This window comes from Panthera leo, chromosome B3 (genome assembly GCF_018350215.1).
Source record: "Panthera leo isolate Ple1 chromosome B3, P.leo_Ple1_pat1.1, whole genome shotgun sequence".
Taxonomy (NCBI): domain Eukaryota; kingdom Metazoa; phylum Chordata; class Mammalia; order Carnivora; family Felidae; genus Panthera; species Panthera leo.
Genome location: NC_056684.1, coordinates 83,660,512 through 83,763,938, shown reverse-complemented (window position 1 = coordinate 83,763,938; position 103,427 = coordinate 83,660,512). Strand labels below are relative to the sequence as shown.

The 103,427-nt window shown below is 43.3% G+C and overlaps 3 protein-coding genes, 2 long non-coding RNA genes and 8 other non-coding genes across 16 annotated transcripts; 7 read left to right on the top strand and 6 right to left on the bottom strand.

Annotated features, from left to right (window-relative positions):
- Window positions 1-1,886: 1,886 nt before the first annotated feature.
- SNX6 (sorting nexin 6) lies at window positions 1,887-61,949 on the top strand. Its single transcript, XM_042942956.1, has 14 exons — window positions 1,887-1,938; window positions 2,095-2,142; window positions 17,599-17,703; window positions 18,576-18,686; window positions 21,536-21,657; window positions 23,643-23,766; window positions 31,574-31,669; window positions 33,376-33,481; window positions 42,705-42,780; window positions 45,215-45,254; window positions 50,454-50,540; window positions 53,423-53,582; window positions 53,670-53,755; window positions 61,203-61,949. Exons 1-14 carry the CDS (start codon window positions 1,933-1,935, stop codon window positions 61,254-61,256), a joined length of 1,221 nt encoding a protein of 406 aa, XP_042798890.1. The 5' UTR covers window positions 1,887-1,932; the 3' UTR covers window positions 61,257-61,949.
- LOC122222453 lies at window positions 46,614-74,029 on the bottom strand. 3 transcript variants are annotated; one of them, XR_006203762.1, is made up of 5 exons: window positions 73,339-74,025; window positions 72,880-72,949; window positions 72,076-72,188; window positions 69,174-69,359; window positions 46,614-47,096 (listed from the first exon to the last, which is right to left on the bottom strand). It is a non-coding gene; the product is annotated as an uncharacterized LOC122222453 (long non-coding RNA). The 3 variants fall into 3 exon arrangements; XR_006203763.1 differs by having other exon boundaries at window positions 69,178-69,359; XR_006203764.1 differs by lacking the exons at window positions 46,614-47,096; window positions 69,174-69,359 and adding an exon at window positions 71,063-71,470 and having other exon boundaries at window positions 73,339-74,029.
- Window positions 64,288-64,451, bottom strand: LOC122223339. Its single transcript, XR_006204216.1, has one exon. It is a non-coding gene; the product is annotated as a U1 spliceosomal RNA (small nuclear RNA).
- LOC122223328 lies at window positions 70,925-71,088 on the top strand. The gene has a single exon (XR_006204207.1). It is a non-coding gene; the product is annotated as a U1 spliceosomal RNA (small nuclear RNA).
- On the top strand, window positions 71,590-77,704 carry LOC122222450 (SNRPN upstream reading frame protein-like). The gene is given in 6 exon segments (XM_042942963.1): window positions 71,590-71,703; window positions 71,932-72,056; window positions 75,539-75,661; window positions 76,279-76,407; window positions 76,410-76,436; window positions 76,439-77,704. Coding segments are annotated over 3 exon segments (186 nt in total). The 5' UTR covers window positions 71,590-71,703; window positions 71,932-72,056; window positions 75,539-75,661; window positions 76,279-76,355; the 3' UTR covers window positions 76,546-77,704.
- Window positions 75,168-75,257, bottom strand: TRNAY-GUA. Its single transcript is given in 2 exon segments — window positions 75,168-75,203; window positions 75,221-75,257. It is a non-coding gene; the product is annotated as a tRNA-Tyr (tRNA).
- Window positions 77,705-78,591: 887 nt separating the features above from the next.
- Window positions 78,592-78,755, top strand: LOC122223361. The gene has a single exon (XR_006204238.1). It is a non-coding gene; the product is annotated as a U1 spliceosomal RNA (small nuclear RNA).
- Window positions 78,756-88,226: 9,471 nt separating this feature from the next.
- LOC122223350 lies at window positions 88,227-88,390 on the bottom strand. The gene has a single exon (XR_006204227.1). It is a non-coding gene; the product is annotated as a U1 spliceosomal RNA (small nuclear RNA).
- An 887-nt stretch (window positions 88,391-89,277) lies between these two features.
- LOC122222451 (SNRPN upstream reading frame protein-like) lies at window positions 89,278-95,394 on the bottom strand. The gene is given in 6 exon segments (XM_042942964.1): window positions 89,278-90,543; window positions 90,546-90,572; window positions 90,575-90,703; window positions 91,323-91,445; window positions 94,928-95,052; window positions 95,281-95,394. Coding segments are annotated over 3 exon segments (186 nt in total). The 5' UTR covers window positions 90,627-90,703; window positions 91,323-91,445; window positions 94,928-95,052; window positions 95,281-95,394; the 3' UTR covers window positions 89,278-90,436.
- TRNAY-GUA lies at window positions 91,727-91,816 on the top strand. Its single transcript is given in 2 exon segments — window positions 91,727-91,763; window positions 91,781-91,816. It is a non-coding gene; the product is annotated as a tRNA-Tyr (tRNA).
- LOC122222454 lies at window positions 92,949-95,921 on the top strand. Of its 2 annotated transcripts, none has more exons than XR_006203766.1 (4): window positions 92,949-93,645; window positions 94,035-94,104; window positions 94,796-94,908; window positions 95,522-95,921. It is a non-coding gene; the product is annotated as an uncharacterized LOC122222454 (long non-coding RNA). The 2 variants fall into 2 exon arrangements; XR_006203765.1 differs by having other exon boundaries at window positions 95,514-95,921.
- On the bottom strand, window positions 95,896-96,059 carry LOC122223316. Its single transcript, XR_006204200.1, has one exon. It is a non-coding gene; the product is annotated as a U1 spliceosomal RNA (small nuclear RNA).
- Window positions 96,060-102,522: 6,463 nt separating this feature from the next.
- LOC122223372 lies at window positions 102,523-102,685 on the top strand. Its single transcript, XR_006204250.1, has one exon. It is a non-coding gene; the product is annotated as a U1 spliceosomal RNA (small nuclear RNA).
- Window positions 102,686-103,427: the final 742 nt, after the last annotated feature.

Here is a 103,427-nt window from a genome sequence, read left to right as displayed (position 1 = left end):
GCACACACACACGAGTTGGGGAGGGGCAGAGAGAGAGAATTCCAAGTAGGCTCCACACTCAGCATAGAGCCCGATTGAGTGGGGCTCGATCCCATGACCCTGGGATCATTACCTGAGCTGAAATCAAGAGTTGGACACTCAACTGAGCCACCCAGGCACCCCTATTTGGCTATTCATATTTTAAATCTTGTTTTTAACTAATGATTTCTAAGTTTTGACACTTGATAATCTGAGTGTTTCTGTACAATGTGTCTGGACTTGGCTTAAGTACTGAAACCTTTGGTTAATGATCAGAGACATTTAGGTGGTCCTAGGTGGTACTTCTCAACCTTTGTCCACAGGACACACTTGACCCTCCTATCAGTTGTATGCAAAAACCATTCATTAATTGTAGCTCCATTCGTCTTTTCATCTGGGAAGCAGAGCTTTACAGGCATTACCTTCAAACCAAAAACAAATCACTAGAAAATATTGGCACTTTCCATCAGCAACAAATTACCAGAACATCCCTCCTGACACTTCATCACACTACACTGACGCCGCATGATGCCTCATGACTCCCAGTGAAAAACACTACTCCAGTAGTTATTACAATGCACTGGGAAACAAGGAACAAAAGACAAAAAATAAAGCCCCCCCTGCCCCCCACCATTGGAGAATAACCCTTGTTAGGGCAGTAACTTAACTTCTCTGTGCCTCAGTTCTCCTTGCATACAAAATGAAAGCTACAAGAAATTCTCATGAAAATATTAATTGTTTAACATTATTGTTTTGAGAGTTTCAATTCAACAAAATAGGGAGGGAATCGAGTGTAGAAGGCCTTAAATGCTTGGCTGAGGAGTTGGACTTTAATGTAACAAAGATGTGTAAAGATTATTGAACAGGGTAGCAGCATTATCATCAATGTTTGTGTGTTAGGAGGAAAACTAGCAGCAGTATGTAGAATGGAGGAAAGAGGTGGAAATAAGAAAAGTTAGGAGAGTATTGCAAAGGTCAAACAGATACTGAGGGTAATTGCTGTGGAAGGGAGGAGAGGGACGAGTGGGAGATTTAAGAGATAACACAGAAAATCAATTATAAATGTAACGATTTGTTACTAAATGGTGTGATGAGTGAGGGAGAAGAAGGAAGGATTTGTATAGGACTTTGAGGCTTCTGGTCTGAAAATTTAAAGATGCTGATGCCATTAAGTGACTGGAAGCACAAGGATAGCTTGGGTGTGTGCTTGTGTGTAAAGGTGACATGAGGCAAAGGTTTAGGAATAATTTGTCTCATCTTTTGGATTGGACACCCACGTGGTGCCATCCGGCTGGACAGTTAGAGTGGATCTGGAGGCACTTGTTCATACAAATGAAAGGAATACTCTTGTAACGCAAACAACTCATTTTTATAGTGCTCAACCATTCGTGCCCCAAACCCTGAGGTTATTACCTCATCAACAGTAAACGCTTGATTACAGCTGACTGTGTGAAGGCCCTTAGTTCTCACAGTTTCTATGGGCAAAATATTAATTGTGATTAATTATCGTGTGGCATAATACAAAGACAAGATGATTTATTGTGGCTTCTGGAGAGCGCTTGCTTGGTTTTTTCACTGCAGCCCTCGGGGAAAGGGAACTGGACAGCTCCCCGGGTGGCACTGGGCTCCTTCCGGGTCAGAGCCGGCCAGCTGAGACCTGCCAGCAGCCATGTGGGTCTGGGCCTTTGGGGCCTTTCCGACTAGGGTGCTTCGACCTTAGGCGGAGGGCCCTGCCTTCCTTTTTCCTACCGCTCATGGCCCCCGGCCCTCGGCTCCAGGGCGGGGCGGAGCGGGCTGCTCCGAGGCCCCGCCCCCGCCTGCCGCCGCCAGCCCCGCCCCTCCCGCTGCTGCCGGCTCTCTCTCCGGCCCCGCGGTGCGGTGCGCGCCTGCGCTGGCCCTCGACTCGGAGCAGCCATGATGGTGGGTGTTCTCAGCGGCGCCGAGCCCCGGGCGCGCGGTGGGGGCGGCGGGCGCGGGGCGGGCGCGGGGGCCGCGCCGGCCTGGCACTAATGTCTCCCTTTGTGTCTCCCCAACTCCATCTTCTCCCCCGGTGTGCCGGGCCCGGCAACCCCGCAGGAAGGCCTGGACGACGGCCCCGACTTCCTCTCGGAGGAGGACCGCGGAGTAAGTTCTGCCTCCTTCTCGCTGACGGGACCCTCCCGCCCCCGTCTTGGCCCCCGGGTGTGGTACCCGGAAGGGTCCCGGGTCCCACGGCCCCTTTCCCCCGCCGTCCTCCTTTCGGTTTCCTCGCTGCACCGCGCCCCGCCCTCCTGCAGCCCTTCCTCCCTCGGGGCCGCTCCGTTCTGATTTCCCGAGGACCCAGGACCGCTTGCTTGCCCCTGACTCAGACCCTCCGTTGGACCTCCTCCACCGCTTGGGTCGGGACAGGTGGGGAAGTGGAGGTGGAGGCCGGAGCTGGATCCCTCCGTCCTCTCACCCTCGACACTTTCGGGGCTGTGAAAACCCATTCTCAGATCTTCTGGCGGCACCTTCTTGTGGACCTCCAACCCGCTGCCGCCCACCCTTCTCTCCTAAAACAGACATAGTACAAGCTTTTTCTAAATTACCCATTTGCAAGGAATTTCACTGTCGCGGAACCTTAACTCTTCTCCAGTATCCTGCCAGATTTTGCAAAGTGCTGGAAGCTCACGGTATCTTTACGTTTCTTACTGTCCAAAAAATACATCTTTTGCAGAGTTCCCTTGGTGGTAGTTTGAGGCCAATTGCATGCCACTTAAGAAAGGGCCTCCAGGCCTCCGATTCCTCCCTCCCACTCTCCCCCCCCCTCCCCCATTTGCCTTGGCTGAAGGGTGTAATCTGTATAGTGCCTTGTACAAGTGAGCACTTGAAAAATATTGATGCATGATGATTGCAGCTCAGCAAGGTTCCTTGGTTCCATTACATTTAACAGACTGCACTTCAGTTTTCCATTTGCCTTTACTTATTCATGTTAGATGATGTGGGGGACCCATCAGTTAGTTGATTTTTGGCAGGTGATAAAATATTCTTGAAGGATATTATTGTTTTTTAAATACAAGCTGAGGTAGTATTAACTGATGAGCTTTATAAAGCTTTCAAATGATAAAAAGGATGCAGAGGGGGCTGCATACTTTTATAAATGATGTTTTAATAAATTTCTCAGTTTACACAAAAGCATCATTTAGAATTTCTAGTTAGTGTGAAAGCATCATACGTATGGATTTCTGGTTGTTTTAAATGTTTATTTATTGATTGATTTTGAGAGTGAGGGGCAGAGAGAGAGAGAGAGAGAGAGAGAGAGAGAGAGCATTGTAAGCAGGCTCCACACTCAGCATGGAGCCCAAAGCCTGGCTTGATCCCACCACCCTGGGATTATGACTTAAGCCAAAATCAAGAGTCGGATGCCCACCCAACTGAGCCACCCAGGCGTCTGTAGATTTCTGGTTATTTCTAAAAAAAAAAATTAGTTTCTAATGAATTTTTAAAAAACTGTGTGTGTATATGCATCTTCTGGGATAAGGCAGTGGAGTTAGATAGATGGTCACTTATAGATTACATTTAGGATTTTAAAATAGGGGAAACCACTAGAGTTGTGTAACGAAAGGAGATGAATTGATTATAGTCCAATTAAACTGATTTTTCTAAATATAAAGCAGTTGGCATTCTTTGTTTAGATAACTTTGTGTCTAATTTTTGTGGTCTACCAGAAAAAGCAAACAGGATTTGCTTTCCTATAAAATCTGACTAATGTTGAGTAAAAATATTAATTTTTTTGAGTATTTATGTGGATATGAAAAGTATTTTCTGGTTAATATTCACGTTCACTGCCTTATGCCTTTGGTACGATTTGTTTATGAAATTGGAAGCACTTACGTAATGTGGCCAAAAACTTTTTTCATGTATTCCAAAATTAAAGGAAAAGGGAGACAAAGAGCATGCCTGACGAGGAGATTTTTGTAGAATTTTAGAGATGAAAATTTTAATATGAAAGTGGAAAAAACATTACCATGAATTACAAAGCATTTGGAATGTCATGGTGAATATGTATATATGTCTAGTTCTTCCTTATTTTTGTCCTGTGGAACTGGATAAATCATAGTAATAATTATAGGTGTGCACTGTGTTAAGTACTGTATAAGCATTGTTTCATTATATCCTCTCATCATCTTTGTGAAACTTAGTATTTGCCTTTTACAGATGAAAAATCTGAACCTTGGAGAAACTAAGTGGTCTGAGGTCACACAACCAATGAGTGGGAGAGGTGGACTTTAAACCATGTTTCTGATGCCAGAACCAGTACAAGTATTTCTCAGAGTGGCCTTGAAACACTTGCTTCAGAATCACCTGAGGTGTTTGGAAAACAAAACAAAAGTTTCTGGGTTCTGCCCTCCTGAAGCAGGGAAAAGGACAGATAACTACTTTTTTTTATATCTCTTGTTTCTTTTTCTTCTTTTTTTAATCCGAGTGTAATTGACATACACTACTTTTTCTTTCTTTTTTTTTTTAAATTTAAATCCAAGTTAGTTAACATATGGTGTAATAATGATTTCAGGAATAGAATTTAGTGATTCATCACTTACATATAACACCCCGTGCTCATCCCACCAAGTGCCCTCCTTAATACCCCTCGCCCATTTAGCCCATCCCCCCACCCACAACCCCTCCAGCAGCCCTCAGTTTGTTCTCTGTATTTGAGTCTGTTGTGGTTTGTCTCCCTTTCTTTTTATATTATTCTTGCTTCCCTTCCCTTATGTTCATCTGTTTTGTATTTTAAATTTCACATGAGTGAAATCATATGATATTTGTCTTTCTCTGACTGACTCATTTCACTTAGCATAATACCCTCCACTTCCATCCACGTTGTTGCAAATGGCAAGATTTCATTCTTTTTGATCGCTGAGTAATATTCCATTGTGTGTGTGTGTGTGTGTGTGTGTGTGTGTGTGTGTGTGTGTGTGTATACACACACCACATCTTTATCCATATAACTGTCAGTGGACATTTGGGCTCTTTCCATACTTTGGCTGTTGTCGATAGTGCTGCTATAAACATTGGATGCATGTGCCCTTTTGAATCAACATTTTTGTATCCGTTGGATAAATACCTAGTAGTGCAATTGCTGGGTTGTAGGGTAGTTCTATTTTTAATTTTTTGAGGAACCTTCCTACTGTTTTCCAGAGTGGCTGCACCAGTTTGTATTCCTGCCAGCAGTGCAAAAGGTTCCTCTTTCTCTGCATCCTCACCAACATCTGCTGTTGCCTGAGTTGTTAATCTTAGCCATTCTGACAGGTGTGAGATGGTTTCTCATTATGGTTTTGATTTGTAGTTCCTTGCTGATTGAGGTTGAGTATTTTTTTCACATGTCTGTTGGCCATCTGGATGTCTTCTTTGGAGAAGTGTCTATTCATGTCATTTGCCCATTTCTTCACTGGATTATTTGTTTTTTGGGGTGTTGATTTTGATAAGTTTGTTACAGATTTTGGGTACTAACCCTTTATTTGATATGTCATTTGCAAATATCATCTTCCATTCATCGGTTGCCTTTTAGTTTTGTTGATTGTTTCCTTTACTGTGCAGAGGCTTTTTATCTTGATAAGGTCCCAATAGTTCATTTTTGCTTTTGTTTCCCTTGCATCTGGAAACCTGTCTAGTAAGAAGTTGCTGTGGGTGAGGTCAAAGAAGTTGTTGGCTGTTTTCTCCTCTAGGATTCTGATGGCTTCCTGTCTTACGTTTAGGTCTTTCATCCATTTTGAGTTTATTTTTGTGTATGGTGTAAGAAAGTGGTCTAGGTTCATTCTTCTGCATGTCCCTGTTCAGTTTTCCCAATGCTGTTTGCTGAAGACTGTCTTTTCCATTGGGTATTCTTTCCCACTTTGTCAAAGATTAGTTGGCCATATGTTTGTGGGTCCATTTCTGGGTTTTCTGCTCTGTTCCATTGATCTGTGTGTCTGTTTTTGTGCCAGTACCATGCTGTCTTGATGATTACAGCTTTGTAATAGAGCTTGAAGTCCAGAATTGTGATGCCTAAGCAGCTTTGGTTTTCTTTTTCAGGATTGCTTTGGCTATTCAGGGTCTTTGCTGGTTCCATACAGATTTTAGGATTGTTTGTTCTAGCTCTGGACATATACTACTTTTTCAGCAAGCATCCAAGAAGTTTCTGTTGGGCACTGAACTTTGATTATAGCTACACAGTTACCCTGCTATTTCCTCATAAGAACAGAAATATCTAGCCTGTTTAAATTTCCTTATATTGTGTTTGTCCTGATAGAAATAGGTTGTCATTAGAATTTTAAGCATTGTAATTTTAGTTTAGGTTATCTTGTTCAGCTTTTTTTTTTTTTTTAATTTTTTTTTTTTTTTTAACGTTTATTTATTTTTGAGACAGAGAGAGACAAAGCATGAACGGGGGAGGGTCAGAGAGAGGGAGACACAGTATCTAAAACAGGCTCCAGGCTCTGAGCTGTCAGCACAGAGCCCGACGCGGGGCTCGAACTCACGGACCGCGAGATCATGACCTGAGCCGAAGTCGGCCGCTTAACCAACTGAGCCACCCAGGCGCCCCTTGTTCAGCCTTTTAAGAATGAGAGTCTTGGTTTCAATGAAACTCTTGATTTCAGCTTGGGTCATGATCTCACGGTTCGTGGGTTCAAGCCCTGCTATTGGGCTCCGTGCAGAAAATGCAGAGCCTGCTTGGGATTCTTTCTCCCACTCTCTCTTCCCCTTCCCCACTCATGTGCTCACTCTCTCTCTCTTTCAAAATAAATAAACTTAAGAAAAATAAGTAATAAAACACATTTTTAAGCAGCCTTAAATTTTCATGATGATATTTGGAACAGAAGAGAATCTTACAGCCTTAAGAAAATACTGTTTTATGAGTAACTTAAAAAGCAGGCTTTAAAAAATACACAGTATTGAAAAATACTGGCCATCCTGTAGCCATACCTCTACATAATAGGCTATTTTTTCCCCAAAATGAAAGACAGTAACATATTATTTAGTAAACAAATGAGCCCTTTGAACTGGACACATTTTGCTCTGATGTGCTTGTGCTTGTTAAATAAGAGCAGTGGGTGCCAGTGTGATGGCATAATTCTTAGCATTTGATTTTAGTTCTAAATAAAATGTTTATTGTTTTCAGCATTACTCCAGGTGGAGTAACTACAGCTCTCCTAGACTCCTAGTCTTACTCCTCCCCCTCTATTCCTTATCTTCGTTAATGTTATCATTTTCCATGTGCAGGCAAAGAACCTGAATCATCCTTCATTTCCATATTAGTATAATCACTGAGGCCAGTTAATTTCATCTCAAAAATATTGTTTATCCCATCTTTCATTTGTATGGCCCCACTTAATGTCCTTGCTGTTTCTTGCCTGGATTGTAGCAATTCCTGTCATTGGTCTGTGTCTCCTGTCTGTCTGCCTTCCAATCCAGCCTTGTTAAGTATTTCAAGTTACCTAATTAAAATGACTAAATCATATAATGCCACTAGTTAAAAGTACTTACTTGGACCCAGTTCTTTTGCAGTAAGGTTCAAACTCCTTACACAAGCATTAAACACCATTCATGACACTTTTAGTCTGGCTTATTTCTCAGTATGTCCTTCCCACACATACACACTCTAGACATACTCTAGTCCATTTGTCATTGCCCAGGCACCTCTGTACTTTAATGTCTGCTTTACGCATGCTTTTTAATGTAGAGTGGCTTTTTTTTCTTCACATTTTTTTTTTCCACTTGAAATTTGACTTGCTTTTGAAGACTTGGCCAGATGTTTGCATTTTCTTTTGTACCTACATAACAGTTTGAATACACTCCACATTTATTGATAGTTGTTTTAGATAAAAATGTGACATCGATTCTATTGGCAGAGGATAAGAAGATGAATGTTGGCAGAAGAAAAAGAAAGTTCCCGCCCTAAGACCATCACACTGTAGTGACAGACTTATGATAAAGTGCCATGGGAGTACAAAGGAGAGAGTGTTTACCTTTGAGAGAAGGGGAAGTAGTGAGGACATAATGATAGCTGCATGCCAATGTAGCATTTACTCTGTGCCGGCTACTTTCCATATATTAACTCAATTCTCAAACCCCTGTTAAGTAGTTGCTACTATTCTTTGGAAAGGAGAAGTGAAGTTCAGAGACATTAAATAGCTTGTCCAAGGTTTTAACAGAGCTGGATTCAGACTCAGCCAGTCAAGCTGCAGGTCTGGCACTCTTAGCCACTATGCTATTACCTAAATGAACTAAGCCTTAAATGTTGAGCAGGAATTTTGTAGGCTCTCAGGAAGAGGAAGGCTTGCCAGCAGAGTGAATAGCATGAGTAAATAATTTGGTTCTACTTGGAGTACTTGTTCTTACAGGAAGCAGGGGCAGATATGGGACAAGGGCAGATATGTACAGATTAAGTGTAAGGTGCATAATAATTAAAATTCCAGTCAGTGTGAAGTCCTGAGGGATTTTAAGCTGGGAAAGGCCTATGCCTAGATGAAAATAGCATTGTAGATAAATGATGTGGAGGGTGGATTGATCCTTCCTTTCATAAAGCAGAGAAATCAGTTAACAGGCCGTTGCAACAGTCCAGATGAAAAATGATGAAGGTATAACTAAGGCAATGAAATAGGGGATGAAGGAAGGGACATAGCAAAGAGATGTTTAGGAGATAGATTTAACAGGGCATAGTGACTGAATAAGTACATGGGCTGGGCAAAGGAAAAAGAGAAAATGAGGAATGCAGGAGAGAGAAACAGAAGGTTAGATAATATGTTTGGTTTCATATATGTTGTATTTGAAGTGCCTATAAGGCATTTAATCCCTTTCCTGCCAAACTAGAATGTAAGATCTGTAAGGATGAGGATTGTGTCTTCACTGCTCTATCCCTAGCACCTAGGACAGTGGTTTGTACATTGAAGGCATTTATTTGTTAATAAGTGAATACATCCAGGTGGGTATGTCTAGTTGGTAGGGTGAAAGTATAATTGGGAACTTAGAATAAGAGGTCTGAGTTGATGATACAAATTTCGGAGTTATAGTCAAGGACGACTGAGATTGCCCAGGCTAGATAGCACTGTAGAAACCAACATTTAAGGGTTATAGAGAAGAAATGGATCGATTGACAGGGCTGAGAGAGGTAGGAAGAGTATGAGAGAAGTCCCCAGAAGGTGAGAGAGTTTAAAGGAAGTAGACAGAATGATCACCAAGGCAAAATACTCCAGAGAAGTCAAGAACACTAAAAAGTATTGGATTTGGAAATTAGGTGCTCAGTGTGTGAAGGGTTTGTGGGACCGAGGCTAACTTGACTAGAAGAGCAGTATATGAACAGGTTGTGGAGCAGACAGGATGATTAAATGCTCAGGTGGGCAGACAATTCTGCCCTCCATACCACTTATGAGAAAGTGGAGATGATGAGGCTAGAAGAGTTTATTGATGGGTCTAAGGAAAAAACAGCTGCTAGTGTTTATTTCTTTGGGATGTGGGAAACAAAGTCACTTGTTGAGAGTGGGCGTGGAAATATAGATGGTTGAGGTAGTAAAAGTTTGGTGTAGTTGCTGAAAGGAATCAGAAGGGGGAGCTGAACAGATCTTTCCAGGAGTGTTGAGTGGTTTTAAGAGCCTAATGCAATTTGAAGACCATTAATTTGTATTAGACCAGTTGTGACTTCTCTAGCCACACTCAGCAGCTCAGAAAGCAAAGATGATTGTTGAATTGATCCTGAGTGTGGGAATTTGCAAGCCAAGTATGGCAGAAAGAGCAATGAGAATTGTTAGGACCAGTAAGAAAAGTATTGGAGTGATACACCATGCAGTGGGGTGGAAGAGGAGGGAAGTAGAGAAAGGGGTAACAGACTGGAGATACATGGAAAGGTCACAGGACAGGAGGTATTGATAAGGTTAAATTGTACACATAGTAAAAACTGGTAAGGAAAAGAGAATAGGAAACACTTAATTTTTGTGTTTTATTACATAAAGTTGATTTGTGTTCCTCACTACAGATTTCTTGAAGGCAAGGCTTTTTGTTCACCTTATATATTCCATAATACCTAGGACTGTTGTTTGAATATACTTTTAAGTTTGTTAAAAAGTTTATTAAATAAATGTGTATTAGTATATTGTGTAAAGAGTAAAGTGTTGTATTTGTACACTTGTACATTTGTATTAACTTTGACTTAGAGGGAATGCAGAGGTGAACACCATTAGTACTTCCCTCCCTACTAATACCCTAGTAATATTTTATTGTGTCTGATATGGTATGTGAGAGGAAGTCTGCTTGCAAATGCCAGCTGTAACTTTATCTATCCACATACAGCAAGCAGTTCAAAGTGTAAACGCAGAGAGTTGATGGTTGAATTGATACTAATTATGGGAATTTGCAAACCAGGTATAGTATATGAGAGAAAATCTGGCTGCAAATGCCAATTTCCAGAAAATGTATATATAATCAAGCATTGATTTGACTGCTCAGTATAAGATGTACAGTAATAATAAAAATGATGTATTAACAGGACTTCCAACATATTTGTGCTAGGAGTTAAATAAATTTAAAATTTGGCCTGAATTCGTGAGCCTAATGAAATTTACTTCTGTCTCAGGGGTGTTCTGTTGATTATACTCTTAATTACAGTTTCTTAGCCCAGTTATGGTTACCACCTTTCTTTCCACTCTTCTCTACATTCAATAAATATTTATTGAGGTCCACCACTGGGAATATAGCAATGAACAAAATAAAAATCTGTGTCCTTACAGAGCTGACATTATAGTTATGGAGGACTGTTAAAAAAATAAAATATAGTAGATGGTAAACAAGTACTATGAAAAAAATGAGGTGTGGGGTGCATGAGTAGCTCAGTCAGGTAGGCATCAAACTCTGGATTTTGGCTCAGGTCATGATCTCAAGGTGTTGTGGGATTGAGCCCTGAGTCAGGCTCTGCACTGACAGCACCTAGCCTGCTTGGGATTCTCTCTCTCCCTCTTCTCCTTTCCCCCACTTGTGCACATGCTCGCTCTCTCTCTCTCAAAATAAATAAATATTGGGGTGCCTGGGTGGCTCATTCGATTAAGTATCCGACTTCAGCTCAGGCCATGATCTTGAGGTTTGTGAGTTCAAGCCTCATATCGTGCTCTCTGCTGGCTTTCTGCTGGCTCTCCACTGTTAGTACAGAGCCTACTTCAGATCTTCTGTCTCCCTCTCTCTCTCTGTCCCTCCCCTGCTCTCTCTCAAATAAATAAACAATAAGTTAAATAAACAAATATTTTTAAAGGGGGGATAGGGATTTGTTTGGGGGTGGAGGAGAGTTGAGTTGCAGTCTTAGGGTTGCCAGGAAAGGCTTTCTTGAAAAGGTGACATTTTGGTAAATAACTTGAAGGAAATGAAGGAGTGAGTCATGCAGATAGACACCTGGGGGCAGAATGTTCCAGTAGAGGGATCAGTGAGTGCAATGACTCCTGAGGTGGCAGCATGCTTCTGTATTTAAGGGGCAACAAAGAGGCCATATGGCAGGGCTGCAGTTAGCCAGAGGAATAATAGATTAGCCTGAGAGATGATGTCTGATGCAGACTTTGTAGGGCCTGGTGGACTTTGGCTTTTCTCCAAGTAGGGACCTCTAGGTTTTGAGCTGAGGAATGATTTTTAGTTTAATAGGATTATAAGGAATAGATTAAAGACGGAAAAGGACAGGGGCGCCTGGATGGCTTGGTCGGTTGGGTGTCTGACTTCGGCTCAGGTCATGATCTCACGGTCTGTGAGCTCTAGCCCCGCGTCGGGCTCTGTGCTGACAGCTCGGAGCCTGGAGCCTGTTTTGGATTCTGTGCCTCCCTCTCTCTCTGCCCCTCCCCTGTTCATGCTCTGTCTCTCTCTGTCTCAAAAATAAATAAATGTTAAAAAAATTTTTTAAAAAAGATCGAAAAGGACAGAAGCAAGACACCAGTTGGGAGGCTATACAGTAGTCAGTTATTTTCCTTTTCTTCCTTCTTCCATCCATCCATCTCTATACATTTGCTTTTCTGGCAAAAGATGAACAACTAATTTTTTAGAAGTGTTCTAAAGTAGATATTTTATAGTAAATGAGTCAGTATAGTAAACTAGTAGTGAATGTTTTCTTTACTAAAAATTACATGTGGAAAATTAATCAGCAATAGGACAGTGTCTTCCAAATTATCTTTTTAATGGTACTGTATTTATGTTGCTTAATCCATTTGCTCTGTCTTGTCTTTTTCTTGACCATGACACTAATGTTTAACCTAGCCAGTCTTTGACAAAAGACTGCAAAGTTTGTCAGCCCAGATGAGGATGAAACTGGTGAATGTAGTCTAATGAGAATTTCTTCACTTACCTCACTAATTTCAAAAAGTTAATTAAATGTTGATGAATCATAAGTTGTTTGCTTTCACTCTTTCCCTTATTAAAAACTAACATTAACTTTTCTCTAAAAAAAGAATACATGCCTGAAAAATGTTGTGTATATTTTATGAAATTAATATTAAATTTACAATAAAAATCTATCAAATCTAAGGCACAATTGACTGGAAGGTATACTTTATATGCCACTAAGAAAGAAAAAAGATTGCCAATTAAACTGGAATTTGTCATCAGTTATAAGGCATTCCTATTTCAGATGTTAAAATGTGCAAAGTATGCATCTAGAATTGATGAAATAATAGCAGATTAGCTTTCATTGGAAATTTTGTATTTGTGTAGGGGATGATTTCATTTATTGGCTGGCTTTTCCATTACACATCTTAGTTATTAGAAACAGGGCTTAAAACAAAACAAAACAAAACACCCTGATGTGTGTGAAGCAAATCTATTGTCAAACAAAATATTCCTTTTTGTCTCCTTTTCTCTGTAAGCTCGGAAATGGAAAAAAAAATTGAGATGTGAAACTGATATTTTGAATCTAGTATGAAAAATAAATTAAAGGAGTCACAATCTCAGCATCAGCAGTTTGCTGTGACCCTGTTTATGTATGATTCATGCGCTTTTCCTGAGATCAGTTCTAGAACATACTTGGTAAAAGAATGAAAAAGACAAATGATAGATTGGATTAATAGCTGTAAGACCGTATGTGAAGGACTACAAGCTTTCGTAAGGCATACAAAAGAATTTATAGAAGAGTTAGAAAAAAAAGTAGAAACGTAAAAGTAATGGGAATTTCTGGGGATGATTGTGGTCATGATTACAGGCGTGTAACCTGTGTATTTGTCAAAACTCTTCAAATTATATACTTAAAACCTGTGTTTCGTTGTATGTAAGGTATACCTGAAAAGAGAGAATCCAAGAACAAAAGCAGTAAATACATAACATAAGAATATTTGTTATCAAAAAAAGTTACAATTTAAAAAAGCCAAGCGTTGTGCTATCAGAAAAAAGGAGGCAAGTATATTTGATATACAGAGATAAGGAAATGGAAGAAAGAAATAATTGGGAATAACTTTGAATTGGAAGAATAAATAACAGCTATTCAGATGTAGAAATCCTGAAAATTGATAATGCAACAGTTAAAATAAATCTGGAAATTAAAATGTACATACAGATATAACACCTGGGAACAATGTTTTATATAATCATTAAAAACAAAATATTAGCAGTTGAGTTGAAGTTTTCAAAGATTGTAAAGGCAAAGACAACCCTGTAAGTCTAGGCTAGGGTTTCCAAACACAGTTTTTAAGGCTATTCCCTGATGATTGTTTTGATAAACCTGTGATCAGGCCGGGGGTTCTGTATTTTTAACAAGTACCCAGGTTGATGCCTGTCAGTTGTATTTGGGAAATGCTTGACAAGGCAGAGAAAACATAAGAAAAGCCAAGATTATTATTCCAAAAATCGTAATGATAAATTTATTAATTTCCTGTGGCTGCTCTAACAAATTACTACAAATCTGATCACTGAATACAGCAGAAATGTATTCTCTCACAGTTCTGTAGGCCGGAAGTCCGAAAACAGGATCACTGAACTGAAATCAAGGTGTCAGCAGGGCCATGCTCCCTGGGATTCTAGGGAAGAATTTGTTGCTTGTCCCTTCTGGTTTCTGGTGGCTGCCAGCAAACCTTAGCTTGTGGCTGGATCACTCTAATCTCTGCATCCATAGTCCTGTTGCCCTCCCCTTTGTCTGTGTCTAATCTCTTTGCACCTCTTATAAGGATATCTGTAACTGCATTTAAGGCCCATTTGGGAAATCCAGGATAATCTCCCCATCTCAAGATCCTTAATTTAATCACACCTGCAGAGCCTTTTTTTTTTTTTTTTGGCCATATAAGGTAATGTCCACAGGTTCCAGATATTTGGATGTGCATGTTTTGGGGGGAACCATTATTCACTCTACCACAATAAGCATCTTAAAAGTGTCCTGATTGTGAGTAAAGAGAAAAAAGGAAACACTTCTTTTTTTTTTTCCTTTTAATGTTTGTTTATTTATTTGTTTGTTTATTTGAGAGAGAAACCCCAAGCAGGCTCCACACTGTCAGCCCAGAGCCAAATGGGGGGCTCAATACCACTCAATAAACCATGAAATCATGGCCTGAGCTGAAATCAAGAGTCAGACGCTTAACTGACTAAGCCACCCAGGTGCCCCTCAAGGCAACTCTTAATTTCATTTCTTTTATCAGACAATGGTTACATATAGCATTGAGTACAATAACAAATTTTTAAATAATTTATGTAAGGTTATAGTATAAACTTTAAAAAAGATGATTACTGATGAAATTTAACTTAATATAAACTTAAGTTACCTATAAAGTTTTTACTAAAGGCCATCAGAGATAGTACTACATAATTTAAGTGTTTGGTTTTTTTTTAAGTTTATTTATTTATTTTGAGAGAGAGAGGATCTCAAGCAGGTTCTGAGCTTTCAGCACAATCTCCCAAACCATGAGATCATGACCTGAGCTGAAATCAAGAGTAGGGCACTTAAACAACAGAGCCATTCAGGCACCCCAGTACCATGTAATTTATTTTTTTGTTAAAAATGTTTTTGATGTTTATTTTTGAAAGAGCACGAGCAGGGGAAGGGCAAAGTGAGAGAGAGACAGAGAGAGAGAGAATCCAAAGCAGGCTCAACATGGGGTTTGAACTCCTGAACCACGAGATCATGACCTAAACTAAAGTTGGACGCTCAACTGACTGAGCCACCAAGGCACCCCTGTAATGGTCTTTATCTTTTAAAAACAGGTCTACTCAATCTAGAACCAATAGTACAGAAGTGAAATGTTACTTTTGTTCATTACTAATGGAAGTTAAACAACTATTTAATGAAAAAATTCCTAAAATTAATATTTTAATAGATCATGGGATTTCCATTTTAAGGGGGCTCCCCACCATTTGTAAAAGTAATGCATGCATATTGTGGACAATTGGGACAATGAAGGAATATATAAAGAAAATCCACTGATGGTCACATTTTGTTATATTTCCTATAAGCCTTTTATGTGTGCATTTTTTTTAAGTTTGTTTATTTTGAGAGAGAAAGAGAAAAATGCGAGCGAGGGAGGGGCAGAGAGAGAGAGGGACAGAAAGAATCCCAAGCAGGCTCCATGCTGTCAGCATAGAGCCCGATGCAGGGCTCGATCTCACAAACCGTGAAACCATGACCTGAGCTGAAATCAAGAGTCGGACACCAACTGAGCTACCTAGGTGCCCCTGCACTTTTAAATATATGACTGGGGTCATAAACAATTCTGCTTCCAGCATTTTTTTCCTTTTACATTGTAATTAAAATTTGAAATGCTGATGATTAGGTGAGATTCCCAAAGTAAGACCTGGGTTTTACAATTGGAGTATTTGAAGCAGGCTGGGTAGTTAATTAGACTTTAAATATTTCATATCTTTGCAGCTGGCTAAGACTTTATTTTCATCTTTTAGTGTGTTTGATTTTTTTTATAGGTTTCCAAATTAGTCAAACATTTTAGAATGCATATTTGTTTAAAGGGGAAGAATATAGATGAAATTTAAGAATTATAAATATGGTAAGAATTAGAGGGGTGCCTGGCTGGCTCAGTCAGAGCATGTGACTCTTGATCTTGGGATTGTGAGTTGGAGCCCCACGTTGGTGATAGAGTTTACTTTAAAAAAAAAAAGGCGGGGGGGGGGGGTGCCTGGATGGCTCAGTTGGTTAAGATTTTAATTAAGGTCATGATCTCACAGTTCATGAGTTTGAGCCACGTGTCAGGCTCCTCCCCCGCTCAAGTGCACACAAGCTCTCTCTCTCAAATAAACTTAAAAAAAAGAATTATAGAGAAGTCTTCTCATAGACTAGTAAATGGAAGCACTACATAGAGAACGTATTCAATCATTTAAGTATATTAAAGCTTGTAGAGTAAAATGTGAGATTTAATTCCTACACAGGAGGTAGTTATTGAGTATTATGTTGCCATTTTTTAGCACTATAAATATGTTATATGTAATATATTTAATAGTTTCATTGTAAATTCCTGAACTAAAATAAGCAATAGAGTTAAAATTATTAGCCTTTTCATTATTTTTCTTGTTCTAAAAGGTAGATACTTTCCTTAATTTTAGGACACTTGAATGTTAATGGACCATCTTCTTGGAAAATAGTTTATTTTATGTATTTATTTCTTTCAAACAAAAGGTCCTGCATATTTATTACTGAGTCATCTTACTGGTGCAGAAGCATAGTAACAGAGAAAAATCATTTTTCTAGTAAAACATGTTTATTGTTGAGGTGGTAGTGATGTTTACAGAGTGATAGAATACAAGTATGTAACCTTCATGCAGCATAAATATATATGTCATCTCATGTGCTATCCATTCTAGAGCAGCTTGGTTCTTCTCCAGTGGCTCCTCTTGGAGTTGTACCTGATTTTATTACCAGTTTTCATCCGAATTCACTGGGGAATGGGATGATTCTGCTTTTGTTTCTTGGCCACGTTTTTTTGTTTTGTTTTGTTTTGTTTTTTTGTTTTAATCTTTATTTATTTTTGAGAGAAAGAGAGACAGAATGTGAATGGGGGAGGGGCAGAGAGAGAGGGAGACACAGAATCCGAAGCAGGCTCCAGGCTCCAAGCTGTCAGCACAGAGCCCGACGTAGGGCTCAAACTCACAAAACATGAGATCATGAACTGAGACGAAGTCGGACACTTAACTGACTGAGCCACCCAGGCACCCCTATTTCTTGGCCACATTTTAAGCGTGATTCTGCAAGTTTTGTGAGAAGACCCAAATCAGAGTATATTAATGTGCGGAGATGGGATTCAAACCCAGGTCATCCAAGCTCCTAGGCTAGGGTACCTTCCAGACTTCCCTGCTGCTACCCATGGTAAGAAGCAGTTAACTTCACACACCACAATGACAAAGAAGAGGAGAGAGAAAAAATAGTTTACTTTTTGAGTGAAATTATAATGAATAATGGTTAGCCCATTGACTCATACAAAGCATAGTTGAATACTATAGAATGAAAAATTGATTAAGATAATAACATACCCAAATAACCTGCCCTTCAAAATATGTATGTAGTTCTAATGAACTTGAGTACTTTTTTAGATTTAAGATTATTTTGTTTTGTTTTGTTTTTGCATTGTGTTAATGTCTGAGAAAAGAATGAGATTCTATAAATGCCCATAGGATTTTTATTAAGGTATTATCTTTTTCTAGCTTAAAGCAATAAATGTAGATCTTCAAAGTGATGCTGCTCTGCAAGTGGACATTTCTGATGCTCTGAGTGAGAGAGATAAAGTAAAATTCACTGTTCACACAAAGGTAAATGTGATTTTGTACTTGTACTATTTTAGCTATTTATTGTGCAGATGTTATATATGTGATAATATATTGACTGGAACTTTGGTTTTGAACATAATTAGAAGTAAACTATATTTTAGTTTATAAGCTACTGCTTTTATTGTAACAGTTTTAAGGAAATGTACTTGTTAAATTTTTTTTAAATTTTTTAAGTTTATTTATTTATTTAGAGAGTATCCGTGAGGGAGGGAGGGAGGGGCAGAGAAAGAGGGAGAGAGAGAGAATCCCAAGCAGGCTTTGGGCACGCAGGGCTCCATCCCACAAATTGTGAGATCATGACCTGAGCCAAAGTCAGGAGTTAGACACTTAACCAACTGAGCCATCCAGGTGCCCCAGGGAAATGTACTTTTTTTTTAAAAAATGCACTTTTTAAAGACTAACATTTACGAATTACTCACAAAACCTAGGTGTAATGCAGGTTTAATTTTCTTTAGACTTCTATTAATATCTTTCATCATTCTTGTTTTCAATTTTGTTTTGTTCTTTCAGTTAATTAAATTACTGTCTTACAAATTATTTTCTTCTTGGATTTCAGTTTTTAGGCATATTTTCAGACTGTAGATCTATTTTTCTTTGAATAGTTGAGTTTGATATATATTAGTAAGATAACTTTTAAATGGTGGTAGCAGTATAAGTATAATAAGTCTGTCAAATTATTTTCTCAAACATCCCAGGATAATTTTGTCTGATGTCTCCGAGTTTTCATAATAGAGTTTAAAAGTGCTGATAATCTTTCGCATGAGACTAATTTACAAAAATAAGATTAAAAATATTTACTAAAAGCCTTTTAGTGCAATTTTGATTTTTATTCAAGAGAATCTCTGTCTTTGCAGAGTTCGTTGCCAAATTTTAAACAAAATGAGTTTTCTGTTGTTCGACAACATGAAGAATTTATCTGGCTTCATGATTCCTTCGTTGAAAATGAAGACTATGCAGGTTATATTGTGAGTATTGGGGTTCCATTTTAATCCCATTTTCTAGGAGCTTTTTAGGTACTTTATTATGTGTTAAATTTTTAGTGAACTGGTGTAATTTTTTTAAATTGCCAATTAGAAAACACAATGTACGATCACCTTTTATCCTAAATTGCCTAGTTTGAAAGTGTGGAGTTATGGCTATGTTATGCTCCTTCATTTAAATTTAAATTCTTATTGTTTACTGGAAGTGAAATGGGTTTTTCCTAGGGATTAATTAAGGGGATGTTACAAACCATACTGGTTTTGAACACTTAGGTAGACAAATACTTAGAGTTGGAGGTACCTTAAGAAGTCATCTAATCTAAGTATGTACCAGATGTTGTGCCTTAGCCATTGTCCACACTCAGATTCCTGAAATTTAGTTTCATTTGATATCCTTGAAATTATCCTGACTTGATTCTTTCTCCATCCTTGTGCTACTTCTTCTCAGTCATTTGCTTTTTCTTTGTGTAACTCGAAATTTGGTTGACCGCTGGCTGTACATTTTTTTCTTTTTTTTCTTTAAAAAAAAATTACCAGTTTATATAAAGGATACAACCAGACAGCCCAAAGGAAGAGATGCATAGGACAAGGTACAGGGATTGGGGTTGGGGCATAACTTTCATGCCCTCTCCAGGTATACCACCTTCCACCTCCATAGCATGTCAGTGTGTTCACCAAACTGGAAACTCCTTCTTCTTCTCTTCCCATCTTATTTCCACCTTTTCTTCCTCATCTTGTCTAATGGCATTTTCTTACTACAATTTCCTTCTATAGACTAAACACTCCTCAAAGATCAAGACCATCTTTCCTTGTTTTTTTTAATATTTTTTTTATTATTACATTATATGTTAACTAACTTGGATGTAAATCTTAAAAAATAATAAAAATGATAAGTAAAAAAATACTTAATCACATATAAAAAAAGTTTGTTTTTGTGTTTGTTTTTTTTTTTCAAATTATTTTAGCTAGCAGGAACAGGGAAGAGGAGCAGAGAGAGAGAGAGAGAGAGAGAGAGAGAGAGAATCTTAAGCAGAGTCTATGCTCAGCACAGAGCCCGACACAGCGCTTGACCCTATCACACTGAGATCATGACCTGAGCCAAAATCAAGAGCCAGATGCTCAACCAATTCAGCCACCCAGGACCCAGGCACCCTAAGATAGATAGATAGGTAGATAGGTAGATAGATAGATAGATAGATAGATAGATAGATAGATAGATAATTAATTACTTATTTTGGAGAGAATGCAGGTGGGGGAGGAGCAGGGAGAGGGGGACAGAGGATCTGAAGCGAGCTCTGTGCTGACAGGCTGACAGCAGCAAGTCCGACGTGGGGCTCAAACTCACGAACCTTGAGATCATGACCTGAGCCAAAGTCGGATGCTCAACCGACTGAGCCACCCAGGTGCCCCTATTTATTTATTTTTAGTGTTTATTTATTTTGAGAGAACATACATATGAGAAAAGGAGGGGCAGAGAGAGAGGTAGAGAGAATCTTAAGCCGGCTCCATGCTCAGGAGCCCAGCGAGGGGCTCAGTCTCACAGCTGCAAGATCACAATCTGAGCCAATATCAAGAGTCAGACGTTTGACTGAGCCACCCAGGCCCCTGCTCCAAGATTTTATTTATTTATTTATTTATTTTTAACGTTTTATTTATTTTTGAGACAGGGAGAGACAGAGCATGAACAGGGGAGGGTCAGAGAGAGGGAGACACAGAATCTGAAACAGGCTCCAGGCTCTGAGCTGTCAGCACAGAGCCCGACGCGGGGCTCGAACTCACGGACCGCGAGATCATGACCTGAGCTGAAGTCGGCCGCTTAACCGACTGAGCCACCCAGGCGCCCCTCCAAGATTTTATTTTTAAGTGATCTCTACACCCAGCATGGGGCTTGAGCTCACAACCCCAAGATTAGGAGTCGCATACTCTACCAACTGAGTCAGCCAGGCACCCAAGACCATGTCTTGTTTATCTTTATATGCACATTGTTCAGTATCATGTCTGGTGCATAGTAGATGTGAATATGTGCTTAGCTGTACTTGATGCTTCCTTCCCTATTGCTTTCCTCAAGCATAACTCTTTTCTTGTATTCATTCTTTAACTTTTCCTCTACTTATCTTTTCTTCTTGCTTTCTTTGCTTCCCATCATTTTCCCTTAACAATTCTTATTTGTAAGCCCTTCCTTTTAAGGTAAACTTTTTTCTTCTATCCTTCCCTTGAAAGGTATGTCTCTTCTAGATACTATATTTTTACTTAAGATAAGTATTTACTCACTCCCTTACTGTGAGTGAATGGAATGAGGTTAGTCATTAATCTCTGTTTTGTTGTCTTGGTTTTAAGTCCGTGCTGTATGCTTCTGGTGCACTCCTCCAATTAAGGAACCCTTTTTAACGTCCCTTGCTGGATTGTACTGTTGGCATCCATGAATTTAAGAAACATAGAATAGCATAAAGCTACTATGAATTCATTAATTTAAAAATATATGTTTGTATTTGATCAAACTATTTACATACTTCTGAAAATTGGTATGCATATTAATTTAGTGTATAGTCAGAGCTTAATGTGTTTATACATTTGAAGACTCTAGGTTGCCACATAGGAATCTGCAGATTAAAGTTTGGGAACTACTGTTCTAATACTAGAAAATAGTGCTCTGCCATATTTCTTCATTGTGCAAAGGACCTAATCAAATTTTCTAACCTGAATTGAGATATTCCTGGTGCCGTGTTCATTCAAGATGTCTTTAGCTCTCCCAGACACAGTCTTTTATGGTAGCAGTAGTACAGTTGCTGTGAAAACTAAAAGTCTTTAAAATTAGTGATTTGGTTTTCTTACAGATCCCACCAGCACCACCAAGACCTGACTTTGATGCTTCAAGGGAAAAACTACAGAAGCTTGGAGAAGGAGAAGGGTCCATGACAAAGGAAGAATTCACAAAGATGAAACAGGAACTGGAAGCGTATGTGATTTTTGTTGTTGGTTTTGTTAATTGTGCTTATTTTAATGCCTTTTTTCTGTGCTCTCTGATATCCCATCCTTTTAATCATTTCACCACAGTGACCCTTTCTGAAAGATGCAGGTTTAAGCCAAACAACCAGTTTTAATGATCATGATCAGAGCCTACAGGAAAATTATAGAATAATTGTCTACATTGTAAAATTCTTTAAATTAATGTTTTAAATAGACTCTGAAAATTGAAAATGGGGGGTCCAAAACTTTATTTAAAAATAGTAGAAAGGGAAATAGGACTTTTTGAAGCAGAATATAAGTTGTTTTGGTTTTTATCTACAAGGCCTTAGTCATTGCCAACCTGGTTTTCTTTTTTCGATGTGTGCATACTACCCAAACTTCTGTTTTCTGTTTCTCATAGAAATATGCACCGAGCAACTCTGCACATACTCTGTTTTCTTTTTTAAAAAGTGTGTGTGTGTGTGTGTGTGTGTGCGCGCGCGCGTGCATGTGTGTGCACGCGTGCACCTGTCTGAATGGCGGTGTCTGTGTTTAATTTTTGCCCTCTTTCTGCCTATGGCTTCTGGCTAAGGGGAAAAGAATAGGAGCAAAGTAAAAAGAGAATAGTTTTAAAATGTTTTTCATTAAATGATTATTAGTTTCACATATACTAGAAATGCATTAAATCTTTGAAAAAACTGGAGATAACTTCTGTTTTGCGTTTAGCATATTTGCTGAAAATGCAGAATCTTTCCCTTCTTATTAGACATTTGAAGTAATTTTAGATTTACAGGATATCGTTTTCTGTATTTTGAGAGCAGTACAAGTAAACACTTTCCCTTGTATCATCATCACCTCCATCACTCTTTTTCTGATCATTTCTCCTCTTCATTCATTTCCTTTTCTCCTCTTCCACTTAGTTTCAGTTTTTAAGCATATATGCACCTGGCTACTAGACTCCTCTTCAGAATGCTAAACTCGTTTGACAAGATAAATTAGCAAAGTAGATCTTTTTTGTCAAAGTGTAAGGTGACATATTTTAAGATTTTTGTCCATGCTGGGTGCAAGCAATAGTCTGAGAGACAGAGATACATACTTTTATAGTTATAAGACTGAAAACTGGAAATTAGCAGAGCACATTAATATTAAAGAATCTGTGGTTTTCCAGTGGCCCTGATCATGATTCTTTTGTGGTCTGGTTAGGGGTTGGATAACAGAGAACCTTGGGTTTATTCTACTGCTACCTCCATCCTCTGCATCCTTCTTTTTTGTCTTCACTGAATGACTACCCTCACAGAGATCAAACTTCTCCCAACATTGGTCCTGCTGGTTTGCTGGTATGTAAAATTTATCCTCCTTGCACGTAGTTGAAGCAAGAATATTGGGCCTTTTCCTTGAGTGTTTCTTTTTTCAAACTGACGTATATTACTATATGATCACTGTGATTCACTGATGAAATTAAAATATTTTAAACATAATTTTCCAATGTAATGACAAAAATTAGTCTCTCTGTGGTGTGCTTTTTTTCTTGTGTGTTTGGGTCATTAGATGAAAATAATTATTAATGTTGAAAATATGCTTACTGAGGTTTGAGTTTAGATTTTTTTTTGTACACAGGTATTTAAAAGCAGTAATTATCGAGAAATTGATCCATAAAGATTGTATCAAATAATTTGTAGTGTACTTTCTCTGGAGCTGAAAACAAACACCCCTATAGTTATCTTTAACATCAACTTGCATAGGAAGAAAAGTTCATAAAACTTAAAAATATTAACATTTAAATATAATAAATACTATTAACTAGCATGAAGTCTTTTCAGAGCTGGATTTTATACATTTTATTAACAGTTCAACTAAAACCTTTGTTTACATGGATTATATATTTGTATCTTTAATTTTGCATTTAGAATAATTTGGAGTATTTGTTGAAAACTGTTACAGACTATTTTCTAGTTGATGCAGTGTTTTACCTTTAATTATGTGTATTGTTTCTAGTGAATATTTGGCAATATTCAAGAAGACTGTTGCAATGCATGAAGTGTTCCTATGTCGTGTGGCAGCACATCCTATTTTGAGAAAAGACTTAAATTTCCATGTCTTCTTGGAATATAATCAAGATGTGAGTATTGATTAAAGCAGTAATCAAGGTTTATTTTTAGAGTCACTGTAAAAGGCAGGGAGTAGTTAGAAAAAACCCTTTTTTTGTAATGTTCTTATTTTTCAAGGTAGTGTAAAATGACATTTTTTTTTAGTGGTAATAGAGTATTTCAATACAACTAGAGAAGAAATGAAGAAATTGAAGAAATGAGGCTAAATCATGTTACTGCATGGGACATTGATTTTCATCTTGAATTGTGAACCTCTTAAGAAATAGGATTATCAACTTGATTGTTTCCTAAATTTGAGTTTGAAGTTTTCTGAAATTCCAGGGAGGTGCTTGAGCTAAAGAATTCTAGATTACTTTAGGGTTAATCATTGCCTTTTGATCTGTTTAACTGACCTTTTTCAGTGCCAATTGCTCCTAATCTTCCTCCTTCCCTGCCTGAAAACTCTGTTACAGTGCAAATAGAAAAATTGATGTGGTTGAGCTTTAAAGATTTCTTCATTCATAGTACTGGCAAAAGTTTTTTTAATGGATAGGTGATACAGATCTTGGGATTTATATTTGAATGACAAGATTAACTCATTTTAGCAGAAAATAAATGTAGCATAGTGCTTATTTGCTTATAAGTTGACATCAAGATCAAAGAATTTTATGTATATAAATTTGCCCTTCTGGTTTGGTTTTAGTAGACATGACAATAAAATATCCTAAGTCTAGCAATAGAGAGAACACATTTTTTTGAAAGGGTATGAAGTAATTCAGGATCACAGAAACAGCATTTTAAGCCTGGATACTTTCACAAGTGTAAATATGGTATGTGATACTGGCATGTGGTCGTTTACAACTAGGAACTGTAAAAAATTCTGGCTATGTCATGAATTATAGAAGCTGAAAATAACTTGTGACTGGGTTGCCAAAGAACACATGATAGAATGCTGTCATCACTTTTTTTACTTTTATGTGTTTGTTTTTGCTTAACCTTATTCATGGCCTTGGCCAAAACCTTAATAATAATTGGTAGAGCAGCTTAGGCATACAGTGAGTATTATCAGTGCAAGGCCACTTGAGCTAGAGGAGCCTCATGCTCTGTGTACTCTGTCCCATCGCCAAATCCCTTAGTACTATCTGAAATTATATGTCTGTATTTTAAATTTTTATGTATTTATTATCTGTCCTCTCTACTAAAATGTAAGCTCTCTGAAAGCAAAGCTTGAATTTTACACCATTGTATCCTCACTGCTTTAGAATAATGGCTGACAATTAAGATGTAAAATAAGTATTTGTTAAAATGATAAGTGAAAGATTATTGATTGTTTCCCAGTTGTGGTGATGGTTTTTTAACTTTTTTTTTTTAATTTAAATTTCATAGTTAACATACAGTGCAATATTGGTTTCAGGAGTAGAATTCAGTGATTTATTACTTACGTACAACACCCAGTGCTCATCCCAACAAGTGCCCTCCTTAGTACCTATCATTCATCTAGCCCATCTCCCACCCACCTCCCTCTGTCAACCCAGTTTGTTCTCTGTCATTAAGAGTCTCTTGTGGTTTGTTTCCCTCACTTTTCTTCCCCCCCCCTTCCCATATGTTCATCTGTTTTGTTTCTTATATTTCACATAGAAGTGAAATCATATGGGATTTGTCATTCTCTGGTTGACTTATTTCACTTAACATAATATATGCTAGCTCCATCCACATCATTGCACATGGCCAGATTTCATTCTTTTTGATGGCTGAGTAATATTCCATTGTATATATGTACCACATCTTCTTTATCCATTCATAAATTGATGGACATTTGGGCTCTCTCCATAGTTTGGCTATTGTTGATAATGCTATAGACATTGGGGTGCATGTACCCCTTCGAATCTGTATTTTTGTATCCTTTGGGTAAATACCTAATAGTGCAATTGCTGGATCATAGGGTAGTTCTATTTTTAGTTTCTTGAGGAACCTCCATACTATTCTCCAGAGTGACTGCTCCAGTTTGCATTCCCACCAACAGTGCAAGAGAGTTTACCCCTTTCTCTGCATGCTTGCCAGCACTTGCTGTTTCTTATGTTGTTAATTTTAGCCATTCTGACAGGTGTAAAGTGGTATTTCATCATGGTTTTGATTTGTATTTCCCTGATGATAAGTGATGGTGATCATCTTTTATATGTCTGTTAGCCATCTGGATGTCTTCTTTGGAAAAGTGTCTGTTCATGTCTTCTGCCCATTTCCTCACTAGATTATTTGTTTTTTGGGTGTTGAATTTGGTAAGTTCTTTATGGATTTTGGATACTAAGCCTTTATCTGATATGTCATTTGCAGATATCTTCTCCCATTCTGTAGGCTATCTTTTAGTTTTGTTGGTTGTTTCCTTTGCTGTGCAGGAGGCTTTTAAGTTTATTTTTGAAAGAGAGAGAAAACATCAGCAGGGGAGGGGCAGAGAGAGAAGGGGAGAGTGAATCCCAAGCAGGCTCCACACTCAGCATAGAGCCCCATGCAGGGCTCGATCCAACCATCAGATCAGGACCTGAGGTGAAATCAAGGGTCTGACACTTAACCGACTGAGCCACCTAGGTGCCCCAGAAGCTTTTTATTTAAGGAAGTCCTAATAGTTCATGTTTGCTTTTGTTTTCCTTAACTTTGGCAATGTGTCTAGTAAGAAGTTGCTCTGGCTAAGGTCAGAGAAGTTGCTGCCTGTGTTTTATTCTAGGAATTTGATGGTTTCCTATCGCACATTTAGGTCTTTCATCCATTTTGAATTTATTTTTGTGTATGGTGTAATAAAGTGGTCCAGGTTCATTCTTCTGCATGTTGCTGTCCACTTTTCCCAACACCATTTGTTGAAGAAACTCTTTTTTTCATTGGATTTCTTTCCTGCTTTGTCGAAGATTAGTTGACCATATAGTTGTGGGTCCATTTCTGGGTTTTCTGTTCTGTTCCACTGATCTATGGATCTGTTTCTGTGCCAGTACCATACTATCTCGATGACTACAGTTTTGTAATATAGTTTGAAATCTGGAATCGTGATGCCTCCAGTTTTGTTTTTCTTTTTTGGATTGCTTTGGCTATCAGGGTCTTTTGTGGTCCCATACAGATTTTAGGATTGTTTGTTCTAGCTCTGCGAAAAATGCTGGTGGTATTTTGATAGGGATTGCATTAAATGTGTGGATTGCTTTGGGTAGTATTGACATTTTAACGGTGTTCTTCCAATCCATGAGCATGGAATGCTCTTCCATTTGTTAGTGTCCTCTTCAATTTCTGTCATAAGTGTTTTATAGTTTTCAGAGTACAGATCTTTTACCTCTTTAGTTAGGTTTATTTTCCTAGGTATGTTTTTGGTGCAGTTCCAAATGGAATCAATTCCTTGATTTCTTTTTCTGCTGCTTCGTTATCAATGTATAAAAATGCAACAGATTTCTGCATGTTGATTTTATGTCTTGTGACTTTGCTGAATTCATGTATTAGTTCTAGCAATTTTTTGGTGAAGTCTTTCAGATTTTCTACATAGAGTATCATGTGAAAGTTTGACTTCCTCCGTGCTGATTTGGGTGCCTTTTCTTTTTGTTGTCTGACTGCGGAGATTAAGACTTCCAATAATGTGTTAAATAGTAATGATGAGAATGGGTATCCTTGTCTTGTTCCTGACTACAAAGGAAAGGCTTTCAGCTTTTCCCCATTGAGGAGGATATTAACTATGGGTCTTTCATATATGGTTATGATGTTGAGATATATTCCATCTATCCCTACATTGTTGAGGGTTTTTATTAAGAATGGATGCTGTATTTTGTCAAATGGATTATTGATTGTTTAGATCAGATTTATAAATAGCTTTGGAAAAAAATTAAGGTTTCATAAATTTTCTCCCTTCAATATAGATTTCTTTTTCTTCCTCCCACTAATATATGCTTAATAGAGATAATGATGTCATGCATTATAATAACCCTTTTAATACCAGCACATGGTATTTTGGAGAAACTCTAAAAAGACAGGAAAGTGGTTTGCAAATATTTTTTAATCATTAATTAATAGCAAGTATATTAACAGGTTATAGAAGATTAAAGGCCCCAGGGCACCTGGGTGGCTCAGTCAGTTAAGTAAGATCAGGTCATGATCTCACAGTTTATGAGTTTGAGCCCAGGATTGGGTTCTCTATCAGTGCAGAGCCTGCTTCAGATCCTCTGTCCCCATCTCTACCCCTCCTCCGCTTGTGCTCCCTCCCTCTCTCAAAAATAAACAAACATTAAAAAAAAAGAAGGGACACCTGAGTGAGTCAGTCAGTTGGGTGTGTGACTTCAGCTCAGGTCATGATCTCACAGTCCGTGAGTTTGAGCCCCGTGTCGGGCTCTTGCTGACAGCTCAGAGCCTGAAGCCTGCTTCAGATTCTGTGTCTCCTTCTCTCTCTGCTCCTTCCCCACTCACACTCTATCTTTCTCTGTCTCTTAAAAATAAATAAATGTTAAAAATTTAAAAAAAGAAGAAGAAGAAGAAGAAGAAGAAGAAGAAGAAGAAAAGGTGTGCCTGGGTGGCTCAGTTGGTTAAGCATTTGACTCAGTTTCAGCTCAGGTCATGATCTCATGGTTGGTGGGTTCTAGCCGCGCATGAGGCTCTGTGCTGACAGCGTGGAGCCTGTTTGTGATTCTCTCTCCCACTCTCTGTGCCCCTCCTCTGCTCTCTCATTCCGTCTCTCTTGAAATATAAACTAATACAAAAAAAAGTTTTTTAAAAAGAAGGAGATTATAGGCCCAAAACTAAGAGGTTTTTCTCAATGTTCTAATGCTGTTTCATGGATCTTTACATACTTCAGTGGGGCAGGAAAAGCAATCTGCATGTGCTGTTTTGTTTTCTAAGTTTCAGAGAGCCATGGGACTGATAAGTTGCTGAAGTAGAGCTAGGGTGTCTTAAAGTCTAAAGAGGCCATCAGGCAGCTGGGAGGCCTAGAAAAGCTTATTCTAGCATTGAGTTTTTTGAGAAATAGTTGCTGTTGGAAGGAATGATTGCCTTTAATGTTCAGTGCCTTACTTAAGTAGTTGTATATCTTCTCTGTTTCTACTAGGTATAGTCTGAGTCTACTTAAGAGTAGAGTAAATATATAACCTCTTCAATACCCTAATGTCCATTCAGTTCTTGCTGCCTTATCAGTGGACATACCCAGGACCCTGCCTCATATCTGAGTTCTTAAGCCTTAGTATTAATAGACTCCAAACATAGACAGCTCTGTTTTTCCCTATTCATATTTTGATTGTTCTTTGACTCTGGTACATCTAGACACTTGATCTCTTCTGCATTTTGACCCTGTTAGCAGCCCTTTTGTCTTTACTTTGTTCTCATGTAGCCTAGATTGCCTCCTCCATCATTTATAACAAGGTTATATATGACTTCAAACAGCTCTCTCCCATTTTCCATAAAAGCTAATTTCAACTTGCAGCAGTTCCTCCTTGATGTAAAATGACCTTGTTCACTAGGAAATACAAGCCAATCAGAGATCAAATCCCACAACTCCACGTGTCTCCCACAACCCTCATCTGCCTTGGCAGCCACATGCATATATTAGCTTTTTTTTTTTTTTTTTCTTCCTTTCCAATCTGGACAGCTTTTAATTTCTTTTGCTTGCCTAACTTCCCTGGCTAGAATCTCCAGTACAATGTAAAATAGAAATGACAAGAGCAGACATCCTTGTTTTGTCTATGATCTTGGGAGGAAAGCATTCACTATTTCACTATTAAGTATGATGTTAACTGTGGGGTTTTCATTGATGCTCTTGATCAAGTTGAAGAAGTTCCCTTCTAATCCTAGTTTGTTGAGTGTTTTTATTATGAAAAAGTATAGCTATTGAGATGATAATGTGGTTTTGTCCTTTATTCTACTAATACAGTATATTACATTGTGCCTTTCCACTTTGACAAAGGTATCTTTCTAGCTATCCTGGATCCCATGTACTTCTGGATCTTTGGGATCTGTTCTGAGTTTCCTTCTTAACTCTGTGGCTCCTTCTTAGTGTCCTTTGTGAGCTTTTACCTCCATATATCCATTCATTTAAATAGGATCCTTCCAAGGTTCCTCACTGATTTCTCCAGAAATTTAGAAGTTCCTTTAGACTTCTAACTCTAAATTCTCCTGAAGTGATCTCATTGACTCCTATGGCTGCAGGTACTTTTATATCTATTAACTTATAAATCTGTATCACTTGTTTGAACTCTTCTTTAAATGCAGGCCTTCTTTTATGTTCTCTGTCTCAAAGAAGATACCAGCACCTTCCAATTTCTTAAGACCTAAAAATTACTCATGACTTTACTCCCTATTCCTTTTTTTTTTTAAGTAGGCTCCATGCTGAGGCCTGAACTCAGACCCCGAGATCAAGACCTGAGCTAAGATCAAGAGTTGGACAGTTAACTCACTGAGCCACTCAGGCATCCCCCTGCTCCCTATTCCTATTAGGAAACACCAAATCCTGTCTGTTCTACTCTCTTACTATATTAGGAATGTGTCTACTTCCTTCTATCACCAGACCTAAAGATTAGTTCTGACTTTTATAACCCTTGATTGGGCTATTGAAACAGCCTCTGACTGGTCTTTCAACCTCCAGTCTTATCTTTCTCATTTTCTAAGTCTGTATTAAGTTCCCTTGGTGTTCTCAAAGTGCCGTATGGATTCCTCTAACATTGTACTGCTCACCCTATGTTTAATCATATGTTTCTCTGGATTCTCCTCTGCACCATAAATTACTCTTATAGAGTATGGACCACCTCTTAATCATCCTTATTTTCTGAACACCTAGCACAGTGCGTGATTGTAATATACATGTGTCACATTTGTCAATAGTTTTTAAATAAGTGAATTAGTTAATATAAGAACACAGTTTTGAAAAACACCCAGAGTGCATTCAGAGGCCTAAAGATACAGCAGTTTAGAAAGGTTTCATGAAGAGAATGTGTTTTAATTTCGATGTTTAATGAAGTCTGAATAGAATTTTTGGTGGGAAGAGAGACACTATTTCAGGAACAGGGGAACCTAAGCATTTAGAGCTTCTTTTGAGAACTATTTGGAACATAAGGTTCTGTGGGGGTTTGGTGGTGAGTACAAAGGTAAATTGAACCAGATTGTTGAAAGTCTTGAATACCATGCCTAGGGGATTGGCTTTTATTCTCTGAACATTGTGAAACTCTATAAAGTTATTGAGTAGGGAGGAGATGCTCACAATTTAATTTTGGAAGTCCTCATCAGAATGGATTGGATTGAGGAAATGAGAGATGTTAACTAGTAGTCCAATGTGGTAGTTAAGCAAGAAATAATGAGGATCTTTACTAGGACAGTGAGAAAGGAAAGGGACAAATTTCAGACATTTGATGGTAGAATTTGAGCTTTGAGAGACAAAAAGAAGTTGTAGATTATTTCAAGATTTTTAATGAGTGGTATGGGGTTTTAGGGAACATGTGGGAATCTGAGAGATTGGTTGGATGGAGGGACCATGAAGGAGGGACCATGAATAGGGAGAACCAAGAAAAGGAAAGTTTTGGAGATTAGATTATAATGAATACTGCTTTAGTCTAATGTGAGGTTAGCAGAATTTCCATTTATAAGGATATGATCTAGGCAAATGGAAATAGAATCTAAGGTTCAGGAAAGAGCTTAGTGGTAGTGATCATGATTTGTGAGTCATTTATATAATGGTGAGCATTGAAACCATGGTAGTAGATAAGGAAATTAGATGGGCTATTCCTTTATGGGACACCCTGGTGCAGCAAGTGGTGAATAATAATGAAAGAGGCATTACTTTCCATATGTAATCTAAAAAAGAAAAAAATTGCCAACTTAAATTTACCTTTCTTTCAGCTGAGTGTGAGAGGAAAAAATAAAAAAGAAAAACTTGAAGATTTCTTTAAAAACATGGTTAAATCAGCAGATGGAGTAATTGTTTCAGGAGTAAAGGTAAGATTTTATTTGATTAACAGAGGTATTGGTTTAAGAATCCACTTATTTTAAGAAGATAGAGATTTCAGATGTGCAGGTGACCATTGGAGTAAAAGAGAAGTTTGAATAGTAGAATGTTTAGGCCTGAGAAACTGGGCCCCCTGCCCTGGAATCCACTCTTTAGAGCCCTTCCTTCTCCCAATGGGCGAGAGTTCTGCAGTCCAAGGGGATTTGCCCACCTGGAGCACATACCCCTTCCTTCCAAACTAGACCATGCTTGAAGTATCTGGAACCCCGTATTTCTTTGCCCAAATCTGAAGCCAAGTCTTCCTCTTCTGTGGGTAATCAAGGGTGACCATGGGTCAGCTGGGGAAAGGGAAGGCACAGGGGAGGTCAGTGTGCAGAATGGAGTGTCCTGTTACATACATCTGAGGTTTCTTTAGGTGCCTTACAGAACTGCAGGGTGGGGCACGAAGCGGGGCTCCATTTGTACATTTGCCCTTGGTCTTACAAATGTTAGGGGCAGACTTGGGTTCAGATCTGGAGTTAGAAGAGCTTCTTTGAGGTTTTAGTCTTGTCTTGGGGTGCCTGGCTCAGGTAGAGCATGAGGCTCTTGATCTCGGGGTCATGAATTCAAGCTCCACATTGGGCATAGAGCTTACTTAAATAAATAAATAAAAATAAAATTTAGGGGCACCTGGGTGGCTCAGTTGATTAAGCATCCGACTTCGGCTCAGGTCACGATCTCACAGTTTGTGAGTTCAAGCCTGACATCGGGCTCTGTGCTGACAGCTTGGAGCCTGGAGCCTGCTTCAGATTCTGTATCTTCCTCTGTCTCTGCCTTTTCCCCATTAGTGCTCTCTTTCTCTCAAAAATAAAATAAAATACATTTTAAAAAATAAATAAAGATTAAAAAATTTTTGAATATATAAATAAATAACACCTAAGTATTACATTATGAAACAAACACTAAGAAAGAGATAAATGATGCAGCTTAGTCATCATTACCTGTTTTTATAGATACATCTACAGTAAAACTTAGGTGGAAAGTACTATTCATTTGATTTATACTTTGGTTTTCAGAGATGGGTCACTTGGTATGTTGACATTGCATATGCCGTGGCTACTTTCTAATAAGAACCCTGCTTCCTTCCATTTAATGCTCTGTATTGAGTATGATTAGTAGTAACTAATATTTTTTGAACATTTACAGTGTGGTATTTGGTAGCACATACTTTATTTAATCTTCAGTCCTACAAGTTGGATGGTTTATCCCATTTTAACAGTCAAGGAAAGTGGTACATACGTATTACAAATTTTAAGGGACATTTTGTCAGCACTGATTCTTGTGTTCTGTTGATGTGGGTCTTATATCATTTCAACTGCTGCTTTTTCAAAAACTCATTGCTATTTTAGAAAGGAGGAAAGTATTTTTATTTTTTATTTTTTAATTTTTTTAAGTTTATTTATTTATTTTGAGAGAGAGAGAATGAGCAAAGGAGGGACAGAGGGAGGCGGGGACCGAGGATCCAAAGCAGCCTCTGAGCTGACAGAAGAGAGCCTGATGTGGGGCTCTGAAGTTACTGATGAAATCAGTAGAACATCTGATTATTAGAGGATAGCTGTGCTGTTTTACTGGTTTTTTGTATTATAATGGTAAAGTGATTTATGTATTACACTAAAGCAAATAAGTGAAAAAATTATATTTTCTTTTGATCCCATAGGACGTAGATGATTTCTTTGAGCATGAACGAACATTTCTTTTAGAATATCATAACCGAGTTAAGGATGCATCTGCTAAATCTGATAGGATGACAAGATCCCACAAAAGTAAGGTTTTTTTCTCTGTGGCTAAAGCTTACCTTTTTTTAATGGAATAATTATAAAGTTGTTATGTTATTTACAGTTTGTAAAAGTCTTGATATAGAACAGTGGTTCTCAAACTTTGGTCTGTGAAGCCTTGACCCTAGGGCTCTTTTTATTTTTAGCAAGTCTGTGAGGTAAAAACTATCTTCATAATAATCCATGATGCTTTTTGTATTTTTCACCATGTTGATATTTACACTGGTAATGCAAAAGCCATGGTGGATAAAATTACTGATGCCTTAGCACAGACCAGGGCAGTAGCACCAAATTATGCTAATAGTCACTGTATTCTTTCTACAGTGCATTTGCAGTTAGAACAGATTTTTCAATTAAGGATATCCTTGATGAAGCAGTAAAAATTATTAATTAATAAATCACTTCCCTTGGATTCACATTTTTTAATATCTGAATGATGGAGGTATGTGTAAAGCACTTTGATTACATATGATGGTTCTCTCTAGAAAAGCATTTTAGTGATTGAGTTGCAACTAAACTAGTTGCTTTTTTCATAAAACCCCATTTTTACTTGAGAGAACAATGGACAAATGATGATTATTCATAGTTGAGTATTTGGTAGACATTTCCTTAAAAATTAAGTGACCCTGTCATTTTAAGGAAAACAACTGACAGTACTTGTTGACAATGATAAAAGTCAAGCTTTCCAGCAATAAGTAGAATTTTGGAAAACTTGTATCCATCCCCATGAGCTTGGTTCCCAATAATTAAAGACTGGTCTGAGGGAGGAGATTGATGGGAATATGTGAATTTTTGATACTGTTTATGTATACTGAAGTGTGTCAACATTTAGAAGGTCTGCATCATTCATTGAACCGATATTTTCTAAATGATCAAATACATGATGTTACAAAATCACGTATGTAAAAGATTCATTCAAAGTTCAAGATAGGCTAATGGGGTTTTTTAACATCTTTATTGAGGTAAAAATTGATATCAGTAAGCTGCAGTATTCAGAGTATACAATTTGATAAGTTTTGACATATGTGTAAAATCATCACTACAGCCAAGATAATTAATATATCTATCACCACCACAAGTTTCCTTATAGCCCTTTGTAATTCCTCCTTCTCACCCTGTCCCCAGGTAACCACCGATCTGCTTTTTGTCTCTGTAGATTAGTTTGCATTTTCTAGAATTTTATATAAATGGAATCATACTATATGTACTCTTTATTATTTGGCTTTGAAATTCAACAAAATTATTTTGAGATTCATTCATGTTGTGTGTATTGAGAGGTTATTCCTTTTTATTGCTGAGTATTATTCTATTGTATGGATATATCACAATTGTTCATCCATTCAGCTATTGGTGGACATTTGGGTTGTTGTTAGCTTTTGGCTATTATAAATAAAGCTGATGTGAACCATCTATATGTAAGTCTTTGTATGGACATGTGCTTCCGTTGCTCTTGGGTAATACCTGAAAGAGTAACCAGGTCATGTGGTAAGTGTATAATTAACTTTTTAAAAACTTTGGAAAAAACTGCCACTTTTTTCCCAAAATGATTGTACCATTTTATATTCCTACGAGCTGTACATGAGTGTTCCAGTTGCTCCACATCTTTTCCAACAAGGATACTCATTCTTTCTCATTTCAGCCATTCTCATAAGTCAGTAATGTCTCTGTGTAGTTTTAATTTTTAATTTACATTTCCCTAATGACTAATGATGTTGAACATCCCTTCTTACATAAATCTCCTAGCTTTTTTCTTCTTTACCAAAGTTGTTTTGGCCCCTCTAGGTTCTTTACATTTTCATATGGATTTTATTTTTTTATTTAAATTTTATTTAGTTAACATACAGTGCAACATTGGTTTCAGGAGTAGAATTTAGTGATTCATTACTTACAATACTCCGTGCTTGTCACAAGTGCCCTCCTTAATTTCCATCACCCATCTAGCCCATGTCTTACCCACCTCCCTCTGTCTACTCTCTATCGTTTGTTCTCTATTGTTAAGAGTCTCTTGTGGTTTGTTTCCCTCTCTTCTCTTCCCCTTCCTTTCCCATATGTTCATCTGTTTTGTTTCTTAAATTCCACATATGAGTGAAATCATATGGGATTTGTCTTCTTCTGATTGACTTATTTCAATTCATATCGATTTTAGAATTAGCTTGTCACTTTCTACACAAATGCTGTCTGGGATTTTGGGGTTGTGTAGAATCTGTAGGTCAGTTTGGGGAAGATTGACATCTTAACCATATTGACTCTTCTGATACGTAAATATAGTATATCTCTCTCCATTTAGTTTGGTCTTCCTTATAATTCTCTCAGCAGTGTTTTTTAACTTATATTGTACAGGTCTTATACACCGTTTTTTTTTTTTAATTTAATTTTTTATTTTTTAAAATTTATATCCAAGTTAGTTAGCATATAGTGCAACAACGATTTCAGGAGTAGATTCCTTAATGCCCCTTACCCATTTAGCCCATCCCCCCTCCCTTCAGTTACCTTCTGTTTGTTCTCCATATTTAAGAGTCTCTCATGTTTTGTCCCCCTCCCTGTTTTTATTTTATTTTTGCTTCCCTTCCCTTGTGTTCATCGGTTCTGTCTTAAAGTCCTCATATGAGTGAAGTCATATGGTATTTGTCTTTCTCTGACTAATTTTGCTTTAATACCATCTAGTTCCATCCACATAGTTGCAAATGACAAGATTTCATTCTTTTTGATTGCCAAGTAATACTCCATTGTGTATATATACCACATCTTCTTCATTCATCCATTGATGGACATTTGGGCTCTTTCCATACTTTGGCTATTGTTGATAGTGCTGCTATAAACATTGGGGTGCATGTGCCTCTTTGAAGCAGCATACCTGTATCCCTTGGATAAATACTTAGTAGTGCAATTGCTGGGTCATAGGATAGTTCTATTTTTAATTTTTTGAGGAACCTCCATGCTGTTTTCCAGAGTGGCTGCACCAGTTTGCATTCCCACCAGCAGTGCAAAAGAGATCCTCTTTCTCCGCGTCCTGGCCAACATCTGTTGTTGCCTGAGTTGTTCATCTTAGCCATTCTTGACTGGTGTGAGGTGGTATCTCATTGTGGTTTTAATTTGTATTTCCCTGATGATGAGTGATGTTGAACATGTTTTCATGTGTCGGTTGGCTATCTGGATGTCTTCTTTGGAGAAGTGTCTATTCATATCTTTTACCCATTTCTTCACTGGATTATTTGTTTTCTGGGTGTTGAGTTTGATAAGTTCTTTGTAGATTTTGGATACTAACCCTTTATCTGATATGTCGTTTGCAAATATCTTCTCCCATTCTGTCGGTTGCCTTTTAGTTTTGCTGATTGTTTCCTTTGCTGTGCAGAAGCTTTTTATTTTGTTGAGGTCCCAATAGTTCATTTTTGCTTTTGTTTCCCTTGCCCCTGGAGATGCGTTGAGTAAGAGGTTGCTGCAGCCAAGATCAAAGAGGTTATTGCCTGCTTTCTCCTCAAGGATGTTGATGGCTTGTCTTACATTTAGGTCTTTCATCCATTTTGAGTTTATTTTTGTGTATGGTATAAGAAAGTGGTCCAGGTTCATTTTTCTGCATGTTACTGTCCAGTTTTCCCAGCATCACTTGCTGAAGAGACTGTCTTTATTCCATCAGATATACTTTCCTGCTTTGTCAAAGATTAGTTGGCCATATGTTTGTGGGTCCATTCTGGGTTCTCTGTTCTGTTCCATTGATCTGAGTGTCTGTTTTTGTGCCAATACCATACTATCTTGATGATTACAGCTTTGTAATACAGCTTGAAGTCCGAGGATCTTACACACCTTTAGTTGAATTGATCCCTAATTATTTTTTGATGCTATCATAAATGATGTGTTTTTTACATTTCAGTTTCTAGTTCTTTGCTAATATATAGAAATACAGTGTGTTTTCTGTATTGATCTTGTATCTTGCAATATTACTAAATAAACTCACTTATTAGTTCCAGTAACTATTTCGTAGATTCCTTATGATTTTCTACATAGATGATCATCTGCTAATAAAAACAGTTACACTTGTTTCCAATTTAGATTCCATTTATTTCTTGTCTTTGCCCCGTTGTACTGAAGCTATACCTATAGCTCCAGTGTAGTGTGGATGGAAGTGGTGAGAATAGGCATCTTTGCCTTGTTCCTTAGCTTATGGGGAAGGCATTCATTTTTAAACCATTAATTATGGTGTTTGGTGTAGGTTTTCCTAGATGCTTTTTATCAGGGTGAAAAAATTGTCTTATAAATTTATCTGAGAGGTTGTGTTTTTTTAAATCAGGAATGAGCGTTGGATTCTTTTCATAGGCTCTTTTTGCAGCTGCAGTGTTCAGATAATCCCGTTTTTTCCTTTTAGCCTATTATGTATTGATTGATTTTCAAATGTTAAACCAACTTTATGATCTTGGGATTAATATCACTTATTTATACCAACGGAGTTTAATGTAATAGAGCTTAGAAAGTTTATTGATATGATTTTAGATTCCCCACTGCAACTATTTTTTTTTAATATGAAATTTATTGTCAAATTGGTTTCTATACAACACCCAGTGCTCATCCCAACAGGTGCCCTCCTCAATGCCCATCACTCTCTTTCCCCTCCCTCCCACCCCCCCATCAACCCTCAGTTTATTCTCAGTTTTTAAGAATCTCTCATGGTTTGCCTCCTTCCCTCTCTGTAACTTTTTTTTTCCTCTTCCCCTCCCCCATGGTCTTCTGTTAGGTTTCTCAGGATCCACATAAGAGTGAAAGTGTATGGTATCGTCTTTCTCTGTATGACTTATTTCACTTAGCATATCACTCTCCAGTTCCATCCATGTCATTACAACTAACTCTTAAAGAACTACTACTTGTTGAGTTTTGGGGTGGTATCAAAGAAGAATATCCACGGGGCGCCTGGGTGGCTCAGTCGGTTGGGTGTCCGACTTTGGCTCAGGTCATGATCTCGCAGTTGACGAGTTCGAGCCCCGCGTCGGGCTCTGTGCTGACAGCTCAGAGCCTGGAGCCTGCTTTGGATTCTGTGTCTCCCTCTCTCTCTGTACCTCCGCTGCTATACTCTGTCTGTCTGTCTCTCTCTCAAAAATAAATATAACCATTGAAAAAAAATTTTTTTAAAAAGAATATCCACAATTATCTGAAAATATAGCTACATATCTGTTTGAGACTGCATTTTCTCCACATATTTGAACAAAAGCAGTGTATTATAATACTACGATTGAATGCAGAAGCAGGTAAGAGAATGCACCTGTCTTCTATTAAGATAAAGACACAAAATTTGCAAAAATGTAATAGTGTCACTCTGCTCACTAATTTAAAAATACATATAGTTATTTTTCATTTGAAATATTACTTATGTTAACTATGATTTTAATACTTTTAATCATTTTGCTTTACTTAAAAAACATACAGTACATATTGATAGACATAACCCCCATAAACACAATTATTTAGGATCCTCAGTAATTTCTAAGAGTGTAAAGGAGTCCTTAGACCAAAAAGTTTGAGAACCTCTGTTATAGAGACAGTTCAGCTGGTACCTAGAAATAAGAACCTCTGTTTTGGAGTACTGTTACATGCTGTAACAGAAAGGAAATAAAGTCTCTGGCTTGATACCTTCTATTCTTGTGTCATTCTTTGGAGAAGGTTAAGAGTTATTTTTATATTTTATTCTATTTTTGTAACTTACAGATTTCTTCTAAGGAAGTAGTTATTTATATTTGCTTGTTCAGTACTTAAGAACTATAAAGTGTGGGAAGCTTGAATTCCTTCCTAGATTTATTACCAATTTGCTCTAGGGCATTGGGCAAGTCACATAATTAATTGGTATTATACTGGTTCCCTTGTTTATAAAATGACATTAAGATGAATTATCTCACACGTTTTACTCCTCTGTTAAGAGAAACTTTGTCCTAGTCTGTCCTCTCCCTGTCCCTCCATCAAGACCTGTACTTACTCCCTCTACACACCCAGAGTCACATAGTGCACCCTGTGGGGCTCCAGCAGTACCCTGTTTGCTTTCCTGGGGAACCCCATACTCCACCAACTGGACCAGGCTGGAGCCCACAGGCCTCGCCTGTACCCCCTCGAGAAAGAAAAACTTTGTAAATATGAAATGGTATATATACTAGTGTTAGTTGTAATAATTAGGAGTATCCTTAAGTTTATTTTCGATTATTTAAAATGGAATCCTATTAGAGGTGCCTGGCTGGCTCAGTCAGTAGAATATGTGACTCTTGATCTCAGGGTTGTAGGTTTGAGCCCCACATTGAATGAAGAGATTACTTAAAAATAAAATCCTTTAAAAAATTAAAATAAAATAGAATCCTACTATACTTTAAAAATTGTTTTAAAGTTATTTAGCTCAGGGGCACCTTGCTGGCTGTCAGTAGAGCATACGACTCTTTTTTTGTTGTTTTTTTAAGAGAGAGAATGAATTCTAAGCAGACTCCATGCTTGACCTGAGCCGAAATCAAGAGTGTGATACTCAGTTGACTGAGCCACCCAGGCACCCCTGAGTCTATGACTCTTAATCTCAGGATAATGAGTTCAAGCCCCATGTTGGGCGTGGAACCTGCATAGGATAGGATAGGATAGGATAGGATAGGATAGGATAGGATAGGATAGGATAGGTAAAATTAAGTAAAAAATAAAATAGTTTATAAACATTGGCCTGTTTGCCAACCATATGTTAGGCATTGGTAATTTCAAGATGAAGAAAATATAGTCTTTGCCCTTCAGGAATTAATAATTTTGCAGAAATTTTGCAGAAATCTGAAAAGCAGAAAATTACAGTGTGTTGTAATCAGTCCTTTAATAGAGGTATATATTTGTGCTATGGAAACATAAAGAACTATAAAGGTAGAGAGTCATCTGTTAAGATAACATAATTCTTATTTATTCTATTTGGCCAAATGGAACAGTACTTGTAGAAGAGATGATGGCGAATCTATTTTACAAAATTATAATTATTACATAATTATAAAATTATAAAGTAAAAATTTTTTTCACAACGCATGAACTTAACTAGCCTGGACTATGAAAAACTAAGCTTTTCAGCCTCACTGTGATGTATATAAAATCAAGGCAGTTTGCTTATTTTCTGTGATCGTATAATGATGTAATAGCCGAAAAGGGTAGTGTTCTCAGAGCCAGATACTAGGAGACAGGAATTTCTTGCTCTAAAAAATAATCTCAGGGGGCGCCTGGGTGGCTCAGTTGGTTAAGTGTCCGACTTCGGCTCAGGTCATGATCTCATGGTTTGTGAGTTCGAGCCCCGCGTGTGGGCTCTGTGCTGTCAGTTCAGAGCCTGGAGCCTGCTTCGGATTCTGTGTCTCCTTCTCTCTATGCCCCTCCCCCACTTGTGCTCTGTCTCTCTCTGTCTCTCAAAAATAAATAAATGTGAAAAAAAAAAAAAAAAGAAATCTCAGGGGCACCTCGGTGGCTCAGTCGGTTAAGCCTCCGACTTTGGCTCAGGTCATGATCTCACGGTTCGAGACCCGTGTCAGGCTCTGTGCTAACAGCTCAGAGCCTGGAGCCTGCTTTGGATTCTGTGTCTCCCTCTCACTCTCTGCCCCTCCCCTGCTCGTTCTCTCTCTCTCAAAATTAAATATTAAAAATAATAAATAATTTCAGGGTCATTTTAAGTATAAAATATTACTGTATGTGATACTGGACACAAATCATTTTTGATACCTGCCTTGATAAACCAACCTTTATGTGATTTTTTTAACTTAAAATTTTAGGTTAATAGTGAAAAGTCTCGCATATAGAAGTTCCTATTCAGAGTCCAAAATTTGTATTCAAAGTATCTTTATGAAAGATACCAGAATAGATCTGTTTCTGAATAACAGTAAGTAAATAGTCACCAAATTTCAGCCTTATCTGTTGAATGTAACTTTGTACAACATATAAAGTATAATGTAAGGATTATGGTTTTGTTAAAGAATAAACACACTAAAACCTTATAAACATACTACTGAGGATAAGTGGAAATTTCCATGCAAAGTACACGTCTTGGATTTCATTAATAATAGCAAACATTTATATAGTACTATATTCACTGTGTGCCAGATAATATAGTAACATTGATTAACTCACTTAATCCAAGTAATTTTATAAGACTGGTACCATTATTATCCCCATTTCCAGATGAAGAAAGCAAGGCTTTCACAAGTTAAGTGATAAACTCAAGGTCATATAGCTGGTAAATTGGGATTAGACTCTAAGGAGTTTGGTTCCAGGACCATGAGCTTAACCATTGCACTGTACTATCCTTTTTCTGAAACAAGTAATCTTTTTTCAACAAGTTGTCCGGGGGTGAGTGCTAGGAATAGGAAGAGTATTGTGCTAAAGTTGAATACTTTGCTTCCTAGCACCTAAGGGTAATGGTGCTACCACCATTCATCTAGCTTCCCAAGCTCCATAATTTTTCTTCCTACCTCAGGTCTCCTGTTTGTAATCCTACCTATTAGGATTTCCTAATTGTAAATCCTACCTATTAGGTTTCCTCAGTATCTTCCAGCCTTGTTGTTCCTCTCTGCTGTCAGTATTTTTGCTACTTTGATCCTAACAATCAGTATTGGACCCAAAAATGTCCTAGTTGGTTGCTCTGCCTTCTGTGTCTCTCCACTTCTAGTCTTTATTCCAGGCAGTGGTTGATTTTACCACTACTGTTATTTTTAAATGTTTAATAACACCCATTCTTATAAGATCAAATCCAAACTTTATCATGGCATCCAAAAACCCATTTTCCCTCCAAGATACCTCTAATTTATTTTTCCATCTTCAACTCCTTCCACTCCCCTCTGTATCCTTGTAGTGCCTTCTTTCTAGAAGGCTGTCTGAATATACTGTGTTCTTTTATGTCTTACTAGCCTGTATCCATGCGCTGCCCTTTATCCAGAATGCTCTCCCCTCTTTTGTCTGGTAAAGATTTTTCTTATCCTGCAAGTTCTGACTCACTCGGTAGTGTCTATAAATCCTTCCCTAACTTACTCAGGTTTCCCCTGCTCCCAAAGTAGTTTTTACCTACTTCTGATAGAATATTCTGATACAATATTCCATCAAATTATATTATAGTTATTGTCATTTCCTTCACCAGACTTGGAATATCTCATACTGTACACACATTTGTTTAGCGGGTGAATGCTCAATAAGTATTTTTGAATCAATGAACAAATATATGAAATTCTAACAATCTTTTCCATAGGTGCTGCAGATGATTACAATAGGATTGGTTCTTCGCTATATGCTTTAGGAACTCAGGATTCTACAGATATATGCAAGTAAGGATTCTGATTTAAAACATTAAATAAAACACAGGGCGCCTGGGTGGCTCAGTTGGTTAGGCGTCTGACTTTGGCTCAGGTCATGATCTCATGGTTTGTGAGTTCAAGCCCTGCATTGGGCTCTGTGCTGACAGCTCAGAGTCTGGAGCCTGCTTTGGATTCTATGTCTCCCTCTCTCTCTGCTCCTCCCCTGCTCACACTCTGTCTCTCTCTCAAAAATAAACATTTAAAAAAAAAAGTTTTAAAACATTAAATAAAACAGAAAAATTTTGCTAGCAGCCTGGGCATGTAGAATGCCTGACCCAGCAGGCATTTAGAATATCTTCATCAAAACACATCAGTAATAAGGAACTTTTTTATAAACTTGGATCAATGTTATTTTTTCCTCTATTCTTTCTCTCTTATTTCTTAAATCTGAAAAATAGAGGCGCCTAGGGAACTCAGTTTAAGTGTCCGACTTCTGCTCAGGTCATGATCTCACGGTTCGTGGGTTCAAGCTCCACATCGGACTCTCTACTATCAGCACATAGCCTGCTTCGGATCCTCTGTCTCCCTCTCTCGCTGTCCCTCCCCAGTTCACGTGCTCTCTCTCTCTCAAAAATAAACATTTAAAAAGAAAATCTGAAAAATAAAAATTGACTTTAATGTATATTTTAACATTTACAAAGTGTTATTTGATGAAAATTGGCTGACGTGTGTGTATGTGTAAGGAAGAGACACAGAACTTATGTCAAAATGTTCTTAGGTTTTGATGAAGTTTATTATAAATAAACGTTCTGAAATTAGAATATACGGTATATATATGTATGTATGTATTTCTTTGGAGGCCAAATTGACTTTTAAAGTAAAATATGATGGTATCAGTTTATACTTTTTAGAGAGGCTAGTTCTAGTTTTTAAGTTTAGTGAATCTCAGGGTAGTCCTAGGGTGACCAGAGGGTAGCTGTTGTATGTGTTAGTATGGAAATACTCTCTGAATGTTTGCTTACACAGTTGTCCCTTATTTAATTTATGTTAGCTTTCCACATTAATGGTTAATTTTAGTTGTTCCTATAATATTGTTTAAACACAACTGTTTATTGAAAAATAATCCAAACTTTTTTTTTTCAAACTTAAGTGGCAAAACTATTTTCCTAGTTTATGCCTTTTTCTAAACCACATCCTTGAATCTTTTTTCTAGTGTATCTTGTCTTAGTAGACCTGTAAGATCCAAAGATCCAAGTTTTTCAGCAAAGCAAGGTACTATGCATATATATATATGGCTTACATTAATTAACATGCTACCTTTCCTAAGAATTCATAAGTCTTGGAGTGCCTGGGTGGCTCAGTAGGTTAAGCATCTGACTTCAGTTCATGATCTCACAGTCTGTGAGTTCGAGCCCCACATCAGGCTCTGTGCTGACAGCCCAGAGCCTGGAGCCCGCTTTGGATTCTGTGTCTCCCTCTCTGTCTGCCCCTCCCCTGCTCACACTCTGTCTCTCTCTGTCTCTCAAAAATGAATAAACATAATTTTTAAAAAAAGGATTTGTAAGTCTTCGATAAGAAGAAAAAGTCAACCTTGCCATGTGTAACTGGGCATAAACCTGTCAAGCAAGTTCTTTTTAGTAAAACAAAGTTCATAAAATAGTGTTTTAGCTTTCAATAGTACTTGCCTTCATCCAGTTATAACGTCACCAGTAATTACCTATTTTACAGAATACTCTTTTAAAAAGCTGTGCATTGGGATATTTTTTAGTTGGTATCACCATTGAGAGATAGGCAATTTAGTTAAAAGTGAACATGAATTTTGAGATACAAATTGTTTACTCATTTCTGTTATTTTCTAAAACAAAGCAGCTCTATTTGAAGGTGTTTAAAACATAACTATCAAATAACTTCAAGAGCTGTTCCAGCCTTAGTGTTTTCCTTTTAAATCAGCCTTTTGTCTCTTTGGATCTGATTGTTCTGTACTTCTGTAAGAATTTTGAAATCATGGGCTTTATTTAGTATTATGTGGCATATTACTTAATGAATGTAAGGAAAAATTTTTTTTTGTTTAAATGTATGTATGGCTTAGGGGTGCCTGCTGGCTCAGTTGGTGGAGCATGCACCTTTTGATCCAGCGGTTGTGAGTTCAAGCCCCACATTGGGTATAGAGATTAGGGAAAAAAATTGAATTTTAAAAAGTTAGAAATTAATAAATATATGGCTTAGATTGTTACTTTGAAAGGGTAAGATTTTCTGTAACAACAGTTTCCAAGTTATCTGTTATATGGGTGGAAGTACAGAGATGTTGAACTAAATGAAGTCTGCATTGAACAAGACCATCAAATATTACTGTAGTGAGATAACAGTGTTCATTATTAATACAGTTTGGGGGCATATTCTCTCAACATTTGACTTGGAAAATCATTTCAGAGCTGGCTTCTGATGAAATATTTTTCCCTTCCAGGTTTTTTCTCAAAGTTTCAGAACTATTTGATAAAACCAGAGTAAGTACTATCAGTTAACCTTTGGGAGTCTAAATCATTGCATACAGTACTGTTTAACCTGTTATGATTGTGTTTAACTTTGTTGAGAAAGATGAGTTCTACTTCAGAAGGATGAAGAAACAGACTTAGATTTGAAAATTGTAAGTTGTTTTTCAGGAAACTTATTTTTTTTGTTGCTGTTGTTATGGCCTTTTGGTATTTGTAAAAGTTCATATTCTTCATCAGAGAACATGTTCATTATAGAGACTGGGTTTACTTTTATGAAGAACGGTCTTTTTCTGGGGCTTTGTATGCTAGAAGAAAGTTTTAGATTTATTACAGTTTTACCAATATTGCATTGCTTTTGATTCCCCTTGACACACTGGTTTAAAAGTGAGTTATATCTGTGTCCTTGGGTGACTCAACTGAGCGTCCAACTTCAGCTTAGGTCATGATCTTAGGGTTCATGAGTTTGAGCCCCACAGTGGGCTGGCTTCTTTCAGCACAGAGCCCGCTTAGGATCCTCTGTCCCCATCTCCCTCTGCCCCTCCCCTGCTCACGCTCTCTCTCTCTTAAAAATAAACATTTAAAAAAAAAAGTGAGTTTAACAATATGAGGCAAATACACAACTGCAAAAAAGGTTAAATAGCAATAATGCTTTAATATTGATGTAGTCTTGATTTTCAGGGATTAGTCTTAGATACAATATTAAAACACTTTGATGAAGTTCAGAGAATAATGAAATGTTTATTATGTGTTTAATGGCACTTACCTGAGATTGGAAGTGGCTAGTCCATTGTAGAAATCTGACTTCAACGTGACTTTGTCAATTGAATAATAGATAGTGAAGATAAGTAAAAGAAAAGGAGTTATTTTCTTACAAAGGAAACCATCATTAAATACATAAATGTTGTTGTAGTGAAGGGTCCCGAAAGCCCATTATTTCACTTTTGGTATTTGTACAAATGAGCATTTTCCAGGAAGATACAGTTGTTTCCTGTGTGTTTACATCAAAAGAATAGGGAAGTATCATAGAATAGCTTTATGAGTTAGTATTTTTGCAGAAGTAAATGTCAAGATGAGATTAGACATGCAAGAGATTCATTGGGAAGAACAAAGAGGGAGGAGCAGGATAGACATGAAGAGACTTCAGACCATAGTGCAGGTCTACACCTGGGAAAGGAGAGGGACTTGGTAGGAGGAGTTTCAGACTATAGCGCAGTCTTAAGAAAGTTTTGTCCAGATCAAAAGGGAGTCCTCAGCCAAAGTTGCTCATTAGAGGCAGTACTGCATAAGCAAGACTGGGCTAGTGCTACTGCCCCTGTGCTCTGTCATTGGGTGCAGCTGAGGCAAGGAGGGAAGGATGTATCATAACCTTGGGATGAATATTGTTCTGATCTAGAGAGATTGCAGCTGGGACTCTGAACAAACTATGCTCCTTGCAGCAAGCAATTTCTCATGAAGGAGATCTAGATGGCACGTTGCCATAGGCACCACAGTCTTCATTTCTTTTGGTGTCTTGGTGTTGTTCTGGTTATTATTGCTGTGGCACAAACCATCCTAAAATCAATAGCTTAAAACGACAGCCATTTTATTATGCTAATGAATTCTTTGGGTCACGAATTCACAAAAGGCAGAACAGAGGTGGCTTGCCTTTACTCCATGATGTCTGGGGCCTCAACAGGGAACATATGAAGGCTGTGGGCTAGAATCCTCTGAAGGCTCTTTCACTCAGATGTCTGGGGGTGATACTGGCTACCAACCGAGACTTTAGCTGGGGCTATTGGCTGTAACATTTACATGTTGCTTTTCCATGGTGCTGCTTAGGCTTCCTCACAGTATGGTGGCTTGAAAGCAAGCATCCTGAAAAATGGGAAGTGAAAATTGCTAGTTTCATTAAGGCCTTGAAACTGGCACAGCATCACTTTTGTATTGATCAAGCAATGTTAGGGCCCAGAATCAAGGGAAGGGAATACATACATACATACCCCTACTCCTTCTTAGTGGAAGGAGAGAGGAGCCATATTTAAAAGCACCCAACTTTAGGGGCACCTGGGTGGCTTAGTCGGTTAAGCGTCCGACTTCGGCTCAGGTCATGATCTCATGGTCCATGAGTTCGAGCCCCGCGTCGGGCTCTGTGCTGACAGCTCAGAGCCTGGAGCCTGCTTCGGATTCTGTATCTCCCTCTCTCTCTGACCCTCCCCCCATTCATGCTCTGTCTCTCTCTGTCTCAAAAATAAATAAACATTAAAAAAAAAAAAAATTTAAAAGCACCCAACTTCCATCTAACATGTTACCTAGATTTATCTAAATCAGTTTATCTAAATTTATGTAAATCAATTTTGAATATATTTTATGTCTGTGCATTTATTGTTAGGTTCATAAGTTTATTTCTCTGTAAGGGAATGTTTCTTAAGCTTCAAGGTTTTTGCTAACTTTTTATTGAAATATATTTTACATATAGGAAAGAGCATATATGAGAAGTATACAGCTCAGTGAAATTTAACAAATTTAACACACCCATATAATGAACACCCAGATCAAGAAATAGAACATTTAGGGGCACCTGGGTGGCTCAGTCGGTTAAGCATCCAACTCTTGATTTTGGTTCAGGTCATGATCTCACGGTTCATGAGTTTGAGCCCCACATTGGGCTCCACAATGACATTGCTAAGCCTGCTTGGGATTCTCTCTACCCCCTCTATTTTGCCCCTCCCCCCTTCTGCACATGCACACTCGCTGATTCTCTCTCTCAAAATAAGTAAACTTAAAAAACAAAAAAAGCATGCCCTGCCCCCCTTCAGCTGCTTTCTGAGTCACCACCTCCTGCAAGGAAAACCACTATCTTAGCTTCTAACAGCAGAGATTAATCTTATTTTCATATTTTATATAAATGCTTCATGCACTATGTATTCTTTTATGTCTGGTTCCATTTACTCAGCATTACATACAAAAGATTCATCTGTGTTCGTTTTTTTTTTTTTTTTCCTTTTTCAGAAGAGAGAGAAGTACTTTTCCTTTTTTTTTTTTCTTTTCAGTTTATTTACTTTGAAAGAGAGAGCTGGAGAGGAGCAGAGAGAGGGAGAGAGAGAATCCCAAGTAGGCTCCACACTACAGCATGGAGCCCCATGCAGAGCTCAAACTCATGAACCATGAGAACCCTGAGCCAAAATCCAGAGTCGGATGCTTAACTGAGCCACGAAGGCACCCCTGCATTTTTTGTTTTTTGGGGTTTTTTTGGTTTGGTTTTAAGTTTATTTACTGAGAGAGAGAGAGAGAGAGTATGCGCGAACGAGTGCACAAGTGGGGGGAGGGGCAGAGAGCGAGGAAGAGAGAAAGAATCCCAAGCAGGCTCCATGCTACCAGCACAGTGCCCGGCTGGGGGCTCAGTCTCACAAACCATGAGATCATGATCTGAGCCAAAATGAAGAATCAAACACTTAGCTGACTGAACCACCCAGGAGCCCCGATTCATCCATGTTGTTGCATGTAGGTATAGTTCCTTCATTCCTTCATTCATTGCTATATACCTTTCCTTGGCAAGAATATGACTAAATGTATTCATTTGTCCTACTGTTGGTAGGCATTTGGATCGTTTCTAGTTTGTGGCTCTTTACAAATAGTACTTCTAAGACCATTCTTAGATAGTTTCAGCTGAAAACAGGTAGATACTTGTTCGGTATATATAACCAGGAGGGGAATTAGGGGTCTTACGGTATCCATGTGAAAAGCTTTCATAGATCGTGCCAAACCGTTTCCCAAAGTGATTGTACCAACTTACATTCCCATCAGAATAAATGTGAGCATTGGGGTTGCTACACAGCTTGCAGTACTTGCTGTTGTCTTTTTTTAGTTATTCTGTTGGATGTATAGGGTTTTTATCTTTAATTTTTTTTAATGTTTTTATTTATTTTTGAAGGAGAGAGAGAGAGACAGAGCATGAGTGGGGGAGGAACAGAGAGAGAGGGAGACACAGAATTCAAAGTAGGCTCCATACTGAGCTGTCAGCACAGAGCCGGATGTGGGGCTTGAACTCACAAACTGAGATCATGACCTGAGCCGAAGTTGGATGCTTAACTGACTGAGCACCCAGGTACCCTGGATGTGTAGGGTTTTTAAATTGTAACTTTATTTCAACAGGAATTTCAGACCCACAGAAACATTGTGAGAATAGTACAAGGAATTCCTATACATGGGTCACCCAGATTTCCTGAATGTTAACATTTTCTACATTGCTTAAAGTGCTTTTTCCCCAAAATGTCCATATTCATTCTGTTTCTGCCCTTTGTGCACATCTGTCTTTTTTTTAAAGATAAGAATTAGGGGCACCTGGGTGGCTCAGTCAGTAAAACCTCCAACTCCTGATTTCAGCACAGGTCATGATCTCATGGTTCGTGGGATCGAGTCCTTTGTTGGGCTCTGCGCTGAGTGCAGAGTCTGCTTGAGGTTCCCTGCCTCTATCTCATTCTCAAAATAAATAAACATTTTTTTAAAAAGATAAGAATTTTAATATAGTCAATACAGTTATCAATGATTTCCCTTGATGTCACCAAATTCTTGCTATATACATGTTCCCAGTTGCCTCAAATGGCTTTTTACAGTGGAGTTCATCTGACTTAGATTCCAACAAGGTCCCTATATTATATTTGGTTGACATAATACATCTTTATCCTCTGTCTCTCCAGACTGAAGAGTTGCATCTTTTTAGTCTGAAGTGGCTGTTTCCCATTTTATCCCAACTCAAACTAACCACATCTGTTTATTACTCTGTGGTGTCTTCAGGCACATTTTGGTAATGTTTTGACTGTATTTTCTGGTTGTTCTCAGTAGGCAGATTGGTTTGTTACCTAGCCTACCATCGTCAGCCTCTAACGCTTTAAAATCATGTGTACATATCATTGAAAGGAAGTAACAAGAGAAAATGTAAGTGCTGAAAGATGGTACTGAAACACAGTCTAGCTGGGAACTTGAATCAGATATCGAGTCCTTCCATAAACTCACTAATTTCATTTGATCTCCTTCTTTTTTCTGTTCATTTCTTGTCATAATCATGAAGAAAAGTAATAGGCTAGTAGAAAGGAGAGGGTGGGGAAACTTAGGTTAAATAGGAGTGGATACTATAGATATTTATAACTTTAATTTTTTTACAGTAATTGAGAAAGAAAATGTGGGGTATAGACTATGTGTTAATTAAATGCCTGGTTTTTTCCCCTTTTTCAGAAAATAGAAGCACGAGTGTCTGCTGATGAGGACCTCAAACTTTCTGACCTTTTAAAATATTACTTAAGGGAATCTCAAGCTGCTAAGGTAACTTGACTGTTCACTGTTTTTTAAAAAGGACTGTTTTATTAAAAGCCATCTCTTCAGAAGTTAGATTTAAGGTTATTAAAAATTATTTGTTGATTTTAAATTATATTCTCAAGTGTTAATTTTTTTCTCCTTTTATAAATTGTAGGTCAGGGAACCCCACATAAATGTTTCCTCTATTGGGGTGCCTGACTGGCTCAGTTGGTAGAGCATGCAACTCTAAATGTTGGGGTCATGACTTCATGCCCCGTGTTGGGCCTAGTGCTTATTTAAAAGAATAAAAACTTGGGGCACTTGGGTGGCTCTGTCAGTTATGCATCCGGCTTTGGCTCAGGTCATGATCTTGTGGTTCATGAGTTCGAGCCCCACATTAGGCTCTGCGCTGACAGCTTGGAGCCTGGAACCTGCCTCGGATTCTGTGTCTCCCTTTCTCTCTGTCCTTTCCCGGCTTGTGCACACATGTGCTCTCTCACTCTGTCTCTCAAAAAATAAACATTTTTTTTTAAATTATTAAAAATAATAATAAAATTAAAAAATAACTAAAAATAATGTCTCCTCTATAAGCTTCTGATACAGTATAGATTAGAATTTTTTTTTTTTTTTAATGAATTTGGTGTAGTCATTCAGGTAAAATGCCTACAAAACAAAAAGTAAACCCCGTAGCTAAAGGAGTCCTAATTTGGTCTATATATATCTTTTGGGGGTAAATGAGCTCTAAAATCAGAATGTGTTTTATTTTAAGGCGACTCAAATTTCCTTTTTTTTTTTTGAGAGTGAAGAGGGGGAGTAGGGGCAGAGAGAGAGGGAGACTGAGAATCCCAGCAGGCTCTGCACTATCAGTGCAGAGACCGACCTGGGGCTCAAACCCACCAACCGCAAGATCATGACCTCAGCCAAAATCAAGAGTCAATCACTCAACCAACTGAGCCACCCAGGGAACCCAAATTTCCTTTGGAAGTCTGTGTATGTGCAAGACTAAAACTCTTACTATCCAAAAAATGTTTAACAGAAACAACTGAAAAAAGCACTGAAACTTAGTGGCTCAGATATTCCAAATTTTGTGTTAATTTATGAATCGGTATGTATTGTACGGAAAATTCCCATGTGGTCAGTGGTGATTTGTACACCAGCTTTTCATTCCTTATCAAATTATAAATAGGCCTTGGGGCACCTGGCTGGCTTAGTTTATAGCACATGTGACTCTTGATCTCAGGGTCTTGAGTTCAAGCCCCACATTGGGTGTAGAGATTACTTAAAACATAAAATCAGGGGCGCCTGGGTGGCGCAGTCGGTTAAGCGTCCGACTTCAGCCAGGTCACGATCTCGCGGTCTGTGAGTTCGAGCCCCGCGTCGGGCTCTGGGCTGATGGCTCGGAGCCTGGAGCCTGTTTCCGATTCTGTGTCTCCCTCTCTCTCTGCCCCTCCCCTGTTCATGCTCTGTCTCTCTCTGTCCCAAAAATAAATAAAAAACGTTGAAAAAAAAAAAAAAAAAAAAAAAAAAAAAAAACATAAAATCATTAGTGGTGCCTGGGTGGCTCAGTTGAATAAGTGTCTGACTCTTGTATTTGGCTCAGGTCATGAACCCACGATTCATGAGCTCAAGCCCCACATCAGTCTCTACGATGATAGTGTGGAGCCTACTTGGGATTTTCTCTCTCCTCCTATCTGCCCCACCCACTCTTGTTCTCTCTCCCAAAACAAATGAACTTAAAAAAAAAAAATTAATAAGTAAGGGGCACCTGGGTGGCTCATTCGGTTAGGTGTCCAACTTTGGCTCAGGTTATGGTCTCATGGTTTGTGGATTCGAGCCCCGCAACGGGCTCTGTGCTGACGGCTCAGAGCATGGACCCTACTTCAGATTCTGTCTCCCATTCTCTCTGCCCTCCCCCGCTTCTGCTCTGTCTCTGTCTCTCTCAAAAGTGAATAAACCTTTTTTAAAAATTGCTTTCAATAATTAATTAAATCTTTATAAAGTAAAACCACAGCATGATACCACTTCACACCACCAGGTGGCTTTAATCAAAAAGATAAGTGTTGCCAAGGATGTGGAGAAATTGGGACACTCGTACAGCGTCTGCAGAAATGTAAAATGGTGCAGCCACTTTGGAAAACAGTCTGGCAGTTTCTCAAAAGGTTGAACATAGAATTACCAAGTGACCCAGCAATTCCACCCCTAAGTAATGAGATAGAAAGAGAAAGGAAGACATGTTCCCACATAGACTTATACACAAATGTTCATAACAGCATTATTCATAATAGGCAGAGTGTGGAAACAAATGTCTCTCCCCTGGTGAACGGACACATCCATGTGGTGTGTCTGTCCTTACGGCGAAATATTATTTAACAGTCAAGAGGAATGAAGTACTGATTCAGTTATAACATGAATGAACTCGAAACTTTATGCTGTGTGAAGAAAGCCAGACAGAAAAGGCCACATATTACGTGATTCCATTTTTGTTTTCATGGCACACCCAGAATAGGCAAATCTATAGAGACAGAAAGCAGATCAGCGGTTGTCTAGGGTTGGGGGGGGGGGGGGGGGGGGGGGTTGGGGGGTGGCAAGGAGGAAATGAAGAATGACTGCTGATGGATGTGGGGTTTCTTTTTGATCGACAAAAATGCTCCAAAATTGATGGTGGTGATGGTTATACAACTCTGCCAGCACACCAAAAACCCGTGAATTGTGCACTTGGAACGAGTTGTCTGTGTGTGAATTACATCTCCGTAAAGCTGTTATAAAGGCCATTTGGAGGGTGACTGGCATGTGATCTTCATGGCGTAAGCGTTAGCTCTGATGATGATGGGGGCAGTGGGGTGGTGGTGGTTGCCCGTAACTGTTCGAAACACGCAGTGTGTCTTACTGTGAAGCATTCTGTTGTATAGGATCTCCTCTATCGAAGATCTAGGTCACTAGTGGATTATGAAAATGCTAATAAAGCACTGGATAAAGCAAGAGCGAAAAATAAAGATGTTCTTCAGGCTGAGACATCCCAACAATTATGTTGTCAGAAATTTGAAAAAATATCTGAATCTGCAAAACAAGGTACTGTTATATTAACCTTTAATTATACGGTATACCTTCAACTATTATGTGAATTAAATAGTTAATCCTAATTTCTTTTGTTCACAGAACTTATAGATTTTAAGACGAGAAGAGTTGCCGCATTCAGAAAAAATTTAGTGGAACTGGCAGAGTTAGAACTGAAGCATGCAAAGGTTAGTGTCATAGTCAAGGTTTAATATTTTACGTGACTTATAATTTAGAAATGAGTCAGTCTTGGGACACCTGGGTCCTCACGATTGGTGAGTTTCAAGTCCCACGTTAGGCTGTGCGGCCCCCTTTCAGATCCTCTGTCCCCCCTCTGTGCCCTTCCCCCGCAAAAGTAAAAAAATACACATTAAAAAGAAAAGGGAGGGAGGGAGGGAGAGAGAGAGAGAGAGAAAGAAAGAAAGAAAAGAAAGAAATGAATGAATGAATGAATGAATGAATGAATGAATGAATTATGGGGTGCCTGGCCGGCTCATTCGGTGGAGCATGTGACTCTTGATCTCCTGGATGTGAGTTTGAGCCCCACGTTGGGTGTTGGGTGTAGAGATTACTTAAAAAAAAAGAAAGAGGGGAAGGCAGGGAGGAAGGAAGGAGTCAGTTATGGAATTGATAATAATCCTTTAATGACAGTTTCTTTCTGGAGGGATATTGGAAGAACCATTCCTGGATTAGAATGAATTATAATTGGAATGCTAATTTTTGAAGATCATTTTAGTACTTCAGAATAATTTAATGTTAGTAAATAAATATCCTTCGCCCAGGGTTTTTTATAGTGTTTGTTTCCTCCAGATTCAGCCCTTTCTTGTAGTTAAGATAAAGCTTGGCCCAAGCCTTCTAATAAGGTTAGAACTAGAGAATCTTAGAATTGCCAGCGAACTTAAAGATCATCTAATTCAAGCAAGAATAATACGTACAATTTCTCTAAGCGGTCAGCTCTGCAAGACCCTAGTACCTAATATGGAAACCAGTATCATTTTTGACTGCTTAAAAAAGATAAATCTATCTTTAATAAAAACTTCTTTAAAAATTCAATATTTGCTGGCTTCAATCAGAAGGACTGAAAGTAAAAATATATTCAGAATTCCCCAAATTATAAGTATTAAAGAAATTTAAATAAACTTGTTAGTGTTTTGTTTTGTTTTGTTAATATATTTATAGTATTTACACTTTGAAAGTCATTAAAAAGCTTGAGACTCTACTAAGACGTTCGGGACACTCCATAACGCACAGAAAGCTGCTTGTGTGTCACTTTGACAAATTGGTCAGAGTTTTGTCATGTGAAATAAGAAAGATAAATTTGACGGATGCCTGGGTGGCTCTGTCGTTTGAGGATCCGACTCTTGGTTTTGGTCAGGTCATGGTCTGTCTCACAGTTTGTCAGCTGGAGGAGCCCTGCGTCCAACTCTGCGTGGAGTCTGCTTGGGGTTCTCTCTCTCCCTGCCCCTCCCCGCTCGTGCGCTCGCTCGCTCGCGCTCTCTGTCTCTCTCAAACTCTCAAAATAAATGGGTTGGCTTTAAAAAAAGAAAGAAAAATGAATTTAATTTCTCCCACAGAAACATTTGGATATATTACCCTCAAATATTTGAATATATTCTCTCCTACAAGCTAGACATCTTTGAGCTAAATATATTTTATCCCATACATTTCAGTAAGCTTTTTATATTATTACACTAGGTCATTGCTGTTTTCAAATATTGCATGCAGGGGCCCCTTGGTGGCTCAGTTGGGTAGGCCTCTGTCTTTGGCTCAGGTCACGATCTCACGATCTCACAGTTCGTGAGTTCGAGCCCGACGTCGGGCTCTGTGCTGACAGCTCAGAGCCTGGAATTGCTTCGGATTCTGTGTCTCCCTCTTTTCTCTCTCTGCCCCTCCCCTGCTCGTGCTCTGTCTCTCTCCGTCTCTATGTCTCTCTCTCTCTCTTTCTCTCAAAAAAAAAAAAAAAAAAAAGTAAATAAACATTAAAAATTTTTTTTTCAATATTGCACCCAGAAATGGAAACACCTTTCCATACGTGGACTTATTATTGTATACGTTTCTTCTTACGGCAGTTTTAGAGGCATAAGGGTTTTTTGTGTTTTTTCTTTTTTTTCTTTTTCTTTTTGCTTTTCGTATAAGGGTTTGTTTTTTTGTTTTTTGGTTCTTTTGTGTTTTGTTTTTTTTAGCACCATCTTACACCAGCTTGATTTGGCTTATAATCACACATCTTCTCCTCCTTCTCCTCCTCCTTCTTGGTCTGTTTTCGAGCCTCCAACCTATAGTTGTGTGTTTAATTCTTTGTAGTAATAGTTTTCATTTTTGTGGTAAAAAACACATAAATGTACCGTCTTACCCACTTTTAAAGTGTACGGTTCAGCCTTGTTAAGTATATTCACATCGTCGTGCAACAGGTCTCTAGAACTGTTTCATGTACGGAGCATTTAATTTTTAAAATGAAGTTGCAGGCCACAGTTATGTCTGTCAAATTGTAGCTTGCTAGTTTCAGCCCAGCGTGAGATCTTTTGGAAACTTCGATTTGATCATATAGTAGTTGACTAGGAGAGTGGTTATTACTCCCAAGTGATGGACATTTGTAGTTTGTATGAACTTCCCTTTTATGTCGTCATCTAAGTTTTACTTTAAAAGATTGATTGGGGGGCGCCTCGGTGGCGCAGTCGGTTAAGCGTCCGACTTCAGCCAGGTCACGATCTCGCGGTCCGTGAGTTCGAGCCCCGCGTCAGGCTCTGTGCTGATAGCCTGGAGCCTGTTTCCGATTCTGTGTCTCCCTCTCTCTCTGCCCCTCCCCCGTTCATGCTCTGTCTCTCTCTGTCCCAAAAATAAATAAAAAAAAAAAAAAAAAAAAAAAAAAAAAAAAGATTGATTGGGACCAAAGGAGTCAACATTGGTTCATCTAATTGGATAAGTGCACGGTACCCAAAAAGGCTGAATTTTTAGTTCCCTCCCTTTCTTTCTATACTAATTGATATTAAGTTATTAATGAGTATTCTTTGGTGATGGTTATTTGGGTAGCTAGGAATTCACCCATTTATACTATCATCAACCGTTTCCCTTTTATCTGTGATGGATACAAGAAGCATCCAATTCCTCATTACAATGAAGCTATATATTACGGATTTCCTGGTCTAATCACCCTCTCAAAAGAAAATACTTCGATAAGGTTGGCACGATTTATTGTTACTGCACCCGTGTTGGTTTCTAATGTTCACCATGTTTGTTCTTTGTAAGGAGGTTATAAAATCTATTCAGGATTTTGTTAATAGGTTTAAGGAAGGATTAGCAAATTACAGTCTGCCTGTTTTTGTGTAGCCTGTGAGCCAAGAATGGCGTTGGTTTTTTGAGAGGGAGAGAGAGATAGAGCACGAGCAGGGAAGGGGCAGAGAGAGACAGGGAGAGAGAGAGGGAGAGAGGGAGAGAGGGAGAGAGGGAGAGAGAGAGAGAGAGAGAGAGAGAGAGAGAGAGAACGAACACCAAGCAGGCTCCTCACTGTCAGCGTGAAGCCCGATGTAGGGCTTGAACTCCCTAACCGCCAGACCATGACCTGAGCCGAAACCCAAGAGTCAGACACCTACCCGAAAGAGCCACCCAGGTGTCCCGGAGAGAGAGTATGTTAAGCAGGCTCCACGCCCAGTGCAGAATCCCAGGCGGGGCTGATCTCACGACCAACCGTGAGATCATGACCTGAGCCGAAATCGAGAGTCGGACGACGCTTGACCGACTGAGCCACCCAGGTGCCCCTCAGTGGTTCTTTAAAAAAAGGCGAAAGAATAATATTTCATGACACGTGATAATTACGTGAAATTTAGATTTCATCTGTAAGTGAAGTTTTACTGGAATACAGCCAAGCTCGTTCCTTTGTGCCCTGTCTGTGGTTGCTTTCATACTACAGCAAAACAGAGACCACATGTCTCTCAAAGTCTAAAATGTTTACTATGTGTTTACTAAGCCCTTTACAGAGAGTTTGCTGACCCTTACTATATACATGGTTGTCAGCCTCTGGTTTCCAGATTTCTGTGCTTTTCAGGTCCTTTCTGAAATGTGTTCTCTGATGGGTCTTCTACTCCAGTGGCTCTCTCGACTAGAGGCAGTTTTGCCTCCCGGGAGACATTTAGCAATTTCTGGAGACGTGTCTGGTAGTCACAACGGAGGATGGGTGGGTTTACGACCGGTATGTAGGGCGCAGAGGGCAGGAATGCTGCTAAACTTTTGACAGGGCACAGGAGAGCCCCCATTGGAAAGGATTCCACAGCCCCAAATACGTCAAGTGTGCCGAGACTGAGGGACACTGAGACTGGATGGCTCAGTCGGTGGAGCGTGCAACTCGTGTTCTCAGGGTTGTAGGTCCGAGCCCCACGTCGGGTGTAGAGATGACTTTAAAAATAAAATCGTTCAGGGGCGCCTGGGTGGCTCAGTCAGTCAAGCACCCGCCTCTTGACCTACCTAAGAAAATGATAATAAATTTTAAAAATAATGATAAAATAAACTTTTTTTTTAAATGGGGGGTAGGGTGGGTGGTGCCTGGCTGGCTCAGTCAGAAGAACGTGTGACTCTCGATCTCAGAGTTGCCAGTTCAAGCCCCACGTTGGGTGTAGAGAGATTACTTTAATAAACAAAACTTGGGGCGCCTGGGTGGCTCAGTCAGTTAAGCGTCTGACTCTTGGTTTCCGCTCATGTCATGATCTCACGGGTTTGTGAGTTCGAGCCCCGTGTCCAGCTCTGCACTGATAACCGTGGAGCGTGCTTGGGATTCTCTTCTCTCTCTCTCTCTCTCTCTCTCTCTCTCTCTCTCTCTCTGTGTGTCTCTCTCTCTCTCAAAAATAAAATAAAATAAACATTTAAAAAAATAATAAATAAAGCTTAAAAAAAAAAAAAAAAAAACAAACACCGAGGTTGAGAAACCCTGCCCTCTCGTCTGAGGTTTCTTGATGATTTTGCAAATCTGAACAAAGTCCCATTTTGGTCCCAGAATCCATATAAGTTATTCCAAAGAGATTAGACATTGGTTAAATTTACATCCAGATGGTTTAAAACTACTTAGGATTTCATTCATTATAACCGGGATATGTCTTGCCATGTATTGGAACCTGGTTATAACAGAAAATTAGGTCATTTGGTCACTTTTGTGTCCTTGAAGATAGTCTCAGATACTTTATTAATGAAGCACAGAATGTATGATAAAGGCAGCGGACCAAAAAAAAAAAAAAAAAAAAAAAAGGTGATGCTACTGCTGCCTATGAGGGCGTGGAGTCCTCGTGCCTGGTGGGTAAGTGTGGACCAGGGTACACCCTTCTGCAGGGCTTTGGCAGTGTGTCAAGTGCAGGATGTGTATCCTTGGACTTAGTCCCACTGGAGGGATATACCTTTAAGAAGATCATGTCAGAAATACAGACAGGCTCAGAATCATCTGTCACAGTTCCATCGTTATACTGGCACAATATTGACAGTTACTGGGGCACTTGAAATTCTTAAATGTTTATTGTCACCCAATTTCAGGCGCTCAGTAAAGTTGCAAGAAAAGTACAAAGAATCCCTGGATAGTTGTCACTAGAGTCCTCAAATGTGCATATTGTCATGTTCGCTCTGTCCTCCCCTCCCCCTCTTCCTCCCTCCCTCTTTACTTTTCCTCTTTACACAGTACACACACACACCACACCCCTACCCTTATACATACCTGTTTTTGTCTTAAACCATTTAGGTTGCAGATAGGAAGTCTCTTGGCTCTTAAACACTTCAGTGTCGATTTCCTAACACCAAATAATTCTCTTGAATACTTGGAGCAATTACAAAGATCAGGAAATTACTATGGATACAGTACAATTATCTAATCCACAGACTTTTATGCCACCAGTTGTCTAATAATGAATAATGTCTTTAGTGGCAAAAGGATACTCAAGATAATACATGACATTCGGCGCACAGGTCTTTTTATTTATTTTTTAAGTTTATGTATTTATTTTGAGAGAGCGAGCGAGAGAGAGCACGAGCGCACACGTGGGAGAAGGGGAGAGGCAGAGCGAGCGAGCGAGCGAGCGAGAGAGAGAAAATCCCAAGGCAGGCTCCGGCGCTGTCAGGGTGGGGTGGGGGAGGGCTCCAACTCACGAAACCGAGACTGTGAGATTGTGACCTGAGCAGAAACCGAGAGTCGGACACTTAACCGACAGAGCCACCCAGGCGTGACTTTTCGTTTTTATTGGGATGAGCTCTACACCCGCTGTAGGGCTTGAATTCAAGACCCCCAGGATCGAGAGAGTCGAGAGTCGCGCACTCTACCAACTGGGCCAGCCAGGTGCCCTCCCCGCCCCGCACCCCCGGCACGTGTTGTTTTAGACTTCCTGAACCTGGAAAGTTCCTGAGTCTTTGTATTTCATAACATTGGACACTGAAAAGCACAGGTCTGTAAAATGTCCCTCGCTTTGGGTTCGTCTAGTTATTGAGTTTAGATTCCCCACCTGTGGCAGGAATCGCCCAGAAGTGGTGCTCGGACCTTCTCGTTGCTGCATCCTTTCAGGAGGTACATGCTGTTGATGAGTTGCCTCGCTGGCAATGTCTGACTTTGATCATTTGGTTCAAGTGATGATGTCTGCAGGTTTCTCAGTGGCCAAGTTACTACACTTTGAAATGAAGAAGTATTCTGTGGGGAGATACTTGGGACTGTGTAAATACCCCATCGCTTACCCAGCACTGTCCCATAGAATTTTGTGTGATGATGGAAGTATTCTGTCATCAGCACTGTCTGGTACGGTAGCCACTAAGTAGCCACACGTGGCCGTCAAACGCTTACACTTGAAATGTGGGTGGTGCAACTGAGAAACTGAGTTTTTATTTAACTTTAATTAACAGAAATTTAAATTTTCCATCGCCCTACGTACCTAATGGCTACGGTATTGGCATTTCAGCCTTATGCTCAAAGCCACCGTTCATGACTTTTGCCTCAGTCGATTATTGTGGTGGCTGCCAGACGGTCACTTTTCTGATCGCATCGTTTTAGTTGGCTTTCTACTTACTGGAAGGAAGAGGTTTTCCTTTACCCCATGTATTTATCGGTGTAATCCATATATGCTTACATTTGTCCGGACACGTGTCTAAATTTGGATGCCAGCGCCCATGCTTTACAAATGGGTACGTAGGTCTGTCTGAATGTTACAGATTGCCGTTGTACGGGAACTTACGGCTATGTGTATAAAAACTGGTATCACTCACTACTTTAGTCGTGAAAGCGTATGTTATAATTTAATATACCTCTACTCTAATACACAGATTTTAACGGCTAGAGGAAAGTGATAAGAACCGGTCTTGCAAAACGTCCGGTAGTTTGACTTGGACACACAGGGCATGTTTCATCCCTCATTAGAATCATGCCGAGTAATTCAAAACCATAATACTGATCTAGACGGAAATGTCCTGAAGAAATCTGGTGTGTGGAAAACATTGTACGTGAAACAAATGATACGGTTTTATGTCTTTAAACCCGTACGTGTGTGGATAGTGAGTAGCTGTTTCCGGAGTTCTGTTGTCTTAATAAAGGTGGCGTTAGTTACGGGATTCCCAGCGCTGTTATATTTTCACTGCAACTCTTCCAGGCTGTCTGCACTTCATGATTTATTTTCCCTTCCTTTTTAGGGTAACCTACAGTTGCTGCAGAACTGCTTGGCAGTGTTAAATGGAGACACATAAGCCACACTCCGCCTTTGGTTAAAAAGGGCTGCCTTCCTTCAGATTTTATTTTTGTTTTCTTAATGAGATTAGGCATTTACTGCTCACTGGAAACAAAAGAAACAGCTGACCAAGTGCATCTACTCTCCTTTTTTTCTGAGAAGCGATGGAGCGGTGCCGTCCACGGGTTTTGCGGGTCCGTCCGTCTGTGTGGTGGAACGCTGCCCTCCTGCAGCTCCCCGTGTGCTCCCTGGGACGGTTGTCCATCACCGTGCGCTCCTCCTCTTCCGAAGCCCAGCGTTCAGTCCTTTTTTTAAGTAGCCTCTGTAACCGTCTTTATTTTCTGAATAGCGTTCCTTACGGCTGCCAATCTTATTTCCCTTTAAGTAATTTCTGATGTTTAACCCTTTCAAAGATGCATTGTTCAGACAAGATAAAGGTTGCCATTACCTTTTGTTTTCTCTTGGTGTTTTTGTTATGTTTTGTTTTGTTTTTTTAAAAACATTGTATGCCACCTTAGTTCATCCATGTATCCTGGTAAAAGCATCTTAATCAGACTTATTTTTAATTAATGAACATTTCTTAGAAGTTTTGGGACAGACTTTATGTAATCTTTATAAGTATGATTTCTGATGAAAAGCAACTGCATTAGTATGTTTGCCTTAAACTTGTAGACTAAACCGACTATTGTCAAATAAACCGTGGTAACAGTGATAGTTTTTAACTCTGTGGTCATTGTATCACTCTAAAATTTGGAGTAGCTATAATCAATCTACTCCTTCGTTATGCTTTACAGTGCAGGTCTTTTCTCTTTTTTCTCTGAAAATGGCATGTTGAACCAGGTTCACCAATCCCCTTATGAAAGAATGAACTGCTTCTCTGTGTGCTCTCAGCCTTTCCTAGAAGATGGAATTGGGCAGAGGCAGGTTCGAAACAGCTGTTTCTAAAATACAGGAGGCAGCAGAATGGTCCGTCTGTGATGGTTTCCTGAATTCCATCCCTAGCCGGGCCAGTTAACCCTGCGACACGCCATCGAGCCACTTGATAGTTCTACTAGTGTACAGATTGGTATGGAGAGAGAAAGAGTGCTGTAAGGAACAGCCCTGGGGGGGGGGGGGGGGGGGGGGGGGGGGGGAGTTGGAATATTTGGAATGGAAGGCTCCAAAAAGGATACTAGTTACCATACAAATATGATTGGCCTTTTTAATGTGAATTATCGCCGCGTCATTTCTAATTTAAAATTCGATTGTGTGGTTTGGTTTTTTTCACTGTCTAACTTTTCTTCCAGTTGGAAGCCACAGGTATTTGGGTTGGTCACCTTGTAGGTGGGTTCCTCGTTTACATTTTCCCCACCCCTGGTCTTCTGAGTAGTCACCATGATCCCAGCCTTGCTCTCCAGCATGTTCTCTTGCCTTACTGGTGTGCTGGTTCACGTTTCTCTCTTTCACTGGCGTCGTTCCCTGGTTATTCCCTGATGTCGTTTGTACTACCCCCCCCCCCCCCCCGGTTGCCTGAGAAATCTGTGTGTTTGGTCCTCCTGTGTGTCCCCTTCACTGGTGAGAAGACACCCACGCGATGCTCACCAGTGGGTGAACGGGACAGAGAGCCCTGGCTTCGGGACTCGGGTGCACTCCCTTCGCCGGCTGCCCTTGTGGCCTAGGCAGGTTTGGTTCGCTTGACCTCTGTCTGCCTCAGTTTCTCTACTACAAAGGACATACTGACCTACCTACCTCACAGGGGTGTTGTGAGGATTAATAAACATTGGTACAGTGCTTTGAAAATGTGAAGGTGCTGTGTAAATGCTAAGAAACAGCAAGTACGGGGCAAAAGGCAGTAATACAGTGTTGCACCTATCCATCAGCTAATCTGCTTGTTTGTACCAAGGGGGCCTTATTCCGGGCAAGGGTAGGAGAGTGGTAGGTACATCCCTTGGTCCCTGGTTTACATGTTTACGGTGTCTGTTGGGGTGGGGGTAGAGTGGAAGCAGCAAGTTACATATTAGTGCGGGGCAGGGTGCTTAACAAAAACACACATAAATGAGTTGGCCGCACTATCCAAGGACCTTGTCACAAAACACACAAAGAAGGTGAAGAGTGTAGGTTACTCCCTCAAGGGCATACTTTAGGAAAGATGCTACTTTGTACCTCCAGAACAATGGAAGTATTCCACAGCTCAGCTGCTGGTTCCCCGGAAAACAAAACCAAACCAAAAACTGGTTTCAATATTCTCGTGGTGTGGCATTTACGAAACATTTAGGGACCATCTTGTGCCTGGGGGACACAAAGGAGAAAGAGGAAGACGCCCAGTAACAGAGACAAAGCCCTGCACTGGGTAGTAGTACAGGGTTTCTCCCACAGGTGTCTTTACTGCACGCTCTGAGAGGAAGAGAGTGACGGGAGCAGTAGGAATGAACGACCCAGGAGGAGTGAAGGTGGCGGGGTTGGTGGCAGTGAAGGTGGACGATGGTAAAGAAAGGAAATTGCAAAAGAAAGTGGGGGTCCCCGGGCCGCTAAGGCCCGTGAGGCTTAAAGACTGGGCGAGGTTCTCCTCTGCCCCTAGTTTGGGAAAGCGCCTACAACACAGATTCCGTGGTAAACTACTACAGAAGTTGAGCTCAAACAGACCTTTTCGAAGGGAGGCACTACGCACAAGTTAACAGAACAGGGTGCTGGATTTCAAGGAGACACTGCGGGGGTGGGGGGGGGGGGGGGAACGAGGTGTCGCAGAACTTACAAAGAAAAGAAAGCAACCACGAACCCCAGATGTACTTCTGCGCCGTCTCCTGGGCCCCCGCAAACTCGCACGAGCCCGCGTATCACCACGTCCTCAGACGACCGGGAAAGCTTTCTCCGCGCTGTCGCAGCACGCGGGATATAAGCGGCGAAAACAGGATAAAGAACAAAACAAAGCAAAGTAAAAGCCGAGAAACGCGCGTCCACTTTGGGTCAGGCTTGTTTTGGGCGTCCCAGGACCCGTTAGCACGAGAAATAACGCAGCGACAACAGCGCTGTCGGGGCGAAACTCGGGTTCTTCCATTCAGACCACGAAAAATCAGGGGAAAGCGCGAACGCAGTCCCCCACTACCACAAATTATGCAGTCGAGTTTCCCACATTTGGGGAAATCGCAGGGGTCAGCACATCCGGAGTGCAATGGATAAGCCTCGCCCTGGGAAAACCACCTTCGTGATCATGGTATCTCCCCTGCCAGGTAAGTATGAGTTGCTCGACCCGCCTCGACCCACACCCTCGCGCTCGCCACGCTTCTTACACACGGTCACTTGCCCCACGCGGCTTCCGCGCCCCGGTTGCCCGCAGCACCCCCTCAGCTCCAACCTCTCCCGGCCGCAAAACAACCGCGGGCGCCTTGCCTAGCCCCCACGCCAGACGTGCGCGCCCAGGCGGTCCGGGACCGGCAGCCTCTGCGCGCTTGTTCATCTACATACGCCACGCCTTGTCGCGCGCTTCCCAGCGTCGCGGCTCCAGCTCTGGGACAACGGATGTGCTAGTGTCCCGGCAGACCGCCGGTGCCTGGAGCGAAGGATGGGGGGAGGGCGGCGAGGAGTCGGGACCCGGAGGGGAGACCCGAGAAGACGGGGTCCCGCGGCGTCCAGAAGTTGCAGGCCCCACCGAGGCGGTGGGTTAAGTCTCCCCTTCCTTGCAACGAAAATTACATGCAATACGCAACAGAGAATCAACTCAACCTTAAATACTAAGAGTTTTGTCACCAATTTAACATGAAATTGTCTTAATCCTCAGTATGACCTTTCGGATTACGTAGTAACCTAATCTTGCGACAACGAAAGGAAAATTTGAACAGAGGGCGTCAGTCAGGACAAGGCGTCCATTCTCTAGAGTAGATGTGTGGGCTGGGGAGGGGCGTCGAATGGTCTCCGAAAATCAAATGAACGGAAATATCACGTTTTCATCCTGTGGGGTTCGGCTGCCTCTTTCAGCCTGCCCGGATTTGTCTTTTCCTCTTCTGTACAAGAAGATTCTTTCCGGAGATCGAGTGGAGGTAAAGGTAAATATCCTCTTCAGATAGGGGCAAAATGATTGAAGTGTTGTGTGTTCCTGGGTGATCGGGTCCCTGGAGCAAAGCAAGGCAAGAGACAGGACTAGAGATTATTGGGTCAGCAAAGACTGCTCTGAGGTTCTAGCAGCATCAAGATCCGAGTTAACGTGTTGTACATCCTTTTACTTTACTTTTCTTTTCTTTTGTTTTTTAATTTATTTTGAGAGAGAGCGGGAGGACGCGCGAGAGCAGGGGAGAGGGAGAATCCCAAGCAGGCTCCGTGCTGTCAGCGGGGGGGGGGGGGGGGGGCGCCCCACCCACGCGCACCGAACCCCCTCTCCGCCCCCTCCCCGCCCCCAACCGTGAGATCATGACCAAGGCTCATTCTCTTAAGGGACTGAGCACCCAGGTGGCCCACGTTTTTGATTGTTCGTTATTTCAGGAAGTTTCCTTTCTTAGGGTGTATTACTCCTCAAAACAAACAAATGGTTCTCTTCCCTAACCCCAGGAAAATTATCAAAACCAAGAAATGAACATTGATACAATCTTACTACTCTACAGACGTTATTCCCTCTTCCATCAATTGTCCCAATAATGTCCTTTATAGCAAAGGAAAATTCAAAATCATGTGTTGCATTCAGTTGTCATGTCTCTTTATCTGAAATAGTTCCCAGGTAGTTCTTTGCATTTCATTATGCAGGCCTTTTTGAAGACTACAGGCCAGTCATTTTGGAGACTGTCCTTCAGTTTTTGAGTTGTCCTGGCTTCCCTCGCAAGTACATTCAGGAATGCATTTTTGACACGAAGGCTACGTAAATGATACCGTGTCTGTTATGGGTGGGTTTGTGTCCCTCCAAAAAAATATGTTGAAGTCCTAAGTCCTGGTACCTAGGACTGTGACCTTCTTTGGAAATCTGATCTTTGCAGATACAGTCGAGTGAAGGTGAGGTCACTAGAGCGGGCCCTGATCCAATGTGACCGTTTTCCTTACGCGAGGAAGACGGCAATGTGAAGAGACTCGCTGACAGAACACCATGCGATGGCAGAAGCAGAGAGTGTAGCGATGTAGCCACAAGCGAGCCAAGGATTGGCTTGTCACCACCGGAAGCTGGGGAGTAACGAGGGACGATTCCACTCAGAGCCTCAGAGAGAGTATGGCCCTGCTGGCACCTTGCTTTTGGACCTCTAGCTTCCAGAACTGTGAGAGAATACACTTCTGTTTTTTTTAAGCCACCCAGTTGGTGGTATTTTATTATGACAGACCTAGCAAATGTATACAGGCCTCCTCTGGGCACCACGTTTGGAGGCACGTGAAGGCAGTTTGTTCTATTACTGGTGGGGTTAACATCGACTACTTAGTTAAGGAGGTGTATCGGTTACCCGTCTCTGTGTAACAAATTGCCGTAAAACTTAGTGATTGGAAATAATGACCGTTTCACTTGCTCACAATTCTGTGGATCAGCGATTCTGGCTGGGTTCCACTGGGCAGTTCTGCCGGTCTCAAGTGGGATCGCTGGAGCCGCGGCGGCCAGCCTGCAGGTCACCTGGGGCCTAGTCGGTCTAGGGGACTTCGGCAGACACGGTTCACGTTCACTCCGGCGATTTCATCCTCCAACGGGCTAACCCAGGCTTCTTCTCATGGTGGCCTCAGGACAGGCAAGTGAGAGCCAGTCTTAATGAGCAAGTGATTTTCAACCTTCTGCTCGCATCCCATTTACTAATGTCCCATTAGCCAAAGCAAGTCACATAGCGAAGGCCAAAGTCAGTAGGCTGGGGTGTTGCAGAAGCACCTGGGTACTGGAGCCAGCACTGCAACTGTCGGCCACTGGAGGTGTTCATCAAGTTTTCCCTTTGTAATTATTAAGTGATTTGTATGGAGATAATTTGAGGATATGTGAATATCCTGTTTAACACAACAGTTTTTAGCATCCACTGGTGGCTCTTGCGTTATGATTGCCAAACGTCCGTTTTCTAATTCCATCATTCATTCTTCAGTTATCAGCTGGCATCGTAAGGTAGGACTTTCCCTCCTTCCCTATGTGCTAACGATACGAACTCATGGTTGTTATTTTGTTCAGTTGTTTGTAACCCAAAACTGTTTTGAAATTTATTTTGATGTTCTAATGTTCTCAGATCGGGCCTATAAAAACCCCTTCAGGGTGCCTACTGTGTCCTTTGGACATGTCCATAACATTTTTGGAGCATTTCCGTGTCTTCTGGCACAAGATGTTCCAGGGCCATTATGTATCTGTCTTGGCTCGTGAAAATTATCTATTTCTCCAAAGAGGCCTGGTTCTTTTTAGTGGGGAGTGGTTTTAGAAAACAAGATCAAGGGGCGCCTGCGTGGCGCAGTCGGTTGGGCGGCCGACTTTGGCTCAGGTCGTGATCTCACGGGTTCGGTTGGTGAGTTCGGCCCGCTTTGGATCCTAGGCCCCCTCTCTCTGCCCCTCCCCCGCTCACGCATTGTCTCAAAAACAAATAAACGTTAAACAAATAAACGTTAAGAGAAGGAGGAGGAGGAGGAGGAGAAGGAGGAGGAGGAGGAGACAGAAAGAAAAGAAAAAAAGAAAAAAGAAAAAGAAAGGAAGCAAGATCAAGGCGGTAGTTATGTCTAATGCTACTGTCTTTGCCTCTAGGCCCCTTCAGTGGATAGAGGTAGAGAATACGTGTATTTCCTAACACCTATCTACAGATGTAGATTAAAAGCAATGAGCCCAGGGACAGCTACGTGGGTGGTTCAGTTGGTTAAGCATCCGTCTCTTGATTTTGGCTCAGGTCATAACCTTGGGGTCATGATATTGAGCCCTGCCTCCGGCTCCCTGCTAGGTGTGGAACCTGCTTAAGATTCTCTCTGCCTCTGTCTCTGCCCCTCTCCCCCCTCTCAAAATAAATTAATAAACTTAAAGAAAATTCTCTCTCCCTCTCTCTATGCCCTCTCCCCCACTCGCTCCTTCTCTCCCTTAAAAAAAAAAAAAAATTAAAAAAATAAATAATGAGCCCACACCAGTACCTTAAATTCCAACTCTCAATTTTATGCAAGTGGGTCCTCCTTGCCCTCCACCATTCCATATTTGTTTGTTTGCTTGCTTTAATTTTTTTAACATTTATTTATTTTTGAGAGAGAGAGAGAGACCGATCACAAGCAGGGGAGGGACAGAGAGAGAGAGAGAGGGAGACACAGAATAAACAGGCTCCAGGCTCCGAGCTGTCAGCACAGAGCCTGATGAGGGGCTCGAACTCACAAACCGTGAGATCATGACCTGAGCTGAAGTTGAACGCTTAACCAACTAACCGACTAAGCCACCCAGGCACCCCGTGTTTTTGTTTTTGTTTTTAATGTTTATTTATTTAAATGTTTATTTTTGTGAGAGAGAGAGAGAGAGCGCGCGCGAGCGCGCGCATGAGCAGGGGAGGGGCAGAGAGAAAGGGAGACACAGAATCAATTCAAAGCAGGCTCCAGGCTCCGAGCTGTCAGCGCAGAGCCCGATGTGGGGCTTGAACCCATGAACTGCGAGATTGTGACCTGAGCGAAAGTCAGGCGCTTAACCGACTAAGCCACCCAGGCGCCCCAAATGTTTATTTATTTTTGAGAGCAAGAGAGACAGAGCATGAGCAGGGGCAGAGAGAGAGAGACAGACAGACAGACAGAATCTGAAGCAGGCTCCAGGCTCTGAGCCATCAGCACAGAGCCCGACGGAGGGCCCAAACTCATGAACTGTGAGATCATGACCTGAGCTGAAATCAAGAGTCGGATGCTCAACAGACTGAGCCACCCAGGCGGACCATCATTCCATATTTGTTTGTATCTCCTTTCTCCAACAGTAAGAACCTTGACTCCCAACATCCATTTAGTCATTAGCTCAATCCTACAATATACACAACGTTGTTACAGAACTGTTACGACCATACAGCTATGAAATACAAACCTACTATGGGACAGTTCAGTATGTGTTTGCAGTTCTCGTCTTTGGACTTGAAGATGTTTATAGTCGATGTACTGCGCCCAAAAGTCATTTCAGTTGGTTATTTTTTTTTCTTCCAGTGTGGCTACATTATTCATCTCAGATCGCTAGGTTCAGTTATGCTTATGTTCAACGTTAGGGATGTTCCCCCTGTGATTTAAAAATATATGTAAAATATTAATAGAATTCCAAAAGTCAAAATTACAGAGAAAGGTGTACTCAGGTGTACTCAGAAAAGCATCACTCTCTCCTTCCACTCCCCTCCCCCCCCCCCCCCCCCCCGGCCCCACCCCAGGCAATTTCATCATTTATCTATTTAGAGAGTGCTAGTCTGGGAGAAGGGGAGAGGGGCAGAGGGGGAGAGAGAGAATCTTAAGCAAGCTCCACACTCAGTGCCCAGCCCACGACCCTGGGATCCTGACCTGACCTGACCTGAAGTCAAGAGTCAGACACCCAGGTGTCCCTAGTCTTCTGTTTCTTTTGGCAAGACTGTATAATTTTCTTGTTTTCACACTTTTCCTACACAAACGGTAGCATACTACATATATTTGGGGGCTTTTTTCTCCCCCCCCCCCCCCCCCCCCCCCCCCCACTTAACACAGTCGATGTGTCATACCTAAAGCGAATCCACAAGTCAAGCAACCCTGTCCTAACCTCCTGGAGGCCACAAGGTCAGCCAAAGAAAAAAGTAAACAAACTAGAAAACCCAAACAAGGGCTCACCAGCCTTTGCAAAGACTGTGATTTCTCAGTGGGGAAAATGTTAGAAAAAAAACGGTGACAAAATCAAACCCCTCAATCCAACTGCAAACTGCAAACTGCAAACTGCAAACTGCTGTGCAGTGCCTGGCTGGCTCAGTTGGTAGACCATGGGGCTCTGAGTGAAGAGTTCTAGCCCCACATGGGTGTACAGATTGATGAGGGAAACAAAGGCAAGAGAAACGTAGCTTAAACTAGATCTCCTTACAGCTTGCAGCCCACTGATGGAGAGCTGAAACATGCAGAGCGTGACCTTCCTCAAGGAGCTCACGGCTGCCGTAGTGCCTTAATGTTTATATTTCGTTAAAAACTAAAAGCAACCTTACCATGACAGCAGCTAGCCCCTCAGGGTCCTGAAAGCCTTGCTTCAAAATTCCTTGGAAACTTACTTTATCTCTATCCCCCCTCCCTCCACAAATTTAAAAATATATCATCAAGTCACTCCTCACAAGCCCAGTGCAGCTCTTTCTGCCTGCCCACCGGGTGCTGTGCTGGTGCTACGTATAATACCAACACCTTTTTGCACTGAAACGTCTGGAGAAACCTTTCTTAGCCATCTGCTCATGAATCCACGTCATAATTAAAAAACAAATAAATAAAATAAATAAGAGAACTACAAACTAATGTTCATTTTAACTGGAAGAATCACAGCCAGGCTCCCCCGGTTCTTCTACTTTCGTCCCCCAAGGGTGTGAAGTTCCTCCGCCCACTCGGGCGACAGGGCGTGGCGTATGTAGATGAGCATGCGCGCATTGGCTGCCGGTCCCGGACCGCCTGGGCGCGCACGTCCCGCGTGGGGGCTAGGCAAAGGCGCCCGCAGTTGTTTTGCGGACGGGAGAGGTTGGAGCTGAGGGGGGGCTGCGGGCATCCGGGGCGCGGAAGCCGCGTGAGGCAAGTGACCGTGTGTAAGAAGTGTGGCGAGCGCGAGGGTGTGGGTCGAGGCGGGTCGAGCAACTCATACTTACCTGGCAGGGGAGATACCATGATCACGAAGGTGGTTTTCCCAGGGCGAGGCTTATCCATTGCACTCCGGATGTGCTGACCCCTGCGATTTCCCCAAATGTGGGAAACTCGACTGCATAATTTGTGGTAGTGGGGGACTGCGTTCGCGCTTTCCCCTGGTTATCTGGGTTGACAAAAAACAGCGGTAGCTTTTCTTCCTCGCGTTGGGCGTAGGAGGGAACTTTTGGGCGTTCAGTTCCCCGCAGCTGGCGTTTACGGCGCCCAGACAGCAGTGTTTTGGGCTTGTTTTTCTTTTTTTCTTTGTCTCCTTTCTCGCGTTACTTGTTTTCTTAAAGCGCTTTTAACGCGTGCTCTTGGGCCGACAGTTTCAGCAACGCCTGATCCCGCGGGGGGCTGGCTGATTACGAGCGCGGAACGCAGCAACGTTTTACATAGACCTTATTTTCACAGAATCCGCCGAACTAGAAGCAGCCGCTTATGTAGTACAGGATTCCCAGTTGATTCCCGAGACGGTATTAGCTTTGTCTTTTTTCTGAAAAACTTTTAGTGTTTGGTTTTCGAGATAGCGAGCGTGAGCGGGAAAGGAGCAGAGGGACAAAGAGGGAGCCCCAGAATCTGAAGCAGGTTCCAGGCTCTGAACTGTCAGCACAGAGCCAGATCCGTGCCTCGAACTCACCAACCGTGAGTTCAAGACCTGAGCCCAACCCCACGCTTAGCGGACTGAGCCACCCAAGACCCCTGCATTTTAGTTTTCTACCTATACCCCCTGAGAGGTAAGTTCCACGAGGCCAGAGATTCTTGTCTATTTTGTTGATTGCTCCATTCATACTTGGCTACAACAGTGCATGGCAGCATAATAGGCTTCTAGTACATACTTCATTAATTGACTTATAGATCGCGGGGTTAGAAAAAACAAAAAAACGTTTCTGGGGCGCCTGGGTGGCTCAGTCCAGTGGGTGGCTCAGTCCAGTCAAGCATCCCGACTCTTGATTTCGGCTCAGGTCACGATCTCACAGTTTGTGAGGATCCACCCACCAGTCTACCCCATCGGCCTCCAACCTAGCCTGGTTCAGCCCCTTCTCACTTTAGAAGAGAATGGGATCATTTTACAAACCATCAGAAAAAGGTAAGTCAGGGGTATGCACCTTAGTTTTTCTCCCATGCCTTCCTCTTCTGTTCTTCCATCATGCTTCACTCTGGTTCAAGGTGTAGGGGAGACCGAACTTTACTTTTACCCTGTTAGGGTCTCCAGCAGGGCCTGAGAATTAAATTGGACGCAAAACAGAATATCAGAAGGAAAGCATACAGATTTTTTCCATGTACGTGGGAGACCCCATAGTAACATGAAAACCCAAAGAAGTGGCTAGGTGGGTCTCCAAGGAGCCCTGGTTCCTTTTTTTTTTTTTTTTTTTTTCTCCATTTTGTGTATCTGGAGGCCAAGATCCGGTGGTGCTTAGCGTTCACGGATACTGATGTGTGATTGCATTTAGGCCCTGCACCTGTTTTACTCCACGGATTATGATCATTTTTTATTTTATTTAAAAAAAATTTTTTTTAACGTTTATTTATTTTTGAGGCAGAGAGAGACAGAGCATGAACAGGGGAGGGGCAGAGAGAGAGGGAGACACAGAATCTGAAACAGGCTCCAGGCTCTGAGCTGTCAGCACAGAGCCTGACATGGGGCTTGAACTCACGGACCGTGAGATCATAACCTGAGCCGAAGTCAGCCACCCAGGCGCCCCTATGATCGATTATTATCATGATCTCGATTTGGCCAGTGGGAGCCCTTTCAAAATGGCTCTTGTGTGCTTGACATGTCCACATCAGTGGCACATTGCTTTACTTTTTGGCACAGCTCCATGTTTCAGGGCATGATGAGGCCGATTGATACCCAGCCGTGTCGGCCAGTCTGGTGGCCTGGCTCCTTTGACCCTCCTGTGCGCACCGACCTGGATTCCTTTGAGGGAGGTGGTTACTTCCTGAAACAGGTCAAGGTGCTTTGGACTTCCTGGAGAGGCACTGGAGTCAAAGGCGGGGGAGAAGAGAACACCAGTGCGGGGGTTGGACTCCTTGCCCTGGCTCCATGTATTTTAACATCCCCTCGGGTGTGTGCCCACCCACCCACCCAGTGAAAGTCCCACAGAGGCGCAACAGGTCACATCTACGTGGCCTTCCCTTGACTGTGTCGCCACTGCCTGACTGGGTGGCAGGCACTGCTGTGCCTGCAAGGATGTGGGGCCGTACCTTGGAAGCACCCGGCTACTCCCCATGACACCCCGGGCAGGAAGCGTCGGCCATGCTAGGGCCCACTCTTGCATTTGCTGGATGCCAAAACCCACCTCCCCCCTCCACCCCTCACCCTGCTATTCCCCCAAAGCGCCAAAGCTAGGTCCCCAGGGATTCCACACCTCCACATCTCATCAGGGGGGGCAGGCACATCCAGTGAAGGTGGTTGAGGTTTTATCTTTGGTGCCTGTCTGCTGGTCTCTGCCTGTAGATGGTGACATTAGAGGCTGGGGTCTCTCTGTGGCTTCCCGAAGGTCAACTGTTGGACTTCAAAGGCAGGGCCTCCTGAACCCGTGGAGGCAGTGGGACAGTAGGACTGAGACTGGGCTGGGGAGCGAACCAAGAGGAAGGGCGGGGGGCCGGGGGAAACACAGTCTCCAGTTTGGGAGGCAGAACTAAAACCCAAAAGGCGCTTGTGGTCTCAGAGGTCAGGGATGGCAGTAGCCGGGTCCCTGAGGCCTCAGAGAGCCACACTCCCGGTGCGGTTCCGCTGCCAGCCCCCTCTGTGATGCTCTCCAACTGTACTTTGAGTCTCTGGAGTTTCCTTCCCACAGGAGGGAAGAGAACAAGGACCTTTCCCTGGCGTTCTTCTCTGCACCCACCCGCAGCCCCAACAACCTGGCTCTGTCCCCAGGATGAAGCCCGTTTTCTCCTGGGTGGGTGCTCTCTGACAGGCCCTCAGTGTCTCCCTCTTCAGGCCCTGCCAATTTAGCCTTAAGGGCCCAGCGCTAAGTCAGCCAGCTGGTCAGAACCCACAGGCCAGCTGCCTGTGTAAGTAAGGACGTGAATTTGTGCGCCCGACCGACCGACTGTGACGACAGCTGCCCCCGTCTCACTCCACCCCTACTCCCACTCTTCTGCGCCCCGATGACTCTTAAGTCTGCGTTTTGCCGCCACACTCCACCCCACCCCACCCCCACCCCCGCTCGCCCCCGCCCCTTTCTGCATACAGGTGGAGACCCCAGCGGTCCGGTCGGTCCGTGGCCGGAAAGCGGGTAAGATAGAAATATTTCATCCATCTCCCTCTCCCTCCGTCCGATGTAGCGGGAGAATCGGTACGGGTGGATTTACCACCCGTGCACAGAGTGTGAGTAATCACTGCCCTCTCAGCGGGAGCGCCCCCAGCCCCGCCATCCGTGGCTACAAGAACAGGTGCGAAGGCACGGGAAAACGGAAGTGTACCCGGACCACCGCCCTGTCCTCAGACTGACAAGAAACCTGAAGGGGCCGCTGAAGTTCTCGTCACGACTGGCAAGGCCCATGAGGGGGGCCCTGCTGCATTTCGTTTCTGCCAGTGTCAGCTTCGATGCAAGCGCACAATTGGCGATGGCTTGGAAAACCTCAGAGTGACAGTTCTGTCCCACAAGTAGATTAAGCTGGTCGGGGAAGAGGGTTTTCTGTCTCGGTAGAGCTGTGTATTTATAGACCCTATGAGAAACAGGGAAGGAGGAGACAGAGAGACTGCAACTGGGAGCGACCGACGCAGCGACCGTCCTCGGAGGCAAAGGCAGGAGATCGAGGAGGGGGAGTTTTCATGAAGGACGCCATGGTTGTTCCCGACCCGTGTGACGACCTGTACGCTTGTCAGCCTCGAGGGCTTGCCGAGGGCAGAACCTCTTTGCCCACGCGTTTGTCTGGAGCGGGAGCAGTGGGCGAATACAAGTGGGGAAGGGCGCGGGACGGCGTGGGGCTGAGACAAGGCAGGAGCGGCGGGGACGTGGAGCGTCCACGGGCACGTGCAGGTAAACTGCGGGAAGAAGGCGCAGGTGTGTTCCCTGGCGGCAGCACACGAGCAGACGTAGGCAGGTGTTCCGTAAAGGTTTTACTTACTGACTTTGGCCTGTGGGAGAGGGGCTGCCGCGAGGCTGCAGGTGCCCGGGCGGGGCAGAGTTGGGGCGGGGCGCTGGGGGGGCGGTGCCCCCCGCCCCGTGGCGCAAAAGCGTCAGGCACTTCCTTCGAGCCGGAATCGAACCAGCGACCTAAGGATGCCCACACGTATCCAGCCTACAGTCCTCCGCTCTACCAGCTGAGCTATCGAAGGGTGCACGCTGACAGGCCCGGGTCATTGCTTCTTCTTGAAATGACGGAGGCCACCACACTGGCAAGCCGGAGGTCCGGCATGCCTTGGCGTGGTTGGAAGGCCCTTTAGAAAAGAGCAGGGCCGACGCCGCCCCAGCGCCCCTTTCCGGGCAGAGGGAGCATATCCCCTGCGTTTGGCGGCTGCCCGGCCGGTGGCCCCAGCCTCCCGGGTCGCGATTGTCAAGATGCCTGGGCCGGGGCTCTCGCCTGTTGCATTTCCCCTCCCGGCGCTCCTTTCTACAGGTGGGGACTACAAGCGGTCCGTGGCGGCAGTGGCGAGGAGGGGCGTCGGTGAAGCTCGCGTGTTGGTTGTGCGGGGGTGGCCTCGCGGAGGAGCGGAGGAGAACCCACTGGGATGGGCACTAGGTAGGCGGCTGCGAACCGCCTAACCACCTGCTGGTTTTTAAATGCCTTTAGTTCAAAATAATCCTTAGGCCAAAATGACATTTTTTTGGTGTGGCAGATTATGCCACCATACGAAGGCAATATCGTCTTGCCTGGATTATGCAAGCCTCCTGAACTAACTGACTGATTTCCCTGCTTTTGTCCTTAACAGCCTGATTTCTTATTTTTTATTAACAACGATAATAATAATTATAATGGTAATTATTATTTTGGGTGCCAAGCGGAGTGGGAGGCGGAGGACTCAGATCAAGGCACTCCTCTGCTCAAAACCTCCCAGCTTGAGGTTGCCTGGCTGGCTCAGTCAGTAGAGCATTTGACTCTTGATCTTGAGGTTGTGAGTTCGGGGCCCCGCATTGGATGCTGTGTGTGTGTGTGTGTGTGTGTGTGTGTGTGTGTGTGTGTGTTCCTTCTTCTTAAGATTTTATTTTTAAGTAACCTCTACACCCATCTTGGGTCTCCAACTCACGACCCCAAGATCAAGAGTCGCATGCCGCACCCACTGAACCAGCCGGGACCCCGATGTAGACCTTACTTCAAACACTAAACAAAACAAAAACTTTTGGTTCACTCACATTTAGAGTGTTACAATGATCTGCGCAGAGCGGAGTGGTCTCCGGAGATGCCTGATGGTCTGTTCTGAGGAGCAGCCAGCAGCATGATGGACCCAGCCAGGGACCACTTACACCTGAGACGGACTACAGAAAAACACTCCCAGAGATGGAAGTCCAAGTCAAGAGCGTCACCTGTACCCAAGGAGACGGCGGCAGCAGCAGCAAGTACCTGTGGTCGATTTCCAGGCGGAACTGAGACAGGCATTCTCAGCCGAGATGCCAAGAGGTGGTTAAAGTGGTATTGGAACATCTAGGTAGCTGATTTCCAAGTGAAGTAAAAATATTATCCATGGGGAGCGGGGGTGGTGATGGTGTGGGACCTCTTACAATGATCTACAAGACCCTCATGATCTTATCTCCAACCTAGTCACCTCTCTGACTTAATTTTGTACAACTCTTCAGTTTTGCGCTGGACGCAGGGCCTCCTTGCTATTCTCCACACACAGTCCTACCTGGGCCTTTGCGCTAGCCGACCTTTGTGCCGGGGATGCTTCCTGGACCCCTGCCCCCTCCGTGATTGCCTCCCTCACCTCCTTCAAGTCTTTGCTTGAAGCATAGCACCTTCTCGTGTAACCTCTTCTGAGCACCCACTAACAGCTAACACACTAATTAATTTACCTATTGTGTCCATTGTTGATTTTCTCCCACTCCCTCTGCCCCTTCTACAAAACATGAACGCCAAGAGGCCTTTTTGTTACCAGTTCCTCAAAGTGTCTGGCACAACAACAAACAGTTGTTGAATGGGCAAACAATGTCATCAAAGAGAACAGAATATAAAAGGAGGGTCCAGGAGCCAGGGTTCAGCCAGGGGGAAGTGCCGGGTTATCTTGTTTCATCACCAGAGACTTTCTTAGGCTGAGAGCTGCAGAACTCTGAACACATAAGGGCCCACCCAGACTGTTTCCTGCACTGAGACTTGACCAGACTCTAGCATAGCTTCTAGCAGCACAAGGTTCTGTCCCTAAGTTTGACTCCCAGCCTGAGGAAGTTAAACACCTGACACAGGCCCCCAGCCTGTGTTGTAAATAGGGCATTTATTGAAAAGGGCTTGCGATTGCGAATGTGGATCTCTTACAACTCTGAAGGGTCCCTCCCATCTCAAGGACTTTGAAATGTGATCGGGGAAGGAAGTAGGGCCTATCTCCCGGTCTGTGGGAGGAGAGCATCCTCAGTTCAGTAACTGCCAGCTAGCAAACACAACCGCCTAACAGCAGTTACACCGAACTACCCTTTGTAACCTTTCACTTCTCTGACTGGGCTGAGCCCGCTTCCTCTCATTCTTCCGGGAAAACGCCCAAATCACCTCCGCACAAATCGGATTGGAGCTCAGCTCTTTCCCCTACTGTCAGTAGTCACTGAATGACATCTTTTTTCACCACTTTACTTACTGTCTGCTGCGTTTACCTTTGACGGAGTCCAAGTCAGAAAGGACCAGAGGGCACTTGGTGGGGCCACCCTGTGTGCGTGGTGGGGTGGTACGAGGGGGAAAGGGCTGAAGGGCACCTGACCCTGGCCGCCCGGGGTCTCGGGCGACACGACTGGCTGCGGTTGAAGGGCACTGTTTAGCGTTTTACTTAGTTTTTCGTTCTTCAACACTTAGAATCCTGGTTTTTCTTCTAGCGTTACTAGGTCAGGCTACTGCATATTACTGAAGCCCTTTTATTCAGAAAGTCGCCATGGCTAAACATCGCCACGACTTCTTACTAGGGCAGCTGAGCACTTAACGTCAAGCGGCAGAAAGACCTTTCCTGAGTTTTCGATTATATTTGAAAATGAGTTTCGAACAAGCGAGGACAAAAATGGGCCGAAAGTTTCTTTTTGTTGAAAGGCAGGTTGACACCACATCCGAGCCCTGACCCGCCACCACTCCCGCTGGGCGCCGGGCGACCCCCGCCTTCTCGGGTCTCGCTGCTAGGTCCCGGACCCCTCGCCTCCTGCCCACCTGCGCCCGCTCCACCCACCCCCCAGGCATCGGCGGGTCTGCCCGGCCACTAGCACATCCGTTGTCCCAGAGCCGGAGACCGGATGCGGGGGACGTCATGGCAAGGCGTGGCGTATGTAGATGAGCATGCGCGCATTGGCTGCCGGTCCCGGACCGCCTGGGCGCGCACGTCCCGCGTGGGGGCTAGGCAGAGGCGCCCGCGGTTGTTTTGCCGTCGAGCGAGGTTGAGGCGGGGGGCGTGCAGAGAGCGCGGGGTGCGGAGGCCGCGTGGGGGAAGTGACCGTGTGTGTGAAGCGCGGCGAGCGCGAGGGTGCGGGTCGAGGAGGGGCAAGCAACTCATACTTACCTGGCAGGGGAGATACCATGATCACGAAGGCGGTTTTCCCAGGGCGAGGCTTATCCATTGCACTCCGGATGTGCTGACCCCTGCGATTTCCCCAAATGTGGGAAACTCGACTGCATAATTTGTGGTAGTGGGGGACTGCGTTCGCGCTTTCCCCTGGCTTTGTGCGTTTCCAAGAACAGACCGCCCGTGTGCTCGCTGGTTCTCGAGTTTTTTTCTCTTTTCGGGGTTGGTGGCTAGGACCACCTGAGACGTCAGCGGTTACGGCGCTGGTAGTCCCGCTGTAGTGTGCATGCGTTGGGGCGGTGGGTTGCTGCTGGTGCCGTCGGGCTTCTGTTCTCAACTGCATTGGGGGTCACGAGGGTTTTAGCGCCGGACAGTGCGTAGGGCCGTTTCGACGCTTGCTCTAGTTGTTAAGGCAGGGTTAGTTTCTCATTACGTTGCGGGTGTCACGCGCCAGAAGCTTGGCTTTCTTTTGAAGGGTTAATGCCCACCGTTAACAGGGCCAAGCCTTGCGGTAGTAAGTAACTATGCTAGAAAGCTCCAGCTGGCCCGGTCAGGAACTCTCAACTGCCTTCTTTGCACCTGCTTGGGGGTGTGATTTTACCATGACTATTTCTGGAGCTGGAAGTAGTTGCATTGGCTGATGGAGGTGAAAGAAACACTCACCAGTGGAGTTTACTTACTTCTACGGTTTTGTATAGTTTTAAGAAAGATTCCTTCCGGTCCCCATCAGTCAATCCGGTTAAAACATTTTTGTGTCAAATTTAGGGCTGGGGTAGCTCTCTGGATACATACTGTATTAGTTTTACTTTGGTATTACTAGCCAAAGAAAGATTACTAACGGAGATGGCCCGGCCTTAGCTCTGCCAATAATCACCAATAATTGAATTGTTGTTGGACCTCTGTTAACTGTACGAATCATTTATACCTTGTCAGTTGCGTTCAGTACCAAAGTCAGTTATTTCTAGAAAGCTTCAGTGTCACGTCCTTGCGAAAACCATAGTCCAGTTCTGAACCTGAAGTGCTGCTGGATTCACTTGGAAAGCGTGAATCCAACTGGTTTTTTCTTTCACTTTTCTTTTCTTTCACTTTGATAGCTACATAAGTGACCCCAGTGAGCCTTTTCAGAAAGGGTAGCAAGCTGCTTGCCACAGCGTAGAGGCACACCGGGGCAGGCACTCCCCCAGGGCACTGGCATCCGGAACTGAGAAATATGCTATTGGTTTAGAGTCTAATCCCCAAATTGGAGTTAAGCCTCCACTAGGAGCAACCTTTAGTTTCATGACAAAATAAGTGGAAAAGGTTTTCAAAATTTGGGAACAGTTGAGGGGATGACTCTTAATAGCTGGTTTCATTTCTTCACAATACTTTTTCTAGGAACCAAACCATCCACAGGATCTCGGGAATTACCGTGCAATGTTTTGTCACTGGTTTCGCCTGTTCTGTAAAAGCTGAAACCTACTACTGTCTACGATACCCTACCTAGTCCACCAAATTTAAATTTTCTTTTTTTGGTAGCAGACTGGTTTACTGCAAAATTTTGAGACTTTGAGATTGTAACACGTTGCAGCCCTCTCCAGCTGATAACACGTCCTAAATATTTTACTTCAGTTTCACAATATTGCAACGTGTCTAGTGAGGAGGCCTTATGTCCCTTTGAGGGAAGGGATTGTAACAAAGCCAAAGTGTCCATTCCAAGAACGTTACTGCCCTTTAGTTTGGGAGGCTACCAGCAAATCATCTACATATTGAATAATTAATTATAGATCCCGCTAGTGGGACTGTAAATGTCCTGATTTCCTTCAGAAATCTTTTCCATAAATATGGGATCCCATAAATAAAAGCAAAAAGAATTTAGACTTGTCCACTAGAGGGACAGAAAAACAAGCAGAACATAGATCAGCTACAGAAATAAGCTTTGCAGATGACAGTGCTTAACGTCAAGATCATTGCAGAGTTAGAAGCTATAGGAGTTAATGGTGATGGCGTAACAAATTTATTTTTCTAAGATCTTATACAAATCTATATATTGGTCAAGCATTTCATCTCATAGATAAATGTCTCCTAGACTCTTTATAGACAGTGCTCTTTTAAAATGATTAAAATATCTCATTTTTCTAATTCTTTTATCACTGGTTTTATTCCTTCGAATTGAGTTCTTAACAAAGGGTATTGTTTTACACCTGAGTATGGCTTATCTTTTTGTTAAGTTATTTTTATTGGTTCTATGTCTCTAAATCAGTACCATTATTCCCTAAGGCCCAACTCCATACATCTGTTTCTTTCGGCTCTGTCTTCTCCAAGTGCAGTGAGAGGCTGTCACTCTCTGCCATACACCCCTTTTCTTTCAGAAGGCACATACTTAGCAAATAACTAGGGACCTTTTCCTCCAGGGAGCTTCACCAGTAATCCATCTATAATACAGAGTATGCTAGCCTTTACTTTGCACAGCAAGTCTTCCCCAACATGCTAACAGGAGAATCAGGACAAAGTGAAAACATTATGTTCCTCAGTCAGAGGACCTAGCTGTATAGGAACTGCAGAGGAAAAGGAACAAGCAGAAAGGTGACCTGAAAAACCAACAACCTATATTGTTCTCTCACCAGCTGGAACAGAAGACATTTCCAGGAAATTGCAGAATAAGCAGCAACAGTATCTAGCAGGAAAAGTAAGGCTATATTAGGCCAAGGAAAGTCTTTGACACACAAAGTTGGTTCACCAGTTCCCACCTCTGAGATTCTCTTAATCACCCAAATTTGAACCATTTACTGGTCCTTCCTTCCTTCCTTCCTTCCTTCCTTCCTTCCTTCCTTCCTTCCTCCTTCCCTTCCTCCCTCCCTCCCTTCTTCCCTTCCTCCCTCCCTTCTTCCCTTCCTCCCTCCCTTCCTCCCTTCCTCCCTCCCTCCCTCCCTCCCTCTTTTCTTCCTTCCTCCCTCCCTCCCTTTCTCCCTTCCTCCCTCCCTCCCTCCCTTCCTTCCTTCCTTCCTTCTCAAAGTTAGCTAACATATCGTGCAATAATGGCTTGAGGATTAGAATTTAGTGATTCATCACTTACATATAACACCCAGTGCACATCCCAACAAGTGCCCTCCTTAATGCCCATCACCCATTTAGCCCACCACGACCCCCAACACCCTCCAGCAACCTTCAGTTTGTTCTCTGTACTTAAGAGTGTCTCCTGGTTTGCCTCTCTGTTTTTATCTTATTTTTCCTTCCCTTCCCCTATGTTCATCTATTTTGTTTCTTAACATTCCACATGAGTGAAATCATATGATGTTTATCTTCCTCTGACTTATTTTGCTTAGCATAATACAGTCTAGTTCCATCCACGTTGTTGCAAATGGCAAGAGTTCATTCTCTTTGACCGCCAAGTAATATTCCACTCTGTGTGTGTGTGTGTGTGGGGGGGGGGGGGGGTGGTGTGTGTGCGCGCGCATGCGCACGCCACATTTATTAAAATTTTTATTTATTTTTAAATTTACATCCAAATTAGCATATCGTGCAACAATGATTTCAGGAGTAGATTCCTTAGTGCCCCTTACCCATTTAGCCCATCCCCCCTCCCACACCCCCTGTAACCCTCCGTTTGTTCTCCATATTTGAGTCTCTTATGTTTTGTCCCCCTCCCTGTTTTTATATTATTTTTGTTTCCCTTCCCTTATGTTCATCTGTCTTGTCTCTTAAAGTCCTCATATGAGTGAAGTCATATGGTTTTTGGCTTTCTCTGACTAATTTCACTTAGCATAAATACCCTCCAGTTCCATCCACGTAGTTGCAAATGGCAAGATTTCATTCTTTTTGATTGCTGAGTAACACTCCATTGTGTGTGTGTGTGTGTGTATACCACATCTTCTCCATCCATTCATCCATCGATGGACATTTTGGCTCTTTCCATACTTTGGCTATTGTTGATAGTGCTGCTGTCAACATTGGGGTGCTTGTGTCCCTTCAAAACGGCACACCTGTATCCCTTGGATAAATACCTAGTAGTGCAATTGCTGGGTCATAGGGTAGTTCTATTTTTAGCTTTTTGAGGAACCTCCATACTGTTTTCCACAGTGGCTGCACCCAATGGTGAGTGATTTGAGCATCTTTTGTCTGTTAGCCACCTGGATGTTTTCTTTCGGTAAAGTGTTCATGTCTTGTGCCCATTTCTTCACTGGATTACTTTTTTTTTGGGGGGGGGTGTTGAGTGTGATAAGTTCTTTATAGATTTTGGATACTAAAACGTGTATCTGATATGTCATCTGCGAATATCCTCTCCCATTCAATTTGTTGCCTCTTAGTTTTTCTGTTTCCTTCACTGTGCAGAAGCTTTCTATCTTGCTGAGGTCCCAATAACTCATTTTTGCTTTTTGTTTCCCTTGCCTCCAGAGACATGTAAGAAGTTGCTGTGGCCAAGGTCTAAGAGAGTGTTACCTGTTTTCTCCTCTAGGATTTTCATGCTTTCCTGTCTCTCATGTTTAGGTCTCTCATCCATTTTGAGGTTTTTTTTTTTTTTTTTTTTGCAAAGAAAGGGAGAGGAAGAGAGGGAGAGAGGGAGAGAAGGAGAGAACGAGAGAGGGAGAGAGGGAGAGGGAGAGAGAGAGAGAGAGAATATCCCAAGCGGACTCCACACTGTCAGTCTGTGTGGAGCCCGATGTGGGGCTCAACTCACAAACCGTGAGGTCATGATCCGAGCTAAAATCCAGAGTCCAAACTTAACCAACTGAGCCTCCCAGGTGCCCTTTTTTTGAGTTTGTTTTTTGTGTATGGTGTAAGTGGTCCAGGTTCATTCTTCTGCATGTCGCTGTCCAGTTTTCCCAATGCCATTTGCGAAAGAGATTGTCTTTTTTCCATTGGATATTCTTTCCTACTTTGTGGAAGATTAGTTTCTCATACGTGTGTGGTTCCATTTCTGGGTTCTCTATTCTGTTCCATTGATCTGTGTGTCTGTTTTTGTGCTAGTATCATACTGTCTTGAAGACTACAGTTTTGTAATACAGCTTGAAGTCCATACTAATTATTTCTTGGTGGAGGGTTCTGTCCTGATTCCTTTGTTCCTGAAACCTCTTCGTTCTCTGTGGTCTCTTTCTACAATCCCTCTTCCTATGTCTTGGCTTGTTCCACTAATGACATACATATAGCTTTCCCTTCTTCTTTTGCTCCCTATACCCTTTAGTGAATAGTTCTGAGCAGCTAACAACAGCAGTTTTAAATTCCTTCATTTCTTTCTCCTCCTTTAAATCTCCTCTCTTTACAAGTGAATACATGAACTTAAAAAAAAAAAAAAAAAAAAACCTCAAAATGGATGAGAGACCTAAACATGAGAGACAGGAAAGCATGAAAATCCTAGAGGAGAAAACAGGTAACACTCTCTTAGACCTTGGCCACAGCAACTTCTTACATGTCTCTGGAGGCAAGGGAAACAAAAAGCAAAAATGAGTTATTGGGACCTCAGCAAGATAGAAAGCTTCTGCACAGTGAAGGAAACAGAAAAACTAAGAGGCAACAAATTGAATGGGAGAGGATATTCGCAGATGACATATCAGATACACGTTTTAGTATCCAAAATCTATAAAGAACTTATCACACTCAACACCCCCCCCCAAAAAAAAAGTAATCCAGTGAAGAAATGGGCACAAGACATGAACACTTTACCGAAAGAAAACATCCAGGTGGCTAACAGACAAAAGATGCTCAAATCACTCACCATTGGGTGCAGCCACTGTGGAAAACAGTATGGAGGTTCCTCAAAAAGCTAAAAATAGAACTACCCTATGACCCAGCAATTGCACTACTAGGTATTTATCCAAGGGATACAGGTGTGCCGTTTTGAAGGGACACAAGCACCCCAATGTTGACAGCAGCACTATCAACAATAGCCAAAGTATGGAAAGAGCCAAAATGTCCATCGATGGATGAATGGATGGAGAAGATGTGGTATACACACACACACACACACACACACACACACACACACACACACACAATGGAGTGTTACTCAGCAATCAAAAAGAATGAAATCTTGCCATTTGCAACTACGTGGATGGAACTGGAGGGTATTTATGCTAAGTGAAATTAGTCAGAGAAAGCCAAAAACCATATGACTTCACTCATATGAGGACTTTAAGAGACAAGACAGATGAACATAAGGGAAGGGAAACAAAAATAATATAAAAACAGGGAGGGGGACAAAACATAAGAGACTCAAATATGGAGAACAAACGGAGGGTTACAGGGGGTGTGGGAGGGGGGATGGGCTAAATGGGTAAGGGGCACTAAGGAATCTACTCCTGAAATCATTGTTGCACGATATGCTAATTTGGATGTAAATTTAAAAATAAATAAAAATTTTAATAAATGTGGCGTGCGCATGCGCGCGCACACACACCACCCCCCCCCCCCCCACACACACACACACACAGAGTGGAATATTACTTGGCGGTCAAAGAGAATGAACTCTTGCCATTTGCAACAACGTGGATGGAACTAGACTGTATTATGCTAAGCAAAATAAGTCAGAGGAAGATAAACATCATATGATTTCACTCATGTGGAATGTTAAGAAACAAAATAGATGAACATAGGGGAAGGGAAGGAAAAATAAGATAAAAACAGAGAGGCAAACCAGGAGACACTCTTAAGTACAGAGAACAAACTGAAGGTTGCTGGAGGGTGTTGGGGGTCGTGGTGGGCTAAATGGGTGATGGGCATTAAGGAGGGCACTTGTTGGGATGTGCACTGGGTGTTATATGTAAGTGATGAATCACTAAATTCTAATCCTCAAGCCATTATTGCACGATATGTTAGCTAACTTTGAGAAGGAAGGAAGGAAGGAAGGGAGGGAGGGAGGGAGGAAGGGAGAAAGGGAGGGAGGGAGGAAGGAAGAAAAGAGGGAGGGAGGGAGGGAGGAAGGGAGGAAGGGAGGGAGGAAGGGAAGAAGGGAGGGAGGAAGGGAAGAAGGGAGGGAGGGAGGAAGGGAAGGAGGAAGGAAGGAAGGAAGGAAGGAAGGAAGGAAGGAAGGACGGACCAGTAAATGGTTCAAATTTGGGTGATTAAGAGAATCTCAGAGGTGGGAACTGGTGAACCAACTTTGTGTGTCAAAGACTTTCCTTGGCCTAATATAGCCTTACTTTTCCTGCTAGATACTGTTGCTGCTTATTCTGCAATTTCCTGGAAATGTCTTCTGTTCCAGCTGGTGAGAGAACAATATAGGTTGTTGGTTTTTCAGGTCACCTTTCTGCTTGTTCCTTTTCCTCTGCAGTTCCTATACAGCTAGGTCCTCTGACTGAGGAACATAATGTTTTCACTTTGTCCTGATTCTCCTGTTAGCATGTTGGGGAAGACTTGCTGTGCAAAGTAAAGGCTAGCATACTCTGTATTATAGATGGATTACTGGTGAAGCTCCCTGGAGGAAAAGGTCCCTAGTTATTTGCTAAGTATGTGCCTTCTGAAAGAAAAGGGGTGTATGGCAGAGAGTGACAGCCTCTCACTGCACTTGGAGAAGACAGAGCCGAAAGAAACAGATGTATGGAGTTGGGCCTTAGGGAATAATGGTACTGATTTAGAGACATAGAACCAATAAAAATAACTTAACAAAAAGATAAGCCATACTCAGGTGTAAAACAATACCCTTTGTTAAGAACTCAATTCGAAGGAATAAAACCAGTGATAAAAGAATTAGAAAAATGAGATATTTTAATCATTTTAAAAGAGCACTGTCTATAAAGAGTCTAGGAGACATTTATCTATGAGATGAAATGCTTGACCAATATATAGATTTGTATAAGATCTTAGAAAAATAAATTTGTTACGCCATCACCATTAACTCCTATAGCTTCTAACTCTGCAATGATCTTGACGTTAAGCACTGTCATCTGCAAAGCTTATTTCTGTAGCTGATCTATGTTCTGCTTGTTTTTCTGTCCCTCTAGTGGACAAGTCTAAATTCTTTTTGCTTTTATTTATGGGATCCCATATTTATGGAAAAGATTTCTGAAGGAAATCAGGACATTTACAGTCCCACTAGCGGGATCTATAATTAATTATTCAATATGTAGATGATTTGCTGGTAGCCTCCCAAACTAAAGGGCAGTAACGTTCTTGGAATGGACACTTTGGCTTTGTTACAATCCCTTCCCTCAAAGGGACATAAGGCCTCCTCACTAGACACGTTGCAATATTGTGAAACTGAAGTAAAATATTTAGGACGTGTTATCAGCTGGAGAGGGCTGCAACGTGTTACAATCTCAAAGTCTCAAAATTTTGCAGTAAACCAGTCTGCTACCAAAAAAAGAAAATTTAAATTTGGTGGACTAGGTAGGGTATCGTAGACAGTAGTAGGTTTCAGCTTTTACAGAACAGGCGAAACCAGTGACAAAACATTGCACGGTAATTCCCGAGATCCTGTGGATGGTTTGGTTCCTAGAAAAAGTATTGTGAAGAAATGAAACCAGCTATTAAGAGTCATCCCCTCAACTGTTCCCAAATTTTGAAAACCTTTTCCACTTATTTTGTCATGAAACTAAAGGTTGCTCCTAGTGGAGGCTTAACTCCAATTTGGGGATTAGACTCTAAACCAATAGCATATTTCTCAGTTCCGGATGCCAGTGCCCTGGGGGAGTGCCTGCCCCGGTGTGCCTCTACGCTGTGGCAAGCAGCTTGCTACCCTTTCTGAAAAGGCTCACTGGGGTCACTTATGTAGCTATCAAAGTGAAAGAAAAGAAAAGTGAAAGAAAAAACCAGTTGGATTCACGCTTTCCAAGTGAATCCAGCAGCACTTCAGGTTCAGAACTGGACTATGGTTTTCGCAAGGACGTGACACTGAAGCTTTCTAGAAATAACTGACTTTGGTACTGAACGCAACTGACAAGGTATAAATGATTCGTACAGTTAACAGAGGTCCAACAACAATTCAATTATTGGTGATTATTGGCAGAGCTAAGGCCGGGCCATCTCCGTTAGTAATCTTTCTTTGGCTAGTAATACCAAAGTAAAACTAATACAGTATGTATCCAGAGAGCTACCCCAGCCCTAAATTTGACACAAAAATGTTTTAACCGGATTGACTGATGGGGACCGGAAGGAATCTTTCTTAAAACTATACAAAACCGTAGAAGTAAGTAAACTCCACTGGTGAGTGTTTCTTTCACCTCCATCAGCCAATGCAACTACTTCCAGCTCCAGAAATAGTCATGGTAAAATCACACCCCCAAGCAGGTGCAAAGAAGGCAGTTGAGAGTTCCTGACCGGGCCAGCTGGAGCTTTCTAGCATAGTTACTTACTACCGCAAGGCTTGGCCCTGTTAACGGTGGGCATTAACCCTTCAAAAGAAAGCCAAGCTTCTGGCGCGTGACACCCGCAACGTAATGAGAAACTAACCCTGCCTTAACAACTAGAGCAAGCGTCGAAACGGCCCTACGCACTGTCCGGCGCTAAAACCCTCGTGACCCCCAATGCAGTTGAGAACAGAAGCCCGACGGCACCAGCAGCAACCCACCGCCCCAACGCATGCACACTACAGCGGGACTACCAGCGCCGTAACCGCTGACGTCTCAGGTGGTCCTAGCCACCAACCCCGAAAAGAGAAAAAAACTCGAGAACCAGCGAGCACACGGGCGGTCTGTTCTTGGAAACGCACAAAGCCAGGGGAAAGCGCGAACGCAGTCCCCCACTACCACAAATTATGCAGTCGAGTTTCCCACATTTGGGGAAATCGCAGGGGTCAGCACATCCGGAGTGCAATGGATAAGCCTCGCCCTGGGAAAACCGCCTTCGTGATCATGGTATCTCCCCTGCCAGGTAAGTATGAGTTGCTTGCCCCTCCTCGACCCGCACCCTCGCGCTCGCCGCGCTTCACACACACGGTCACTTCCCCCACGCGGCCTCCGCACCCCGCGCTCTCTGCACGCCCCCCGCCTCAACCTCGCTCGACGGCAAAACAACCGCGGGCGCCTCTGCCTAGCCCCCACGCGGGACGTGCGCGCCCAGGCGGTCCGGGACCGGCAGCCAATGCGCGCATGCTCATCTACATACGCCACGCCTTGCCATGACGTCCCCCGCATCCGGTCTCCGGCTCTGGGACAACGGATGTGCTAGTGGCCGGGCAGACCCGCCGATGCCTGGGGGGTGGGTGGAGCGGGCGCAGGTGGGCAGGAGGCGAGGGGTCCGGGACCTAGCAGCGAGACCCGAGAAGGCGGGGGTCGCCCGGCGCCCAGCGGGAGTGGTGGCGGGTCAGGGCTCGGATGTGGTGTCAACCTGCCTTTCAACAAAAAGAAACTTTCGGCCCATTTTTGTCCTCGCTTGTTCGAAACTCATTTTCAAATATAATCGAAAACTCAGGAAAGGTCTTTCTGCCGCTTGACGTTAAGTGCTCAGCTGCCCTAGTAAGAAGTCGTGGCGATGTTTAGCCATGGCGACTTTCTGAATAAAAGGGCTTCAGTAATATGCAGTAGCCTGACCTAGTAACGCTAGAAGAAAAACCAGGATTCTAAGTGTTGAAGAACGAAAAACTAAGTAAAACGCTAAACAGTGCCCTTCAACCGCAGCCAGTCGTGTCGCCCGAGACCCCGGGCGGCCAGGGTCAGGTGCCCTTCAGCCCTTTCCCCCTCGTACCACCCCACCACGCACACAGGGTGGCCCCACCAAGTGCCCTCTGGTCCTTTCTGACTTGGACTCCGTCAAAGGTAAACGCAGCAGACAGTAAGTAAAGTGGTGAAAAAAGATGTCATTCAGTGACTACTGACAGTAGGGGAAAGAGCTGAGCTCCAATCCGATTTGTGCGGAGGTGATTTGGGCGTTTTCCCGGAAGAATGAGAGGAAGCGGGCTCAGCCCAGTCAGAGAAGTGAAAGGTTACAAAGGGTAGTTCGGTGTAACTGCTGTTAGGCGGTTGTGTTTGCTAGCTGGCAGTTACTGAACTGAGGATGCTCTCCTCCCACAGACCGGGAGATAGGCCCTACTTCCTTCCCCGATCACATTTCAAAGTCCTTGAGATGGGAGGGACCCTTCAGAGTTGTAAGAGATCCACATTCGCAATCGCAAGCCCTTTTCAATAAATGCCCTATTTACAACACAGGCTGGGGGCCTGTGTCAGGTGTTTAACTTCCTCAGGCTGGGAGTCAAACTTAGGGACAGAACCTTGTGCTGCTAGAAGCTATGCTAGAGTCTGGTCAAGTCTCAGTGCAGGAAACAGTCTGGGTGGGCCCTTATGTGTTCAGAGTTCTGCAGCTCTCAGCCTAAGAAAGTCTCTGGTGATGAAACAAGATAACCCGGCACTTCCCCCTGGCTGAACCCTGGCTCCTGGACCCTCCTTTTATATTCTGTTCTCTTTGATGACATTGTTTGCCCATTCAACAACTGTTTGTTGTTGTGCCAGACACTTTGAGGAACTGGTAACAAAAAGGCCTCTTGGCGTTCATGTTTTGTAGAAGGGGCAGAGGGAGTGGGAGAAAATCAACAATGGACACAATAGGTAAATTAATTAGTGTGTTAGCTGTTAGTGGGTGCTCAGAAGAGGTTACACGAGAAGGTGCTATGCTTCAAGCAAAGACTTGAAGGAGGTGAGGGAGGCAATCACGGAGGGGGCAGGGGTCCAGGAAGCATCCCCGGCACAAAGGTCGGCTAGCGCAAAGGCCCAGGTAGGACTGTGTGTGGAGAATAGCAAGGAGGCCCTGCGTCCAGCGCAAAACTGAAGAGTTGTACAAAATTAAGTCAGAGAGGTGACTAGGTTGGAGATAAGATCATGAGGGTCTTGTAGATCATTGTAAGAGGTCCCACACCATCACCACCCCCGCTCCCCATGGATAATATTTTTACTTCACTTGGAAATCAGCTACCTAGATGTTCCAATACCACTTTAACCACCTCTTGGCATCTCGGCTGAGAATGCCTGTCTCAGTTCCGCCTGGAAATCGACCACAGGTACTTGCTGCTGCTGCCGCCGTCTCCTTGGGTACAGGTGACGCTCTTGACTTGGACTTCCATCTCTGGGAGTGTTTTTCTGTAGTCCGTCTCAGGTGTAAGTGGTCCCTGGCTGGGTCCATCATGCTGCTGGCTGCTCCTCAGAACAGACCATCAGGCATCTCCGGAGACCACTCCGCTCTGCGCAGATCATTGTAACACTCTAAATGTGAGTGAACCAAAAGTTTTTGTTTTGTTTAGTGTTTGAAGTAAGGTCTACATCGGGGTCCCGGCTGGTTCAGTGGGTGCGGCATGCGACTCTTGATCTTGGGGTCGTGAGTTGGAGACCCAAGATGGGTGTAGAGGTTACTTAAAAATAAAATCTTAAGAAGAAGGAACACACACACACACACACACACACACACACACACACACACACACAGCATCCAATGCGGGGCCCCGAACTCACAACCTCAAGATCAAGAGTCAAATGCTCTACTGACTGAGCCAGCCAGGCAACCTCAAGCTGGGAGGTTTTGAGCAGAGGAGTGCCTTGATCTGAGTCCTCCGCCTCCCACTCCGCTTGGCACCCAAAATAATAATTACCATTATAATTATTATTATCGTTGTTAATAAAAAATAAGAAATCAGGCTGTTAAGGACAAAAGCAGGGAAATCAGTCAGTTAGTTCAGGAGGCTTGCATAATCCAGGCAAGACGATATTGCCTTCGTATGGTGGCATAATCTGCCACACCAAAAAAATGTCATTTTGGCCTAAGGATTATTTTGAACTAAAGGCATTTAAAAACCAGCAGGTGGTTAGGCGGTTCGCAGCCGCCTACCTAGTGCCCATCCCAGTGGGTTCTCCTCCGCTCCTCCGCGAGGCCACCCCCGCACAACCAACACGCGAGCTTCACCGACGCCCCTCCTCGCCACTGCCGCCACGGACCGCTTGTAGTCCCCACCTGTAGAAAGGAGCGCCGGGAGGGGAAATGCAACAGGCGAGAGCCCCGGCCCAGGCATCTTGACAATCGCGACCCGGGAGGCTGGGGCCACCGGCCGGGCAGCCGCCAAACGCAGGGGATATGCTCCCTCTGCCCGGAAAGGGGCGCTGGGGCGGCGTCGGCCCTGCTCTTTTCTAAAGGGCCTTCCAACCACGCCAAGGCATGCCGGACCTCCGGCTTGCCAGTGTGGTGGCCTCCGTCATTTCAAGAAGAAGCAATGACCCGGGCCTGTCAGCGTGCACCCTTCGATAGCTCAGCTGGTAGAGCGGAGGACTGTAGGCTGGATACGTGTGGGCATCCTTAGGTCGCTGGTTCGATTCCGGCTCGAAGGAAGTGCCTGACGCTTTTGCGCCACGGGGCGGGGGGCACCGCCCCCCCAGCGCCCCGCCCCAACTCTGCCCCGCCCGGGCACCTGCAGCCTCGCGGCAGCCCCTCTCCCACAGGCCAAAGTCAGTAAGTAAAACCTTTACGGAACACCTGCCTACGTCTGCTCGTGTGCTGCCGCCAGGGAACACACCTGCGCCTTCTTCCCGCAGTTTACCTGCACGTGCCCGTGGACGCTCCACGTCCCCGCCGCTCCTGCCTTGTCTCAGCCCCACGCCGTCCCGCGCCCTTCCCCACTTGTATTCGCCCACTGCTCCCGCTCCAGACAAACGCGTGGGCAAAGAGGTTCTGCCCTCGGCAAGCCCTCGAGGCTGACAAGCGTACAGGTCGTCACACGGGTCGGGAACAACCATGGCGTCCTTCATGAAAACTCCCCCTCCTCGATCTCCTGCCTTTGCCTCCGAGGACGGTCGCTGCGTCGGTCGCTCCCAGTTGCAGTCTCTCTGTCTCCTCCTTCCCTGTTTCTCATAGGGTCTATAAATACACAGCTCTACCGAGACAGAAAACCCTCTTCCCCGACCAGCTTAATCTACTTGTGGGACAGAACTGTCACTCTGAGGTTTTCCAAGCCATCGCCAATTGTGCGCTTGCATCGAAGCTGACACTGGCAGAAACGAAATGCAGCAGGGCCCCCCTCATGGGCCTTGCCAGTCGTGACGAGAACTTCAGCGGCCCCTTCAGGTTTCTTGTCAGTCTGAGGACAGGGCGGTGGTCCGGGTACACTTCCGTTTTCCCGTGCCTTCGCACCTGTTCTTGTAGCCACGGATGGCGGGGCTGGGGGCGCTCCCGCTGAGAGGGCAGTGATTACTCACACTCTGTGCACGGGTGGTAAATCCACCCGTACCGATTCTCCCGCTACATCGGACGGAGGGAGAGGGAGATGGATGAAATATTTCTATCTTACCCGCTTTCCGGCCACGGACCGACCGGACCGCTGGGGTCTCCACCTGTATGCAGAAAGGGGCGGGGGCGAGCGGGGGTGGGGGTGGGGTGGGGTGGAGTGTGGCGGCAAAACGCAGACTTAAGAGTCATCGGGGCGCAGAAGAGTGGGAGTAGGGGTGGAGTGAGACGGGGGCAGCTGTCGTCACAGTCGGTCGGTCGGGCGCACAAATTCACGTCCTTACTTACACAGGCAGCTGGCCTGTGGGTTCTGACCAGCTGGCTGACTTAGCGCTGGGCCCTTAAGGCTAAATTGGCAGGGCCTGAAGAGGGAGACACTGAGGGCCTGTCAGAGAGCACCCACCCAGGAGAAAACGGGCTTCATCCTGGGGACAGAGCCAGGTTGTTGGGGCTGCGGGTGGGTGCAGAGAAGAACGCCAGGGAAAGGTCCTTGTTCTCTTCCCTCCTGTGGGAAGGAAACTCCAGAGACTCAAAGTACAGTTGGAGAGCATCACAGAGGGGGCTGGCAGCGGAACCGCACCGGGAGTGTGGCTCTCTGAGGCCTCAGGGACCCGGCTACTGCCATCCCTGACCTCTGAGACCACAAGCGCCTTTTGGGTTTTAGTTCTGCCTCCCAAACTGGAGACTGTGTTTCCCCCGGCCCCCCGCCCTTCCTCTTGGTTCGCTCCCCAGCCCAGTCTCAGTCCTACTGTCCCACTGCCTCCACGGGTTCAGGAGGCCCTGCCTTTGAAGTCCAACAGTTGACCTTCGGGAAGCCACAGAGAGACCCCAGCCTCTAATGTCACCATCTACAGGCAGAGACCAGCAGACAGGCACCAAAGATAAAACCTCAACCACCTTCACTGGATGTGCCTGCCCCCCCTGATGAGATGTGGAGGTGTGGAATCCCTGGGGACCTAGCTTTGGCGCTTTGGGGGAATAGCAGGGTGAGGGGTGGAGGGGGGAGGTGGGTTTTGGCATCCAGCAAATGCAAGAGTGGGCCCTAGCATGGCCGACGCTTCCTGCCCGGGGTGTCATGGGGAGTAGCCGGGTGCTTCCAAGGTACGGCCCCACATCCTTGCAGGCACAGCAGTGCCTGCCACCCAGTCAGGCAGTGGCGACACAGTCAAGGGAAGGCCACGTAGATGTGACCTGTTGCGCCTCTGTGGGACTTTCACTGGGTGGGTGGGTGGGCACACACCCGAGGGGATGTTAAAATACATGGAGCCAGGGCAAGGAGTCCAACCCCCGCACTGGTGTTCTCTTCTCCCCCGCCTTTGACTCCAGTGCCTCTCCAGGAAGTCCAAAGCACCTTGACCTGTTTCAGGAAGTAACCACCTCCCTCAAAGGAATCCAGGTCGGTGCGCACAGGAGGGTCAAAGGAGCCAGGCCACCAGACTGGCCGACACGGCTGGGTATCAATCGGCCTCATCATGCCCTGAAACATGGAGCTGTGCCAAAAAGTAAAGCAATGTGCCACTGATGTGGACATGTCAAGCACACAAGAGCCATTTTGAAAGGGCTCCCACTGGCCAAATCGAGATCATGATAATAATCGATCATAGGGGCGCCTGGGTGGCTGACTTCGGCTCAGGTTATGATCTCACGGTCCGTGAGTTCAAGCCCCATGTCAGGCTCTGTGCTGACAGCTCAGAGCCTGGAGCCTGTTTCAGATTCTGTGTCTCCCTCTCTCTCTGCCCCTCCCCTGTTCATGCTCTGTCTCTCTCTGCCTCAAAAATAAATAAACGTTAAAAAAAATTTTTTTTAAATAAAATAAAAAATGATCATAATCCGTGGAGTAAAACAGGTGCAGGGCCTAAATGCAATCACACATCAGTATCCGTGAACGCTAAGCACCACCGGATCTTGGCCTCCAGATACACAAAATGGAGAAAAAAAAAAAAAAAAAAAAAGGAACCAGGGCTCCTTGGAGACCCACCTAGCCACTTCTTTGGGTTTTCATGTTACTATGGGGTCTCCCACGTACATGGAAAAAATCTGTATGCTTTCCTTCTGATATTCTGTTTTGCGTCCAATTTAATTCTCAGGCCCTGCTGGAGACCCTAACAGGGTAAAAGTAAAGTTCGGTCTCCCCTACACCTTGAACCAGAGTGAAGCATGATGGAAGAACAGAAGAGGAAGGCATGGGAGAAAAACTAAGGTGCATACCCCTGACTTACCTTTTTCTGATGGTTTGTAAAATGATCCCATTCTCTTCTAAAGTGAGAAGGGGCTGAACCAGGCTAGGTTGGAGGCCGATGGGGTAGACTGGTGGGTGGATCCTCACAAACTGTGAGATCGTGACCTGAGCCGAAATCAAGAGTCGGGATGCTTGACTGGACTGAGCCACCCACTGGACTGAGCCACCCAGGCGCCCCAGAAACGTTTTTTTGTTTTTTCTAACCCCGCGATCTATAAGTCAATTAATGAAGTATGTACTAGAAGCCTATTATGCTGCCATGCACTGTTGTAGCCAAGTATGAATGGAGCAATCAACAAAATAGACAAGAATCTCTGGCCTCGTGGAACTTACCTCTCAGGGGGTATAGGTAGAAAACTAAAATGCAGGGGTCTTGGGTGGCTCAGTCCGCTAAGCGTGGGGTTGGGCTCAGGTCTTGAACTCACGGTTGGTGAGTTCGAGGCACGGATCTGGCTCTGTGCTGACAGTTCAGAGCCTGGAACCTGCTTCAGATTCTGGGGCTCCCTCTTTGTCCCTCTGCTCCTTTCCCGCTCACGCTCGCTATCTCGAAAACCAAACACTAAAAGTTTTTCAGAAAAAAGACAAAGCTAATACCGTCTCGGGAATCAACTGGGAATCCTGTACTACATAAGCGGCTGCTTCTAGTTCGGCGGATTCTGTGAAAATAAGGTCTATGTAAAACGTTGCTGCGTTCCGCGCTCGTAATCAGCCAGCCCCCCGCGGGATCAGGCGTTGCTGAAACTGTCGGCCCAAGAGCACGCGTTAAAAGCGCTTTAAGAAAACAAGTAACGCGAGAAAGGAGACAAAGAAAAAAAGAAAAACAAGCCCAAAACACTGCTGTCTGGGCGCCGTAAACGCCAGCTGCGGGGAACTGAACGCCCAAAAGTTCCCTCCTACGCCCAACGCGAGGAAGAAAAGCTACCGCTGTTTTTTGTCAACCCAGATAACCAGGGGAAAGCGCGAACGCAGTCCCCCACTACCACAAATTATGCAGTCGAGTTTCCCACATTTGGGGAAATCGCAGGGGTCAGCACATCCGGAGTGCAATGGATAAGCCTCGCCCTGGGAAAACCACCTTCGTGATCATGGTATCTCCCCTGCCAGGTAAGTATGAGTTGCTCGACCCGCCTCGACCCACACCCTCGCGCTCGCCACACTTCTTACACACGGTCACTTGCCTCACGCGGCTTCCGCGCCCCGGATGCCCGCAGCCCCCCCTCAGCTCCAACCTCTCCCGTCCGCAAAACAACTGCGGGCGCCTTTGCCTAGCCCCCACGCGGGACGTGCGCGCCCAGGCGGTCCGGGACCGGCAGCCAATGCGCGCATGCTCATCTACATACGCCACGCCCTGTCGCCCGAGTGGGCGGAGGAACTTCACACCCTTGGGGGACGAAAGTAGAAGAACCGGGGGAGCCTGGCTGTGATTCTTCCAGTTAAAATGAACATTAGTTTGTAGTTCTCTTATTTATTTTATTTATTTGTTTTTTAATTATGACGTGGATTCATGAGCAGATGGCTAAGAAAGGTTTCTCCAGACGTTTCAGTGCAAAAAGGTGTTGGTATTATACGTAGCACCAGCACAGCACCCGGTGGGCAGGCAGAAAGAGCTGCACTGGGCTTGTGAGGAGTGACTTGATGATATATTTTTAAATTTGTGGAGGGAGGGGGGATAGAGATAAAGTAAGTTTCCAAGGAATTTTGAAGCAAGGCTTTCAGGACCCTGAGGGGCTAGCTGCTGTCATGGTAAGGTTGCTTTTAGTTTTTAACGAAATATAAACATTAAGGCACTACGGCAGCCGTGAGCTCCTTGAGGAAGGTCACGCTCTGCATGTTTCAGCTCTCCATCAGTGGGCTGCAAGCTGTAAGGAGATCTAGTTTAAGCTACGTTTCTCTTGCCTTTGTTTCCCTCATCAATCTGTACACCCATGTGGGGCTAGAACTCTTCACTCAGAGCCCCATGGTCTACCAACTGAGCCAGCCAGGCACTGCACAGCAGTTTGCAGTTTGCAGTTTGCAGTTTGCAGTTGGATTGAGGGGTTTGATTTTGTCACCGTTTTTTTTCTAACATTTTCCCCACTGAGAAATCACAGTCTTTGCAAAGGCTGGTGAGCCCTTGTTTGGGTTTTCTAGTTTGTTTACTTTTTTCTTTGGCTGACCTTGTGGCCTCCAGGAGGTTAGGACAGGGTTGCTTGACTTGTGGATTCGCTTTAGGTATGACACATCGACTGTGTTAAGTGGGGGGGGGGGGGGGGGGGGAGAAAAAAGCCCCCAAATATATGTAGTATGCTACCGTTTGTGTAGGAAAAGTGTGAAAACAAGAAAATTATACAGTCTTGCCAAAAGAAACAGAAGACTAGGGACACCTGGGTGTCTGACTCTTGACTTCAGGTCAGGTCAGGTCAGGATCCCAGGGTCGTGGGCTGGGCACTGAGTGTGGAGCTTGCTTAAGATTCTCTCTCTCCCCCTCTGCCCCTCTCCCCTTCTCCCAGACTAGCACTCTCTAAATAGATAAATGATGAAATTGCCTGGGGTGGGGCCGGGGGGGGGGGGGGGGGGAGGGGAGTGGAAGGAGAGAGTGATGCTTTTCTGAGTACACCTGAGTACACCTTTCTCTGTAATTTTGACTTTTGGAATTCTATTAATATTTTACATATATTTTTAAATCACAGGGGGAACATCCCTAACGTTGAACATAAGCATAACTGAACCTAGCGATCTGAGATGAATAATGTAGCCACACTGGAAGAAAAAAAAATAACCAACTGAAATGACTTTTGGGCGCAGTACATCGACTATAAACATCTTCAAGTCCAAAGACGAGAACTGCAAACACATACTGAACTGTCCCATAGTAGGTTTGTATTTCATAGCTGTATGGTCGTAACAGTTCTGTAACAACGTTGTGTATATTGTAGGATTGAGCTAATGACTAAATGGATGTTGGGAGTCAAGGTTCTTACTGTTGGAGAAAGGAGATACAAACAAATATGGAATGATGGTCCGCCTGGGTGGCTCAGTCTGTTGAGCATCCGACTCTTGATTTCAGCTCAGGTCATGATCTCACAGTTCATGAGTTTGGGCCCTCCGTCGGGCTCTGTGCTGATGGCTCAGAGCCTGGAGCCTGCTTCAGATTCTGTCTGTCTGTCTGTCTCTCTCTCTCTGCCCCTGCTCATGCTCTGTCTCTCTTGCTCTCAAAAATAAATAAACATTTGGGGCGCCTGGGTGGCTTAGTCGGTTAAGCGCCTGACTTTCGCTCAGGTCACAATCTCGCAGTTCATGGGTTCAAGCCCCACATCGGGCTCTGCGCTGACAGCTCGGAGCCTGGAGCCTGCTTTGAATTGATTCTGTGTCTCCCTTTCTCTCTGCCCCTCCCCTGCTCATGCGCGCGCTCGCGCGCGCTCTCTCTCTCTCTCTCACAAAAATAAACATTTAAATAAATAAACATTAAAAACAAAAACAAAAACACGGGGTGCCTGGGTGGCTTAGTCGGTTAGTTGGTTAAGCGTTCAACTTCAGCTCAGGTCATGATCTCACGGTTTGTGAGTTCGAGCCCCTCATCAGGCTCTGTGCTGACAGCTCGGAGCCTGGAGCCTGTTTATTCTGTGTCTCCCTCTCTCTCTCTCTCTGTCCCTCCCCTGCTTGTGATCGGTCTCTCTCTCTCTCTCAAAAATAAATAAATGTTAAAAAAATTAAAGCAAGCAAACAAACAAATATGGAATGGTGGAGGGCAAGGAGGACCCACTTGCATAAAATTGAGAGTTGGAATTTAAGGTACTGGTGTGGGCTCATTATTTATTTTTTTAATTTTTTTTTTTTTTTAAGGGAGAGAAGGAGCGAGTGGGGGAGAGGGCATAGAGAGAGGGAGAGAGAATTTTCTTTAAGTTTATTAATTTATTTTGAGAGGGGGGAGAGGGGCAGAGACAGAGGCAGAGAGAATCTTAAGCAGGTTCCACACCTAGCAGGGAGCCGGAGGCAGGGCTCAATATCATGACCCCAAGGTTATGACCTGAGCCAAAATCAAGAGACGGATGCTTAACCAACTGAACCACCCACGTAGCTGTCCCTGGGCTCATTGCTTTTAATCTACATCTGTAGATAGGTGTTAGGAAATACACGTATTCTCTACCTCTATCCACTGAAGGGGCCTAGAGGCAAAGACAGTAGCATTAGACATAACTACCGCCTTGATCTTGCTTCCTTTCTTTTTCTTTTTTCTTTTTTTCTTTTCTTTCTGTCTCCTCCTCCTCCTCCTTCTCCTCCTCCTCCTCCTCCTTCTCTTAACGTTTATTTGTTTAACGTTTATTTGTTTTTGAGACAATGCGTGAGCGGGGGAGGGGCAGAGAGAGGGGGCCTAGGATCCAAAGCGGGCCGAACTCACCAACCGAACCCGTGAGATCACGACCTGAGCCAAAGTCGGCCGCCCAACCGACTGCGCCACGCAGGCGCCCCTTGATCTTGTTTTCTAAAACCACTCCCCACTAAAAAGAACCAGGCCTCTTTGGAGAAATAGATAATTTTCACGAGCCAAGACAGATACATAATGGCCCTGGAACATCTTGTGCCAGAAGACACGGAAATGCTCCAAAAATGTTATGGACATGTCCAAAGGACACAGTAGGCACCCTGAAGGGGTTTTTATAGGCCCGATCTGAGAACATTAGAACATCAAAATAAATTTCAAAACAGTTTTGGGTTACAAACAACTGAACAAAATAACAACCATGAGTTCGTATCGTTAGCACATAGGGAAGGAGGGAAAGTCCTACCTTACGATGCCAGCTGATAACTGAAGAATGAATGATGGAATTAGAAAACGGACGTTTGGCAATCATAACGCAAGAGCCACCAGTGGATGCTAAAAACTGTTGTGTTAAACAGGATATTCACATATCCTCAAATTATCTCCATACAAATCACTTAATAATTACAAAGGGAAAACTTGATGAACACCTCCAGTGGCCGACAGTTGCAGTGCTGGCTCCAGTACCCAGGTGCTTCTGCAACACCCCAGCCTACTGACTTTGGCCTTCGCTATGTGACTTGCTTTGGCTAATGGGACATTAGTAAATGGGATGCGAGCAGAAGGTTGAAAATCACTTGCTCATTAAGACTGGCTCTCACTTGCCTGTCCTGAGGCCACCATGAGAAGAAGCCTGGGTTAGCCCGTTGGAGGATGAAATCGCCGGAGTGAACGTGAACCGTGTCTGCCGAAGTCCCCTAGACCGACTAGGCCCCAGGTGACCTGCAGGCTGGCCGCCGCGGCTCCAGCGATCCCACTTGAGACCGGCAGAACTGCCCAGTGGAACCCAGCCAGAATCGCTGATCCACAGAATTGTGAGCAAGTGAAACGGTCATTATTTCCAATCACTAAGTTTTACGGCAATTTGTTACACAGAGACGGGTAACCGATACACCTCCTTAACTAAGTAGTCGATGTTAACCCCACCAGTAATAGAACAAACTGCCTTCACGTGCCTCCAAACGTGGTGCCCAGAGGAGGCCTGTATACATTTGCTAGGTCTGTCATAATAAAATACCACCAACTGGGTGGCTTAAAAAAAACAGAAGTGTATTCTCTCACAGTTCTGGAAGCTAGAGGTCCAAAAGCAAGGTGCCAGCAGGGCCATACTCTCTCTGAGGCTCTGAGTGGAATCGTCCCTCGTTACTCCCCAGCTTCCGGTGGTGACAAGCCAATCCTTGGCTCGCTTGTGGCTACATCGCTACACTCTCTGCTTCTGCCATCGCATGGTGTTCTGTCAGCGAGTCTCTTCACATTGCCGTCTTCCTCGCGTAAGGAAAACGGTCACATTGGATCAGGGCCCGCTCTAGTGACCTCACCTTCACTCGACTGTATCTGCAAAGATCAGATTTCCAAAGAAGGTCACAGTCCTAGGTACCAGGACTTAGGACTTCAACATATTTTTTTGGAGGGACACAAACCCACCCATAACAGACACGGTATCATTTACGTAGCCTTCGTGTCAAAAATGCATTCCTGAATGTACTTGCGAGGGAAGCCAGGACAACTCAAAAACTGAAGGACAGTCTCCAAAATGACTGGCCTGTAGTCTTCAAAAAGGCCTGCATAATGAAATGCAAAGAACTACCTGGGAACTATTTCAGATAAAGAGACATGACAACTGAATGCAACACATGATTTTGAATTTTCCTTTGCTATAAAGGACATTATTGGGACAATTGATGGAAGAGGGAATAACGTCTGTAGAGTAGTAAGATTGTATCAATGTTCATTTCTTGGTTTTGATAATTTTCCTGGGGTTAGGGAAGAGAACCATTTGTTTGTTTTGAGGAGTAATACACCCTAAGAAAGGAAACTTCCTGAAATAACGAACAATCAAAAACGTGGGCCACCTGGGTGCTCAGTCCCTTAAGAGAATGAGCCTTGGTCATGATCTCACGGTTGGGGGCGGGGAGGGGGCGGAGAGGGGGTTCGGTGCGCGTGGGTGGGGCGCCCCCCCCCCCCCCCCGCTGACAGCACGGAGCCTGCTTGGGATTCTCCCTCTCCCCTGCTCTCGCGCGTCCTCCCGCTCTCTCTCAAAATAAATTAAAAAACAAAAGAAAAGAAAAGTAAAGTAAAAGGATGTACAACACGTTAACTCGGATCTTGATGCTGCTAGAACCTCAGAGCAGTCTTTGCTGACCCAATAATCTCTAGTCCTGTCTCTTGCCTTGCTTTGCTCCAGGGACCCGATCACCCAGGAACACACAACACTTCAATCATTTTGCCCCTATCTGAAGAGGATATTTACCTTTACCTCCACTCGATCTCCGGAAAGAATCTTCTTGTACAGAAGAGGAAAAGACAAATCCGGGCAGGCTGAAAGAGGCAGCCGAACCCCACAGGATGAAAACGTGATATTTCCGTTCATTTGATTTTCGGAGACCATTCGACGCCCCTCCCCAGCCCACACATCTACTCTAGAGAATGGACGCCTTGTCCTGACTGACGCCCTCTGTTCAAATTTTCCTTTCGTTGTCGCAAGATTAGGTTACTACGTAATCCGAAAGGTCATACTGAGGATTAAGACAATTTCATGTTAAATTGGTGACAAAACTCTTAGTATTTAAGGTTGAGTTGATTCTCTGTTGCGTATTGCATGTAATTTTCGTTGCAAGGAAGGGGAGACTTAACCCACCGCCTCGGTGGGGCCTGCAACTTCTGGACGCCGCGGGACCCCGTCTTCTCGGGTCTCCCCTCCGGGTCCCGACTCCTCGCCGCCCTCCCCCCATCCTTCGCTCCAGGCACCGGCGGTCTGCCGGGACACTAGCACATCCGTTGTCCCAGAGCTGGAGCCGCGACGCTGGGAAGCGCGCGACAAGGCGTGGCGTATGTAGATGAACAAGCGCGCAGAGGCTGCCGGTCCCGGACCGCCTGGGCGCGCACGTCTGGCGTGGGGGCTAGGCAAGGCGCCCGCGGTTGTTTTGCGGCCGGGAGAGGTTGGAGCTGAGGGGGTGCTGCGGGCAACCGGGGCGCGGAAGCCGCGTGGGGCAAGTGACCGTGTGTAAGAAGCGTGGCGAGCGCGAGGGTGTGGGTCGAGGCGGGTCGAGCAACTCATACTTACCTGGCAGGGGAGATACCATGATCACGAAGGTGGTTTTCCCAGGGCGAGGCTTATCCATTGCACTCCGGATGTGCTGACCCTGCGATTTCCCCAAATGTGGGAAACTCGACTGCATAATTTGTGGTAGTGGGGGACTGCGTTCGCGCTTTCCCCTGATTTTTCGTGGTCTGAATGGAAGAACCCGAGTTTCGCCCCGACAGCGCTGTTGTCGCTGCGTTATTTCTCGTGCTAACGGGTCCTGGGACGCCCAAAACAAGCCTGACCCAAAGTGGACGCGCGTTTCTCGGCTTTTACTTTGCTTTGTTTTGTTCTTTATCCTGTTTTCGCCGCTTATATCCCGCGTGCTGCGACAGCGCGGAGAAAGCTTTCCCGGTCGTCTGAGGACGTGGTGATACGCGGGCTCGTGCGAGTTTGCGGGGGCCCAGGAGACGGCGCAGAAGTACATCTGGGGTTCGTGGTTGCTTTCTTTTCTTTGTAAGTTCTGCGACACCTCGTTCCCCCCCCCCCCCACCCCCGCAGTGTCTCCTTGAAATCCAGCACCCTGTTCTGTTAACTTGTGCGTAGTGCCTCCCTTCGAAAAGGTCTGTTTGAGCTCAACTTCTGTAGTAGTTTACCACGGAATCTGTGTTGTAGGCGCTTTCCCAAACTAGGGGCAGAGGAGAACCTCGCCCAGTCTTTAAGCCTCACGGGCCTTAGCGGCCCGGGGACCCCCACTTTCTTTTGCAATTTCCTTTCTTTACCATCGTCCACCTTCACTGCCACCAACCCCGCCACCTTCACTCCTCCTGGGTCGTTCATTCCTACTGCTCCCGTCACTCTCTTCCTCTCAGAGCGTGCAGTAAAGACACCTGTGGGAGAAACCCTGTACTACTACCCAGTGCAGGGCTTTGTCTCTGT

Coding starts and splice junctions, on each gene's coding strand:
- SNX6 (XM_042942956.1), top strand. Junction 45,255..50,453: donor AACTATTTGATAAAACCAGA/GTAAGTACTATC, acceptor CCCCTTTTTCAG/AAAATAGAAGCACGAGTGTC. Junction 53,756..61,202: donor TAGAACTGAAGCATGCAAAG/GTTAGTGTCATA, acceptor CTTCCTTTTTAG/GGTAACCTACAGTTGCTGCA.